This window comes from Salvia splendens, chromosome 20 (genome assembly GCF_004379255.2).
Source record: "Salvia splendens isolate huo1 chromosome 20, SspV2, whole genome shotgun sequence".
NCBI lineage: Eukaryota > Viridiplantae > Streptophyta > Magnoliopsida > Lamiales > Lamiaceae > Salvia > Salvia splendens.
Genome location: NC_056051.1, coordinates 18809340 through 18925095, shown reverse-complemented (window position 1 = coordinate 18925095; position 115756 = coordinate 18809340). Strand labels below are relative to the sequence as shown.

Below are 115756 nucleotides of genomic sequence, written 5' to 3'. Positions count from 1 at the left end.
CAGGATGTACACGATGGATAGATTCACAATTAGAAGGAAGTTTGTTGCAAGGATAGAAGATTGTTTTGGCCCGGAGATAGGGAAGGAAATTGAGAAACTGAAAGAGAAGACGGGCTAGTGCATGGCGCGAGAGGGCGGAGACTGGATTCATCAAGTGAACACGAAGTGGAATGAACAATTTGTGGTTGACTTAAGGGATAGAACGTGTAGTTGTCGGAGATGGATGCTTACGGGCATCCCGTGTCATCACGCAATTACAGCTATAGACATGGCATGTGAGACTGTAGATCAGTTTATGGATACTTTTTACTCAAAAGAAAGTTTTTAAAAGGTTTACCAACCAATTATTTATCCAGTTGAAGGTCCCAACATATGGCCCAAGACGATGGAGCCTGATGTCATTCCACCTGAAATCATCAAACTTCCGGGCCGTCCAAAAGGAGCAAGGCAGAAAACATCAGAAGAGAGAAATGAAATAAACAACAAAAAAGCCAAAACAAAAAAGGTGAAAATATGTGAGTTATCACATGAAACGCAAAAGAAGTATAGGAGTGAGATGATGCCTGATTACACACTTCGTAACTTTTGTGAAAAGGGTCATAACAAGAGAACATGTCCTCAACTCCATCCTCTTGAATCGGAACGTGTACTTAAAGCTAGCAACTCTAAAGCCGCACAAGGTAGTTACTTTTTCTATTCAAAACTTTCTTACTTATATTTAACAAGTACAAATCGTTTTAATTCTATGTTATGCACAAAATGCGGGAAAAGCGCAGGCGTTACCGTCCACACCATTGTAGCTTGTGTTATCAACTAGGTCACAAAAGGTCACGGTGTACAAGTACGATTGTTGCTATGTATAATAATCCTACTTCTTCAAGTGTGGCAGTTGCATCTTCAAGTGGGCAGGCTGCTCCTCAAGTGTGCCGACAGCTCTATGAAGCGTACCAACAGCCTCTTCAATTGTGGTAGATGCATCATCAAGTGAGCAAGCTGCTTTGAGAGCTTCCTCAAGTGTGCCGACAGCTTCATCTAGTGTACCTGTTGAGAACAATAGAATATGATCGTGTTTTTCTCAAACATTTTTGTGGTGGTTCGTTGGTGCTATGAAACTTTTCTAGCTTTTGTATGCATTCAATATTGTGTAAAACTTTTATACATTGGAATTCATGTTCACTGTCAAATTACTGTTCAATGTATTAATTTGTTTCGATCATATTTTTGGTAGATGGTTGAAGTAAATTTTACTCAAACAACCAATGTTTAGTACGTAGTAATAAGATTAATTTATAAGATAATTTTTAGAACTTTTTTTTCTAGCAAATAAAGAGAATTTCCATTTATGTAAAAAAATAATTTATAAATTTTTAATATTAAATTAATTAAGTTAATTTAATTCATAATTACATAATTAATTGTGGTCAAACTATATTTGACCGTTGACTTTAACTAAGGTGTTAACTTTTAACCAAAACATAATGTTTGGGACTAAAAGATGACAGACTTAATGTAATGGACCAAAAAGTTTTTTTTTAAGACAAATGTAAAGGACCAACTGTGGACTTCTAACATACACCCACCCCACACCACACCACCCCACCATTTTTTTTCTCTGCAATTAAGCGGCTCGCTGGAAAATGTTCCATAAAACATAACCCTCTCAGCACATCACTAACTTCGCAACATACTATACAATGGTCCACTAAAATGTCAGAAGCGAGATTTTAGCTATATGCTTGCCATTTGAAGCTCGATCTCTTCCTAACTACTGCCTCCATCTTATAGAAACTTTTGAAACATCACAAATTTTAATGCACAATTAGTAAAGTAAGAGATATATCATTTTTTTAATTATGGTATACTACTTTTAAGCCCAACAAAATTGCGAAAAGCCCAGTTTTCATCTTTTTCAAGACTTTCAGAAGATCCCTCCGTCTGCAAATATTTGTCTTCATGTTTTGCCCCGCAATCAACGTCCTTGTGTGGTCGAATCCGAGCTACCGTAGAGTCAACGGCAACTCGGAAATCCGATTCTAGTGGTGTTCATAGCTAGACGATAGGGTCAGTCAACCCCACATGACCCTGCCCATATACATCGCTGAACACAAGGATTCAAGGAATACGAAAGTCAATAGTATTCTTTTTTTTCTTGTTGAGATAGTGAGCATTTTATCCATCTAATATGAAAAAACTTATGTAACGCTCCAAAAATAATTAAATGTTTTTGTAACCTAGCTGGTTTTGAAAATAATGAGTGAAGTAATTGATTTGTGGTGATTTGACTTGAAATATTAACGATGGAATTAAATTTTAAATAAAGCATGTTACTAGACTAAAACTGAAAAAATAAAGACAAATTAAAATCTTAACTATTTTATTTTGTAATAATGGTTCGAAAATGACCCCAATATTTTAAGCATTTTAATCGTTAGATGTTTGCGGAGGCTAATTAAAAATCCCCTCTTTCTAAATTTAAATTGCTCGCACTTTGACCTCCACATATCTATTTACACACGAAAAGAAAAATGCCTTTATCTCAACAAATTCACTATATTTTCCTTAAGGCATGTTTTTTTAAAGTGGATTGAATTGACTTGGGCCAGATTTGGGCCATGACTATGTTAATAGATAATGGTTGGTAGTAACAAATTAAATTAATTAATGGATCAGATGTTTTGTAAATAAGACTAAATTGTTAATTTTGCCTATCTCAACAACAAGCTCGAGGAATGTTGGTGAGTAATTACTACTACTACTATTATACAAAATAGAATAGTTAATATAATTAAAATATAATTTAAAAGTATAAAAATAAACGAAAATACAATAAAAGATAGAACACCTGTTACATATTGACATTGTTTCATGAACTCAAATTTATCTTCTCTATCATTGTTTCCCCATAATTAAATACATATAAAATAAAATAATTGAGGTTCCAAATAGTAAAGATTAAGTCATAATACATACAGTACAAAATAAAATAATCTAGCTTCCAAGTAATTAAGATTAAGTCATCATTTAGCTTCCAAATTTATTTACTCGCAAATATAAAAACATTTCTATTTAGTACGCCTATGTCCCATAAAATATTGGCGGATGAAATGACAAGAGATTTAAGAAAAAATTGGAAAAGTAAGAGAGATGAGGAGAATGGTATGATAAAGTAAGAGAGAGAAGGAGAATGATATGATAAAGTAAGAGAGAGAAGGAGAATGAAAGTTAAAGTAGAGTTAGTGGACAGTGAGACCTACATTTTTAAATTGATATAACTTTCAAAAAATGGAATGTACAAATAACAGACGAAAATGGAAAGTGCACATATTTATGGGACGGAGGGAGTATTTAATTTAGTTTTTTCTTTTTGTACTTCCAACTGCCTCCCTATAGAGCATCTGAACAGCTGTCGTCTACATTGGGCTAATTTGTCTGATTATTTTCTCGTTGCAGCAAAAAGGCGATTCCGTCGCCTTGGCGGCCCCATATCACTTGAGATGCTTTTGAACAAATAATGTTACTTTAGTTGATTCCCTTATTTCTTTTATAATTCCAAAGTTTCATTGACAAAGATTTATGGAGTAATTCTTTCAAATTCACGCTGTTGCAAAAAAAGATTAATATTGGCAGAAATGACCGGTCGGGATACATAATGTAGACTAATCACTTTTAATTCATTCTTCCTTCATCCACAAAAATTATAATGAGAAATTGATAAAATGAAAAAGAAAAATTAATAAAGTAAGAGAGATAAAAAGAAAAATTAGGTAAAAGTATGAAAGAGTAGGTAAAAAAAAGTGTGGAAAGTTTCATTTTTAAAATGTGATTATTTTTTAGACATCCCAAAATAATAAAATGAGTTATTTTTGGCGAAAGGGGAGAGTATTTATGTATTTTCAATTGCTAATTCGTTTTCATTTGAACTGATAAATTCTAATTAAAATCTTAATTAGATTTTAGTCAACTATCAATATATGATTATGGCCAATCGAATGTAATCCATAGTAGGAATGAAAATACGAAGAAATGGAAGTGTAACAAATCCAATTTATTTGTATTATAAAAAAGAAAGAAAAATTAGAGTTTCGTTTATTTAAGAAACACGTCTCATCTATTTTGTAGTAATTTAATTATAAGTGGCATATATTTCGCTAAGATATGTAAAAAATTATGGATTATAGTCAAAATTAATAAGTATTTTACTTTATTAATAATGCATGTATTACGAAATAAAGATTTAAAAAAAGAATGAAGATGGACAAATTTTGATAAATTCCAGAATTTTCTTAAATTCAAATTCCATTATTATCGCCATGAAATTTAATCATTCAACTTTATATATGAAATTGTGTATAGTCATATCGATGTACATAAGTCACATAAATGAGAAGTGAGCTAGGGATCTAATCTAGCTTCTAAGTATCGATTATTGAACATCCATATATTACAAATTTTGAGCATCATATATCTAACTTTTGGTCAACAATTTTACTTATTTTCCACGTTGGCAGCAAAATATTCTAAGTCACAACGTATCGATTTTTTGGTGTAAAATTCTATTTCCATTATGGGCAAAATTTGAATTTAGAGAAATTATAGAAATAATAATTTGTGTAATTTGTCACCAATTTTATAATGTATAAAAAAAAATCAAACTTACTTTGTGTAACTAGAATGTACTCCTATGAATTTTCAGCCAATTAATCAGCCCTAACAATTAATTCCAAATTCTATTAAATTGATATAAATAAAATTTGGGTAGTGATAAATTAACAAAAATTGTTTATACAAAATTGGACATTTTAGACATTTTACATTTAAAATTAATTTATAATTCGTGGAATGGTTTGATAAATCAACTGCATCAAATTGTTTATTACTTGATCAAGCTGGAATGGTTCAACAACCGCTGGATCATGTTCATCGTGCAAGATTAAATCACAGTCGTTCAATTAGATTCGACCGTTGGATATTAGAAGCTTTAAATAGTTTGTTAAAGTTGTTGTAAATGTAGTTAGCTGATTCATTAGTCTTCTTCCGAGAGCTTGAATAAAACACTCACTCAAGAATTCTTCAACCATCTCTCTCGATCAAACACACATACTCACACACGCACACTCAAGATTCTTCGCAAAGCTTACAATTGGCGCCGTATGTTGGAATCTTTGAGTTGATCTTGCGAAGAGGAATCGAATCTGCAAACGGGAATGGCTGCGAGGTTTGAGGCAGAGAAATTTACGGGCAAGAATGATTTCGCACTTTGGAAAATGAAGATGCGAGCAATGCTTACTCAACAAGGTCTTGCATCCGCTTTAGCGGCCAAAGAAAAGGAAGCAGAGGATGAAGATCTTGATGAGAAAGTGGTTCAACAACGTGCAGAGATTGAAGCAAAGGCATATAGCACGATTGTTCTTTGCCTTGGAGATAAGGTACTGCGAGAGATCGCGAGGGAGAAAACGGTTGCAGGTATAATGGCTAAACTGGAAGATTTGTATCTTACTAAATCACTTGCAAATAGATTGATTATGAAGTAGCGATTGTATTCATATAAGTTATTGGAGGGAAAATGGGTGTTAGAGCAGTTGGAGGATTTTAATAAAGCAATTGATGATCTGGAGAATATAGATGTGTCAATTGGTGATGAGGATAAGGCGATTCTGTTATTGAATGCGCTCCCATCAAATTATGATCAACTTCGTGATGGTATATTGTATGGGCGTGAAAGGACTGTGATGTTTCTTGAAGTGCAGACTGCCTTGAGATCAAAGGAGCTGCAAAGTGTTGAAATGAAGTCAGGAAATTCGGTCCATGAAAGCTTGAATGTGAAGAAATTCAAGGGCAATAAGCCATACAAGAAATATAGTGATGCTCCCAAGTTTACTCCGAATGAACAAAAGGAAATAAGATCTTGCCATTGGTGCAAGAAACCGACCTCAAGAAGGATTGCTATGCTTGAAAGAAGAAGCAGTAGGAAGGTGGGGAGAAGGTTGTAAATTCAATCGAAGAAGGTGACGAGTGTGAGCTTCCAGTGGCTCTAAATATTACAGACAAGAAGGAGAGTGGTTCTTGGATTATGGACTCGGGTTGTAGCTTCCATATGAGCCATAATTTGTCTTAGTTTGAAGACTTGAAGGAGACCCCAGGATCTGTCATTATGGGAAACAATCAAGTGTGTTCAATCAAAGGAATTGGTGCAATCAGGCTGAAAGTTGAGAATGGATACAACATCTTGCTCAACTCAGTAAGATATATCCCAGAAATAAAAAGGAATTTGATATCATTGGGATCTCTTAAGAAAGGGGGTTGCAAGTTTGTATCTGAGGCTGGTATCATGACTATTAGCAAATCAGGGAAGTTGTTGATGAAGGCAGAAAGAAGGGGCAGCCTATATTACATGACAGCTGTTGTTCAAAAGAATCATACAGAGGAGGCATATGTTCTTGTTACTAAGAATTTGAGGACATGGCACTCTAGACTTGGCCATCCAGCCATGGGGACTGTGAAAGAGCTAGCCAAGAGAGGACTTGTGCATTGTGATGAAACTGATGACGATGACTCAATACAGTGTGAAGAATGCATACTGGGGAAGGCCAAAAATATGAGTTATCCAAAGGCAATCCACACATCCACAAAACCACTTGATTATGCTCACAGTGATTTGTGGGGCCCTGCTCAAGTAAAATCCATTGGAGGTGGGAAATACTACATGAGCATGGTTGATGATTTCTCCAGAAAAATGTGGATCTTTATATTGAAGGAGAAGTTAGAGGCTTTCACTAAATCCAGAGAGTGGTGTATTGAGGTGGAGGCAGAAAAGGGCACAAGCTTGTGTTGCTTAAGGACTGATAATGGTCTAGAATACTTATCAAAGGAGTTTGATGACTTTTGCAAGTCTGGAGGAATTAAAAAACATAGAGCAGTACCTTTGAATCCGCAACAAAATGGTGTGGCAGAGAGAGCAAACCGCACTATTTTGAAGAGAACAAGATGTATGCTGATTGCTGCTGGTTTGGAGAAACGTTTATAGGAAGAGGCAGCATCCACAACTGTTGTGTTGATAAATAAATGTCCTACGTCAAGCTTAAATGGAGATATACCAGATAGAAGATGGTTTGGCAGACAATGCAGCTATGGAAATATCAGAACTTTTGGCTGCAAAGCTTTTGCACATATCAGGCAAGGGAAGCTAGAGGCAAGGGCTATCAAATGCATCATGGTGGGTTATCAACCAGGTGTGAAGGGCTACAGGCTCTGGTGCATTGAGCATGGGAATGGAAAGATAGTGTTCTCAAGAGATGTTGTCTTCTGAGAGACTGATCTGCCATTCAAGAAGAAATCAGATGCAATCATCTCTGATGTGTTATGAGGGTGGATACTCCTGGGATCACTGAAGTTGAGGTGGAGCATCTGGGGACTCAGAAGATTGAGGAAAATGTTGAGACTGATGCAAGCAGCAGCTCATAGTCACCTCAGCAAGTCCAGCAGTCAAGTTCTGATGTTGAAGGCAGTTGGAAGTTAGCCCGAGACAGTGTAAGAAGGAATGTGAGGCCATCAAGCAAGTACTGTGATGTAGAATACTTATTTTTCTGCCTGATAGCTGCAGAAGAAATGGAATATTCTGAGCCTAGCACCGATGAGGAAGTAGCTGACAACAATGATTGGGAGAAGTGGATGAAAGCCATGATTGATGTGATTGATTCATTGTTGAAGAATGGAACATGGGTGCTGGTGGAGAGGCCAGATGGAAGAAGGATAGTAAGCTGCAAATGGATATTCAAAAGAAGGATAGAAGGTGCTGATGGTGACAAACTGAGGTACAAAGCCATGCTAGTGGCTAGGGGTTACACAAGAACATGGCATTGATTATGAAGAAGTGTTTTCCCCGGTAGTCAAGCATACTTCAATAAGAATTCTACTGGCCATAGTGGCAAGAAATAACTGGGAACTGGAGCAGTTAGATGTCAAGACAGCTTTCTTGCATGGTGAGCTTAAAGAGACTATCTATATGGCTCAGCCAAAGGGCTTTGTGAAGCCTGGAGATGAAGGCAAGGTTTGCTTGTTGAAGAAGAACATTTATGGCCTGAAGCAAGCTAGCCGTCAGTGGCACATGAAGTTTAATGAACACATGATCAAAAGTGGATTTCTGAGATCATCTTATGATGAGTGTGTCTACATTAAGAGTGTGGGTGGAGCCGCTGTTGCTTATCTACTATTGTATGTAGATGACATGTTATTGGCTGGGGCTGATCTGAATGAAGTCCAGAAAGTGAAAAATGATATTAGTGATGCTTTTGAAATGAAAGACTTGGGGCCAGCCAGAAGGATTATAGGAATGTCTATTGTTAGAAGAAGAGAAAGCAAGCAAATATGGCTTTCTCAAGCTGACTACGTATCCATGTTATTAAAGAAATTCAAAATGGAAGGCATTAAGGAAGTAGCTGTGCCAATGGGGCAACACTACAAATTGACAGCAGAACAGAGGCCAAAAACATAGGCTGAAATGAAAGAAATGCAGAAGATACCTTATGCAAATATCATTGGTAGCATAATGTATGCTATGATATGCACATGGCCAGATATAGCACAAGCAATATCAGTGACCAGTAGATACATGACTAACTATGGAAGAGAGCATTGGTCTGCACTGAAATGGCTGATGAGATACTTGAAAGGAGCTACAAATTTTGGGATCTTGTTTGATGGAGGTTGTGAATATATGGGAGATGCTCTGATGGGATGGAGTGATTCTGATTTTGCTGGAAACTTAGACACAAGGAGATCTCAGTCTGGATATCTATTCACATTGTATGGTTCAGTCATCAGTTGGAAAAACAGCCTTCAATCAGTGGTTACATTGTCTACTACTGAAGCTGAGTTCATGTCACTAACCTCAGTTGTGAAAGAAAGATCATGGCTCAGAGGCATATTGAAGGACTTTGGTGTACTCCAAGAATCTGTGAATATTGGATGCGACAATAATAGTGCATTGTGTTTGGCAAAACATCAAGTATACCATGAACGAAGTAAGCACATTGATGTGCGATTGCACTTCATTCGGGAAAGAATAGAGGAAAGAGAGATAAAGGTCTTCAAGGTTGACACATCTGAGAATCCAGCCGATATGCTAACCAAGCCTCTACCGAAGGCCAAACTGGAGTTGTGTATGAAGCTAGTGAAGCTTGAAAGAGCTGGATGATTAGTAGTTGAATCATCAAGGTGGAGTTTGTGGAATGGTTTGATAAATCAACTGCATCGAATTGTTTGTTACTTTTTTTTAAAACTCCCATATTAATTAGGAAATTACAAATAAACTCCTATAGAATGGAGGAAATTACAATTGATGTAAAGAGGGCTCGAACTCGACACCTCTTACAATAATGTCTAAGCTCATTGCCGCTAGGACAAAGGCTTTGGACGTCGAATTGTTTGTTACTTGATCAAGCTGGAATGGTTCAGCAACCGCTGGATCATGTTCATCGTGCAAGATTAAATCACAGCCGTTCGATTAGATTCGACCGTTGGATATTAGAAGCTTTAAATAGTTTGTTAAAGTTGTTGTAAATGTAGTTAGCTGATCCATCAGTCTTCTTCCGAGAGCTTGAATAAAACACTCACTCAAGAATTCTTCAACCATCTCTCTCGATCAAACACACATACTCACACACGCACACTCAAGATTCTTCGCAAAGCTTACATAATTGTTAATTGATTTAATATATTAAATAGTTACCCTTATATGATCATTTAGGAAAGAACAATTTTTATGTAATCAATATAGTATTTAGTAAATGATTTATTACACCATATCTTTGAAATCAGTTATGTAGAATAACGTATACGGAGTAACATTTATATATACCATATGTTTGCATATTTTCTTCTTCCAATGATGATATTTCGTTTGTTTACGGCGTCCTAAATCTCCCGATCAGAACTCGTCTATAGGTGTCAGAGCTTTAATTTTTCTAACATAATTAATTATTTTATTCAACTGACTTCTTTAGATTTCGAACTCGTTGTGTGAAACTCAGACACCAAATATTAATTTAATGAATCATAGATGATTTAACTTTAGAGTACAGACATAATTTAATTGAAATGATAAAGACGGATGCATGTAGATATAGCTAATAAAAATGGCTACACGTATATATAATTATCTTCTTTGTGTTATTATCAAATGAAAAATGAAATAAACACAGCCATCCGCATCTAATTATTTTATTATTAAATCATCTTTAAAATCCTAAATGATAAAAATATAATAGTCATTCACATCCAATTGATTTTTTATTACTGAATAATTATTAAAACTCCATGATATAAAAATATTGCATGCAATTATAATTAATTTCTTAGTGTTATCATCCAACGAAATCCGGAATACACATCCATTCACATCAAATTATTTAATTATCAATTCATCTTGAAAATTCTAAGTTATAAAAACGACTTCATGTATATATACTTAATTTCGTATTGTTATCATCCAATGAAATAGCAATAATAATTCACATCCACTTAACTTTTTATTACCAAAACTTTACTACTATTATATATAGTTCCAAGTTATAAAAACGACATGCACATATACTTAATTTCTTAGTGTTATTATCCAACAAAATACAAAATAATCATATAAATTCACATCCAAGTATTTATTATTAATTCATCTTTAACATTCAAATTATAAAAACGACTGCACATGCATATACTTAATTTCTAAATGTTATCATCCAATGGAATGTTAGTAGTTATTCATATCTAATTATTTGTTTATTACTAAACAATTCTTAAAATTCCAAGTTATAAAAATGACTATATGCATATATAATTCATTTCTCAGTGTTATCACCGATGAAATAATCATGTTTATTCGCGATTAATTATTTTATTATTAATTCACCTTTAAAATTCTAAGTTATAAAAACTACTCCAAGTGCATATACTTAATTTCTAAACATTACCATCCAATGAAATATTAGTAATCATTCATATCCAATTACTTATTATTAGTATTAAATAATTTTTAAAATTCTAAATTATAAAAACAACTTCATATGTATATACTTAATTTCTAAACGTTATCATCTAATGGAATATTAATAGTTATTCATATATTAGTTTTTATTACTAAATAATTCTTGCAATTCTAAGTTATGAAATGACTTCATGTGTATATATTTAATTTCTAAACGTTATCATTGAATGGAATAATAATAGTCACTCACATTCAATAAATTTTTATCACTAAATAATTCTTAAAATTCTAAATTATAAAAATGACTACATGCATATGTAATTAATTTCAATGTTATCATTGTCAGTAAAGCAATAATTATTAATATTATTTATTCACGTCCATTTAAATATTATAATATTTATTCATATTCAATTTCTTAATTTTTTGATGTTATCTCCCAAACAAATATCTTCTCGTATCATCTCATCTTGTGAACCTTTTCGTACCATCTCGTCTTGTAAATTTTTTCATATCATCTCGTTTTGTGAGTTTTGTGCATCATCTTCATTCAAATTTCCATAATTGAAATTCATCCTCAAAACATTGTTCTACTTATTCGTACAAAATGTTTTGTCTTCATCATCAGATCCAAATATGTTGTAGTATAAATATCATTGATGTTAGCCATGAATATTGCTCAAATTTTTGAAGATTCAAACACTTTAAAATTAAGTTTAAAATTCTAAGTAATTATTTTTTAATTTTATGGTACTTGCTAAATATTAAATTAATTTATTTGAGACATGCATAAGACACAAATTGAAATTTGAAATTTAGATTACCTCTATTTGAAATTTCACCAAATAATGGAACGCTTTCTATTGCATTTACCGGCCATAATTTCATTCCATATACATTCAATGTAATTAGGGAGTAATTTGACTTTACAAAAATAAAAAAAGGGTAATATAGTAAAGAAATAATAGTTGATAAAAAAACCGGTTTAAATAAAAATTGATTTAAAATTCAAGGATATTTTGTACATGTTTGTTAATTTATCTTTACTCATAAAATTTATAGTTGATATTCCTAGCATTACTGATTAATTAATTAGTGGTTGTAATTAATTTGCGTAGAGATCTGTAACACTGTCTCTTATCCGTCTCATCTCTTAACTATTCATGGGATCCACTGTACTTTTCACTCCATCTTTTAATTAAGAGACAGAACCTGCAACCCTCCATCTCTTGTCCGTCTCTTAATCATCTCATCCATTAACTATTCATTAAATTTCATTTTTTATTTTTATTTTTATTTCCAACAAATTCAATTAATAAAAACACACTTCATTAAATAAAATAAAATTACAACTTAAAATCCTAAAACGCGGAGGGACGAGCATATGCATCAACATCAAAATGGGGTGGTTGATACCCCCCCCGGCGTCGACGAGCCCAGGGGTGCCCGGCGTCGACGAACCGGAACCGGAACCACCCAAGACATTGTACATCCCCCCAGTCGCCAAACGCGTTGATTTAAAACCCGCCGGAGCCGCCCTCGTTTCCGTCGCCGGACATTTTGTGATGAAAATTGGAGAGGTTAGATGAAAATTGGAGAGGAAATGGAGATGGTTTGGGAAGAATAGATGTGTGTTTGTGTGTGTAATGGAGATGAAATAGGAGTATTTATAGAGTAAAAAAATTTAAAAAAAATTTTAAAAATAAAAAACGGTAATATTACCATTTTCGTTTTTTAATTTTTTGTAATTAAATTCGATTTTTTTAAAAAAAAAATAATTTATTGCGTCAGCGTGACGAAGCCCACTCACAGGCCGGTGAGTGGGCGTCACGCGTGGCGCTAGCTCACGCAACGTGGCGCAGGCGCGTGGCGAGCCAGCCGTCTTGTCTCGGCGGGACGAGATACGAGCCACCCGCGGGACGCATTGCGGGTGGCCTTAAACACTGCATGCCTATGTGTACTGAAATACCTAAAACTAGCTTCCCCAAACTTTAATACAAATAATGTGTAGTCCCTTACTAGTAGTATTTGATAGATCCAAAGTTTAATTACGGTGACAGCTATATAGCAACTATTTTAACCGTTTCCTAGCAATAAACAATCAGCAACAAACGTTGATTTCGATAATACTTGAAATTAAATATTGGACATTGCTGACAAAACATAGTAAAATATTCATGCTGTTTAAGTAGCAAGGGATTATCCAAAACTGCATATGTTTTTCCCATGCGGCGCTAAGCATGCGTAACGCCATGGGCCGGGCCGCAAATCGCGAGTCCCGGCCCGTCCCATGCATTACACGGAAGGCCGGCACGGCTCAGGCCCGTCCCGGGGCCGCGTTCCCGGCCTGGGGAGCGTCCCGCGTCACGGCCCGGGACGGCGTTGCACGGTGACGGGCCGCAACTGGCGAGTCCCGGCCCAGCGTTACACGGTCCTCGGGCCGGGCCGCAACCAAATTTTTTTTATTTTATTTTAAATTCGAAAATTTTTTCTATAAATACTACTCCATTTTCATACACATTCAACTTCACATTCAACTTCAAATCTCTTCCTAGAATTCGAAAAAATGCCTCCTCGTCAAAGAATATTCGAAGATCAATTGACCCGAGTGTTAGGAGAGGCGGTACCAGCAATCCAAGAAGAAATGAACAACGAAGTTGAACGCTTCCAAGCTGCTATTCAAGCTTGGAACGAACAATGAACCCGGGTACCACGTACTCGGATGTATATTCACCGAGACCGTGAACAAGCTGCCTTGCGGCTTTTCACGGATTATTTCTCTAGAGATCCGCGATGGAGTGATCAGATGTTCCGTCGCCGGTTCCGGATGCGGAGGCCTTTGTTCATACGCATTGTCAACGCCGTTGTAGCTCGTGACCCGTATTTCTGCCAAACTACCGATGCTGTGGGCCGGGAAAGTATATCGACGTTGCAGAAATGCACGTCTGCCATTCGTCAACTCGCTTACGGAACTACATCAGATATGTTCGATGAGTATCTCCATGTAAGCGAGCCTACTGGACGGGAGTCCCTCGCTAGATTCTGTCGGGCAGTCGTCGAAGCATTCAAGGATACGTACTTGAGAAAGCCAACGACCGACGACGTTAGCAAGTTGGTCGACATGCACGAGCGGGCCCATGGCTTCCCGGGGATGCTTGGAAGCATCGACTGTATGCACTGGCAGTGGAAGAATTGTCCAACGGCTTGGAGAGGACAATACACTAGCGGGCACAAGGGCACACATCCCACGATTGTGTTGGAGGCCGTTGCCGATTGCAGATTGTGGATCTGGCATGCCTACTTTGGTGTCGCGGGGTCCAACAACGACCTCAATGTGTTGAACGAGTCTCCATTGTTCAACGACTTGTGTGCTGGGCGAGCACCGAACGTAGAGTTCACGACCAACCACCGTCGGTATAGTATGGGGTACTATCTGGCAGACGGGATCTACCCTCGATGGCCCGTGTTCGTGAAGACTATCACAGCTACGACAACCGATCGGAGGGTAATGTTTGCCCAAAGGCAAGAGGCGGCTCGGAAAGATGTCGAGCGTGCATTCGGAGTCCTCCAAGCGCGGTGGGCTATCGTAAAGGGAGCGGCCCGTGGTTGGCAGCGGTCAAACATCGCCGACACAATGTATGCATGTATCATAATGCATAACATGATCGTTGAGGACGAACAAGATAACGTCACTTTGTGGAGCGACGATCCGCTCGCCAGCACCGGGAGTAACTACGTTGTCACCGAGCCGCCCGTGCAGGGCCTTCCTCACGACATCCGCAATGCTATGGCTCGTTCAGCTGCTATGCGCCAAGAGGAACAACACACTCGCCTCCAAGCCGATCTAATCGAAGAAATTTGGACTCGCAACAACGTTTTCCAGCATTGACGTTATGTTTTTATGTATTTTATTTTCAGTTTGAAAATTTATATGTTGTAATTTTGCAGTATTCGATGAAATTAAATTTTCCGTGTTATAAATTTGCAGTGTTTTTTTATTTTACTTTCAAAATAGGTTGGAGTTGTGAATAGTGTCATTTATTAGTTGCGACCCGGGCCGCAACCTGCAGGGTTACAGCAGTTGGGGCCTGGGCCGCAACTGTAGAAGAATGATGACGTGGAGGGGACTTGGGGCCGAAAATGGGGACGGGGTTACTGATGCTCTAAGGGCAATATGTACTTTTGCTTTAATTAGCTCATGACGTGTTGCGGAAAAATTCTATGTACTTTTGCTTTAATTAGCTCATGACGTGTTGCGGAAGAAGTTATGTTCACTTAAAAAGTACTAGTAATATAATCACTACTGTCAATAATAAATAATGCTTGTATACTGCATTATTTAAATAGATTACCTAATTACGTAATGCCAAATATTTAAATAGTAAACATATCTCCATCATAAGCTGTCTGTTTTCCAATGTGAAATGCTTAGTTGTTTACCTACCATTAAATAGTACAATTTACGGTACGATTATTCAATTGTCTGCGCTTTGGAGTATTATTCAAAGATATGTAAGAGCCAAAAAACGGCAAAACTATTTTACTTTAAATTTATATTTCTTAATAAATAAATTCCATCACTTTACACACTTTTATATTTGGAGAATTATTTTATCAAAAAAAAATCATTTGGAGAATTTTAAAGTCCAAAACTTTCTACAACTAATCCATCCACCATCATGTGTCGCCGCAATATATACGCGATTTTATGAAATGTGTTCATGTTTATTTTTGGTAAGTATGATACGAAAATTTGTAGTTTGATTATAACTCGGAATGTACTTAATTAGCATGTCTTATGTTAGCGTATCTAATAAGAAATCGAATCATAAAAACTCACAATTAATTTTTGGATAGACCAGTAACCGGATAATAAAATAGAAAGTTCATCATTTTAATTAACAAGAGAATAATTTTGTAAAAATTCAAAATAAGTCATTTTTTCATGGGAAATCCCCAGATCTATGCACGTGATTCTTGCACGTGCAAACTCCCAGTGAAAATTTGTTGAAAATGGAAAGTACAACTAGTATTATACTATTCCATATTAACGTCTTAGCCAAGTACACTAAAAATATATTTCTCAAGTTCGGTTAGCCAACCATTTTCCATCCACATTCACCATCACCATATCTGAACATACATGACAAGGAACGTGGCCACGAACCAAGTCACTAGACCGGCCAACTCCAAAGAGATAGCGCACGATCTACGGGGTGTACACTAGCCCGACCAGGGTTTGCAGCTCTACTGGGACCCGAATTCGATTAAACATACATAACATAGCCACTTCAGATAGGTTCCTCAAAACACAAAACATGGCAAGACAAACATTTTCATCTCCTTTTCACATCAAAATATATTTAGGACATAGTCCTTATTTAAAAAGAAAGTCCACCTCAAATGCTTAACTCCTCAACACTTTCTTGTTCCAGCCGCAACAACGTGCACAAGTTAACCCTTTTTGAAATATCATGATATGCAAAATTATACTTTACAAAATAATAAATTTAACAATGTATGCATCCTAAGTGTGTGCTCTATTTATCCCTTTCTCTTTTCTTAGCAAAACCTCATATCTCAAACTTGTTCCAACGTCACTCAAAAATTAAGAATTCAGACTCATCAATTATATACAAAAATTAAGAATTCAGACTCATCCGGTTACTGGTCTATCCAAAAATTAATTGTGAGTTTTTATGATTCGATTTCTTATTAGATACGCTAACATAAGACATGCTAATTAAGTACATTCCGAGTTATAATCAAACTACAAATTTTCGTATCATACTTACCAAAAATAAACATGAACACATTTCATAAAATCGCGTATATATTGCGGCGACACATGATGGTGGATGGATTAGTTGTAGAAAGTTTTGGACTTTAAAATTCTCCAAATGATTTTTTTTTTGATAAAATAATTCTCCAAATATAAAAGTGTGTAAAGTGATGGAATTTATTTATTAAGAAATATAAATTTAAAGTAAAATAGTTTTGCCGTTTTTTGGCTCTTACATATCTTTGAATAATACTCCAAAGCGCAGACAATTGAATAATCGTACCGTAAATTGTACTATTTAATGGTAGGTAAACAACTAAGGCCATCCACAACGCTGTCTCTATACCGTCTCTTAAACCGTCTCTTAACTACTATTTGGGCACTATTTGAGGGCCCCACTGTCCTTTTTGCCTCCATCTCTTAACTAAGAGACGGAACCTGCAACGCTCCGTCTCTTAACCGTCTCTATACCGTCTCTTAATTACTATTCATTCAATTTAATTTATAATTTTTTTTTAAAACCCAATTCAATTTAAACAAACACACTTTATTAAAATTAAAACAAAATAAAAAAACACACAAAATAAAAAAACACACAAAATAAAAAAACACACAAAATAAAAAAAACACACAAAATAAAAAACACACAAAATAAAAAAACACACAAAATAAAAAAAACACACAAAATAAAAAAACACACAAAATAAAAAAAAATTAATCGGAAGGGCTAATCATCCTCCGGAGGCGGTCGAGGTTGAGGGGGAGTCGGAAGGCCAAGTTGTGCTGCCATATGCACAATTCCGTTCCACCAGGCCGCGTATTGGGAGTGCGAGAAGCGGGAAGTGTCCGCCATTGTGGCGGTCATGTACGCCACCATAAGTGTGTCCGAGCCTCCTCGCGAGCCCGATCCTGAGGCCGGCTGGCTTGATTCGCCTCGGCCCTTCCTTGCTCTAGCCGCTTTCGCCGCCTTCGTCCCTTGCGGCCGACGGCGCCTACTCGCGGATCCTCCTGCATCGCCGACCGTACCCGCAAACTCCTGGGATTCAGCATCATGTTGGCTGATGCCTTCAGCAGTGTCACCACCAGACGCACCAGCACTAGACGAGTATTGGCCACTCGCCGTATGCTTCGTGCGCTTCGAGTTTGAGCCCGAGCTGGAGCGGAAACCGCCGGCCCATCGTTCCTCGTCCTTGACGGCGCGCCAAACATCAACAAATCTGAATTGATGTCCCTCGTCCTGGTAGTAGGCGCGCAAAGCGGACGTCAAAATGTCGGTGGCCGTGGCGCCGCTTTGGTAGCGCGCCTCTTCCGCCGAGTAGATGCCGCAGAATTTTTTGACCTGTCGGTCGACTCGGTCAAAGTGACAGCGGATCATTTTAACTGTGCGCTTGCGGGAGCGGTTCGGCTTTATTTGGTGGTAGACCTCGACAACCTTTTCCCAGAAACACTTCCGGGTTTGTTGATTCCCGACGATGGGATCGTACGAGACCGTGATCCAGGCGTTGTACACCGCCATCGTTTCGAGGTTGTTGTACGGATGTCGGCCAAGATCCTCTTCCTCTTCCTCTTCTTCCTCCTCGTCCTCGCCCGTCTGGGGTTGTACACTGCCTCGGCCACCTCCACCGCCTCGCCCACCTCCACCGCCTCGGCCTACTCCCGGCGTGGGATCAACTGGAAAATCCTCCCGGATCTGGGATAATCCCTGCGAAAACCGCGGGACGTTGGGACGAACATATGCATCAAGGTCAAAATTGGGTGGTTGGTACCCCCCCGGCGTCGCCGAACCCTGGGTCCCCGGCGTTGACGAACCTCCACCGCCCAATGTGTTGATCATGTTCTCCCAATCGCCGAATGAGTTGAGATCCCACCCGCCGGAGCCGGAGCCGCCATAGTTGCCCTCGCCGTCGCCGGACATCTTGAGTTGGGTTATGAAAATTTCAGCGAAAATTTGAGAGAAAATTTAGATGATATGAAGAATAGATGTGTAGTTGTGTGTAAATGAGGATGGGTTTAGGAGTATTTATAGAGTAAAAAATTTAATAAAAAACAAAAAAAATAAAAAAAAAAACAAAAAAACGGTAATAATACCGTTACAAATTTTTTTTTTATTTAAATTCGAATTTTTTTTAAAAAAAAATATTTATTGCGTCAGCACGTGACGACGCCCACTCGCGGGCCGGCGAGTGGGCGTCACGCACGACGCCGGGCTGCGCCACGTCGCCTAGGCGCGTGGCGAGACAGCTCGTCTCCTGGCTCGGCGAGTCGAGACGCGCGACGAGACGCGGGACGAGACGGGACGAGATGGAGGCTGCAACGCGTCTCGCCGGGGTCTCGTCTCGCTGAGACGAGACGCGAGACGCCGGCGAGTCCCGTTGTGGATGGTCATTTCACATTGGAACAGCTTATGATGGAGATATGTTTACTATTTAAATATTTGGCATTACGTAATTAGGTAATCTATTTAAATAATGCAGTATACAAGCATTATTTATTATTGACAGTAGTGATTATATTACTAGTACTTTTTAAGTGAACATAACTTCTTCCGCAACACGTCATGAGCTAATTAAACCCATAGTGGAACTACATCTTAAATAGTTAATTGTATAACAAAAACAAATGTTATCTACTTACATAAAAAAATGGATGCTATTAATTTCATGTGCATTATTAACATGCACCACATGCACAAAAATTGTATTAATTATATGTATACATAATGAGGCGTAATCAATTGCTAACTTTCTTTAAGTTGAACTCTATTAATTCATCAATGCATATTAATATGTAAACACATAATTTTGTTGACATTTCAATATATTATGTTGAGATTTTAATGTCATTGTGTTGATATTTTTAACACACTGCGTTGATGAGTTAACAAAGTTAACATCTTAAAAAGTTAACAATATAACACGCTCCTATACATAGGGCACATATATATAATCTAAAAATACATAATTTGTTGAGTATTATACACTAAACTTGAGGTATTATATAGGAGTAATTGCAACGGATTTTATGTATGCAAATTGTTAGTAGAATATATAAGGGGTATATTTTTATCGTATCAAATTCGAAAAATCAGTTACATTTTGACATTGTATACATGAAAAATATGTGATTGAATTTAGACATTATGAGACGAATTTGTGAGACATAGATGATGATGTCATCCCATTGGTTGGGTGGGTGTAGGTGCATTTATAAGTAGAGGTTTGAGTTGTTTAGTTATCCCCAAAGAAGAGTGAGAGGCATTAATATTAATGGAGGAGGCAAGCAACAAGTTCGTAGCAATAAAGGGCAACATAGATGGGGGTCCAGAGGAATCCGATTTCGAAATCAAGAGTGAAACAATTTGGGTGTGGCTAAAGGCAAATGAAGTAGAGGTGATCGTCAAGAATCTGTATGTATCCGTGGATCCGTACCAGCTCAATCGCATGAAATCCCCGAGCTCCTGGCCATGTAAGTAGTAGTAATTCATATTTTTATTTATGCATGTGAGTATGTGTTTGTGTTTGGATGCCGTTAACTTTTGTTACCAACATGAAAAATGAGTAGTATTAAGAGAAAATTATTTGTGCGGTGCAGGATTTAGTGGACTAACGGCGTATGGAGATGGAGGGTTTTTGGCCATCCACTGTGCTGTTTCTATACCGTCCCTTAAATACTATTTGACCACTATTTGAGGGCCTCACTATTCTTTTTTCCTCCATCCCTTAACTAAGAGACGGAACCTGCAACGCTCAGTCCCTTATTCCGTCCCTTAATTACTATTCATTCAATTTCATTTTTTTTATTTTTTTTCCCAACCCAATTCAATTAAAACAAACACACTTTATTAAAAAAGCACAACATAAAAAACACAACATAATTTAAAATATAAATTTAAAGAAAAATAAAAAAAAAACTATTCCGCCGGCTAATCATCCTCCGGAGGTGGTCAAGGTTGAGGGGGAGTCGGAAGGCCAAGTTGTGCTGCCATATACACAATTCCGTTCCACCAGGCCGTGAATTGGGCGTACGAGAAGCGGGAAGTGTCCGCCACCATAAGTGTGTCCAAGCCTCCCCGCGAGCCCGATCCCGAGGCCGGCTGACTTGATTCGCCTCGGCCCTTCCTTGCTCTAGCCGCTTTCGCCGCCTTCGTCCCTTGCGGCCGACGGCGCCCACTCGCGGATCCTCCAGCATCGCCGACCGTACCCGCAAACTCCTGGGATTCAGCCTCAGGTTGGCTGATGCCCTCAGCGGTGTCACCACCAGACGAGTATTGGCCACTCGCCGTATGCTTCTGCGCTTCGAGGTTGAGCCCGAGCTGGAGCGAAAACCGCCGGCCCACCGTTCCTCGTCCTTGACGGTCTGCCAAACATCAACAAATCTGAATTGATGACGTTCGTCCTGGTAGTAGGCGCGCAAAGCGGACGTCAAAATGTCGGTTGCCGTTGCGCTGCTTTGGTAGCGCGCCTCTTCGGCCGAGTAGATGCCGCAGAATTTTTTGACCTGTCGGTCGACTCGGTCAAAGTGAGAGCGGAGCATTTTAAATTTGCGCTTGCGGGAGCCTTTCGGCTTTATCTGGTGGTAGACCTCGCAGACCTTTTCCCAGAAACACTTCCGAGATTGTTGATTCCCGACGATGGGATCGTACGAGACGGTGATCCAGGCGTTGTACACCGCCAGCGTTTCAAGGTTGTTGTACGGATGCCGGCCTAGATCCTCTTCCTCTTCTTCCTCTTCCTCCTCGTCCTCGCCCGCCTGGGGTTGTACACCGCCTCGGCCACCTCCACTGCCTCGGCCTACTCCCGGCGTGGGATCAACAGGAAAATCCTCCCGAATCTGGGATAATCCCTGCGAATACCGCGGGGCGGAGGGACAGACATATGCATCAAGGTCAAAATTGGGTGGTTGGTACCCCCTGGCGTCGCCGAACCCTGGGTCCCCGGCGTTGACGAACTTGTACCGCCCAATGTGTTGATCATGGTCTCCCAATCGCCGAACGCGTTGAGATCCCACCCGCCGGAGCCGGAACTGCCGTAGTTGTCGTCGCTGTCGCCGGACATCTTGAGTTGTTATATGAAAATTTGAGAGAAAATTTAGATGATAGGAAGAATAGATGTGTAGTTGTATGTGAAATGAGGATGAGTTTAGGAGTATTTATAGAGTAAAAAAATTAATTAAAAATAAAAAAAAATTTAAAAAAAACAAAAAATTGTATTATTACCGTTACAAAATTTTTTTCTTTTATTTTTTATTTTGTTTTTTTAAAATTCGAATTTTTTTAAAAAAATATTTATTGCGTCAGCACGTGACGACGCCCACTCGCGGGCCGGCGAGTGGGCGTCACGCACGACGCCGGGTCGCGCCACGTCGCTTAGGCGCGTGGCGAGACAGCCCGTCTCGTGGCTCGACGGGACGCGGGACGGCGCGGGATGGGACGGCGAGCTGCAACGCGTCGCGCCGGGGTCCCTTCTCTCCGGGACGGGACGCGAGACGCCGGCGAGACGCGTAGTGGATGGTCTTATGAAGTATGCAAGCCGAAGAAGGGAGATAGCGTGTTTGTGTCAGCGGCTTCGGGCTCTATGGGAAGTCTGGTCGGGCAGTATGCGAAGCTATTTGGCTGCCGTGTCGTCAGCTGTGCCGGCACCCAGCAAAAGGTACAACTCTTCTAATACAGACCAAATAAGAGAACTCATTCCAAAAGACTAACCTGTTAGGAAAGAGAACTCATTTAGTCTATATATCCCACATCAATTGTTCTTAAAGCCGATGTGGGAATTGAGTCCCGTGACATCTTCTCTCACAAAACGACAAAATTTGCGGAACCTTTCTCATATGGCCTGCACTCGGTGCATTTGTCAGTATTACTTAGAAATAAATAAATAAACTTACTTAAATTCTGCCTAATTAAAGTTTTAAGCTATCTACATGTAAGAAATTAATATTCTAATTGTATATCTTGAATGAAGTGCATCAAACCATAAGTCAATTATTTTATTTACAGCATATTTTTAAACTATGATAGAGACAAAAACAATAAGGTGCACTTATGTTTAGTCAAGCTTTATTTGTAATTGAGATGTCATGAAAATAAGTCTGTCAATAAAATTTGAAAATAGAATATTAAATAATGAAATTATGTTTTTACAAAATACTCTCTCCGTTTCTCCACAGTTGAGTCATTTTTCCATTTTAGGAAGTTCCCTCATAATTGAGTCATTTCCCTATATAGTAATTACTTTACTCTCTCTTAATTTATTCTCTCTATTTTATTCATTTTCTACTTTATTCCCTCTACTTTTTTTCCTCTCTTACTTTTTTATTTATTTATTTAACACATTCAACATCCATTTTTTAAATTCCGTGCCGAAAAGTTTTGCTTCAACTATGAAAAAACGGAGAGAGTATTATCGTTTTTATCTATGTTCAACGCGGCGATGTTTCACAAAAATAAAGCAAATATTCTCCTGACCTATTCTGATTTATAATTGCAAATGTTGCTCCTCGATATAAGCGCAATATTAAATTGATTATTTTCTTCATTTTTGTCCTAACTAGTAAACATAAAAACCAATGGCTGAATTCTCCAAAATTACCACTTTCTACATAGATTTGTTAATATGTGTTTTTTATGTAAATTTGCTAGCTACTAGTATTACTATAAGTTGATCTATGATTTTTTTGTATATAGTAAAAGAAATAGTTTTGTAGAATCCTGAATCATGTAGGATGGTTGAATTATGCAGGTTGACTTACTTAAGGAAAAGCTTGGTTTTGATGATGCTTTCAACTACAAGGAAGAGAACGATCTCAAATCCGCTCTAAAAAAGGTCTAACACCTACATCTAAAATAATTTTATAATAGTTAAATTATTATCATGTTTTATTTTATGATACGGCTAGATTTGAATTTTCTATGTGGCAATCTTCTGCATCTAAGTTTGTGTAGATTCCGAATACATAAACTTTGGATTTAGCGTGAGTTTACAAAATTTATAACAACTACTAAAAGTATCTAACTGAAATTAGAAACACAATTAAATTTTATAATGCGTTGGTTCTAATAATTTGTCAATCTAATAAGATGAACAAATTGAAATGTCGCATGGAAAATTTACATATACTATAATATTTCTGAAGTTTTTTGTCTTAATTATTTTTATCATTTACTCAGATACTTCCCGGATGGAATGGACATATATTTCGACAATGTGGGCGGGAAGATGTTGGAGGCGGCGGTGGCGAACATGAAGCAGTTCGGGCGGGTGGCAGTGTGTGGCGTGATGTCCGAATATACCGGCAACGGTAAGAGGGCGGCTCTGGATATGCTGGATGTGGTATACAAGAGGATCACCATTCAAGGATTTCTAGCTGCCGATTACTTGAAATGCTATGCCGATTTCATGAAGACTACCACCGACCACCTCCGCACCGGAAAAATGCACTCACTTTGCGACATCTCGCACGGCGTCGAGAGTGTCCCGGGTGCTTTCGTAGGCTTGTTTTCCGGTGAAAATATTGGAAAAAAGATTGTCCAAATTGCAGATCAATGATTTTTCATTATTAACAATATAGACTATAGAGGAATGCGTACGTATGTCATGGATCATTTTATGACCGAATTGTTCTATTTTATAAAGCTTGAATTTGATGATTCCCTAAGTTAGAATTTCGAAATGTTCGTCATCCGAAATATTTACGCCAATCCAATTTACATAGTTATTGCATTTTTAATACTCAACCATCTGAAGTTTACCTTGAAGCAATACTAATATATTCATAAATTATAGTTTGCGAGTACACTGCTAAGATATTGTGAAATATTTGGCCCGACCTGCATTAATTGCCTGACCCAAAACTACGAATCTAGCATTCCATCTGTTCCATAAAAATATAAACTTTTTTACATGTTTATATGCACAATTAGTTAAAAGAGAAAGAAAAAATAATGGAAGTTCTATTTCTTAAGGGCTTCATTATGTCCTAAAAATAAAAAATATTTGAAAGCCCACTAATATAATAAAAATGGCCCAAAGTTAAAAGCCCAATAGAGCTTATTCCTTAATTCAATCTTTAAAATTTAAACTCGTAGATATATTGTGGACTTGTCGAGACTCAAGGGAGTGCAGGGCTCGAGCCGCCGCTGGAGCTGTGGGTTGGCTCCAAGTAGTTATGCCGCTGATTATAAGTCAAATTCGCAAATTATCTAGCGAAAATCAGGGTATTATACCATAACTGAAAGTTGTATTAATTGATATAATTATCACTTTGTTACAATTAATTAAATTCAATTCTCACTTGACATCAATAACCCTAGCAGCTTTATATCGCAATTCTATACTTAATTTTGTCTTATATAATTCTGTAATAAATTGTCGATTATATTTAAATATGAATATATGTATGGAGGAGGGAATTAAGATTAATTTTTAACCATTAGATTAGGAATTTAAGTGGTTGATATAATGCAAAGTAGATTATATTTTAAATTTAAATAATTATTAAATAAAATTAAAGGGTATTAATGTCAATTCTCTCTGATTAAAATTATCCCAAAACTTTAAATTTACGTAACTCACTGGATTTAAATTAATTTTTCGCAAAAAATAAATCAATTTAAAGGCAATTTTATAAGGATTTTAACAAGATCTCAATTGCATATGTTCCGACGACGTTTGGATGATGGAATTTGATGATTTTTATTTCAGTTTTCGTATATAAGTAGATTTTTATCAACAAATACATCAAAAAATCTCAATATAATGCAGGTAAAATATCAACATAATGCATGTAAAATCTGAATAAAATTGTGTTGATATTTTCGTGTACTTATGTTAAAATACTCATTTCATTGTGTTGATATTTGTAATACACTGTGTTGATATAAAAAAACACGAAAATTATGATAATAGAATGACGATCTTACCCTTTGTTGATATTTTGTTTACTATTTATTGAAATTCGTAAGATTTAATCTCATCCACTCATTTTGAAATTTAATGGTGGAGATTTGGTCTTGATTTTGGATTATGATGCTATAAGCAATAGAAGATGACCCATGTATGGAAATATTCAAATTAGTATATTGATAAATGAACACAATTTTAAATAATATGATTAATATTTAGTCTTGGAGTACTATAATTCTACAATAAAATGTTGTTTATATTTAAATATGACTATATGTATGGAGAGATTCAAAATAATATATTTTTTTATTGATAAATAGATAACCTGAAACCTTCGGCATCATACATTAACCACTTTACTAACATGCATACATTACATTACATTTTTCCTATGCATCAATTACTTTCTCAATCCCTGTAAATTTGTCACTTATTTCCATTTCTGCTCATCCCTAAAAATTTGTCACATTTCATTTTTACCATTTTTGATAATGGACCCCACATTCCACTATCTCATTCCCACTCACATTTTATTATAAAACTAATATATAAAAGTAGGATCCACATGTCACTAACTTTTTCAACTCCTTTTCTACTATATTCTTTAAAACACTTGTCGGGTTAAATGATGACAATTTATAAGAGACGGAGGGAGTACTTATTTTCCACGTTGCATGCAGTGAACAAATATTACTGATAAAAGGGGATGTTTAGAGCATCCACAACGGCAAGCAGGACGATGTCCATTCGTCCGTGCCAGCGGCACGGAGACCTCATCCGCCGCTGGCACGGCGCTGCTCGATGCATCGAGCACGTCCGTGCCAGCGAGCAGGTGACGTGGCAGACGCTGATTGGCCAACGACATAGCCGTTGGCAATTTGATTTTTTTAAATCGGTTTTTAATTAAAAAAACCGATTACAAATAAAAAAAAATATTTTCCCACTTCCCAAAAAAATCCGTTTTCTACCCACTTTTAATTTTTTTTTTCATTTTCCCCCCAAAAATACACATTTTCATCTATAAATACCCTCACCTTCACACCAAAAAATTCACACCACACTACACAATTCTCATATACATTCTCTCATTTCCATTTTCATCTACATTCTCTCATTTCCATTCTCAATCTTTCTTCAACTCCTACAACATAACAATGTCCGGCCACGGCGATCACCCCCTAGGCTCCCACGGTTGGAACCCCGATTGGTTCGGTTCACAATCGTTTCCTAGTCCGAAAACGGAATATTCGGCCCCTCCTCAAACCCAAAGTTCGGGAGTTCCGGGTGGCTACCGGCCTTACCCGATCGACAACCAAGATGCCCCCGAAGGGCTATACGGGTGGACACCCGAGCCTAGAGTGAGGTCGAGCGGCCCCTCTCAAACTCCGACTCCTCCTACTCACGGTGTCCGCACACCGTATACTCCGGCGGAGATGGAGCAATTGTTCAAGGCGTTTTTGTCAATCTCCGAAGATCCGGAGGTTGGCACGAACCAATCCGGCTATCATTATTGGTGGCGCATCTGTCGCCGGTACAATGAAAATCGGCCGGCGGGAACAATCGAGCGCAACGAGAGTATGGTGCGCAACGCCATATACAGAGCTAACGAAGAAATCCAAAAGTTCCAGGGGTATTACCTCCAGGAAGAGCGGTCGGCGGGGAGCTGCCGGAGCGAGGTCGTAATCATCAGTTCCGCCTTGTCGACCTACCAATCCATGAACTACAAGCCGTTCAAGTACCTCAACATTTGGCAGGAGACGCGGTCGCATCCGAAGTATAGGGGAGGCGTAGCATCCTCCTCTAGCGGCTCCTCCAAACGGTCAAGGTCGGTATCTCTATCCGACGCCGGCTCTGAAGACGTGGCCCCGACGCCGGCCCGAGCGGTTCGCAACGCCGACCGCAAGGAAGGAAGAAGGCGGCGGGCAACCGCCGTCGCGCCGCGACTCCATCCGGCGATGCTCTTGAACCCGCTCCCGTTCCCGTTCCCTATGCGCCACCTCCACCCCACCAACTCGTTGTGGGCGATTTTGGCCCAACTCAATATGGCCGATAGGTCAACTATGACCCCCACGCAACTTCGATCGCATGAGGCCATGATATTGGGTCTCCAAAAATAATTGGGGGTAGTGCCGCCGGATGAATAGTCTTTCACGAAGGTATTTTTAGCCTTTAATTATGTAATTTTTAATTTTTAGGAGTTTAATTATGTAATTTTTAGTTTGTAGGAGTTTAATTATGTAATTTTTAGGATTTTAATTATGTAATTTTTATTTTATTTGTAATTTGTAATATTATTTCAGTTTTTTTAATGAATTTTAATATTATGGAAATGTTTTTATTTAAATTGAATAATAGAATGGTGGTACCCTTGTGCCCGTCCTTGCGGAAGGGGACGACTGTGGATGTTGTGCTCTTGCCTAAGAGCAGACAGAAAAAGTGGGGCCGGGCCCACAACCGTGCTCGTTGGCAAGAGCACGGTTGTGGATGCTCTTATTAAGTGTATAAATCTTTTAAATTTTGGTTGGTATTATAAATATTTTAAATTTCTTTTCATTAAATAAAGTAATTTTAGTGAAATAGGAATATCTTAACAAAAAGAATAAAACACTAATTTTGTGTAACAAAGATGAAATTCAACAACTATTGAGCTCGTGTAAGGATCTTTTATAAAGCAACAAAGCTCTCATTTCAACACAAATGATTTTACTTTTACATTGATGCATGGATTCCAAAAAGCAGACCAGAAAATTAAGTAACAATGTTGAAAACCAACAACAGATACATTCATATGTTTCTTTAACTGCACTAGCACTTGTCTTCACCGTTGGCCTCAAACCTCACCCCCTCCCTTTGCGGCGAAGGCTTAACCTTATCCGGCTTGTACCACGCCGCGCAAATCAGATATATCACAAGGTTCACAATCCCGAGAATCGCCAGCAGCCCGTAGAAGCAGTCCAGGCGCCCGTAGTTTATGTTGTCCGCCAGCCACCCCTGCCCGCCGTTGCTGCTCGTGACCTTCTTGACGACGGACACCAAGAAGCTGCTGACGAAGAAGCCGAGGGAGAGGGTGGTGAGGAAGAGGCCCGTGCTCATTGTCTTCATGCCTTTGGGGGATTGGGTGATGAAGAAGTCGAGCTGGCCTGTGTAGATGAACGCCTCGCCCGCACCCACCAGGAAGAACTGCGGGATGAGGAGGAACACGCTGATGGGGAGAGCCGTGGATGCGCGGCTGAATGATTTCGCCACTGAGAGCCTCTTCATCTCGGCCGCGGCGGCCACCCCCATTCCGATTGTTGATAGCACTAGCCCGATGGCGATCCTTTGCAGGCTGCTGAAACCTGAATGACAAAATAGGACTCAGTAAATATAAGGCCTTTTAAAGAGGAGGTGGGTGACACATTTCTGACAGTAACGAATTAATTAACCTAATTAATAATAAATGTAATTAAGTAGTGGTACCTGGTTTGCCTCTCCATTTCTTCCAAAGTGGCATGATGAGGCGGTCATAGACGGCCAAGGTGAGGAGAATGGCGGCGACGAAGAAGACAGTGAGTGAGCCGGCCGGAATCTGAAAGCTGCCGATGGAGCGGTCCATGGTCGACGCCTGCTCCACTGAAAACGTGATCATCTGCGCGTAAGTCGTCCAGAATATTATGGTGGTCGCCCATATCGGTAGCAATCTCGCCATCATCTTCACTTCCTCCACCTTCGTCACCGAGCACAGCTTCCACGGATTCGGCCCTGCTGTCGAACCGTTCAGATCTCCTTCTGCTACTATAGCCGCCTTGTCCAAGAGTCTACACCACAAAGCGTCACAGGAAAAACAAAAGATTAAGATGCTACTTAATTGATAATAGTGCCCTCAACTTTAAAGATAAGTTTGCTGTAGTGAATATATACCGGAATTGGTCAGTGTGGTGGATTCTAGAAGCTTCCGGAGTGTCTTCATAGAGCATCCCGACGTCGTAAGGAAGGTTCATCTTGCGCTTACTCATGGCGGCGGCGATGACCTGAAAGATTTGGACCATGGGGCTACCGGAGCTCTTCTTGTACCGGTAACGCCTAGTTCCAGAAAGGAATACGAAAATGGCGATGAGCATGGCGATGGAACAGATCCCGTAGGCCAAGCTCCGTCCGACTTCGTCTTGGAGGTAGACGAGGACGGTGACGGCTGTGAGAGTGCCGATGCTGATGAAGAAGAAGAATCGGTTGAAGAAGTAGGCCATCTGGGCCTTTTCCTTCTCGTCTTTCTCGTCGAACTGGTCTGTTCCGAAACCCGAGATGCTCGACTTGAGGCCACCGGTGCCAAGTGCAATCAGATACAATGCTAGGTAGAGCACCGCCATCTGTAGCCCGTTGGCTTCCTTGCATTCCGCACTGTGCCGGTTGCAAGGCGGTGGCCGGAGCTGCGGAAGCTCGGTCACTATGGCCAACATGCCAGTTCCCTGCATTAATATCACATTTTAGATCACGTCAAATTTTAATTACTTGAAAATGAAATACTAGTACTAAATTATGTTTCAATTTTGACTCAACTTGTTTTATTCATGTACTACCAAACAAAAATATAAATATAATTATTTAAATGACTATTATTCCTTTACATATTTTCCCGGGTGGATAAAATTGCATATGGTAATTGTTGTTAACTAAATGGATTAAAACTTTGAGAGTATTTTCTATGATTATGAGGCTCACCAGTGTCTGCACGACCGCAAAAATTCCGATGGTTTTGTAGCGTCCGAGGAAAGAATCCGCGAGAAATCCACCCAACAAGCAGAGGAGGAAACAAGTTCCCATGAAGTCGGTGACGATGTTGGCAGAGGTAGAGCTCGGCAGATGCATCACTCCCCCCAAGTAGGTCACCAGGTTCACTGCTATTCCCATCGTCGAAAGCCTCTCAACGATTTCGATCCCTGCACAATCAATTTCACTTGATCACTTTTTTTACTTGGTGCCATAAAATTTTACTTAATTCATTTTATATAATTTGTTAATAACCAAGTAGTTATTTTACTAAAATAACTATAACTATAATAATAACTCATATCGGTGCAAAGAGAGAACTAATGCAAACTCTAGTAGATCCGTAAACAAGAATTCAAATCGACATCTCAGCATGTGTTATGTGGCGGTCCCAGAGTATTTCAGATAGCTGCTTAAGAACTTTGTGACCATATTCTTTTAACTTTTAATGGTCCTAAAGATGATGGAATTCTCTTTAACTTTTGTTTTCTGTCTAAAAGATATGTGCAATGGACAGGTTGGTGGACCTGGAAACTATATTATAACCATTTGTCTGGAAATAACACTTTTAACTCCACTCTAAAGAGAATCAAAGAAATACTATAATACTTCTAATTTATTCCTGAATCATGTCAAGTATATTCATTTTCAGGTGACACATGTTTTTTTTTTTGGTATATGCATGGTATCAATCTATTCATATGCCTAAGCAACCAAACATACATGGTACTATAGTAGTAATATAGTATAATTATGTAAAAAACAACTTTAATAGTTATGCATGTGTATAAATAAAAAAATGAACAAACCTAGGATAAGTGCAGCCGGGATCCAGCCACCGGTTTTGGACCTGTCAGCCGGGCAGCCCTTGTAGTCCACCGCATCTGAAACCGTCAAGCCTAATTTCTCATCCTGCAATATCAAGCAAAATTGATCGTCAAAAATAACCATTTAGTTGGGGTTTTGAGTCATCATAGAGAAGAAATGGAGAACTATTATTGATTGTAGCTGCTAACCATTTCTCGTCTCTGATTCGGTTTCTCTGTTGCAATAGTTGCTAGGTAAAGAAGAAAAGGAGAGCTAATTAAATTTGGAGAAAGTGATCTCTAGGAGTTATGTATGAATTTGTGTTTGGAAATGTAATGTTAGGAAAGGTATATATAGAGCAAGATAATGGGAACAAAATGGCCTTCCAAGACCAGGTTGAGACAGATCATTGGATGGATGGGATTAGGCCAATCCCATTTTTAGATGTGGAAGGTTCTAGGGTTACTGTTGTAGGGTTATCTTTTTAAAATTTTCCTGTTTCTGGAGATATTTGTGAAATGAATTTGAGAATATAATAGAGAAAAAGTGATGTTGATTTATTGAAGTGGAAGGTAGAGATGGGAATGCCGAACATGGAATGGTAATGGGAGCTGGTTTAATTCTCTGTCACATATTCCATAATAACAATAATTGGGTTTGTATATATGCATGAATTTTATGTGTGCCAGATTAGAGAATGCATGTGGTGAAAGAAAGTGGTTTTGGTACCCCACTTATGTATATGGTTATAACTTGTGGGCATAAAGATAGCATTTGGTAAACTAGTAACGAGCTGGATGGATCAAGCCAAAAAGGCCCGGCCCGGCCCTGACCTTCTATAATCATGATTCAAATAGATAAATCTTGCTTTCAGTTTACAAATCCAAACAATCTCCAATTTCGTCCTCTTTATCTTATGTTCCACACATACTCAAGTTAACCAGTTGCTTATATACTCCCTCCGTCCCACAATAAGAATCACGTTTTGCCATTTCAGTCCGTCCCATAATAAGAGTCACAATTTACTTTTACCATAAATGGTAAGTAGGTTCTACATTTCATAAACTCACTCCACTCACATTCTACTAATAAAAACAATACTCCCTTCATCCCTTTGTAGTAGATGCATTTCATTTTGAGCACTCGTTTTGTAAAATTGACTAAATAATTAATGTACTAAAAATTATTGTGTATTTATTTAACTTCCTATACTTTCAAACAAACATTTGAAATTTTAATCTCCATTTCTCTTCTTTAGAGCATCCGCAATAGCGGATGTCCCGGCGGACGTCCGACTGGCGAGCCGGTCGTCCGCCGGGGACGTCCGCTATTGCAGCGGAAGAGGCGGACGTGGACGTCCCATGCGGACAAGAGGTCATCCGCGGGTGTGCGGGGACGTCCGTCGTGACGTCCGCTATTGCGGTGACACGATGGACGTCTCGACGGACGTCCCAATTTTCGATTTTTTTATTATTGTTCTTGTCCTTGTAGATGTCCGCTATTGTGTATTGGGATGTCCTTATGACGTGACAAGATGTATTTTTGGGATGTCCGATGCTCTTATAAAATGAAGTCGTTTTATTTCTAGATTAATCAAAACTTTTATTATGCATTCATTTAACTTGCTATACAAGTTTATCACAAACAAACATTTGAAATTTCGAATCTCATTTTCTTTTTTCTTTATGTATGTAAAACAATAGTATTTCCAATTAATGTAACACATAGTCTTTTATGTTCTATATGATACACTATAGTATATGGAGAATGAAATATACCGTTTAAGAAAATGTTACATAGTACATGTGAATCCAAGAACGAGGGTATGGCTTTAGAAAGTACTGCGATTCATATCATAAACTTTTTAAGATTGGGATGCAAAATCAATAAGAACCTGGAGCATGCATCAAGCACATTGCCTAAAATACCATTAATTGTTGCGATGTGATCTTCTCATAGGAATCTCTATAACCTATTGTAGGTCTCAAAGTCAAGGAATCTGTACTATTTTTGCATATTTTAAGGCTTTTGATACTACTATAATACGTATCTAATTAAATAATTGTAGTAGCTCTTGGTGGAAATCAACTCTCGCTCACTTACCATTCATTTTGGGGATTGGACTTTTCTAGTAGTAGTAATATTCATCACTAACAACTTCTTTGAAATAATGATAACATTTCTTTTAATTTTGACAGGTGCTGCCTATAAAATTATTCCCATGAAGTTGTAGTTTTCGGCCCCACGCCTACTGATAGGATGATTCTTATACATTATATACTACTAACATTTATAAATTTTATGAAAATAACATTAATGGTAGTAGAATAAAGTATAGCACAATAATTAGGGGATGTACTAATATTTTATTTGCTGAGAGCATCCACAACATGTAGGGTTGGAGCCAAGCCGTCGAGCGCAACCAACAGGCACTACGCGTTGAGGGGGTCGGATGGGAATCGGCGGGATTTTGCTGCAAACTTGGCCAAATGCTCGATAGTGTGTGAAGCATATACGGGGGTCTTGGCCAACCACAACAAGCGTTATGCATATGCGTTATGCACGCAACTAGGCCAATTTTTAATTTTTTTTAATAATGAAATCATTTTAATTTATCTTCTTCTTCAATTTATCTCATTTTATTTTCTGAATCTCCCATAATTTCTCAATATTTTTTCCTAATTCCACTATGTTAGACTTTCAAAATAATTAATAAGCCCAAACAACCTATAATCCAATCTATCTCCATTTCAAGTGGCTTCTCATGTTGGCACACTTTTCATCTCCCTATCTCAACTTGTTGTCTCCCAAAGATTTCAACCATATCCAACTTTCTAATGAGGGGGATATGATATCTACCCGTGATATGATAACCGATTGTATGAGCAGAAAAAAACAATGAGGTTTTTAATAAAATCATAAACCTTCTCTTGAAGCATTCATATAGTAACTCCTAATATGATATCAACATCAGTGGCAAATGAATTTCTCCTGGTGAGATGTCTTTCACTTGACCATCCTCAACGGTTTGCAATTAAATCTTCTATCATTGTCATGTTGGAAATATTGAAGCCTTTTATACGGACAAACTCTTGCTATTACAAAAAAATCAAAAATTGGAAGGTAAGTAAAACAAAGTAAATACAATAAAAGGAACAAGATGCAAACTATATTCTTCTTCAAGTCGAGTCGAGGTATCCCTCTCTCCGCAAGACGAAATACGCCCCGGCTAGTGCTCACGGATTGGATTAATGTCCCCAAAGATGAAACGACTTTCCTCCTATCGAGTTGAAGCACCTCAAACTCGTAGGCTCCGGCGAACTTGAATTGGAGGCGAGAACCGAGCAATGCAATGCTCCTAAGATGCGAACTAGAATGCTTGAGCTAGAGAGAAGAGAAAGTGTATGTTGTGGTGTCCTCTTCCTTCCAAGATCAAGCCTATTTATAGGCCAAAGGAAGGTACTTGAAAGGCTTGACAATCAAGACATGACATAAAGAAAATGGAGGTTACTTAAGTTGAAAGGCCAAAAGCCTCTCTCTTTTCCCCAGATTTCTCACGTTTTCCTACAATCCCCACATTGGTTAGAGCGCTGCAAGCTCAAACCAACACCAGACACAAATGCATGTATGCAGACTCTTTTGCTCAGTTCTCAGGAAACGATACTGTATTTGGAGAGGTAACTTGTGGTTTTGAACCTTCCGTAGTCAACACTATCGGACATACCGGCGGACTAGTGGACGCGATGCCTTGAACTATTCCTCCTTGGTGTATACCTAGTCAATAGCATCAACACAATATTGTCTCAACTCCATCAGTTCTCACGTTTGTGTCCGTTTCGGCCGTGGAACACCTCTTTGGAATTCATTAGTGACTCACACACACGAAGCGACCTCACTTCTCACTTATATAGGTGATTCTTTCATGAGTATCCTGCCATACTGCATCTCCTTGAGATTTCAAGAATCATTAAAAGTCAAAAGACTTAACCTCTTACCACGTGCAGGTTACAACACTCAATGCTTTCTAAAGAATGAGCGAAGATTAAAATCTTCTGAGTGTTACAGCTAGATTTGTATAGCTTCGTTTTCCCATTGAACCAATCCCATGGGATCTCCAATCGTATGGTTGGGTTACCACTATACTCATCTTTTAAGATGTGGTTTTCAGTCCCATTCCTTTTAGCAATTTATGCATTTAATCACGGTTTAAACCTTTTGTTAACGGATCCGCTAAGTTATCCACTGACTTTACATAGTCAACTGAGATAATGCCACTTGTGATCAACTGCCTTACGGTATTATGTCGCCGACGAATATGTCGAGACTTACCATTATAAAAGCCACTTTGTGCTCTGTCTATAGCTGCTTTGCTATCACAGTGTATCAATACTGCGGGCACTTGCTTCTTCCAACATGGAATACATTCTAGGAAATTTCTGAGCCACTCGGCTTCTTCCCCTGCTTTATCCAAAGCGATAAACTCAGATTCCATGGTGGAACGAGCAATACACGTCTGTTTCGTTGATTTCCACGAGACAACACCACCCCCTACAGTGAACACATACCCACTTGTCGAAAATGAGTCTTTTGAATCAGAGATCCAATTTGCATCACAGTACCCTTCAAGTACTTGGGGATATCTTGTGTAATGCAACCCAAAGTTAAGAGTATACTTCAAGTATCTCAAAATTCACTAGGTGACCTTCACGTATGAACTTTTCATACTTGGTCAGTATAACCTTTTCACACTCAAATTCTAGTGAAAATCCATGATTTACTAGAAGTGAGCCTGACACCAAATTATTTCGGATGTCTAGGACATGCAGCACATCTTTAAGGGTAAGAACCTTTCGTGATCCTAATTTTAGGAACACATTACCCACACCAACCACCTCGGAAGAGGCTTGGTTTCTCATACGTACTTTCTACCTCCAACAGATTTGTAAGTAGAAAAAACGCTTCTCTCGGAGCACACATGACATGTGGCACCCGTATCAACAAACCATTCATTTGGATTATTACCATGGTCCACGTCGGAGACCACTGCGATCACCTCGTGATCTTTGTTGTTTATAACAACACGTTCAAATAATTTGTACAGTATTGTTTCCAACAATAAGTACACAATTATATTGAACCAAATGTGCATTGGTATATTCATCAACCCATGCATCCCAATTACTACTACCAAATCTAAATTGGTCTTGCTTGTCAAATGACAAACGATAAACATCATTCTCAAGAGAATAGATCTCAAGGAATTAACCACTCCATAGCGCATCGACATTGCGACCGTTCGTTGCTTTATACCAGCTTTGAATTTCATGTTTCCTCCAGCATCGGTCGACGTGATTTCAACAAGAGTACAATATTTCGTCTTGCGATTGTTGGAAATATTGAAGCCTTTTAGACGGGCAAACTCTTGCTATTACAAAAGAACCAAAAACTGGAAGGTAAGTAAAACACAGTAAATACAATAAAAGGAACAAGATGCAAACTATATTCTTCTTCAAGTCGAGTCGAGGTATCCCTCTCTCCGCAAGACGAAATACGCCCCGGCTAGTGCTCACGGATTGGCGTAATGTCCCCAAAGATGAAACGACTTTCCTCCTATCGAGTTGAAGCACCTCAAACTCGTAGGCTCCGGCGAACTTAAATTAGAGGCGAGAACCGAGCAATGCAATGCTCCTAAGATGCGAACTAGAATGCTTGAGCTAGAGAGAAGAGAAAGTGTATGTTGTGGTGTCCTCTTCCTTCCAAGATCAAGCCTATTATAGGCCAAAGGAAGGTACTTGAAAGGCTTGACAATCAAGACATGACATAAAGAAAATGGAGGTTACTTAAGTTGAAAGGCCAAAAGCCTCTCTCTTTTCCCCACATTTCTCACGTTTTTCTACATGTCATGGCTCCTTAAGATCCTTTATTTAGAAACGACCCCCCAAATCAAATGTCTAGGAGGCTTGATATGGTCATCGCCCCCAATTATGAGTTATATGAGTTATCTGGCTGTTTGGTAGATAAATACTAAGGTCCATGTTAGGCCATCAAAGCACATCTCCGCCCGGAGCGAATTAGTTCAAAAGAGTGGATTATTATGAGATAGCATATCCTTATCTTAAAGCCCATCTTAATTTATTATCTTCTGCTAATTTAACATGCCTACCAAACTCACCCCCTTAATCTCTATCATGTTTGTATATAGCTAGATTCGTCATCTCTTTGCTTGAATTGGATGATTTCAACCTTCAATTTGAGTTTAGCCAGATAGAAAGAATTTATCCAAGAATTCATTCATCTCAGACATCATCTCAACTTGTGATAGAATTCATAATTCTTTATTAATAATACCAAAAGTTGAAAGTATTTTAACTTAAGCAATTTCTTTTTCAATATTTGGTTTTCAATTTAGTTATCGAATTTTTCTAGAGGAATATACAGCATTTGGTTATCAACTTAGTGGTTCAAATTTGTCTATAGGAAAATAAGAAAATGACTTACACGTACTGCATATTTGATGGCCAGAGTATATTATAAAATCAATCCTCGTGTCAAATGTGAAAATTGTTACTCAATAATATCACTTAAAAATAAGAGAAAAAACAAAAAAGGATTGAGGATATACATTGTATATTCTGTACCATAGACATAGGAATAGCCGAAAGTGAATGTTGTGGGGTCATGCCCTTCCAACACCAATAAACCAAGTGAACATTTTATATAAAAAATTTCACCATTTAATCAGATCAATACATAACACACATATAATATGGTAGCATTTGTGGTAGGATTTGACTGCAGGTTTCAATCATAGAGATGGAGAGTTGACTATTTGCACACTACCATGAATTATTTTCTACACTCTAGTCTTCAATTTCAATCAAAGAAATGATTCTAAAAGATACACTCGTGTGGGTAGTCTAGAGTTAAGTAAAATCCTTACCTCCTATAGCATGTAAAATTCAATACAATAATGTAGGCAAAATGTTTTTTTTTTATTAATACATTTTGTTTCATTAAATCTTTTACAATTTATTGATTTGTTAGATTTTTATACTAATGCATAGTTTATTAAATCTTTCTACAATTTTTTATTTAACTAGGCCATTGTATTAATGCATTTTAAAGAGATTTTTATTTAGATTTTTGTTTAATGAACATCAAAATTTAATTAATTCTTTTATATTAAATAAATTTATTACTCGTATTTATTTTAAAATTAATTTATTCGTAATATCGATTCAATAATCATTAGAAAAATGATAAATTTATAAGTTGATAATGGACAATATCAATATTTTTTTCATTATTCTAATGATTCTTAAGTCGAAATTGTAACTGAATAAATTTCTAAATAAATAGGAGAATAAATAAAAAATAAATTTAGTAACAAAAGAAAAGTTAGTTGAATTCCGAAGTTTGTTAAATGAAGATCCAACAAAATAAAAAATAAAAGTATCAAAATCTCTTAAGTCAAATTGCATTAGTATAAAGACTTAATGAAATAAAAAATTATAAAAGAACCTAATAAAACAAAATACATTAGTACAAAGGAACTAATAAAGCAAAAAATTATAAAAAAATTAATAAAATAAAATGTACTCCTTCCGTTCCATTATAAGTGAGACGTATTCCCTTTTAGGTCGTCCCACTATAATTGACACATTTCCTTTTATGGCAAAAACAACACTCTATCTCTCTCTTACTTTTTCTTACCTCTATTTTTTCTCTTTACTTTTTTCTCACTCCTACTTTATTATCTCTTCATTTAACCACTAAACACTACTAGCTACAAACTTGTGCCCAAAAGAAATGTGCTACATATAATGGGATGTATGGAGTATTAATATAAAAACCTCTAAATGTGTTTTGCTTTGTTTATACTACTGTATTACATTTCTTGATAGCTAGTTGATGAACTTGTGGTTTAGCATGTCGTATTCAATTATTAAAATAAATATATAAGTGGTTTGTAGCTCATTTCATAGGTTTTCATTCATTTATTCAATTATTAAAATAAATATATAAGTGGTTTATAGCTCATTTCATAGGTTTTCATTCATTTATTCACTATTTAAGTGAGTTGACGAGTTTGTCGAGATTGTGTAGTCAAAACATGTGAAAACAAGGGTAAAACGGAGTTCAAGAAGACAAACCATTGAGTTTCCACAAGTCAGGCATTAGATAGAGAAGGAAACACTCGATCGGGCTGAACGATGTGAGGCAATATATATGCCCGAGTCGGGCGAATGCCGAAGAGAGAAACGCCCGAGTTTCCACAAGTCGGGCATTAATGACTTCCCTAGTAAACCCATTGGTGCAACATAGGTAACACACGCATTGAATGAGTTTCATATCTTTAATCGGATCCGAAATCCTACATTTTCCAACTTGTTCAACCGTTTACTTATTTTCTTAGCTTTAATTATTCAAAGCTAAATTAGCTTTTTCTAACCTTGCCACTTTAAAAATTTGTTTTATTTGTATAATAAAACGTTTATCCTCCTACAATAGTATCAAATAGGCCGTTTCTATGTGTGTGTGAGTTGATTAAGCGGTAGATAGGTTAATGTACGGGGAGAAAATATTCAGTAGTCCAACCACACCAAGGTGGCATTATGACATAGTATGTCTAACCATTATTTATTTGAAATGTGGAAATAAATTTACGCCTAAACTAATTTCATTTAATGGGGCAAGTATATCTATAAGTAATATTCAATAAATGTGTACATATAAATGCATATATTGTATATTGTATATGGTATACATAGGAAGTCCAAAAATATTAATCTTTTTCCAAAACAGTTAATGCCCCACTAAATGAAATTAGTTTAGGTGTAAATTTATTTTCACATGTCAAATAAATAATGGTTAGATATATTATGTCATAATGCCACCTTAGTATGGTTGGAGTAGTGAATATTTTCTCATATCTAAGACCTTTGGCCTCATATTCGAGTCCTCTATGACATGACCTTTAAATTTAAATCCTCTCTATTTAACAAAAATACCACATTAAATGCACTACATATAGATTTATATGTACAACTAAATTATCAACATAACATGCATTTATATACAAAAATACAATATTCCATTTGTCCTATAAAATAGACACTATTTTCATTCATCTGTTTTATGAAAATAGTTCACTTCTCTTTTTAGTATTTTTCTCTATAATGAGGTGAGTTCTATTTTTCACTAACAATATTTTAATTACGTTATTTAATGATCTTTCTTATTTTATCATTTGCACAATAAAACTCTATCATTTCTAAAATACTAGTATCTACTTTTATACATAATAGAACTATTATTTCTTAAAAAGTTAAAAACAATTAATTTTAATTTCGACAATAAAATAAAATTTAGTTAGTACGATGTTTCTCATCCAATAATATATTGGAAATTCTTGTCATCGCAATAGGAAAATTGTCGAGGAACCTTTAATTTTAATTAAATTTGGTACGCATATAATTTTTGCATATATCACACAAAAGGAGAATACGAATCCTATTTGCGTTTAAAGTGAAATATTTACCAAGTTACCATATTTTTATCAATTTGTGTAATTAATAAATGACACTACTATGCATTATAGTCTCACGACTAACCAATTTCAATAAGTATTAGTAGTAGCAACTTATTTATTTTTAGGCAGCCTCGAATGGGTCACATACATTGTCACATACATCTAAAACTGAACTGTTTACAATTTTTTTGTAAACAAAAAATTGGCACGCCAAAATATGTCAATTTTTTTAAACAAAAATTGGCACGCCAAAATTCGTATAGGTTGATGAACTACTATTATATATACAGTATACTCCTATATAACATAGCATGAATACATTATACATGTAATTAACTGGTTAAAACCTCACATAAAGAGTTATAAGTATCTATAGTTTTTATTATATTGACTCGAGCTTGATATATTTTAGTGTCTACTGAATTCAAACTTGAGGTGGGTTGGATTATTAAAAAACTTAACAAGTAAATGAATAAAAAACGTGCTTAACAAGAATATAAAGTAAAATAAAGAAACCAAAAATGAGGTTATTATATTCATGCACGAGAATACACTTGTGACTTGCCAAAAAAGCAGAATAAGCATATAAAGTAAAATACTACTCCTACTTAATAGATATAGTTCACGAACTAGCGATTCAAATGAGTTTTAATGTAAATTGTTAATTAATTTTGAAATAAAGATAATCTCATTGTTGGATGGTATATTAATACTAGAATGATAAAGGAAATATTTAGATATGTTTATTAAATAACTTATAGTACTTGTTTGGCAAATTATAAATTTTGAGAGATTTATATTTGACTAAAGAAGATTTGAAATAACTGACAATAAATAATCAAATTTGTTCAAAATCCCTTTTGAAAAAGCAATTTCACCGTCCATATCTGTCTCAGACAATCAAATTTGAATTGACCATAACAATTTGCGCACTACAAAGTAAACACTAATCATATTAGTCGAAATAGTGAAACATGAAATTGAAATTTCAAGTACAAAATTTGAAATAATACTGTTTAACTTTATTACGTTGTCCCCAAAATAAGATAACGTTCTTAAATAATCAAAATAAACATATAGATTTCATATTTAACGTGTCAATATTAAACAGAATTATCTTTTTCTTCCCAGATGTTTTCGCAGAATTTTGACGGTAGGATTTTAATGACAATCGCTCCAAGTCTGCAGTTTGTGGCATTAGGATTTTATGTTTTTTTCCCTCACAATTAATTTTAATTTAACATTCAAAATATAATTAAATATAAGTTTAATAAAAAAACATTAAAAACATTATTAGGATCCAACAATGTACACCCGAACTCTACATTATGATATTATTTCTTTGGGCCAAGCCTTTAGGGTTTTGTTATTTAGGACAATATTCAAAAAGTCTCATACTAGCGGAGTATAGATTGCACTTATTTAAATTCCAGCAAAATGTATAAAGGTGGGCATATGGCGGGTTTCAAACCTTTACCAAACTTGTCATTTGCATAAATTTTAGTAAAAATTGCTAAATTAATCATGATAAATGGTCAAATTCTAGTATGTTCTGTAGTTTCACAATTTAAAAATTAAATTATGAAAGATGAAAATCAAGCAATTATCTCACCCTCATCATTTTTGGCGAAGCATGCGATGATGTGGCAACCGGTTTTAAACACTTGAAAGTGTTATGACTATGTCAATTCACTTGTTAAGGGTGCTAAATGTTTATGTGTAAATTCAACTGACATACCATCTCATATTTTAACGAAAAGAATCCCGATGAAATAATTACAAAATTTTAATCTTCCAAAATTTACTCTTGGATGTTGAAAAGCATGAGATTGTCAATAATTTAATCATTTTCTTGATTTATTTGATAATTTATCTGAATTTTACTAAGAAAATCATAGAATAATACATTGAATTAGAATTTTGTAAAAACATTACATCTAAGAACCCAACCACTAATAAATTGCCATGTTTAGCATTATCCTTTTTGTCATCGGCATCAAATTCTTTCTCAATTTCTCACACGTTGGTCCACCACGTCGGCAAGTTATCATTGAATCATGTTGACATAGATGATAAATCTCAAATCTAGACATAGATAAACATTTAAATAGAAAAACTAAATGACACGCATTTTGAACACTGAAACAACCAATGGTTGTGGTAGGTGCACATGCTTAACTAAATGTGGTGGTTCAAATTATGCAATAAAAAATTACCCCATTCCTCCAAAATCAATAGATCTTAAGACCTTGATACCAATATTAAGATATGGCTATTTTATAATAAAACACCAAATATAAGATAACTTTGTTAGAATATTTATCAAAAAAAGGGAAAGAGATAATTAATAATTAATAAAATAAAAGAAAGACAAAATTAAAAAACAAGTGGGACATAATATCATATATGTAGAGTGTAAACAATGAATTAGGTTGATTTATTTGTTATGTAGTACATGTAAATCCAAATGAGAAAAGATGGGCCAATTATTTTGGACAGGAAGAAGTAATAAATTAGCGAAAAAAGATAGAAAAAAGCAACAATTATAGTAACACAAAACATGAAGGGCATGTGGCAGAGAAGATACATATTTATTGGAGGAGCCCATTTTCCTTTACTAAATGTCTATTATCCCACTACACTTTTTTAATTAATTTTTTTTATTTTTCTTATTTATCTTTTGACTTTGCCTAATAACAACTTAGAACAACAAAATTTTGGTGCAGGTTCACTTTTTATTTTTATTTTTATGGAAGCTCCAAATGTAGGGGGATTCATCTTTATGATTGTTGTAAAGTGTCTCAATTATTAGCCAAATTTTAAATATATTTCTTTGCCCATTTGATGTTGTCTTCCATTATCCCCAAAACCTTATCACTTTAAATCTCCCTTTTAATGTTGCCAACGAATCTACGTTTATTCGATTCTCTATTTTCTGCTTCACAATAATGCAATCATTAATCAAGAGAAAATCATAAAGTTGCGAATCATTAAAAAAGTTGTCTTTCTAAGTTTCACCTATGGAATTGACCCAACCTCAGTATAATCAAAACGGAAAATTAATTTATTTGCAAGTAAATTTTAATGTGTTGGAGTATACTCCAAAACATTTCTTCTTCGATTTTATAATATTTATGACCAAATAGAAAATTAGTTTATCAATCAAGAGATATGATTAAGTGGTAGAGTCTCATTCATCCTTATTCAAAGGTAGTGAATCGAACTTAATTTTAGAATCATTAGACTGTTTTTGAATGCCCTCGTTATAAATAAAAATTGAGAAAAGAAAACTAGTTTATCTAGTAAGTTTATTTGTTCTATAAATTTTATTTTTGTTGCTTTAGGCCATCCACAGTGGGGCGGACGATAGTGCATCGGGCGCGCTATCGTCCGCCACTATCGCTCCGCGGACGACGGACGATGCGTCGTTCGCGCCCTACTCTTAGTCCGCGGACGAAGCGCGGACGATGCAACGCGTTTTTTTAAATTCAAAATTTGTCTATTTAAACCTCGATTGTCATTATATTTTTCATACGAACATTTCTCGCATCTCTCATTTCTCTCATCTCTCACGCTTCTCCATCTCTCACAAACCTAAATGAACCACGACGACGACCGGAGTTCCTCGGAGGACGGTAGTCCGACCTTGACTCGAGCCTTAAATGCAACCGTGCACGACGCAATGGCGGAATGCTTAGCCATAATGCAACGCGAGGAGGCGGCGGCGGCAGCAGCGGCGGCGGAGGAGCAGATCCCCAGGCCTATTCGACGTCGGACGTTTGTCTGACGCGACCACGCCGCAGCTCACGAACGTCTACATACAGACTATTTTACCGAGCACCCGACTGTTTTCCACCCTCTTCACCGAGCAATGCAACGGCAACAGTCCGGCCATCGAGTTCACCGCCAACAAGCGCCAATACCACATGGGGTACTACTTGGCCGATGGCATATACCCAAGGTGGCCTGTTTTTCTGAAGACGATCAGCTGCCCAATTGGTGAGAAGAGAGTTTTATTTGCGCAAAAGCAGAAGGCGGTGCGGAAGGATGTGGAGCGGGCATTTGATGTGCTCCAAGCACGGTGGGCAATATTGAAAGGGCCGGGTCGTCTCTGGTTCAAGGAAGTCCTCGCCGATGTCATGTATGCGTGCATAATCTTGCACAACATGATAGTCGAACATGAAGGTGGGAGCATCACCGATTGGACCGATGACGAAAGTGCATCTAGCTCCTCCAGCACGGCGACCGTGCCCCCCCTCGAGGATTACCGACGGGCTTCAATGAGGTTCTATCTAGACAGGCCTCAATGCGCAACCAACACGACCATGCGCAGCTCATGAACGACATGGTTGAAGAAGTGTGGGCCTGTAACCGCCGTCGCTGAGTTTGCGTATTTTTTTGTAATCCGTATTGTAATGTATTAATTTTATAAATGAAATGAAGGTTTTTCCGAATTTTTATAGTTATTTAAGTATTCAAATAGAAGAAAATGCTTAAGGCGCCCCACTGCAGGTGGAAGGGGAGGAGGATAAAATGCTGACATGATGGTGCATAGGGTGGGCTTTAAGACGCCCCACACTGTGGATGCTCTTAAAACTGATGTGGGACACTCAATTTCTCATTCCAATTTTAATTTTAGGGTGCGCGTTTTTTTCAGGGTCAAGAGTGGATAATATATGTTTTAACTATTATTCATAAAATATTTATGATAGACAAATTTCTATTGGCATGATGGAAAAATATTTGTCCCTATTTTCCCATTCCGTTTTCTTTTTTTAGATAACAGAATAAACAAAGCTGGAAACCACTAAATTTGAAATAATTAGAATTGGTTATTCACTTATTTGGTTCAATTTGTGAATATTAGAGTTTTGGTGCAGCCTCCATTAGTTTGCTTAATTCTGAGTTTATTTTTTCAGGAACTTTGATTGTTAGTCTCCATTGTTGTCATATATTATACCCTTAGGATGAATTTGGGAAATTAGTCTTTTTGTTTTTAATTTTTTATCCTCTATTGTTCTTTGAGATTAAATTCAATTCCTTTCGTCGATGCAAAACGTGATGAACTGCAACAATAGCTCTAGCAGTACTTCATGAAAAACAAATTACATCTGAAATATTTGGACAAAAATGTAAGACCATGTTTATCGGCATTTGAGGTCGACCGCCACGTAGGAAATTTAATTAAAAATAAATAAATAAATGCAATACATGGTCTCTCTCTTCGACCCAAGTCTCCCTCTCTCTTCAAACAGACCCTGCTATCTCTCCTCCCCTTTCACCACTCAGCCAATGAGATTGTGCCAAATGACACAATTTCATTAGCTGATATTATTATTTTTAATAATTAATATATCTTTAATATATTATATTAAAAAATTATAAAAATTATACTAAAATTCATAATTTTTCTTCCTCTATAAATAGAGACCACATTTGTTATATTTTTACACACAAAAAAATATCATCTTTTCTCCTCCTATAATCCTTATTGTTTAATAGAATTTCATATTTTTTAGTTTCCCTTATTCCTAGCTATGGAGGATGATGAGAATAATATATTCTCCGATTCCCAAAACTTTAACCCTTCTCAAAACTTCAACCCTTCCCAAAATGTTAACTCTTCTCAAGATTATTTCCCTAGCTTTGATGATGGAGATGCGAATAATGATTTCATATATTCTACGAATAAGATTGCGAGTCTAGCTTCTTACATGAAAAATAAAGCCCAACTTCAAAACAGAGAAGCTCACAAAACTCTGCTAAACGATTTGGTAGAGCATATATGGGCAAAATTCGGCAATTGCAATTGAATGTCTAGTTTTCATCTTATGTATGTGCACCAATTATGTATTTTCAATTTCGTATTTGAATGATTGTAATTTATGTATTTTATTTGTTTGTTTTTATAATTTTTAGTTTGTCATTTATTACGTTTTTCGATAAATTTACAATAATAATTATTTCATGTAATAATAATAGTATTAAAAAAATATAAAATAAATATATAATAGTGTGATTGGGTGGTCATTGATAAACCATGAAAATGTGTGTGGTTGGGTTGGATGAATATTAATGATGTGGAAGATGATGTGGAGGAGATAGAAATGAATTAAATATTGAAAAAATGAATGGTTGAGTTGGGTTGGGGGTTGCTGATAAACATGGTCTATATGAGCAACCTCCAATGTGAATTTAAACGCATCACCATCAAATATTTTCATTACCTCTTCAAATCATTAATTAGACGTGTTGAATAAAATAAAATCGGCCAAAAATCGACAAACATTGCAGCCACATTAAATTAGCTAGTTACGCATGTTGATTTTTGCAGTCATGACCCGTGGAATTAAATCATAGCATAGCTGAGGGAGATGAAATTGTTGATCTATGTTGTTGTTATTTAAATTCCATTAACTCAAAAAAAGTAAATTAGATTCCATATATGGCATTAAATTATTAATACTATTTGATTATTAATAATGATCATTAATTTTTAGTTTTTAGAGATTCAAAGCCAAAAGACTTTGTCCAAAAATCGAATTAATCGTCCAGTTAGTTCGATTAGACTATCAAATCTGACATGGTTTGATTTTATTGGACAAACCAGCCCCATTTGTGATTCTCTAATTATTTTGTGGTGTCTCGATCGCTCCCTATTCTTGAATCAAAATTATCAACTTTAGTTTCATTTCACTTTCTTATGTCCTGGTTTGATTTTTTAGATTTGTTTATCGAATAGGTTTATAGTTGATATTTGTATTTAATTTTATTTAATCAATAATTATTACAGTTGAGTGTACCAATAGTTGAATTTATAGTTTCTTATCTTTGTTTTTGTTGGTAATGTGCGTATTTTATAATCGAGAAAGCAAACTTCAAATAATTATGCAAATAATGATGAAAACAGATGAGAATTGGTTAGGAAAAGTCCTTACAATGAATATGGAAAGTCCTTACAATGAATTGGGTAGGGCAATGTCAAGGCCTAATACTCCACTTCTAATTAAGTCTCTTCTCTTTAAAATTGAGTGACTGGACCCATGTCCAAACCCATAAGACACAACCTAGGCCCGGCCCACATAAATCATAAAATGAAGATCGATTTCAAACATGTGGGAGAATTCTTAGATTTAAGTTCAACATTGGTTTCTTTTGGGTGGAAATTTTCAGATGTGAGAGAATCAATTGGTTGCTTTTAGGTGGAATGAATTTACCTTAAATAACTGCATGCTTTTTACCTATATGGTCTTTTCCCTCTTACATTATTTGACACTCGCATCACTTACTACTTTTATTATTTTATAATGAATCCCACATTAACTCAACCAAATCAAGTCAAGTCAAGAGTTAGGAACTACTCTGACCCTAAGATCAAATCTCGTGCTTTTTATGGACCTTGTCACTAATTTAAACATTAGCTACACACCAACATTTTGCCTATTGAATTGAAATAAACTACAGAAATGTTTACTCAAGTCGAAGCGATATAAAAAAAGGCTTAAAGTAAACGATGAAAGCAACGAAAGCCAATATTGATACAACCATAAATTAAAATACAAAGCTGATCGAACAAACAAATTTCCAATTTACACAATGCTGTGTGTCTCACTAACTAAAACAAACATGAATAAACAGTAAATACTCGTATTAGATCGTCATAGTCGGTCTAGTCAAGCCAAAGTTAGTTCCACTTCCAGTTTTGTATACATACAATTATACAAATATGTCTCTCTATTCTGCATAACCTTCACCTTCTTTATCTGAAAGAGAAGAAGATGTTGATCAAGTTCAAATAATTGGTCATTCCAACTGTAAAACATTTCTCAGCCACACTTGGGAGGGGGTACTCAGAGTAAGCTCGGCCATACGTACCGTTAAAGCGCTTTTTCTTGCTACTTCTCTTTTTGAAGTATTCGCTGAAATTTCTCTCTGGAACAGGGACTAATTTTCCAACCATAGCAAGAGGCCAACTAGTAGGAAAAAAAGGCAAAATTGATAATACAGTTATCAGATCTTAGAGGTGACGACAATGCCATATCGTAGTAACACAGTAGAAAGCTCAACCACCATCTAAAATACTGCTTAAACTAACCTGATAAAACCAATGGTAAGAGAAACAAGCCACAATTTCCAACTGAGACGAACAGTTGAAGTAAACTTTCCAAGAAAAAAGATAATCATAACCTGGAGATGCATAGAGTGAATACAGATGTCAAGCCTTCATAACTACACCAGTTTCTATCGTCAATTAGAAAACACAAGTACCTGAAGCACCACTTCAATGCCAACTATCCCCATGAAGAGGATGTTCTTTGTTACTCCTTTCCATACATTGATTTCATCCGGCTTTCGAGCATTAAATTCATTAAAGATCTATTAAAGACATTTGAAGTAGAAATCAGTTGCAAGACACACATAGGCATATAGATTCTTTACAAAAGTACTGAAGTTGACAAAAACATAATATATTATTTGTTCGACATATATCTTATTTGTAGTTGCCTACAGTTTGTTCTGTAAATAAAACCCACTGTAAAGATATGATACTACCAGTTGAATTTGAGAACCATCTAAGTGTGCATAAGCTGGTCGATAGATATACCAATCAGCGTAAAAAAATCAGAGGACACTCTCCAGAAATCAAGTAATGTAAGCCAACCTAGCCTGTGTGGTGAGTGAGTTGCAAAGAACCAAATCCAAGTGCCCCCTTTTATTGTTTTTACACTCAAATCCCATCATGGAATATATAAATTTACTTACTTCATCTATCCTTATATAGAAGAAACCTCACCTGGCAAAAGACAAATGAATTGAATATCAATGTATTCTTCACTTTGAAAGCGTGATCACTCGTATCATTCTTCAGATTCAGAATGCTCTTTCCACGGAAATTGAGGACCAACAGAACAGTTACTTGATACAAAGCCTAAAATCATGCAAAAAACAATAATCAGAAAATGATTAGTCCCTGTTTTGACACATTGAAGTGCGACTGAGATGCTGAAATGAAGTAATATCTTACCTGTATTAACAAATTCCTCCACATGATATTTGTTATAAGAGGTTCCCTGTATAAAGGCCTTGATCAGTGACTTCACAAAATCAACTATCTTCTGAATATAGTGATGTTGAAGTAAATAACAACTAATTCACAATTTCACATCTATAGATATTACAAGTTAGACTTGACGAATATATTATGAATATAACTGATCTTCTAGAATCCCTTAGCTTGGTAATAAGAGCAATAGACAAGATATATACTGATGTTATGGATCAATCATGGAGGATAAGGAACAAAAGAAAGACAAATTTGCAAATTTCCAATGCTTCAGAGACTAACTTTCAAGTTGTCATGATAGAGCAAAAGACCAAAAAAATACATTTAAGCCAAGTTTAATCATATCACGGATGGCTTAAAGCGAAACCAGGGGAGGAAGCTGTGAGACAGCTATGAGCCCCGCTAGCAAGACATCCACAGTTAGATCGTACCATAAAGTTACTACTCGTATTACATATGATTAGTGGGCGTATTACACTAAGAGAAGAACATAATGACACCATTAGTTTCTTTATTTCAAATACACATAAGTCTAACCTTCTTCCAACAGGAGGTCTTCCCATGAGGTGATCTGTAGGTGGTTCCGTGGCAAGTGCAAGGGCTCCTAGTGTATCCATAATAAGATTTACCCATAGTAGCTGGAATAATATACTAATAAGCAGATGGGCTCGAACAGGGAAAAGACATGCATAGAAGATACAGTTGAAGAGAATATTGCACCTGTACTGCATTGAGTGGAACATTTCCAGAGGAAACTGCAGCCGCAACATTGATTACCAGAGCTGCAACATTAACTGTAAGTTGAAATTGTATGAATTTCTGGATATTGGCGTACACAGATCTACCCCATCGGACAACCTGCAATTACTTTACCAGCTGAAGTACCAACATTGTGACATAATATTTGATACTAACAATTTATCATTTTGTTTAAAGGTTGAAATTTCAAGAGAGAGCAGCTAGAAAAATCATAACAGAGAAATTTGTCTGAGGTAGATATAACATTTTCTGCTCCAACGCAGTTAATTGGAAATGATTTGAAATTAGAAACCTCAAGGGATGAATCTGAGTGTCAAATCCAGACAACACAATGCATCAGCGTTCTTGTGACGCTAAAAACCAACCTTTACTACAGATGCAAAATTATCATCCAGTATGATGATATCTGAACTTTCTTTTGCGACTTCTGTGCCTTGAATACCCATTGCTAGACCAATATCAGCCTACACCGAGACAGAATCGAAAGCATGAAATGGAGTCCATAAAAGTAAAAGAACAAGAAAAAACACAAATCCTACAAGTAACCAAGCCTGTAATCCTAAATACAAATGATTATCCATGAGAAATTTTCAATTTGATTTCTACCAATGAAGGAAATGATCAGTTATCTTTTCCCAAATTCTTTTCTTAATATCAATAGTAAAAAAAAGAAAAGAGAATCATATGGTTCTAATGATTGCTGATTAATCTTCTTAATGAACTGAAACAAATAGAAAAAAAAACTTAAGGTTGATAAAGAATAGTTCAACTAACAAAAGAATGTCCCATTTCTGAGATCCTCGTCTATTTTAAAGGAGACTCCAAAATGGTAGAACAGATGAAAATGCTAACCTCATGAAGTGCAGGAGCGTCATTAGTGCCATCTCCAGTCACAGCAACAACATGTTCCTTCCTCCTCAATGCTTGCACAAGCAAGAGTTTGTCATTGGGTGATGACCTTCCCATTACCTATAAGCGAGAATTGTAAATGGTACTTCCCTTCTCCTCTTATACAGAGAGCACAAATAGGCATATCTCCTAGCAGCACTATAACTCTCAGCACTTACCGAAATCCTGTCCGCCACTTCTAATCTTTGTGACTCGGTCATGTTACGAAATGTCTTTCCTTCAATTAGATTGGGCTCTGTAGCATCTGCATTTGAACCTAATATCCCACACTCTAAGGCTATTGCTCTAGCTGTTTGAAGATTGTCCCCAGTGACCATCCGTACCTAGAAAATAAACCAGTCATCTCACATGAACATAACCAACATGATAGCAATAGTTTAAAATACAAGTTTATGCATACATGGTTCCCTGCAGGGAATAAATCAAACAGAAACTATACGAGTTATATAGCAATGAACCCCAGTTTACATAGGGAAGTCCCCATTTCAATATGTCATCTGGTTGGGAAATGTTCCCACAGCTCTAGTGTGCCGTTTAGATTACAAGTTCTAAACAAATTAAGCACAAGTTCTTTGGAACTAATACTAATCAACTCAAAAGTATTCCCAACACCAACCATATTCAAATATACTAAGTGACAAAAATATAGAAAAAAATCTCTAGAAGCACTTCGGTAAGGTGATCACTTGAAACCAAACAATGTGGCATAATGTAAAAAGCAGATTGCTCAAGTTGAATGCTGGATTAAATATTTGCATCGTAGATTAGTATGGTCAGTTTCAGAGCTATAAATATATTTCAAGTTTGAATCCATGAAAAAATCAAATGATCAAAACCCCAGAGGCTCCTTTTAAATCCATTTCCAGTATAAAGAAAGGGAAAAGTTAGGACAGGCTCCAAGACCCAGAAATTGTAAGACGTGTGTAAAACGAACTAGCCAAAGAAACACTCCGAGGAACACACATTACTTTACATGTGTGTAAGTGATGAATGTACACACCTTGACACCAGCATTAACACATAGTTGAACTGCATCTCGTACCCCTGGCCGACAAGGATCCTGCAATATAAACACCATGAAGAACAATATTTTAATTAAAACAGATGTATAGAAAAGGTATTTACCATAAGTATGAGAAACACGGAGTAATTTATATCACAACAAGTAAGATGCCAGAGACGGGAAACTGACTGTCCGGGTTAACCACATGGGAGGTGGTTGAAAGTGGGAAACAAATGAACCAATGAACCAAAAAGTTGAAGAACCACTTCTCTTCAGAGTCAAGTAATAAAGGACATAGATGGCGAGAAACAGAGTCCTGCTAATGCCATCCCTTGTCTTTCCAACATGTTGAATTAGTGAAAATGCATCACCCAATCAATTTATTAAGCTGTACCCAAATGATTACTCAATCAATTTGGTAAGCTGTACTGAAATGATTAAAATCATCTAGTCATGATACAAATATACCTCCAGTACTCTGCAGTCTGCAGATAACAACCAACTCTTAAGCAGAAAATCTCAAAATATTTTCAGTCAATCGATAAAATTTAACTGATTAAACTCATACTAGAGTTGTTAGTTCCTTATTGTGATACTGTTGCACATTGATTAAGCTTCCCACAGATACTTCACAAGCAACCAAAAAAAGTGATTGGAAGACGCTGACTATTTTTGCCAAATGTCTTTCAGATGCCAGCTTGTTGGGCTGATAGGGGCTCACCGTCTCAAAGAACACCATTAGTGAATGCAGAATAAGTAATAAGTTTTTTATTTAAGATTTCTAGCTATGACACATATGCACATAAACACCAGTTGAAAATTATTATTTAAACTTTATATGCATTGGTTAGGGATGCTGGTTCGTGTCTATTTTATTTATGTAAGAAAATTTTCAGATTATAATGCAGATGTGAATTGACGAACTGACAAACCCAATGCTGATCATTAGATTTAGAAAAACACCTTGATCCCAACGATAGCAAGTAAGATTAGGTTTCCTTCAGGTAGCTGCCAATTTTCCAGTTTCTCCTCAGTAGTTGGAACCTCATCCATTCCACACGTTCTGTAGGCAATAGCTACACATCGCAAACTTTCTTTAGCCATATCTTCTATTGCTTCTCTGAAAAGCGATAGCTGCAGGAATATATATCAAATATTCAAATGTTAAGATTTTACTGGTGCTAAAAACATAAAAACAAATGAATAACCCATTAAGATTTAAGATCAAGATTTAAGCACAATAACTTCATCAGTTTTATGTGCCTGAAAGAACTTTACTAATCAGAACATAATAGAAAAACAACTATCAATGGAGCAGACCTTCTCTTCATCCATCTCGACTGCATTATCATCTGCATCAATGAAGTGGGTACAAGATGCAAGGACTATTTCTGCAGCACCTTTCCAGTGAATGCGAATCTCGGAATTTGACTGCCAATAATTCAAAACAGCTATAAATTGGTTGGCTAGGAAAGAATGTGTGTATAAAGAATGACATGACGTCAAGGATCGAGGAAATGTTTTCTCAATGAGCAAGTTGAACCAGATAAAGACATGGAAAAAGTAAGCCATCTAAAGTCCAAACATAATACTGTGTACCAGTTTCAGAGCAACACCGCCTCGTTTTTTCTCTGAGTTAAATGGGAAAGCATGAATTATGGAAGAATCTGATCGAGAGGCACCAAAATCCATTCCAAGCTATGAACAAATCAATAAACAAGAGGAAGAGAGATTACAACCAACAACAAGAAAGCATGCGCACACTCAGATGAAAACAAACACTAAAAATGAAACGAAACAGAACAGTCGCACTACATTTACTGCCCATTGCAGAATAGCCTTTTCTGTTGGTGATCCAGAAATTTCCATAGCTCCACCCTATTGAAAAACAGTAACAGATAAGTCATGCTTCATTCATAAACATGAACATTGGTATAACATAATACTATCTGGCTAATCCGTCCTTAGGCAGATAAACGTAAAAACTTCAAATACTTAGTACTTTGGGCAGTACTTTGACCTAGGATAGGAAAGGGTTTCTCTCTCCTAACAAGAAGAACTGATTAGGATATATTTCTTTATCGAAAGTTCTTTCTTCGGATCATCTCTGGGAAAAATATTTCACTCTCATTGTTACTTCTATATTGTTCATTCCTTCAAAATTCATATTTCATTTTATTTTGTGTTAAAGTTCTCCTAAACTCCAACATGTCGGTACTGCTTGTTAATGCCTTACATGCATACCAGAAGGGAGCAAGCACACATACCTTCACCTAAGTCTTAGTTTGTAAAGTTAATATAGTTATTGTCCATTTAGACAAGTTAGTTGATTTAGTTATGTTAGCTAGGGCTATGGCTCCTTTCTCAGGCCTCATAGGCCTAGTCATATTAGGAGTCCTATTCTAGGATCTATCCCATTGGCACTTAAGCAGTTGTGCACACTCTAAATTCTAGGATCTCTCCATGCTATGGGCTCCTTTCTCGTGTTTCGTAGGCCTCTCACTGCTTGACGCTTGTTATCATTGTCATTCAGTTATCGGCTAAATTCTATTGTCTCTTCGACGCTTTTGCAGTTGTCGATGGGCACTTGAGCAGTTCGCACTTGTAGGCTTGTAACAAAGCTCGCAGCTACAGTCTGTGGTATGTTCAACATTCTGGAACATGTAAGAGTTAGCTGCAACTTCCTATTCACTCCTGGTTGCATCTGATATTTTCATCTTTCTTATCTGAAGTTAATGACCACTGACCAGGAACAATCTTGTTCGGGCTAAATTCACAAAATAGTCGTGTGACCGATCCTAATTAGTAATAGTGTCAGAGGAGATTGTCCACAATCCAAAGGAAAAACCAGGAGCTGGTCATATGCACTATGCAGCCGTTTTACATCAGTTGAGAATGAGACCAGGAGGGTTGAGGGGTCAGAGTTACTTGGTCAGTTCAAAATTTCTGTTTTGAGGAAAACGATGTTGAGGAATCACAAGTTACTGCCAGAAAGGGGAAAGCACAAAAATAGTTGTGCCTGACTATAAATTATTTTTGTTAATTTAGTTATTTTCCTTTTGTTCGAGTTGGTTATGTTGTGACAGAATAGAGCAATTGTGTATTCGAGACAAATAGAAACGTAAAGAGACACAAAATTTACATGGTTCACCAACGTTGTGTTGGCTACGTCCACGGGCAGAAAACGGAGAACATATTGTATTCCGATTGTTTTTTCGGATTACAGAGTTATGCGCCCTACTTCTATATAAATAGGCACACAGATGACGGGCTAGGCCCAATATAACAATTAGAACCCGTTCGGCTAGCGGCAAACTATACAGATTCAAGGCATACTAACAGGTTCTTTCAGTAACGTTGTAATGGGTTATGGGCTCTTTCGCAGGCTCCATAGGTCTCATCAGATTAGGGGTCTTCTTCATAGACACTCATAGAATAAAAGGAGCTATTCGCCTTACAAGGACTCATCAAGGATTCCGGATTATTTCTTTAGTTTGGAATTGTGCTTGAGCGCTTAGGAAGATCAGTCATAGTTTGTAATCATTCGCATTCAGTTATAATTCCTTTTAATCAATAATATTATGTTAGTGTTCAATTTTAATTCCTTTTGGATCTCCTCACCAGAATCTCCCAACTGTAAAAGTATAAGCAATCATACGCATGTCCATTACTCTGTAAAGAATTACCTCAGTTAAGAAGACACTTCCGGTCGTATTTTGGGCAATGCCCTCAATAAGCAAAGAGATCATCCTCGGAGGAAGTATAGACTTGTTGTCAGGTGAGTCGGTTTTTTTCCCACAAACATAGGCCTGAACTACCGTCATCTGAAAATAGAATAACAAAGATAAGTAAGCAACTTTACGAATCAAATAAAGTTATGCAACATATTTGCGACTATAAAGCTAGAGCAACTAACTCAACACTAGAGACCTACAGGCTACAACAGAAAAGGCAGAAGCATAGAAAGCGGGCAGAAAAGCACCTGGTTCAGTGTTAAAGTCCCAGTTTTGTCACTGCAAATGGTGGTGGCGGAGCCCATTGTTTCACAGGCTGATAGCCTCCTAACCTGCAGTATAATTGTTAGTGTGGCTCTGCATAACAATGAAAAAATTTAGATAAAGTAACCAAACTATGCATACCAATGCCTTATCAGCCATCATTTTTTTCATGGAATAAGCAAGCCTGCAAGGAAAATGTAAATCAAAGAAGTCAAGGGTTAGAAAACAGTTGAGTGTGTAGTAACAATTGCTTATATGTAGTGCTGTGTCAAAGGATTCAAGGAAGCACCAGAAAAGTTGTTGTGTTACAATGAATAGCGTATTAGCGCCAAAGAAAAGGTAAGTCGAATTATATGATCGGAACAATACTTTCAGTCAAATATAAAGACATTTTATTAGGGATGTCGAATTATATGATCCGAACAATACTTTCAGTCAAATATAATGACATTTTATTAGGGATGACGTGAGTTACAGAGAACTAGTTATTCTGTAAGATTTCTGCCAAGACAAATCTGCATAATCATAAGCACAGGACCCACAAGATAATACATAATATGATATACTCACGTCAGGGTAACAGCCAATGGAAGACCTTCTGGTACAGCAACAACAACAATGGTCACCTAGAGTCAAGTCGAGATTAGTGAGTTGAGGTATCCAAAGATAAGCATAAGCTGTCCTGTGACTACTTCAAATAATAATTAGCTGTCTACTTACTGCAACAGTGAAAATTTTGATAAATCCATCGACTGCATCGCCAACTTTTGTTTTCCCAGCTATAAATTGTACTGTGCCATCGGGGTCTTTCGTGTTCCCAGTAAAAAATCTAGCAGTTCATAAAAGGTTAATATACTCTAGACCTATTCAACACATAACGAGAGCAAGCAATTTTTATAAAAAACCCCAACTCTGACACCTCTTCAGTAACATAACTACCTGACCACAAGGATTATAAGAACTGCTGCAGCCACTGCAAGTCCAACCATTCCAATAAATGTGGCAACCCCATTTAGTCGTACCTAGAGAAGTAACAAGTAACCCTTGGTGTCATAATATGACCATTAGGCATTTGAGTGAAGGTTTCAAAGATCCCAACAAAAATTAACCTGCAATGGTGTTTCTTCACCATTATCCTCTGATATGTTCGCCATAAGTAAACCCCACTCTGTGTTTATGCCCACGCTTGTTACCTGGGAGATAAGTAGAAAAACAGCTGACATAAAAGAGTGTATGCACATAGTCATAATGTGAAGAATAGTTCATTATTACAGTCTAGAGAGTACGGCTCCTATGTCTCTATGCATTACTTAGTAACCATTTTATGATTGCCAATCAATACAAGTTGCAATATATAGGAATGCTGTTAGAAAAAAGAATTTCAAACAAACGAGTATGTGTTTAGCAATAAGAATATATGTTAGAAACAATGTAAGCACAGGATTAGTTGTACGACACTTTGCCTATATAATTATAATTATTGCTATGTATACATTCACCAAATAATGGAAGCCAAATACACAATCCATCAAATCATCAAATAATATGTCACAAGAAAATACGCACAAAAATACCCCAAAGGAAAAGACAAATATAACAAACAAATTATTTTATCACTATCCAGGATTTATAATATAGTTATACCAATGCACAAATATGTAACCAATGGTTGCAATTACTATGCAACAATAATATTGACTTCACACATTATCTTAATCTTATGGATTCAACAGCGAAAATTCCTAATTAGAACTGAAGGTGATGAAAGTAATATTACCAGCATGCTACCATACCCATCAGCAACCTTGCATCCTGACATAAGAAAAGGTGATCTAGTTGGGTCCTTGTGTACCTAATTCCACATTTAATGCATTAGAATATGAACACAGCAGCGACCAGCAATTACAGTTGTTGATGTAAGGAACTCACAATTTTACTTTCCCCAGTCATACTGGATTCATCAATTGAGAGGGAGTGGCCAGAGATGACTAGTCCATCAGCTGGAACCTGTATGCATAAAAGCATAGGTTATAGTGAAGAGTTCCTGAACATTCTTGTAGATTCAAGAATTGTCATCGAAATGCATCTCAGTAGCTTTTACGTTTGAAAAACTGGTAGAGGAAAAGATCCAGGAACACAATATGAAGGAAGCAATTATATAACTCTACTAAAATGGCTGCAGAATGAAATGTATCCAATCGGATCCAAGGCATTTTTCTGCCTACTATGAGCAAAGTGAGACTTGTCATTCAACCAGCCTACTATGAATTTCTATTTCTAGTTTCAACCAATGATTCAGTTGTCAATATGCAACCAAATCCTTCTTCCTATGCAACTGATAGGCTTGCCAAATTTGACCAAAAGAAAAAAAGTATGTGATCATCTCTATCGAACAATAAACTGAAAAAGGAAATATAATACTACTATATTTTATCCTATTAAGGTGAGGATACTACTACTATATTTTATCCTTTTAAGGTGAGGATACTACTACTATATTTTATCCTTTTAAGGTGAGGAGTAAGAAAGAAGAGTGTTTGAAGTGTTTTACTACCTGATCACCAATTTTGAGAGGCACAACATCGCCAACCACTATATCAAATATTGAAACCTTAATTCTGCGCCCACCCCTGACTACCTGCAAACGGTTACCAGAAAATGTAAGAAGAAAAACAAAGGAATACATGTATGACCTACTTCATTGTACATACCTCCATTTGAATGTTTTGTTTCTCCTCATTCAAGTTTTGAAACTGTAGAGACTGCTTGTAGTCGCTTACGGCTGAAACAATTATGAACATCTTAAAGTCACTAGCATTAAAGACATTAAACAGAAATTGTCAATCATCTACTGAAAACCCATTTTCATCACTCAAACGTTGAACTCAGAAGAAACTTCAATAAAATATAGTAGTAGACATCATGACAGTTGACAATCAAACCAATTTTTTAACTTGTTAGCTAACATTGTAAACTAGCAATAAAATCCATTCAGTTCATTTGTGTTCTTTTACTCTTTCTTGTTCAAATATAATCCCAGTTCTCTTGGAATCAAGATTTTATTCACCATTGGATCTCATAAATTTATTAACTTTATGTTATGGAGTAACTTCTTGTACTCACTTTTGAACAGAAAATTCAAATGAACAAAAATTGTTCTCTTATCTGCATTTAGATTATTCGTAAAGCATAGCACATTCAGACCATGCACTTAAATGAAATATTCAATCAACAAGTTAGTTGGCGATACCAGTAAATATGATGACTATGAGGACAGCCATGGCAATGCTCCCTCCATCATACCAACCTTCTTTTATACCCTACAAAGTACAAATTGCAAGATTGAATATACAAGTATAAATTCCAGGAGCATGAAAACTACATCCATATCAAAAGCATTACTTTGTGTTCATGTTATTGAATAAAGCTTACAGGGATTAATAATGTTTACAGCTACCAAGCTAACAATTAACCATAGTTCCAGGAACTCCATACATACCAGGTAAATGTACGTAGAAGAAAATGTGCTACACTTTGTTACATCTTTTGGGTTCTCTAATCTGTACTTGGTATGCTTTCATTAATCTTTTGTTCAGGTGAACTCTAGTTTCGTTGGCATGCAAACTTTTAATTCGTAATGTAATAATTTTTTACTAACTTTCATGTTTATATTTATTCACAACATAGTTATAAAACGACTGTTTTAAACACTGAAAGTTTTTACCCGAATTCTTGACCAAAGACTTTTACAATTAGCTACAGATTTAATACTCCGATTATATATGACACGGAATATTTAACGTGATCCAAAGTTGAAAACTCAGGTCAAACTAAGCCTTACACTCTTAGAAACCATGTACAAGTTATGCTCCCCATGACCATACCTCAGTCTTTATGCCTAGTGCTAGCGAAGCAGCTGCAGCAACCATCAAAATGATGAGCGTTGTATCTCGACAAGCTTCCCAGACAAACATCTGTATGGTGTATGGTAAAATATATTACAAAAACTTCCTACGAGGCCAATGAACTAATCTTTACCATATACATGATACAGAAATGCTGGAATTAATCAATGCTCACCCAGAAACTTCGTCCTTTTTTCGAGGATATGTGTTTGATCCAAAAGCTTTCTTTCGCTCTATAAGGTCAGCCTCATCAGCAGTGATACCTTTCTCCACATTGCACTTTAACTTCTCAGCCACACCTTTAACCTAATGTAGGATATACATGGATTAAATTAAGTTTATAGAGGATACATATATAAGTAATGAAAGTCAGGCAGATAAGAAGCTATATATTAGATGCTATGACAGTGAACTTGCCCCTCCACTTCGCTGCAGAAATGAGAGATCATGCTCCCTGGACATAGCAACCAGTTCCTCTGAGCTAATACCAAATTCACCCACTGGAGTTGGACTTGATGGTAACTTTGCAGAACTTGATACTAAAAATACAAAAATGAAATGATCAAGAACAGATGGAATGGAAAACTGTCTTTACAGTCTTAAGCAAAATGCAACCAAAGAAAACAGTCGTGAGAAACTTAAAACGCCAAATGAGGCGAGCTAGCACCTCGAAGCAGGCTATTAGAGCTTCATAATAGAAACGATAACATCAAAGAGAAATTACCATTCAGTCCTGTACCAGCTTCTTGGAAAAGAACAGCAGCCTATTCAACAAATTATTGATTAGTGAATGACAATAGGCAGAAAATTCAGATGCGAATAAGAAATATAAGTACCCTAACGACTTGAGCATGCATCCTAATCTTAGCAATCAATTCCTTCCTCTCCTCTTCTTTCTTCAAATCCAACGTATATCGAAATCTCCGAGATGCATTCAGTACCAGAGCGGCTTGCTGGAAAGCAAAGCGAGGTAAATCAGTTGCACAGATTTGAATACAGGAATACTAATTCATGATTATTTAGAAATCTTCTTCACTCTTAGCAAGTTCCAGATGTTTAAACGCGCGAATGTGATCATCAACTTACCCGCCAGCGACGCAATTTGTCGATTGGAGCACGTTTTGTGCGCACAATATAGAAAGGAGACCCCGCGTCGTCGTCGTCGTACTCATAGCGGCTGCTGCTGCCGGCTTCGGGGTCGTTGCGGTGGCGCCGGTACGGCGAGCCTTGCAATTCGTCCTTCATTAATCTGTCGTAGGAGAAATGCTACCGCTATTTATCTCAAATCACATTAACTCTACATAGAGAAACAAACAATTGAATGCCATCGCAACCTTGGCGACATTCTCCTAAGTTGATTCAAATTAGATACTGCTACTGCTGCTGCAGTAGCAGTAGTATTGGCATTTAGCAATACTAACTAGAATTGATTAACTCACCAACTCATAAAATTTTGAATAATTTTCATTAGATCGTAGCGAAATCACCTGAAAATAGGTTTGCAGTTGGTAAGGTTGAAGAGTTGGCGGCAGGAGGGAGAGGAATAGTGGAAACGAAACTTCTCCTAGCAAGCAGTTTCTGGCGAACTAATTTTGAAAGTTGTTCTTTCGTTTTCTTTTTATTCTTCCCAAATGGATATACTTGAGAGTGGAGATTAAACTGCCAGAAAAAGATTGCCAAATTTTTTTGTTACAAATATTGCTGAGCAAACTGAAAAGCATGTCTAACATATGATATGTGTCATCGTCTTATTGAATTGCAAATTATGCAATTTTACTAAGAAATAATACGAAATAAAATGAATCTTAGCCGTACATATAAGTACATCATGTCACATAGTACTCCTTTGGAATAAAAAAATGAATTATGATGAAATAATTTCAGTTCTCTAGCAATTTAATTTCTTATGCGTATAAATTATAAACTCATAAACTGATAGGTCAGCTAAGTGTGGGTTTTTTTATACAAAAATCAAGGGACAAGTGAAATGAGAATAAAATATGAGAGATTTAAATTAGATAGTAACTAATAAGATGAAATATAAGTACTAAAGATAACAAAGTTGGAATAAAAAAAATATAAGAAAGTGAGAGAAAAAATGTTTATCCCAAGGTATATGAGTCATATTTTATTTTGATTTGTTCTAGATTTACTTGAATTATTTTATTTATAGCTAAAAATAAAACATCTAATCTTATTTATCTTTGAAAAAATTATATTACAAAAAATAGAGTGAAAGTAATATATGAAACAAAAAGAATATAAGTCAACACTAACAAGACAGATGGAATATAGCATTAAAACTTTAAAAGAGTGTTATGATGAATAAACATTGATTAATTTAAAAGACCATAAATCATGTGAGGTGGATCGGTTGGTTTAATGTCTTGGTCAGGAACACCTAATGTTTGTGTTGAAAGACATATGCCATTACATGCATTGCACCACGTTTCAATGCCTCTTCCTCTCTTCACACGTTATTCTATTTCTATGTGTTAAAGTGTGACAAATGTAAAGCCATCACTTACCAAGTCCATTTTAATTGAGTAATTTTAAAGTGAATGTAATCACTTTCGAATTTAGTTTCTAATCACCTTATTCCCTCCCTACTAGTAAAGTTACATATTTTGTGCTTTGCTTAGTTGATTGACATACTGTTAATCTTTGCTTAAGGGACACGGAACATGAAAAAGGATGGATTGGAATTGGAATGTGTTCGTGTTTAATTCGTGCCTCATTGTTCAATTTATCAGTTAATCATGCTAATTATTTGTCTAATCAACACAAGACACTGCAATCACTTTAACATGTGTGGATTCTTCTCCAATTAGTATATCAAAGCAAGCTGACCTGTCCTCTCCACTCGTCACCAATGTAGATGCTTCTCTGTGTACGAGACACGTGGATGACTAAATCTACAACTGCGTGTAAATTATTAATGTTATTATACGTGAGAGAGTGAGGCAGCCATAATATACTTATAAATTATGCATTTTACAAAATATAATATATTATTTTATTTTTGAGATATCATCATACTATTTGAAAAACGGATGGGTTGTCTAGAGAAAATTATTTACATTGGAGACATGTACGTAAAAGCAAATTCATAACACAAAATTAATTGTCTTCATTTTAAAAACTGAATCCAGAAAAATATTCCCACCATAAAACATTTGTAAAACTGAATCCAGAATAAAATACATATATAGAATGATAAAATTAATTTAATTTACCCTTCCAAAAAAATATTAGCTCCACTTTGTTGTTTCTTCACAATGTAATAAGCCACCAGAATAACATATAACAAATAAAAAAATAATTATTGAATTCCTAAAATATTGTTGATTAAACACGATATATGCTTTGTATTAGTAACATTAAAATTTTCTCACCAATTGAGTGCGAGTTAATGATGGTCGTCGTCTTCAGTAGATGCACACTCAATTCAGATATATGTTTGTTGATGAATAAGTTAGTATTATGCGTGGACATCAGAGCTACATATACGAATATTTCCTTTTGATTAGTTTAAGTAATTAAAGCAGAATATAGCTTTTTTTCAAAGTATATATTTTGCTTCGATTACAAGAAAGGCATAGTTGATCATGGTCCATATTTCAAAATAAAGAGCCTACATTATCTTATTAAACGTGCAAGACACAGGGAATGTTATTCTCTAATTACTTCAACTTTAGGCACTTTCGAATTATGTATTATCCTTAGTTATAGAGTTGGACGTCCTCTATGGTAATACACAATTTGCCAGATATATATCCTATATCGTTCAACATTATATAAATGAATCGCAATAAAAAACATAACCAAATTGCTAAACAATAGCTAAATTCACAATCTAAACACAAACTCTAAATTTGATCAAACTCTCAGTTGAACCTACATGCAAATGAAATAAGATGAAATATGTACAAACTAGATATAACAAATATAGAACAAAACGTGCTTAGTGTAAAAGCTCGAAACAAGTCACTGTGAATGAAAAAATCTCATGAAGGGGGATGAAGACAGTGTATATTTGAAATAAATTAGCTGATGTTCGCGAATATCTTTTGTGTTAGGATCGTCGACTGCAATATTAGTTTGATATTGTTCGTTTTGGGTCAAGCCTGCACGGATTTGTTTTGGGGTCACTCCCAAAAGGCCTCAAACTAATTGGGGTTGGACAGGAATTATATACACCTTCCAACTTCCCTCACTCATCCGATGTGGGATAGGTTTGTAACCCAACAAACCTCCACTCAAACCGAGACCACATCGGGAACGCAGTCGACACAAACATGGGTCGTTCCAACCCTGGCCCCTGGGTCATCCTGGGCTCGGCTCTAACCCGAGTCCTTCAGGGCCCGACCCTAACCGGGGCTCATCCAGGCACAACCCATAGCCACCTGGGCTCTGATACCACTTGTTAGGATCGTCGACTGCAACATTAGTTTGATATTGTCCGCTTTGGGTCAAGCCCGCACGGATTTGTTTTTGGGTCACTCCCAAAAGGCCTCAAACTAATTAGGGTTGGACAGGAATTATATACACCTTCCAACTTCTCTCACTTATCTGATGTGGGATAGGTTTGTAACCCAACATTTTGCATCTTAGACTATCCACGATAAGGAGCCGCGACCACCGCCCGAGGACGCGGCTGAGCCGTAGGTCCCTATAGCTGAGGAAACGGAGAGCCACAGCGCGGGGGGGGGGGGGTGGTGTGTGCTGGACATGGGCGAGCCAACTAGTCGGCCAGGGCACGACTCATGGAGGGGCGCCGCGGCCCTGCCCACGGCCCCTATTGCACGCACGACGCCGGAAACTTTTATTATTATGATTATTCCGGTTTTTTTTATAAATACTACATATTAATTTATGCATTTTTTGTCTAATTATTATAGTCTTATAATTTTTATTCTAATTGAATTAAAATATACCAACAATTGAAAAAAATGTGATTTGTAGCTATGACGTGTCCACTATTGGACTGTACTAGATTTTTTGTAGCTTTGCCTTGGATTGGCCAAATTATTGTGGACACTCTAAAAACGCGTACTGATCTTGTGTTTGATCTTATGGAGTAATCCGTTTGATGTTACTCCTACTTTCTTGAATGACGCATTTTAGGAAGTTGAAAAATACTCCTACTTAGGCCATCCACAACGCTGTTCCTATACCGTTCCTTAAACCACTATTTGAGGGCCCCACTGTACTTTTTTACTCCATTCCTTAACTAAGGAACGAAACCTGCAACCCTCCGTTCCTTAACCGTTCCTTAAATTACTATTCATTCAATTTCATTTTTTTATTTCCAACCAAATTCAATTTAAATAAACACACTTTATTAAAAAACAAACACACTTTATTAAAAAACACACAACATTAAAAAAAATTTAAACTTTTAGAAAAATAAAAAGCACACAATTAAAATCCTAAAAAAATAAAAAGCACACAATTAAAATCCTAAAAAAATAAAAGTACACAATTTTAATAATTTCATCCGCCAAAATTTGCCCAAATGTGCTCAATTAGATCCTGTTGGAGTTGGGTGTGGGCACTAGAGTCGCGTGTCCTTGCACGAATAGATAATCGTTCTTGTATAGACGGATGCACTCCACTTCGAGGCGGACTACTTGCGGTTGAGCTTCCGGGGAATTCATCGTCGAACCAATTTCCCGCCTCGGGTCCTTCGTCTTGGACAATCATGTTGTGCAAGATTATGCACGTATACATGATGTCGACCATGTTTTCCATGAACCACGTACGAGCCGGAGCTTTGATGATGTTGAAGCGCGCTTGGAGAACCCCGAACGCCCTCTCCACATCCTTGCGAGCAGCCTCCTGCTTCTGCGCAAAAAGAGCCTGCTTTGGGTTCGCAGACCCACTGCACGTCTTCACGAAGGTAGGCCACTTCGGGTAGATGCCATCGGCGAGATAGTACCCCATTTTATAAAGCCGGTTGTTGGCGACGAAGTTGATGGCCGGCGCTTTACCATCCAAAACTTCGGTCAAGAGGTCGGACTGGTGGAGCACGTTTACGTCGTTGTTCGACCCGGGGATCCCGAAGTACGCGTGCCAGATCCAAAGGCGGTAGTCGGCAACGGCCTCAAGTATAACGGTTGGGTGGGTGCCTTTGTGGCCGCTCGTGTAGGACCCCTTCCACGCCACCGGGCAATTCTTCCATTGCCAGTGCATGCAATCGACGCTGCCGAGCATCCCGGGGAATCCGTGCACTGTTTCGTGAAGGTCGAGCAGGAACTGACAATCGGTCGTGCTTGGCCTCCGGAGAAATTCGTCGGTGAAGGCTGCCCGGATGCCTTTGCAGAATTTGAGCAAGCACATTCGCCCAGTGCCGTCTCCGATGTGGAGGTATTCGTCGAACATGTCTGCCGTTTGTCCAGTCGCAAGCTAGCGGATTGCTACAGTACATTTCTGCAGCGTCGTGTGGCTGGGACGGCCGACCGCGTCGTACCCTTCCTGGAAAAACTCTTCCTGGGCTGCCAAAGTATTCGCGATGTGGAGAAATAAAGGTTTCCCCATGCGGAAACGGCGACGGAAGTACGTATCTCCCCAAACCGGGTTATCGCAGAAGTAGTCGCGTACTAACCTTGCAGCGGCTTCCTCCCGGTTACGATGGATGTACGTACGGGAGCGTCGTTGGGGCGGCGCGGCTTCTTCGGCCTCCCGTCGTCGATCTTCTTCAAGTGATTGTTGCAATATTTGACGCATTTGTTCAAAAAGATCTATTAGTTTGATTAAATTTGGGAGAAGGAAAGCAGAGTTGATTTGAGATGAAAATTGGGGTGGAAATAGAGAGGAATAGATGCGTGTTTGTGATTGAAATGAGTATGAAATAGGAGTATTTATAGAGTAAATAAATAAATAAAAAATAAAAAAATACAAACGGATATAAAAAACGGTCACATTACCGTTGCAAATTTTTTTTTTTTTATTAAATTCGATTTTTTTAAAAAAAAAATTGAATTATTGCGTCACCGGGACGAAGCCCACTCGCGGGGCAGCGAGTGGGCTTCACGCGTCGAATGGGAGGCCGCCACGTCGCCTCGGCGCGTGGCGGAACGTTTCGTTCCGCGTTCCTCCGGAACGGAACGCGGCACGGCATAGGAACGACATGGTCACGGAATGGCGATGGAACAAAGCGCGCAACGCGTGCCGCCGCGGAATCGTTTCGCCGGAACGGCATAGGAACCGCAACGGCACAGCGTTGCGGGTGCCCTTATGGAGTAAAGGCTAATTCCTCGGAGTATATAAACTACTTGAAGCAAGACGTACGTACATTGGCTGAAATTGTGATAAAGATTGTATTTTTGGCGGGAAAATAACAATTTGTTCAACTTTTCAACTTGTTGAACCCTAATCCCCAAATTTGTCTCTGCAGCTGCCTGCAAACATTCACGCACGAGCTACCGGATTTGACCCCCTCAAAACCCTAATGTCGTCCCAACCGGGAAGAGATGGTGGCCCGGTCCCCCAATTGGCCGCAGATGAACAAGAAGTGTTGAAACTAGAAGAAGAATTAGAGGAAATAGCTCAAAAATTACTCGACTACCGAACTAATCTTTCGGGACAACTTAGCTCCACTATCTCTTCTCTCCTTGAATCGCAAAGGCTGCTTCTTCCAGGTCTGGACGTGAATTATTTCTTCGTATATAGTACTCCTATCAGTTAATTCAAATGTTTTCATTTGCTTTTAGAAGCTCATGTTAGATGTGGGAGTTCTGTTTCTGAAAATTTAAAAACAATTAGACTAATGAGTTCTGTTTTGCTGCAAAAAGACTTTAATTTGGTGTTATTGAAGATTTAATGACTATAACACTGATTCTGGCTGTTGTTTTAGAGGTTTTGGTGTTATTGAAGTTTTCTCTGTAATACTTTGTTATGTCTTATTTTTCTTTGATTATTTTCAGTGACCAAAAGTATGTTGATTCATCAATTGTTTACTGGTGAAATGTAAAGAAGACAATAACACGTTCACATTCACACTCCACTAAATATAATATATCATATATTTGTGAAGAATGCTAAATCTATTTCTCTTACAATAGCTTGTTAATAGCAACCTCTATAATATTTCAAGTAGCTCTTTTTAGGAGTGAATTTAAATGTATAATATGCAAGAACATAATTGTAACGAATTGTTTGCTGCAGAAACTGTTAGAAATTGCTACTGGCTAGGGCCTTTGTGCTATCTTTTTCTCTTGGTCTTAGGCTTAATTCTTTTCAGCTTCGGATTTATTTGTTTGTAAGCTCTGGTGATGTTGAACAAGTCTACAGAGTTATTTAATTTCTTGCATTAGAGAATTCTTTCGTAAAGTATTCTTTACTTCAGTAGAGCATCGTTGTCTTTTTGTGTCGTGATTTCATAGGGTTGGGCTGTTCTCCCCCACTCTTCTTATAAACTTCTTTGCTTTTACATAAAAGAGACACAAGAAGCATATACCATCTGCAGATTCTATGCACGGGTCTCTTATTTGAACTAGCTCTCTTGAGAGTTTAAATACATAATCTCCAAGAACACAATTGTAATAAATTATTTGCTGTAGATAGAAGATTATTATGAAATTTGCAGTTGATGTTCCAACTGACCTATCTGTTCCCTCTTTTGCATCATATTTTTGGTCAATGTCACATATATGGCATTTGAAATGAGATTCACAATAGGAGTGTAGGTGATGCTCTCCACCTTTGATCAGCTTACGGTATATAGCAATTTTCTGGTCCCGTAAGCATGAGTTTTGTGTGTCAATATTATCCTTGATCTCGAGAGCCCTGTTGCAACATCTTCATTGAAAATATATGATCATAATTGCATCCGTTGATATATTGCTCATACATGCCATGGGTAAATTCTGGGTCAACTAAAGCATTTTACATGTGTATGCGGCTTTATGGCTTATGTCTTCCTCATCTGAATATTAGAATTTTCTTCATCATTGTTCTTCATTCCTAAGATTTTCTTGCTTGCGCAGGTCTGATGAGAGATACCGCGGGCCTTCCAGTAATGGCAGATTCAGACGAAGCTGAGAAGCTACAACTACTAAAACAGAAAATTTCAAGTAATGCCTCAGCAATGCCTGTCGTCTTGAATAGGTTGAAGGAATATATGGCCAGAATCGATGCCTTGGACTCTTCCAACCGGATTATCCATCCTGCTTTTAAAATGAAACAAACCAGTTGATTTAGTTATGTGCTGGATTCCCTTTGGTTTTTATCTTTACTTGACAGTGTGTTATTAAGATGTATGTTGATGAGAACTTGATGTAATTAGCTGAAACCTGAAAGCATTGATTTACGTTTAAAATTTAGAAATTGAATGGCTAAGGAGGGAAAATGGCCTTTTTGCTTAAATAACCTGTAAGCATCTTGTTGGTTCCCTTCCAACCTATCATCAGATTAGTCTGTTTTTTTTCAACGGTATACATATTTTTTTACTACTTTTTTACTAACTTTTTAATGAATTGTTTATTTATTGTGATTCTCTTATTCTTCCATACCTGCACCAAAATGCCTACTAGCATGAATAAAATGTATCCAAACTATGGAATTCAGGGCGAATATAAGTAAATCTCACAATACTCAAATTTTACTCCACTATAAAATATTTTAGGATTAATTATCTTTCAACATTTTTAATTCGTAGTCTCAGCTTTGATATAGTTTTTATATAATCTAAACTTTCAAAATTTAAATTTATAAGATCGATCTTGAATTATTTTTGTGTAGCCTTGAACTTTTAGCGTTTTTAATTTATTGCTTCAATTTTGATAAAATTTCAATCATAGCCAGGGAAAAATGTTTGGCGCCAAAAGTGTAAGTCAAACGATAAGTAAAATGAGGTGGATATTCGATTAAACAATAACATGAAAAAAAACCAACTTATTTATTTATCATGAATAATATTATTGGCAGCCAGCTAATGGCTATCTCAGCAAACATTGCCTTTTGTGAATGCACCAATCTATCAATATCTAAAGTGAGAGTTTTTTGGTCTGCCACCTAGCAGCATTTTGGCGGGAAAGTGATAAAAATGGAGTATGTTAGTCATCCAGCTGTAGTGCAATCTTTAGAACGCTGCCCATGCGCTATACCTTAGGCCTGCAAATATAGGTAGATCTATATTGAGTATTCTGCAATGTGAGTATTTGAAAAAACTGGAATGTGCAGTATTCGAAAAAACAAATGGCTCAAGAAGGGAAATTAAAATGAACTATAGTCCGTCCAAAAAGTAGGAAGTGTACAAGACAATCCTATCAGAAAAAATGAAATATTAGGCAAAAAACTTGCAACAATTAAAATGATTTAATTATAATTTAATTTAAAATTATAATCAATAATGAGAGCAGGCATACCATTTCAAGCGAACAAATCAAAAAAAAGAGAGAAAAAGTCTAGATCTAATGAAATCAGTACTACTCCTAAAGAAAAATCAGAAACTCAACATAATCAATACAAGGCGGGTGAAAGAAAAAACGAATATGGAGGACGGTGGGGCAGCGAGACAGCACGACCGTGAGCGTGGCCGCGCGATATATGAGGCATCAGAGAGGTGGTAACGGGGAGAGAATACGATGCGGTGAGGGCGGTAGCAGAGAGGGGAGAGAGAAGAGGCGGAGTGAAATTGAGGAAATTATTGAAAAGAAAATTAAATAAATTTTTTCATCAGAATAAGATGAAAAACACAACCCAAACTTACCATGACATCCAAGGCTGACGGAGAGGGCAACAGCGAAGCAGAACCGTATGAAATGAAAGGCCGAGGCTGTTCGAAGAGGAAACGTCTAATTACAATCTCTAATTAACGTCCAATTTGATAACTTTTGCTACTTTTAGAGTGAATCTAGCCTTTTATTTCAGGAATTTTGAAGTTGGGAGATTGAGTATGAACATGAGTTCTTTTCTTTTTTGTAGAGGAAGGAAGGTGTTTGGGCTATGGTCGGTTAGCGATAGAGGTGAGTGCAGAGGAGCGGCGCACAGAACAAAATTGAGGAGGAGGAGGAGGAGGAGGAGGAGGAGAGAGAGAATTCTGTGGGCTGGTGTGTAGGCAGAGAAAGAGAGAAGGGAGGAAGATGGAGGCTTTTCTGCAGGGTTAGGGAATAAAATTGGGCTGCGATTAAAGAGTTGGGCTGATTTCTCTTTTTAGGCATTGCCAAGTTAATTTGAGGTTAATTAATTGCCCAATTATATTTTTTGAATCTCCTAATTTGAGTAAATTTTAATTATTGAAATCCCTGATGATGAGTCAATTGAAAGTAAGTAATTTCACAGATTTAAAAATGAATAATTCTAATTTTTTTAGTTGATGGTATTTGACCATTGAATTACATATACGTTCGTATTGATAAAATATTTTATAATAATTATTAATTAGTATAGTTTGTTGTATTATTTTAAGTTTTATATTTATTTCAAGTTAAAAAAAGTATTAACAATACTATACAAAAAATAATAAAATAAAGTTATAGTATGTTGTGAAGTATTAAAGAGATTAATAAAAACATGATCAAAACAAATAATAATGAGAAAAAAATGCTCTATCAAGAGTCACAAGTCGTGAATGTTTGAAGATTTTCAATCATGGACAGCTGTTTGAAGATTTACATAATGACCATTAACAAGAATCAGGGTCAATCACTCTCTCATGTTGGATTGTTTTTTAGAAAACCTATTTTCAATCATGGACAGCTGTATGTTGCTATATCAAGAGTCACAAGTCGTGAATGTTTGAAGATTTTGGTGTGTAAAGATGAACAAGGTGAAGGCAATGGTGATTCTACTGCTAATATTGTTTATAATGAAGTTTTTCAAAACTTATGAACTATTGGATTTTTTATGTTTGCGTAAGTTCCTATTTATGAATATTGCATTTTTTTAATGAACTTATTTTACAATTCTCTTACGTATTATGTATGTATATATGTATCATTTTCTCATCTTTATTCTGTATTATATTTTATTTATTCCCCTCATATCTGCGTTTCAAATTCATAACAATTATTTGTTCATTGGAAATAGACACTTATGTATTTGTCTTGATATTTACAATGTGTTTTTTTACAAACAACGAATTCTCTGTCTGCAAGCATAATCATACAATATTTATCATCTACTTTTTTTTTAAGTTCATTTATCTTAGAATTTATTACAAGTTTTATGGCCCGTGCATAGCACGGGTGGTAAAACTAGTTACCAAAATACAAAAGAAAATACTTCATCTCCTCAGTCCTCACTCATCACTCCTCACATGCACTAACCTGGATCACTAAACACACTATATTTATTCCTACAAAAATAATGGAGTATTGTTCATTGAAAAAATATAGAGTAAATGTCATAGTTGGTACTGAACATATGCCCATTTTATCATTTTGGTCATAAACTTTATTTTTTAAAATTTTTGGTCCTGTACATTTCAAATCGGATTACAATTGGTCATCCCTTAACAATTCCGTTAATATTTAATAGTCAGTGATTTTAATTACAATTTTGACCAACTTAAGCAATTTTTAATTATTTAATCATCAAAATTATTTTTTTAAATAAAATCATAAATTATTTATTCCAATTTTTAACAGTCGATTCATTCAGTAGGGTTCAAAATTCTGCCACTTTCATCTTCTTCCTCCGCTTCTTCCCGGGAGAGCGGACTCCTCCTCCTCCAATTTCTTGTCCAGTTCAGGGCACGCGCACGGGACCACACGCCCGCCACGAAACTGGGGCACAACAATCTCGGGTCCCACTTCTTCCTGACCCTGCCCAGGCTCTCCGACTGCTGGCTGTGGTCGGAGAAGGCGAAAGGGGTGCTGAGGGCTTCGTCGACGTTGAAATCCAAAAAATCGGACCAGTTGAAGAGGGCCAATTGGGTCGGGTCCGCGGCCGGGTTGAATGGGCTTGGTAGTGGCGGCAGTGGGCTGTGCTCCATTTTTTTGTGGAACTTATTTGACTGCAGCGGAATGTGGCAATTTGGCGGAGTTTGAACAGGGATTGCGATAAAAACTTGATCTTGATGATTTTTCTATGATTTAAAGGTGGACTTGAATTAGAGAGAGCGAGACTTTGTTAAAAATTGGAATAAATAATTTATGATTTTATTTAAAAAATATTTTTGATGATTAAATAATTAAAAATTGCTTAAGTTGGTCAAAATTGTGATTAAAATTGCTGACTGTTAAATATTAACGGAATTGTTAACGGATGATCAATTGTGATCCGATTTGAAATGTATATGACCAAAAAATTCAAAAGAAAAAGTTAGAACCAAAATGATAAAATGAGCTTATATTTAGGACCAATTTTGGCCTTTACTCAAAAATATATTATCTGATAATACGGTACTTATTGTCATCCCTTGATGCATGATATGGCCCTCGCACCCACCAATTATTGATAACGTATTGACAAGTTTTCATATACAGTTTATATTTAAAGGCAATTATGAAAAATATTTGTATTTTTGCGTGCATAATAAACGCCATGTTACACATAGAACTTCATTGCATATCCATTATTTTCTCTAAAACACTTTACTTTTCAAAAATTTCTTTCATCTTATTGGTAATTGTGACACTTCCTTTTACCAATTGCACACATATTTAATCATTCAACCATTAAATTGTATGCTTCTCACACAAAAATACTGCAATTTATCTAAAAAGGATTCTAGAATATTTTTATTAATAAAGATGCTGGAATTTTGGTAAACTGCAACGATATATTTCAAATATCAGACGAAAAAAGAATAATATTTTTATAAAATATTAGTTTAATGGCCATAATATATGTGTAATTAAAATATATTTCATTTATAACATTTATTTTTGAATTAATTTAGTTTAATATTGTCTTGTTTCATTTTTAAAGAGATTATTTTAATAATTCATTTATGATTTAATTTACAAAATTATTTTAGTGGAAATTAATAATTCTGTTGTTCCCAATAATTGTGCCAAACATACATAACACATAATCAAGGTAATTAATAAAATTATTATTAAATGATTACATGGAATAATCAATAATTATATAAAGCAAAAAGTAACTACATGTGCCACCGACCTCAATTAATGTAGGCCAGATTGTGTGAATAGTAAGGTATACAAACATTAAACACTAAATATAAATAACAAGGAATTCAATTAATAAGGTTGTATATTATGCATGAAAAACTAAAAATAACTAGAATTTGCGCAGTAGAATACAATTGCTCCAAGATATTCGATATTAACATTTAATTAATTTAGAATAAATTTAATTATATCGATCTTGGCCTAAAATTTGCAAGAATCCCTTCCTCTCCACATGCTAACAAAATAAGACATAGGTGGGTAGGACCGCCAATGCTTACTGATGTATCAATTGTGACATGCACTTTTCTCTCCGTTTTAATTATGAATTACTGAGCCGAAAGTATATACTCATAAACATATTTTAGATATATTATGGTTCAATTAAACCACCTGTCACACCAATCAAAGGGTCAGTGTATTTAATGACAATTTAACTAAGTATTTTTGTTCAATAGTACTTATACATTTTTTAAAGAACGTGACGTATATTTTTACTTAAAAATATTATAGTCTAGTGCTGTTTCACATCCACTTAAAAAGTGAGAAATTAAACTCGCTTTCTCATACTAAAAGAAAAAAATATTTTTAATAATTAATGTGAAAATATTAGGAGTGTTTTTGTTGGACGTTAAGGTTCGATGTTGTTGCAAGTATACACTGATTGATTTGTAGATGTATTTAATATATACTTCCTCCATTCACAGTAAATAGTCTCATTTGAGGACGGTACAAGTTTTAACGATAAAATTGGTAAAGTAAGAGAGAAGAGAACAAGTAGGTAGAGTAAGAGAGATATGGAGGAAAAGTAGGTTAAATATGGGAGATTGGAGAAAAAGTGCATAAAATATAAGAGAGAAACTTCTATTTTTTAGAAATGAGATTAAATTTTGTGGACATCCCAAAATGATAAAATGAGACTATTTTTTGTGGACGGATGATGTATATATATTTTTATTTTGTGTAATATGGAATGAGGCAGGGAGTACCAATTTTGAAAATACAAAAAATTACTCGAACAATATTGGTATTAGGATTGAAATCGATCGTGCCAGTGATGAAGAGCATTCTTCAATTCCTTCGGAAACAATTTACACGCGAAGAACAACATTTGATTGAAGAAAATGAAAGTTTGAATGAACTCAGACCTTGTATTGTTGGAATCGTGTTCGGTCAAAGAGTTGACCAATAATAATGTGACGAAACATTTAATTTTATGATATTAAATGACATAGTGTCGATCTACTCCGGACTAGAAGACTGTGATTTATTCATTTTCTGTAAACTGATTTCAGATGAGTGAGAAATAATGAATTAAAATTGCTCACATTTAAAGCAACTATAGAGAAGTCTAATGAATTACTAATAATTAATAGTGTATTAACTATCCACATTAGAGGAGAGAATCTTGTTAAAGATATACTCCCGAAATAAGGTCAATAATGCCCTTGAGAATAGGACGAGTAAAATGCCAAAAAAATGAAAAATATCTCAAATGAATTAAAATTTTATTTAAATACCCCTAGTAATTTATTTATACTAAGTACTAATACAAATATATATTATAGAGACCATTTTTACAGCACTCAAAAAGAAAATTAGTACTAGTATTAACCAAAGACATTTTGTCCAAAAGTACAAAAATCAGTTAGTACTACTATATTTTACTATTAAAACTAAGTCGATAGACATTAATCAGATTTTCTCTTTCAATCATTTTGTGTGTTGATTAGAAAATAAAATACTTCATTTGTCTATTAAAAATGATAGAATGTAGTAACTTTTGAAATGATATTGGTTAATATAAAATGAATAAAATAAAAAATAGAAAAAATAATAATTAAAGTATCCGTATTAAGGGCCATCTTCTATTGCTTATAGCATCATAACCCAAAATTAAGACCAAATCTCCATCATTAGATTTCAAAATATGTGGATGAGATTAAATCTTACGAATTTCAATAAATAGTAGACAAAATATCAACAAAATAGTAAGATCGTCATTCTATTATCATATCATATTTTCGTGTTTTTTTATTATCAACATAGTGTATTACAAATATCAACACAATGACATGAGTGTTTCAATACAAGTACACGAAAATATCAACACAGTTTTATTGAGATTTTACATGCATTATGTTGAGATTTTACTTGCATTATATTGAAATTTTACATACATTATATTGAGATTTTTTATGTATTTCTTGATAAAAATCTGGTTATCAACAACATATACATAATTTGAAATAAAAATCATCAAATTTCATCATCCGAACGTTGTCGGAACATATGCAATTGAGATCTCGTTAGAATCCTTATAAAATTACCTTTAAATTGATATATTTTTTTCGAAAAGATAATTTAATCGAGTGAGTTACGTAAATTTAAAGTTTTGGTATAATTTTAATAAGAGGGAATTGACATTAATACCCTTTAATTTTATTTAATAATTATTTAAATTTAAAATATAATCTACTTGACATTATATATCAAGCACCAGATCTCCTAATCTAATGATTAAAAATTAGTCTTAATTTTAGATTGCTAATTAGTTAGTAATTAATCATATCCCTATGTATTACTATTAATGAGTCTCAAATTATTAAAAAATGTACTTACAATTTTGAAGATCGGGCCAAAATAAAATAATTGTTATTTTTAAATTACGGAGGGAGAATTGTATTATTGAGAGGGGTGGGGAATAATGAATAATACTCTATCTGACACTAGTGCTTATAAACAAAAGCAAAAAAGAGAAAACATTAAGCGAAGAAGGTGGTGTGTTAGTTTGTGGCAGCGATGAGGAAGCTGAGATGCAGCAGAGCAGTTATGTGCATGTTTCCTGTCGCCGCAACCGCTTCTTGTCTCTCTTGTTTAGGCAATTCGAAGAAGAACAATTTTGGCATTCACAACGACCATGATGATGATGAATTCCAAGACATTAAGCCCCTCATCCCTCTCAAGCTCAAGGATCTCATTGCTCCAACCCCAACTCCAACTCTTGCCTTCCACTTAAAGCCTAAGGTACTCTTCCAATATAGCTGAGTCGTATACCTTTTTTGAATTGTCTTAAAGTAGTTGAGTTTTTTCTCTTACTTTGTTCTCTCTTTTGCTAAACTCTCTCCACTTTTAATCTTTAACAAATCAATTTCTTAAATCCAGTGCCGATTAATGGAGTATTAATTGGTGATGTGAAAGTCTATTAATTAATTCATGAATGTATGCAGATGGTGGTGATGAAAGTTTCAATTCATTGTAATGGGTGTGCAAGGAAAGTGGAGAAGCACATATCTAAGTTGGAGGGTAAGTGTAGTCCACCTAATAATTTTTTTGTAATATTTCATTTTTGCTGGGAATTAATTAATTAATTAAGTTTAAATAAATTATGATACAGGAGTGAGTTCATACAAAATAGACTTGGAAACGAAGATGGTGGTTGTAAGAGGTGATATTGTGCCTTCCGAAGTGTTGGAGAGTGTCTCTAAAGTCAAATATGCTGAGCTTTGGGAGCCATGAATTTTGTCACACTCGCACATGCATTTCAATAAACTTAGATTAATTCAGCCATCTTTAATTTTTATTTTCCTCGAAAAATGTGTTCTTGTGGTGTACAATGTAGATAGTTTCTCCCCCTCAATTTAGCTTTCTTATTAATCATAATCTTCTTGGTCGGTAATGAATTGTGTTGATAAATATAATGATATACTCGATTTTGATTTGGTTAATATGTAAATACTTCTATAGACTGTCTAATTAGACAGTTTATTTCTTTGATTCATACATATGGATTATTCAAGTAGTGCTGTCTAATTAGTCTGAGCACATGTATTTTATATTTTTTTGAAAATGGGATATAATATTTTATATGCTTGAACTTTTGCAACTATCAATAGACATGCCATGCTCTTCAACTGTTTATTACAGTTTGATTCTGAGTCTTTTGAAAAACTTTAATTATTTATTATTCTATCTTGGACTTTCATATGGACTATCGAAAAACTGACACGAACCGCTGGAATTTTTGAAATAATTTCCAAAACAAACAAATAAATTAGTACCTGTCCCATAAAAGTTGAATCACTTCTTTCTTTGCATTCATTTTGAAAAAATCGTAATAAATAGTTAGAATAGATAAATAGTAAAGTAAAATCGAGAATAATGTGATAAGAGTCTTCTCTATATTATTCTCAAATTTACTTTACTATTTATTCATTTTAACTATTTATTATGATTTTTTCAAAACAAGTGCACAGAATGAAGTGACTCAATTTTTATGGGACATATGATAAAGATAATTTTTTTTGTCTGAATCCGAAGTTAATCCTGCTTCATTTATTTAAGTAAAAGAAAAGAGTGAAATTTGATTCTTATGTAAACGTGACTTGAATATTCCCACTTCATGTAATAAAAAAAGAAAACTAACTCCAATATACTTCTATTCTTTTCTTCTCCACTCGTTGTAACATAAGATCCTTTTTTTAGATCTAAAAAAAAGAAACCTAAGTTATGGCCAATTGAAAAAGCACCAAAATTCGAAACAAAATTATACTACCCATTTTTATGTTTGGATGGTAAAAATATGTAATCCACACGAGAATAAGACGAATGGATTCATCATTTCATGAAATTCCAAACATTAGGATATGTTCAGAGATTTTTCCGAAATTGGAGAATTTAAAAAAAGTAAGTTAGAGGCAGTTTAAAATATTTTGCAGGTGCTAATCACAGTTTTTATTCCATAAGATTTTTTACTTGACTAATTTTCCCAGTGTGTTTTTAATTTTGTATATTTAGATTGAATCGGTATCCATCTTTAATTTCGTCGGGACATCTACAGAGTTTTTCTCAAGATTTGATTTTTAGTTTGACGGTGAAAGCAAAAAAAGATAGGAAGAGGTAATGTTGGGTTTGGATCCCCTCAAACAACAGCAGGGGCTGCTATCCTGTACAATAATATTTTAATTATAAAAGAGTAAATGTCAAAATTGGTCCTGAATATATATGTCTATTTTATGATTTTAGTCCTAGAATTTATCTTTTAGTTTTTTCATCCCGAACATTTCAACTCGGATCACAACCAAATTAAGCTATTAATTATATTTTTTTATTATTTCATCGGTATTTCTCACTCTTTCACTTCTCCAAATCTTACTTCTTCTCCCCCAAAATGAAGTCCTAAAATCTCTAATCAGAAATCCAGCGCCTCCATTCTCCTCTTCGCTCTACGATTTCTCGCCGCCTCACTCTACCGCTGTCAGCCGTCGGCCACCAGCTAGGCGGCGCCTTTGCGCCGCCGGCGCTCTCTTCTTCCTCTCTGCGAGCTCGCTGAGGATAGCTTCTGTATTCCGAGGCCTGTGGTTACGCCGCCGCCGTCGTCACTCCTTCGTGACCAGCAATGCTGCGTGTGTCGTCTCCACCTCTGAATCGGTGCTCGGCGTCGACCTCAGTCGCGGTTCCTCCTCGCCTCGGAGTTTCAAGGGCATCGTTACATTCTGATTTGGTTTGCGATTGAAGAAAATCGTCTTCTTCTATGGTTTCTGTTTTCTCAGGAAAATCGTCTTAATTGATGGAAGATCAGTGGAATCAATTTCAAATAATAAATAAATTATAATTAATAGCTTAATTTGGTTAAAATCGACATTAAACTCGTTGACCGTTAAAAACTAACGGAACAGTAAGTGTAGGACCAATTGTGATCTTAACTGAAATGTTTGCGATGAAAAAAAACCAAAAGATAATATTAATAATCAAAACTGAAATTTTACCATATTATAATTTTCTAATGAGTCTAGGACCAAAATCATAAAATAACTATATGTTCAGAACCAATTTTTGCCTTTACTCATTATAAAATTATAATATGATAAAATTTCAGTTTTGATTATTAATATTTAACTACTCCTTACATCTCATTAGAAATGAAACATTTATTTTTCGAAGCGAGATTTTATGTAATGTTGTGTTGTGAGTTAATAATGAGAGAATAAGTACAAGAGATGAAAAAGTAAAGGTTACGTTGTTTCTATTTTAGGAAATATTTCATTTTTAATGGGACAAACCCAAAAAAAGAAACGTTTCATTTTTAATATGACACAATGTGTATATTTTACTTAAGACATACTACCTCCGTCCACAAATAAATAGACAAAGTTATAAATGACACGAGTTTTAATATACAATTGGTAAAGTTAGAGAGTGAGAGGGAAAAGATGATGAAATATTTAGTGTTAGTTGATTGTGTGGTTCATATTTAGAATGACGTGTATGACTAATATTTGTTTAAAACTTTCCAAATTTAGAATTAGTCTAACTTTTATGACATTCAAAAATGGTAAAATTAGTCTATCTTGTAGATGGAGATAGTACTATGTTATTTAAGTTAAAGTGGATTTTATTCACATTATCACATTATAATTTTACTAATCTAAAATCACTTTTCTTGAGCATTTTCTGTCAACAAACTTTCAATTTTTTACTATGTTATTTAAGTTAAAGTGGATTTTATTCACATTATCACATTATAATTTTACTAATCTAAAATCACTTTTCTTGAGCATTTTATGTCAATGAACTTTCAATTTTTTATTATATAATTTTTGTTCTAATTCAAATACACAAACGCAAGTTCTTCTGATTTTTCCCAAGAAATTCAATTTTTCCGTATATTTATTGAATATATTCATCCCATGTCCCATTAAAAATGAAAAGTTTTTCTTTGAGAATTATTTTATTAAAAATAAAATATTTCTTAAAATAAAAATAACATTATTTCTATATTTTCATCTCACTTGCTTTATTTTTTTTTATTAACTCACAAAATAACATTTGCCTCAAATTTTGTACCGAAAGGAAATGTTTTAGTCCTAAGAGCGTCCACTATAATGAGGACGCGGCTATAGCCGCGTTTGGGGCGGAAGCGGGGCGGCTTATAGTGGGAAGGGTGTCCGCCGCGAGGGTGGACGCGGCGGCTGGGGGGAGGGGCGGCGGACGAGGAATCGCAGGGTGCGGGGCGAGGACGCGGCGGGGGGGGGGGGGGGGGGGGGGCTATAGCCGCGCCTATAGGCCCGGCGATTATAGTGAGAAGTTCCGCCGCGGCGCATGCGGCGTGAACTAAATTTTTTTTTCTTTTTTCCTCTATAAATACCACTTCCCACCACCTATTTTTCACCATTTTCACAAAATCCATCCACTCACTATCTACACAGCCACTCTCTAAAAAATGCACCGAGGAGACGATCACCCGAATATTCGGCCCTAATTACCTCGTATTCTAATTATTTACACTGCTATTATTTAAATTACACTTGATTGAAACTAAAAAATATTTAAAAATAAAAATTGATTATAAAATTTGGGGGCTATTGGAGTTGCCCACTATAGTGGCGGAAATATAATTTTGGGGCAATGGACAACAAAATTGGAGCTATGGACAAAAACTGGGGCGGGGCTATTGGGCGTGTCCGCCTTATAGTGGACACCCTAAGAGCATCTCCAGTAACGGCGTCAAAATCGCGACGCCGATTTTTCACCGACGCCGGTTCTGACGCCGAACCATTGGAACCGGCGTCGGCGAAATCGGCGTCAAAATCGGCGTGGCCATGCCGATTCGCGCGATGACGCCGGTTCCGACGCCGATCCTCACGGCGCCATTGTGGGTCCCGGATCGGCGTCAAACCGGCGTCAGATTTTATTTTTTATTTTTTTTCTTTTGAAAACACTATATATACGCGCTTTGAACGTCATTTTCATTCGCACCACTTGTTTTAACGAGTATTCTCCTCTACCTTACTTTCTGTTCAAGATCAATAACGAGCAATGGAGAACAACTACGAAGGTACTCCAGTGACTCCCGGGGGATGGTCTCAGACTCCCCCGCCTCCCGGTGTAGGGTCTCAGACGGCCCCGACTCCCGGGGTAGGGTCCCATACTTCCTCGGCTCCTGGGGGAGGTGGTTGGCCTCCGATGACCGGGTACTACAACATGTACCCGTGGCAGCAGATGATGCCGGGGTGGGCACCCGGCATGCAGCCCCCTATGCAAATGATGCCGGGGTGGGCACCCGGGATGCAGCCACCGGCGCAGCAGATGATTCCACCGGCGCAGCAGATGATTCCCCCGGCGCAGGGGACGCACGGGGGGGACAATTCCTATCGGCCGACTTTTGATTTTTCCACTGGTTCTTCGCACACATCGACCCCAACGGATGCACAGTATACGGAGACCTTCTCCTTAGCGGACTTGGGTTTTGATATGAACGAGGTTCCGGAAACTCTCATTCAAAGCCAGGGAGTAGGGCGGGGTAAGAAGAAGGGCAAGGCCAAGAAGGACGGCGAGTCGTCGCAGCCGGAGGCGGAAATCCGGGGCCGGAGGAAGTGGACTGACGCGGAGAACGTTGCGGTTGCCAAGGCGTGGGTGAGTGTCTGCGACGATCCTCTCGTTTCGAACAACCAGAAGATCGTCAACTTGTGGGCCAAGGTAGCCGCAGCCTACAGGGCATTTTGCCCTGAAGGGAGACCGTGCACCGGGGAGGAGGTCCGGAAGTGCTGGGACCGAATCGGGTCTGGCGTCTCTCGATTTTCGGGTTTGTACGCCAACGCCCTCCGCATGCAGACCAGTGGCCAAACAGAGGAAGACTGCAGGAGGATTGCGGAGAGAGCCTACCTCGATCCGCAGAAGAAGTACTATGAGTTCACCTACTGGAACTGCTACGTTGTGCTCAACGAGTCGGAGAAATTCCGGGCAGGCGTCGACGCTGGCTGGCCGAAGAGGCAGAAACTGAACTATACCGGAGATTATAGCGGCAGCAGCGGTGGTTCGACAGACCTCCCCGAGACGGCCCAGGGGGTCCCGACTCCTCGTTCGTTCGGTCGCCGACCTCGCCCGGTTGGCCAAAGGCGGGCGCAACAGGTTGCGAGGGGGGGCACCCCGAGTTCCCAGGGGGTCCATTCGACATCCCCCCTCGGCAGGTCTACCGAGGAGCTCAAATTCTTCGCGCGCCAACAAACGCACGCTCAAATGGTGAAGACCTTAGCCGACTTCCAAGCGGCGGTGGACCCCGAGGTGAAGGATTTTCTTCGTGTATTGCTCCAGAGCCAGCGTGAAGAATTGGAGGCGATGAGGAGGGACACCGGCGGGAATAACAGCGGCGTAGGTGGCGACGGAGGCAGCGGCGACGACGGTGAAGAAGCGCTGGGCGATGACGGAGACGAGGACGGCGACGAGGAGTGATTTTGTTTTACTTTTTTAAATTAATGCACTTTTTAATTTTTGTACTTTTTTTAAATTATTGTACTTTTTTTTAAAATTAATGTACTTTTTAAGTTTTAATATTATTATTCGAATTTTTCGTATTTGTCTCGTAAATTAAATTCCGTATGTTGATACGAGTGTAAATTAAATTATATAATTGTTATTAGTGATGTGGATAGGTAGTGTGAAGGCTATGTGAGGGCTATTTGATGTCCAGTTGATGTGGCAAGGTGATGTGGCAGGAGAAGTGTAGTGCTGATGATATGACATTGTGAAGACTATGTGAGGGCTATTTGACGTCCAGTCTTACTGGAGATGCTCTGATGGATGTGGGTGTATGAATTGTTGATAGCCCATAGGCCATATCTAATGTAGAGTCAGTTATTGTCATCTCTGTCATTTGATGGGATTGATTCCTACCTTTCAGAATCAATAATGATGCCATGTATTTCATACACAATAATGTCTCGATAAATTGTTCAAATAAACAGAACCTATAATATTCTATATACAGACTTCAGCATCAATATATTAGAGCATTTGCAACGGCATCTGTCCACCCGTGCCAGCGGCACGGAAGACGTCGTCCGCCGCTGGTACGACGCTGCTCGATGCATCGAGCACGTCCGTGCCAGTGAGCAGGTGACGTGGCCAGACGTGATTGGCCAACGGCATAGCCGTTGCATTTGATTTTTTTTACATCAGTTTTTAATTAAAAAACCGATTAAAAAAAAATTCCCACTTCCCAAAAAAAATATATCCGTTTTCTACCCAGTTTTAATTTTTTAAAATTTTTTCCCCCCAAAAATACACATTTTCATCTATAAATACCTCCACTTTCACACCAAAAAATTCACACCACACTACACAATTATCATCTACATTCTCTCATTTCCATTCTTATCTACATTATCTCATCTCCATTCTCAATCTTTCTTCCACTCATACAACATAACAATGTCCGGCCAAGGTGATCACCCTCCAGGCTCCCACGGTTGGAACCCCGATTGGTTCGGTTCACAACCGTTTCCTAGTCCGAAAACGGAATATTCGGCCCCTCCTCAAACCCAAAGTTCGGGTGTTCCAGGTGGCTACCGGCCTTACCCGATCAACAACCAAGATGCCCCCGAAGGGCTATACGGGTGGACACCCGAACCTAGAGTGAGGTCGACCGACCCTCCCAAACTCCGACTCCTCCTACTCGCGGTGTCCGCACACCGTACACTCCGTCGGAGATGGAGCAATTGTTCAAGGCGTTCTTGTCAATCTCTGAAGATCCGGAGGTTGGCACGAACCAATCCAGCAATCACTTTTGGTGGCGCATTTGTCGCCGGTACAATGAAAACCGCCCGGAGGGAACAATTGAGCGCAACGAGAGTATGGTGCGCAACGCCATCTACAGAGCCAACGAAGAAATCCAAAAGTTCCAGGGGTATTACCTCCAGGAAGAGCGGTCGGCGGGGAGCGGCCGGAGCGAGGTCGACATCATCAGTTCCCCAATGTCGACCTACCAATCCATGAACTACAAGGCGTTCAAGTACCTCAACATTTGGCAGGAGACGCGGTCGCATCCGAAGTATAGGGGAGGCGTAACATCATCCTCTAGCGGCTCCTCCAAACGGCCAAGGTCGGTATCCTTATCCGATGCCGGCTCCGAAGACGTGGTTAGCCAACTCGCCGGAGCTAACTTGGGTAGCCCCGACGCCGGGCCGAGCGGTTCCCAACGCCGACCGCAAGGAAGGAAGAAGGCGGCTGCCAACCGCCGTCGCGCCGCGACACCATCCGGCGATGCTCCCGAACCCGCTCCCGTTCCCGTGCCCTATGCGCTACCTCCACCCCCCACCAACTCGTTGTGGGCGATTTTGGCCCAACTCAATATGGCCGATAGGTCAACTATGACCCCCTCGCAACTTCGATCGCACGAGGCCATGATATTGGGCCTCCAAAAATAATTGGGGGTAGTGCCGCCGGATGACTATTCTTCCACGTGGATATTTTTTAGCTTTAATTATGTAATTTTAAATTTTTAGTATTTTAATTATGTAATTTTTAATTTTTAGAATTTTAATTATGTAATTTTTTTATTTTAGGATTTTAATTATGTCTTTTTTATTTTAATTGTAATTTGTAATATTATTTTAGTTTTTTTAATGAATTTTAATATTATGGAAATGTTTTTATTTAAATTGAATAATAGAATGGTGGGACCCTTGTGCTCGTCCTTGCGGAAGAGCACGTCTGTGGGTGTTGTGCTCTTGCCTAAGAGCAGGCAGAAATAATGGCGCCGGGCCCACAACCGTGCTCGTTGGCAAGAGCACGGTTGTGGGTACTCTTAATTTTGAACGTTTCTATTGAAAATAGTGCATAGTGTTTTTTGAATAAAAATAATTCATCATCAAATCTTTGACTAGTTTCAAACATTCTAAAACCACAAGCCACAAGCAAAAAATCGAATTCAGAATTTGAGTAATTTCACTAGGAATTTCTCGGCTATTTTATCAAATCAAAATAGAGTAGACTAGTAAACTAAGCATTTTAAAATGATAAAGAAAAAAATTAGTCACTACCACAAAAAAATAGAGAAATAGCGATTAATTATTACTACAATTTTATTAATTCAAGATCGATAGTACTCCTTCCGTCCCAACTAAGTTGAGACAAAACTTTTAGGCACAGAGACTAAGAAATTATGTTGAAAAGTAAGATAGATGAATAAAGAAAGAGAAATTATAAAGAGAGAGTAAATTAGGTGGTAGAATAAAGTAAGAGTGATTAGATGCTTTGTTTTTTGTCAAAAAAGAGAAATGACTCAACTTAGTTTAAACGGAGATAGTAGTAATTTTTAAACTAGAAAAAAGATACATAAATTTTTTGGAGTTAAAATTCATAGTATATATTCACATGTACTTCTAGATGTATATTAATTGGAAAAGTAATACTCCTATTTATATTTTTTTTAGGTTTGATCATAGGTGTTATCATAGGCGTTCTGAATCCTCCTTTAGCGGAATCCGACTTATCCTGCTCGACTGATTTGCAAATTAAGGCCAAAAATCACCAACATATGGTGAGATTTGAATTTGTGATTTGTTCTCCACGGCCTTTGTTCTTTAAATATTCAAGAATTATGACCAAGTTATTTTTGTTATTTCACAACCATACTTATTTGAATTGTTGTACTAAGAATATGTCTGGTCATGGACAATATTTAGTCCTAAATTTGACAATTAGAGACAAAAATAATGTTTTGTTAGTTACAAAAATTAATGCACCATGTCACTTCATAATGTCAGTTTAAGTTTGTGACATGCATTACCCATCATAAGACATTATATCACTATTGCAACCTTTTATATTATTGGTTTCACAATGTTATTTTTTCGTTCAAAAAATCGAACACCATTCGTATTTTTTTCATTACCGAAAATTTGATGCCAACATCAAATAATGGCATATAAATGACATGCATATGTGATTCAAAATAAATCGTTTTATTAAAATATTAGAAATCCTAAAAATTGATATTGCACCAACATATTCTTTTCATTCTAGCATTAGGAATTTCTTTTATTTCAATTTCACTATAAGAAACTAAATTAGACAAAATAAGGATGAACCAAAATGGGTTATGCCAATTGATGGCCTACTTTTCATTTTTCTGTATAATTAAAATTTCAAATTAGAAAATCAAGATGAACCAATCTAAATTATCAAATAAAAAAATTTAAATACTTCTTACTACTCTTGGCAAATGTTCTCACGTTAATGCATTAAATGCGAAAAAATAATAAGTTCGATCATTCGTATCAAGAATGAACAAGCATTAAAAAGTTTGTTTTAAAACAATTAATAGAAGTAAACGTTTAAAAGCTCTTTATAGCTTCGATAAAAACTCAAGAATTATATATAATAAAACGAAGCCTAATTTATAAATACACTCTCCGTTCCACTCGAGATGACCCATTTTTTTCTTTTTAGCTTGTCCCATCCACGATGACTATTATTAAAAATAAAAAACTCTTTATCTCTACTTTATTCCATCTCTTTTAATTCATTTTTCCACCTAACACACAAAATAAAATTGTATAAAATTCTGTGTTTGCCAAGGCAAGGGTATTAAGAGTGTCCACTATAGGGGCGGCGCGCCGGCCGCCCCCAATCCGCCGCTGCCCCGCCGGCTTATAGTGCGAGAATCGTTCGCCCCGAGGCGGACAAATTTTTTGGGGCGGACGGCCCTTCGGCGAGAAGTGTGCGAGGACGCGCCAGGGGGAACCGCCGCGCCGATAGGCGTGCCGGCCTATAGCGAGGCGGTGCGTGGCGCCCCAGATACGGGGGCAGACGGATTTTTTTTCCCTTTTTTAAAAATTCAATTTAATTTACCTATAAATACACCTCATTCCCTTCATTATTTTTATACCATTCCAACTATTCACTCATACTTTCTCTCAATAAAATTTGTGGATTCAATTGGTATTAAAAATGGACGATTTGTGGAATGACGCGTGGAATTCGCTGATTCAAGAGGTGCAGAACCAAGCCGACGAGGAGGATGCGGCGCGCGAGGCGGAAGTTGCGGAGGCCGCGATCCCTCGTGCGATAACTCGTCGCTAGACAATCCAACGAGACCATAGCGGAGCGCACCCGCGTCTAATGGCGGACTACTTTGTGGATAACCCCCCGTTATCCACCCGAGATTTTCCGTCGGCGATTCAGAATGTCGAAAACGGCTCTTCAACCATGTAGCGACGAATTTGGCAGAGCGGTACTCGTGCTTCACCCTCTGGAGTGATTGCACTGGCCGGATCGGGCTGTCTACTTTTCATAAATGCACCGCTGCAATTAGACAGCTTGCCTATGCCTGACCGGCTGATATGTTCGACGAATACCTACAGATGGGTGAGAAGACTAGCCTAACGGTGCTCAGGCAGTTTTGTAAGGGGATCCGAGAAATATTTGGTCCGGAGTTCCTACGAAAGCCCACTCCTGATGAGTGCCAGAGACTGCTAGATATGCACGGTTCTATTCACGGTTTTCCTAGGGATGTTAGGAAGCATCGATTGCATGCATTGGGAGTGGAGAAACTACCCGGTGGCGTGGAAAGGCCAGTTCACTACTGGTTTCAAAAGCAAAGGTCCATCGATGATTTTGGAAGCCGTTGCTGACTTCCGTTTGGGGATCAGACATGCGTATTTCGGTGTTGCAGGTTCGAACAACGACATCAATGTTTTTCAGTCTTTGCCTCTCTTCAATGATGAGTGCCGGGGGGGAGGGTCCAGAAATCAGCTTCGTAGCCAACGGAACGCAGTACAACAGGGGATACTATTTGGCAGATGGGATATACCCTCGGTGGCCCGTATTCGTCAAGACAATTCGCCAACCGGTTGGACCGAAGAAACAATATTTTGCGCGAAAACAAGAGGCTGTTAGAAAGGATGTTGAGCGAGCTTTTGGTGTCCTCCAAGCGCGATGGGCCATTATACGTTGCCCGACACGAGTTTGGCACGAAGATGATGTCGCGAATATTATGTTAACATGTATCATATTGCACAATATGATAATAGAAGATGAAGGATTTGCTGCAGAGCGTTGGGCACCGGAAGATGGTGCAAGTACAAGTAACGGTGTTGCCTCCGTGCCGATACAGATGGGCGTACCACGGAGCAATGAATATTTGCTCCAACGTTTCACTGATATGCGCAGGAGCACAACACATACCACACTCCAGGCCGATTTGATTGAAGAAGTTTGGGCACGTAGGGGAGGTGGCGCAGCGTGAAGACCATTGTGATTTTCAATAGATTAAATTTTCGTTGTATAATTTGTCCATTACTTTAATATTACGAAAATTTAGTGTTTAATTTTAATTTCTTCACTTATAGACGTTTTTTTCTAATTACGTATAGTCCGATAATTTTAATTATAATTGACTTAAAATAAACGAAATTTTTTTGGGGCTATTGGAAGTGTCCACCTTATAGCTGCGGACAATGTTTTTTGTGGGTGCGATAAATAAATTGGGGCTGTGGATAAAAAAGGGGCGGAGCTATTGGGACTGTCCGCCTATAGTGGATACCCTAAGTAACTCAAAAATTAGGCACCTCGTATCATTTTCAACAACATGCAAAATTAGGCACCGACCCACTAATATAGACTCAAAAATTAGACACCGATACAAAATTATGTACAGTGTTTGAATTCTACAGAAAATTTGAATAGATAATAAGTAATAACCCCTCGTCCCTTTTGTCATTTAGAGATATTTCTTAAAATGACCCCTCGATTTTATTTAAGAAAATTTTTCTCGTTCTGATGAGGTGGGTCTTGTGCTCCATTAATAATACTCTAATAACTTTTTCTTTCTATGTCCCTCTTACTTTACTAATTGAGCATTAAACCGTGTCATCGTGTCTTTCAAATATTTTCTGTTTTTCATGGACGAAGTGTAGTATACTAAATATTAGGAATAAATGGTATGCATACATTTTGTAAATTACGATTTTCTAATATGGCACATAATGCATGAACTGATGTATATTTCATGAGTCTATAAACATCAGTGTCGTCTAGGATAAAAACTCATTAATTACTCCTTTTTACCTCAACTAAAAAATGATTATAAAATCAAAATAAGATTCACATTTTAGATCGATGGTAATCGACATAGTGATAGATCAAACTTTCATGTATGTCAATTATTAAGATGCATAGCTGTATACATGGACATCTCCAATCTTCATTTTCCATAAGTTGGAATTATATCACATTTTCGTATATTTAAACAAAATTTTCTTAAAATATTATCGGCACACCATGGCCACACAAGTAAGTAAATTAAAATTGTATTATTGGAAGAATAAGAAAAAGGAAAAAAGCGAAATAAGACAAGTCTGGTTAGGAGTTGTGCATATGAATTGATGAATATAACTATCCACCGGAATTGAAAGTTGGATTCAGTGGTACAGATAGACAAGTCATGTGCTGTTGGGTTACTTAGGGACTGAACTTGCCCAACATATTTAATGTCTGTGAGCCCTAAATAACTATACCTGCAAACCACCTACTCTTCTTACACTTTCCAACTGGGCCAGTCCGATCTAACCCGACTCAGGCCCGTTCCATTAATGAAATGAAGTGAACTTGGGTTCGTCTGATCAATGGTTGAAGCAGGGACAGATCTACCTTAAGTAGGGGTGAGCAAAAAAAACCGAAAATCGAATATCCGAACCGAACCAAATCGAAAATTTGAAATTCGGTTTGGTTTTGAAATTTTAAAAATTTCGGTATTTCGGTTCGGTTCGGTTCGGTTCGGTTCGATTTTGTAAAAAAACCAAACCGAAAAACCGAATTATATTTTAATAGTATATATTATAAATTCGGCCACTGTGGGCGACTCGGATGATGCAACGCGTTTTTGTTTTTTTTTTTGAATTTTATCTATTTATTAAACATCGTTTCTCATTCTATTTTTCATACGGACATTTCTCGCATCTCTCATTTCTCTCATCTCTCACATTTCTCCATCTCTCACAAACCAAAATGAACCACGACGACGACCGGAGTTCCTCGGAGGGCGGTAGTCCGACCTTGACTCAAGCCTTAAATGCAGCCGTTCAAGACGCAATGGCGGAATGCTTAGCCGAAATGCAGCGCGAGGAGGCGGCGGCGGCGGAGCAGATCCTCAGGCCTATTCGACGTCGGACGTTTGTCCTCCGCGAACACGCCGCAGCTCACGAACGTCAACGTCCTCAACTCATCCACCCTCTTCACCGAGCAATGCAATGGCAACGGCCCGACCATCGAGTTCACTACCAACAGGCGCCAATACCACATGGGGTACTACTTGGCCGATGACATATACCCAAGGTGGCCTGTTTTCCTGAAGACGATCAGCTGCCCAATCGGTGAGAAGAGAGTTTTATTTGCGCAAAAGCAGGAGGCGGCGCGAAAGGATGTGGAGCGGGCATTTGGTGTGCTCCGATCACGGTGGGCAATAGTAAAAGGGCCGGCGCGTCTCTGGTTCAAGGAAGTCCTCGCCGATGTCATGTATGCGTGCATTATCTTGCACAACATGATAGTCGAACATGAAGGTGGGAGCATCACCGATTAGACCGATGATGAAAGTACATCTAGCTCCTCCAGCACGGCGACCGCGCCCCCCGCCCGAGGATTACCGACAGGCTTCAATGAGGTTCTATCTAGACATGCCTTAATGCGCAACCAACAAGACCATGCTCAGCTCATAAAAGACATGATTGAAGAAGTGTGGGCCCATAACCGTCGTCGCTAAGTTTGCGTATTTTTTTTAATTCGTATTGTAATGTATTAATTTTATAAATGAAATGAAGGTTTTTCTCAATTTTTGTATTTATTAAATATTCAAATAAAAGAAAATGCTTAGGGCACCACACTGCAGGTGAAAGGATAGGAGGATAAAATGCTGACGTGGTGGTGCATAGGGCGGGCTTTATGGCGCGCCTTAGGGCGCCCCACTGCTGATGCCCTTAGTACTTAAAGCTCTAACCCTAATTCTCCACTTCAGCCGTCCTCCTCTTCTCCAAAATCAAAATTCTCCACCTCCAAATTCCATCCGTCGCCATCCAAGCCCCTTGGCCTAGCGGTAAAGGGTGCTGGATACCGCGTCCATCCTAGAGGTCTCGAGTTCGAACCCTAGGTGGCGTAATTTGTCTTTCCTCCTTGTTATAGGAGTTGATTTGTAATTTCCTCCTTCATATATATGATATAAATATATGAAGTTAATTTTTTTTTAAAAAAAAAAAAAAAAAAAAATTCCATCCGTCGCCCATCTCTTCTCCACCGTCGCCTCCGACCTCCAATCTTGCTCTACAGTCCAGCCTGAAGCCGGCGCCCCTCCACCGGACTCCCCTCCACTCCAGCCGTGCTCCAGAGTCCAATCCGACGCTGACACCCTCCACCCCAATCTTCACGCCGGCGCCCTCAACCCGACGACTCGTCTCCTTCATGCCATCCTTATTCTCTAAATTATCCGATAGAATATTTGAAAGTTGGAAGATATTAAAGAGTGAACACTTAGTTTGAAATTTTATTTTGGTTGTATTTAATGTTAGGGCTTAAATATTTACATTTTATTGGTTGATGGATGTTAATTATGTTAGGGTTTTATGATTTTTTTTCTTTTTCGGTTTTTCCATACAATTTCGGTTTTTCGATTTTTCTAGTTCGGGTTTCGGTTTGGTTTCAATTTTTCCACAAATTTGGTTTTTCGATTTCGGATCGGTTTGGGCGAAAAACTAAAACTCGAATGCTCACCCATAACCTTAAGCTTAGGTAGGGCATTTGCCTCTCCTCATATGTTTTACCACATGTATATATTTTTTTTATTATAAATTTTATCTTTTAATATCTCACTAAATGTCCCTCCTCAAGCTCTTAAAATGCATTCGTGTATAAATTTACCCTCTTCTCTATAAATTCTTAGCTCCGCCCCTGGGTTGAAGCAAGAAAGCTCCAATTAAGTCGTTTTTTAAACTCAGGCTCACATCTTGTCCAGTGCAATCTAGGATCGGTCCAAATAAGACCATCAACTACTAACCCCATATTGTAATTATCTGTACTCTAATTTTTTTTAGGGTGCATACGAAGAAACATGCTTCTAGCTAGTTGCTGGTATATTATAAACTCTTTACTCCCCAATTTATAAGGAAAAATTTATATCACATGGTTTGTTGATTATTATTATTTGTTGACTAAAGTTATGGAAATAATGAATATCAAAATAAACATGTCATTCTTCTTTGACTAATCGGTAGATTCAGAGCATCCACAACCCCGTCCCCAATTCAGGCTCAAGTCCCCTCTACGTCATCATTCCTCTAAATTTGAATCTCAGGACACAACTCCTCTAACCCTACAGGCCTCATCCCAGACCCCAACTATTAAATTACACTATTAACAACTCTAACCTATTTACTTGTAAAAATTGAAAATGTTGAGCAATTATAAAACGAAAATATTCTTTTTAATTCAAAAATTATAAATTATAATCTAGAAATAAAAAAAATGATCAAAATGTGAAAATTATAATCTACAAATTATAAATTTCAATTTAATTCTACCACTCCCCAATTCCCAATATAAAATTATAATTATACTCCACTTCTCAATTCCCAATATAAAATTATAATCATAATTTATACTCCCAATTCCCAACATTTAAAGTAACTCTCCTCTCCCTCTCCATTTCTTCAAAGAGTTTAAATTCCAACTGAAAAAAATAAAAATTTGAGGCTTGCGGTCCGGCCCGCTTCACCTCTAACGCCGGCCGGGACTCTGTGTGCGTCACGGGCACGCCTAACGCCGGCCCGCAAGAAGTTTGGTGCATTTAGCGCGGTGGGCCGCGGGCCGGGACCCAAGTGCATTCCGGCCCGCAGCGTTAGATATGCTCTCATGGTTACAAATGATATTCCAATTGGTACCTTGTAAAAGTAAATTATCGATATTTTCAACCTACATATATGTGGACAATTTATCGTGACCAGTTTTCAATTTCGATCAAAAATCACTTTATATAGTGATTGACAAATGACACTTGAATTAAACCAAGTACGAGATCTTGATGAGTATTTATTTCTATACAAGTAATATTGCGGATACAATATTGATCAATTTCAAAATCTGTTTAAATTCATTCATTTTATTATAAAAATAAATTAATTCGGATTCTGATTCCAATTTCAATTTTAATTCTAAGATACCAAATGGACCTAACAATTTCAAAAGGAGAGATCATCTCATAGAAGATAGGTTCTCAAAAATAAAATTTCAAAAAGAGAAGATCATCTCATAAAAGATAGATTCTCAAAAATAAAACTTAACTGAGAGACTATGTTTAGTAGGGATGGCGAAACGGGTTACCCGCGGGTACCCGTACCCGATTCCAGCTAAATTTGTTGTCCCAATACCCGCCCTGCAACATAACGGGATTACTCGATACCCGTGTCGGGTTTCCCGTACCCGACATTGCGGGTACCCGTACCTGACCCGAAATCGATGCTTCTAACTTTAATCATGCAGAAAGTGCTTCGAACCAAAAGTTGAGTTCATAAAACTAATTTTATATTTATGCTTTACGTTTTCATTAGTACCTGCTGCATCAATGCAACTATGTAAATCATCTATTGTTGCAATTGTATACAAGTAGATGAATTTTGGGATTGTTGATGACTTGCTGCAATGTGATTTCATTTTTTTTTTCTTTTTTAATTTGCTCTTCAACTTCATGCAAAATTTTCAACTATGAACTATTCAAAATAAGGTGATTTCTATTCTCTCTTGAAAATATTTCAAAAGAACTCAGAGATTCTATAAAGTATTAAAAGGCGGGTATTATCGGGACTAACGGGTATACCCGAGTATACCCGCTACCCGCAAAACTCTAAAATACACTACCCGATCCTGCCCCGTTTCCCGTTATCATCGGGTAGCGGGTAGAGATGGGAATTACCCATTACCCGCTACCCATTTTGCCACCCCTAATGTTTCGCTAAACTTAAATTAGACTACTTATAAACTCCAATCATCAGTAAATTCAAAATTTTACAAGACTGAGCAAGTGAACATTCTAGTCAATTAAAATTTAGAAGAATAAACCTACACTATATTGAAAACAATAAATCATTGGATAATAGTAAAAATTGCTTATTGCTACTTATAAACACATAAACAACCTATAAGCTGTAGGTCAAATCTGAACCTCATTCATGATCTACAAATTTCTAATGCATACTCCAAAATTCATGTTTAAACTCCCCAACATTATCACCCAAAATCACTCTTTCACAAAAGTAATTCAAATGAGTTGAGCATATGGAAACAATTACGATAATAATGCCACACAATCCTGCAGATCACATATATAAGCGTGGTTTGGAATCAAATATATACAATTTTCGAATTATAAAATACACAACTGAACTGATTATTGGAGAGTGCCAAATAAGTCACCACTGTATCGGCTATAATCCCCAATGTTATTCCCTAATAAAACAGCTCCTTAATGGAAGCACATATATGTTGTTGAGCACATTTTGAGCAATCACCACATGAATCTGTAAACATTACTGAACATATAGTACGATACGGTTACGAATGGCTTCTCAAAGTAAAGATCTGAAAAACAATCAACAACACTAGACGTTGTCAACACGAATGCGACTAGAAAACTATACGTTAAGGGCGTTTGGTAGCTACATTAGAGCGAGTTAAGAGCTTTCATATGACTTTAATTATGTGTTGGTACACATGTTAATCTTGGTGAATGACACTATTGTTTTTATAGCCCGACCAGCCTAGAAAATCAACTCACTATTTTAGTAGGTTAGACTAACATCTTTTGAACGGACATAGTTCAGCCTAGAAAATCAACTCACTGTTTTGGTGGGTTATATTAGACCATCTCCAATCGTACACTAAAAATGAGTTTTGGTGGAGAAAATTTCTTAACCATACACCAAACCCAAACTCATTTTTGGTTTTTCTATGGAACAACACCATATTTTGTGCTACTGACAAATAAACAAAAATGGTGTAAAATTTGAATTTGGTGTAATGGTTGGAGTAAAACTAGTTTTTGTGTGACATATACTAAAAAATGAGTTTGAATTTGATGTAAATGGTCGGAGATAGAGACTAACATATTTTGAAATTGGACCTAGATAGCGGACGAAAATATTATGTTGCCCGCTATCTTTTTAGTCTACATAAAAATTAACATGGTACTTTATCTTTTGCACCAAATATGAATGAAAGATGTGTGTGTAAATTGGTCAAAGTGATAGAATGGTAATGTCTGAGTCTAAGTGTCGAGCTCGTGACACTATCTTTAAATTTATAGTACTAGTATTAATTTGCCCACAAAAAATATGAATACAAGATAGGAAAATATTTAACTGAATTTCCAAACACACAAGTGATATATAATTAGCACAAATTAGCCTAAATTCAACACAAGATCATGGATATTGCTCAATCAAAACTCAAATTAAGAAAAATCAAAAGAGTTAGAGATGACCTATTAATTATCCCTCTCTAGGAGGAAGAAGAGCGGCGGCCCTGGCAGGGCGGAGACACGTCGAAATTCTTAGAAGGATACTTGGCGGTGAGCACACCGACCTCGAACACCAAATCCTGGCCGCTGGATTTGATGCCGGTGATCCCCCACCACTTGAAGAACGCCCTAACGCTGATCCCGTCCAGCTCCGCGATCCGATTCCCGACGATTTTGCCGGTAATTCGCTTGGAGTAGGTTGCCAGGTAGTTGTCAGGAGGCAGCGTGACGCGGCAATTGCCACCGAGCCGCACCGAGAAGGCGCCGGAGGTGTGGTTGAGGGTGTACGACTCGATCTCGGCGGGGAGGAGGCCGACGGGGAATCCGTGATTGACCAATTCGTCGTCCGCGGAGGTCGCCTCAGAGATCGTTGAGGCGGCGGCGAGGAGAGAGAGGCAGAAGATGAGGAGAATCGGAGATTGTGGCGCCATTAGTGGTGGATTACTTTCTGTTCAAGTTGGATTTGAAGCTTTTGATTAAGTTGCGAGTGGTGCTGAAATATCCCAATTCCCAACGGTATGACGCAGTCTCATCTTCTGTATTTGAGTGCCACGTGTCTTCTTAATAAGTCAAAATCGTGATAGTTACTTACACATTACTATATTTTTTTCTAATTCTCATATTTTTAGATATTTTTTTTATTTTCGTTTTTATATGTCTATTTTGTTGGGCCTTTGTTTTCTCAATAACTCCAATCCTAATTTCAAGCACTCCAAACACCACGTCCATTTTGTTGGGCCTCTATTTTCTCAACTAACTCAAATCCTAATTTCAAGCATTTAAACTGTATATGATTCCGTCCAATTTTTATAGATTTATATTCCTTTATTTTATGCACATTAGACTTTCACACACGAGCAATGAGATAGAACATTTCTCATCCAACCAATAGGTAAGGGTTCGAGTCATCACAGAGGTAAATGGAGAACAATTATTAATCTTCTTTAAAAGAAAAAAAAACAATAAAGAGATAGACAAAGGGATCTACATCAACTTCGGCCATGGCAAGCGAGGCCTACAGGCTTGGCGCCGTCCGACTAGTGATGGGGTTTGCAGCAGACTAATTGCAAATAAAATACAAAAGAATCTATTTTGATGATTATTTGATTAATTAAATTTGCTTGTAAATCATGAATTGCATGTCAAGAACGCAATAAATTCATGCATTGAAAACAAATCCTAAACACGAATTAACTGAAAAAGATAACTTATGGCTTTGATTCTTCAAATAATCAATGATGGCTTGCGACTTCTGTATGCGACGTTCTTCGTACTCTACCGTGAATCTTCTAGTCTATGTCCTAATTCCAAGTATAATATTTTGTATGGCAAAATTCAGTTGTAGCAATATGACTTGAACAAGAGTAAGAGACACAATCCAAGTGTACCTGAGATGAAGAGAATTAGAAATTTTCTGTGGGAAAGAGGGGACGAAAATTTTACACTTAGAGGCTATGATTTCAATCTCTCATCTTGTCTCATATTTATTAATCATGAGATAATTAGTCATAGCTAACCCTCTATCACTAAAATAATTTCACAATTCAATCCTAGATTATATCTATGTATTATTTTATCTAGGAAATCGACCACCACCACCTATATGTATAGTATTAATCACATGTGACGAACTAGTTAAGGAATATGGCAATGGCATGGCTATTAAACAGCAACCTAGTCTTAAGGAGTATAAATTAATGATAAGGATTATAATTTAATCTTACTCATTGATCTATACATAAGCAAATTATTCGGATTTTAGCTAGAGTGCATTATTGTAACAAACTTATTATTTTATGCGTAAAAGGCATATTCAATTATTACATCCATCAATCAAGAATCAAGACCTATGGCGCAGATAAATAGATTTAATTTGTAACAACATGATAAAGAAGATTTATATGATTCCATAGTGACATGCCTAAATCCCTATCGTTCGGTAGAACGGAGAACATATAAATCTTCTTTGTCCTATTTTGTCATTTTGAGATGTCCAAAAAAAATAATCTCATTTCTTAAAATAGAAAGTTTCTCTCTCATACTTTACTTATTTTTTCTCATCTTTGTTATAATTATACGTTACCTACTTTTTCTTCATATTTCTCTTACTTTACCAAATTTTTCATTAAAACATATGCCGTCTACAAATAAGACTATTTCTTATGAACCGGGGAGATCATGATACCTCTTCGTCAAATAATACACTCCATATGTTCTATTTTGTACGAATTTTTAGAAATATGAAAGAATATAAATATATATATAAAGAGTTCTACGTATATTAGTTTTATGTAATAAAATGTGTATAACGACAAGGGTTAAAATGAAAAAAATGTGACATACGCTTGTGGTTCCATTTGCGTGGGAAATTGCAATTAGTTCGCATTTCAATGCTTTCGTCTGAAAATAGATAACTTGGTTGGATACATATCTTTGAAAATGATAGTATGATTTGTTTTCTTGAAGGTGTATGCAAGTTGCGTTAGCTAAACATTATCTCTATATACATACAAGCGTGGGCAACGCTACTTCTTTCAATTTTCTAAAAACCAAATTCAAGAGAAAATGGGTATGGTTAGTGTAAACTAGGTTATAGCATGCAAATAACATTTATTCTTTATATAATTGCTTTATGAAGTCCAGAAAAAATATAAGCCGTCTAGAAAAATAATTTTAATGATGAACATTTTAATAGAAATTTTATAAAGTAAGAGAGATAAAAATAAAAAATAATTAAATTGTTTTCATTTGTCAAATATTGTTTAGAAATTGATGACAATCTGTACTTTGATTTCTTTTAAACTTGTAGTGGGGCTATTTTGTCTTATTAGCTCAAATTCTTGATTTCTATTTATGTAAGTATAATTTCATCCTTAGCTTCAATACACTAATTATTGGAAAGTCGAAATAATGATACAATTTAAATGATACTCATCCATTCCATAGGAGTATGAATACTTAACATTAATTCTAATATATAATTTGGAATGTAAGAGAAAATAAAAAGTAATTAAAATATTATCAGTGGAGAATGAGTATGGGCGAGCGGGTAAGTGTGTGGGTATCCAACTCGAAACATTTGAATAATACCTAAATTAATACCCTACCTGGGTATATTCAACCTAAAAAATTGAGCACCCAAAATTCCGACTATGTACATATATTGTGACTATCTCCAATCCATATCTTGGTTGAGTTGCGATACTCTTAATACTAAATTCTCTGGTGAATATAGTACTTCATATTTCACTTAGTTCATCTTTATCGCACATTCAAATTCAATAATATATTTAATGTCATATTTATGTTATACAAAACTATAAAAGTAAGTGTCATATTTATTTTAAACCACACGATTGACTATATGAGAACTGACTATGCAAAATGTAAAACTCACTACTCATCTAATTAATATACAGAGAAATAATCAATTAATAATTCAAAATGTAGTCAAGTAAAATCCAAACATCATCATTCCGACATCCAATTATTCATCATCAATTATCAATTATGTCGGTTGTGACAAAATATGACTATGTATTTCTAAACATTAAGCCTATTAGCCCTAAATCTAATTATCCAAAAAATTAGGTACACCCGATACCCAACAAATTCTACTCTCTTTCCATAAATAGAAGTCTCGTTTTTCCATTTTGATCCGTCCACGAATAGAAGTCATAATTACTATAAATGGTAAAAAGACCTCAACATTCAACTAACTCATTCTACTCCTATATCATTTGAAACTAATATATACAAATGAAACATCTATTCCACTAACTTTCTTCCACATACTTTTCTTAACATTTCTTAAAACCCGTGGTAGAAAGAAATAGAACTCTTATTCGCGGACGAATGGAGTATTATTTAATTCTGTACCTTGTCTATAATATGGGAACCCTATACTAATAGTACTTATTTACCCCTCCTTGCATAATTTGCATTATATAAATCATAACCTACCTAATACCTCGTTTTTATATAATTCCTTTGTCCACGAAAAATAATCTTATTTTACCATTGAGATGTCAACAAAAAATATATAATCTCATTTTTAGAAATGGAAAGTTTCTCTATTCTACTTTACTCACTTTTTCTTCTCTACGTTACCATTTTTTTCTCATTTTCTTTTTTACTTTACCAACTTTTTTTTTATTAAAACTCATATTGTTCACTAATAAAACTATTTTTTTGGATGGTGGAGTAGGATCTACCATCACAATCACAAAGATGGTTAGCATTGGGAGTGGATTCCCTGGTGGGGATAAAACACAGTAGGGGTTGATGTGCCATCAAACGACGGCGTATTCACTCAATTTTGACAAAATTATCTCTATCCATTTCATTGTAATCATTATTTTAGTGATTTATGCTGAAAAATTATTTCACTATTAAATAACGATTAATTAGGAGTGTTGAACTAGTCATTAAAATTTACAGTTTATTTATTTTCGTTAAAACTTTATCAAATTCGCAAGTAGTTTTATATTTAAATGTGTTAATTTCAATTATCATAACTTTCATTCAATTTTAACTAATTCCATAACTTTGAAACTTTGAATATATCATTTCAATTGTCTCATTTGTCTTATGATGGTTAAAATTAAAACTAATATGGAAAAAACCATGTATTGTTATCAAATTATTTTAATTAACTCTCCAAATATAGTAATTTTAATGACAATTATCTCTTATATTATTAAATTTCAATTATAATAAGCTAATTTACACTAAAATATTACAAAGAAAGTTTCAATTATTTTTTAAAAATATTTTTGCTATAAATTTAGTGTAACTTTTTAAACTAATTACTTGCACTTTTATTTTTAGATCGTAAATTTGGGATCGATTTTTTAGTATAATTAAATTACTAATATTTTAAGTATTGTGAAATATCACTTAATAAGGAAACACCTAATTAATTCTAATATATTAATTAAAAAATCTAATTATTACTTAAAATATAAATAAGGTAAGTAGTTTGAGACAAGTCGAAATAGAAAAGTGCGAGTAAACTGTGACAGAGGGAGTATATAATAATTGAGATTAACACATTTAAATATAAACCTACTTGCTGAATTTGATAAAGTTTTAGTAAAAATAACCCAATTGCAACTTATCACATCTAACTATGATTTAAAATTGACTTAACATAATATTAATACTTAAATAATACGATACTGAAATAAGAATGTAACTGAATATAAGTTTATGAAATTTTTATTATTTTATATTTATGAAATTTTGATTAGTAAAATAAATAATCCATAAATTATATAAGAAATTTAATACTCCTAGGTACTGTTTGGTTTCCAAGTTAAAATAATATCAAGATATAATCTAGGATTGAGTTGTGAGATTATTTTAGTTATAGGAGGTTATCTATGACTAATTATTCTATGATTATCTATGACTAATTATTCTATAATTATCCTATTAAATGGTTTAGAGAACATACTTGGAGAGAAAAATATAGAACACGATAGGTTTGTATGGAATTGGATGATTATTCCATTGAATATAGTACCCTTTAAATAGGGAGGGAAAAACACTATACATGGTATGTCTTGCACAAGGGAGAAGAATAATTCTATTCTATGAAACTTATTATGTCAATTACGCAATTGAAGTAATTGATTACAATATAATCTTTCCTTATTTCTAACACTTCCCCTCAAATTGAATGGTGGGGTCTCCAACACTCAATTTGCGCAATGTCTCTTCAAAGCTTCTAGCATTGACTGCTTTGGTCAGAATATCAGCCTGCTGGTCTTCAGATCTCACAAACGGCAGCTCACCAATGCCATTCTCGATGTTTTCTTTGATGAAGTGTCTATCAACCTCCGCATGCTTAGTCCTGTCATGTGGAACTGGGTTCTCTGATATCCTGATGGCGGCTTTATTGTCACAATATAGCTGACACATGTTGGGTGAAAAATTTATCTCCCTCATCAGTCTCCTCAACCACAGGATTTCAATCAAGCCACTTTTGATTCCACGGAATTCTGCTCCCGCACTCGAAAGAGCCACCACCTTCTGTTTCTTACTCTTCCAAGTCACCAAGTTCCCCCAACGAAAGTAAAATATCATGTTGTGGATCTTCTATCATTAGGATTATCTGCCCAATCAGCGTTTGTATAGCCATGAATCTCAAGGTGCTCATTCTTAGAGAACATCACTCCATGTCCTATAGTTGCCTTCAAGTATCGACAAATCCGAAGTGCAGCTTCCAAATGATCTGTTTGTGGCTTATGCATAAACTGGCTCACAACTCCTACTGCATAAGCAATATTTGGTCTGGTGTGAGAAAGGTATTTGAGCTTACCAACTAGCCGTTGGTATCGAGTTCGATCAGCTAGTTCAGCTCCATCTCTAATCTGTAATCCATGGTTAACTGTAATAGGTTGTCTGTTGGCTTACTCTAGTAGACCTGTTTCGGCTAAGATATCAAGAATGTACTTTCGTTGCCTTAGGAAGATCCCCTTTTGCGACCTGAGCACCTCAATGCCAAGAAAGTACTTGAGCTCACCCAAGTCCTTCATCTCAAATTCTTGGAGTAGGTTCTTCTTCAGATTTTCGATCTCCTCTAAATCGTCACATGTAATAATCATATCATCTACATATATAATTAAACAGGTTATTTTATCCCCTTGTCTTTTAAGGAACAGAGAATGATCTGAATTACTCTGTTGATATCCATATCCCTTCATTGCTCCAGCAAACCTTCCAAACCATACTCTCGGGGATTGCTTTAATCCATATAGGGTCTTCCTCAGACGACATCCTTCTCCTGCTTCAAACTCTGCTTCAAATCCCGGAGGCACCTCCATGTACACTTCTTCTTTTTTTAGTTCACCATGAAGGAAAGCATTGGTTATGTCGAATTGGTGCAACGGCCAATCCTTGTTTGCAGCGATGGACAACACACGAACAGTATTCATCTCGGAGGCACCTCCATCTACACTTCTTCTTCTTTTTAATCTTTGAGGAAGTATATATCTACCCGTGTCTGAATCAATTACTTCTACCTCCTGATCAACTCCTTCCACTTCTCTCACTTCTGTCTCAATTTCCTGACTTTCACTGTCATCTAGATATACGACGTCAGTATGAATTGCAACTGTATCCCATGGGTTTGGGGACTTACATTGGATATCCGAAGTGGAGAGAACTCTAGAGAAGTGTCATTTTCCGCAACAGTTTCTACCACATCAGAGACTTGCTCAGCGGTTCTGCTTACTGCCTTCTCTGTTGAGTCCACTACAAGATTACCAGGCGTTGGGATCGAAATCCAGTTTAGCGGGTCATGAACACTGTTATCCTGTGTACTACTCTCCCCCTGACCGCTGAAATGGGCGAAGAAATACCCGGTTTCAAGAAAATTGCAGTTCATCATGATGAACATGCAGTTTGACTTTGGGTCGTAGCACCTATACCCCTTTTGACTAACCCCGTATCCTACAAATACACATTTGACAGCACACGGAGATAGTTTGGTCCTTTCATGCTTAGGGATATGAACAAAGATAGAGTATCCAAAGACACGAGGTTCGAGGGTCAAGGAAGGTGGGACATTGGCAAGAGTGGATAAAAGTTGGAGTGGGGTTTGGTGTTTAAGGATACTTGTGGGCTATCGGTAAGTAGGCTGATGTGGCAATAGCTTCTGCCCAGAATTGGTTTGGAACATTTGATTCTATAAGCAGAGATCTAGTCATTTCTAGGAGAGTTCGATTTTTCCTTTCCGCTACACCATTTTGTTCAGGGGTATGTGCACAGGTAGTTTGGTGTGAAAGACCTTTTTCTTGGACGAATTGTTTCATACTAGAATTGACGAACTCCCCCCCATTATCGGTTCGAAGTATTTTGATGGTTTTTTGAAACTGTGTTTGTATAAGATTGTAAAGTGGGAAAAGACTTCAGATTTTTGTTTCATAAAGTATACCCAAGTCATGCGGGTACAATCATCTACGAACACCAGGTAATATCTAAATCCTTGCCCCTCTATAAAAGGTGCGGGCCCCCACACATCAGAATGAACCAAATCAAATAAAGATTCAACACGAGTATTATTCAAAGGATAGGAATGTCGATGACTTTTAGCTAAAAAATAGGTTTCACAGTACATGTCATGCTTAGGAATAGACGTCGATGCCAAAGCCAAGCTTTCCGATCAGCAGACCCGTGAGTTAGCATGACAGTTCCCTTTTGAGCTATCTCATCCACATAGTAGAGTCCATCGCGTTCAGTGCCACGCCCAATTACCTCTTCACTTCGGATATCCTGTAACAGACAGAAGTGTGGTTGCATTAGCAAAGTGCAATTTAATTCCTTTGTGACGTGGCTGATGGATAGCAATTTATGAGACATAGATGGGATATAGAGGCAATTCGATAATTGTAGTGTATGTTTTCACAGTCCCTGCCCCCCTCAACTACTGTAAACTCATCCAAGCCCCCTAGCTCAAGTGGTTGAGGAGGGAGGCAAGGATACCGCGCCATCTTGGAGGTCACGTGTTCGACCCCTGGGAGGCGCATCTTGGGGATTAATTTCCCCTGGGGCTTATGGATTCACTGGCCTGGACCCAGGCATCGGGGGAGTGATCTGGACCCAGGTGTCGGGGGAGGCTGGTGGCCTGGACCCGTGCCAGGGGAAGGAAAAAGCTGGACCCGTGCTAGGGGAAAGGTAGGTGGACCCGTTAGGTCGGGGGTTCGAGTCACTTCGGGGGGTAGATGGGGAACCATCGTCGATCCTCCTTCAAAAAAACTACCGTAAACTCCCCATTAGCCGTTTGAATATGAAATTTCTTAGGTTTCTGAATTTCTATGAGATCCCTAGATACTGCACATGTAATTCCAAGATCGAATATCCCTAGATACTGCAAATGTAATCTCTGCACATGCATCATAGGTTATTGTATCAGTAGCCCCACAATCGAATATCCATCAATCGTTTTTCTCATGATCCCTTTATACTGCACATGCAATTCCAAGATTTTTTAGGGGCTGAAATCGATTTTCACATATAATTGGGGCTTTTCCATAATTTAGTGAGAGATTGGGGTCCAAATTACGCTGATTAGGAATTAGGGGTGTATTTTGTAAAACATTCTGGAAATGGGGTAAAAAATGAGAATTACCAAGAGCCTGGGGGTTCTTAAAAAAAGACTCCCCAAACCCTAATTTACCTCCACCCCTTGACTACGTAGTCCCTTCTCCGGTTCCATCATCTCGTCCGCCCAATTTGCTATCACGGTACCGCCGACGAAATTAGCAGCTCCATTTTTAGCCGTCTGGGGGTCTTTGTCGCTGCCCTGAGCAAGCGCGGCCTCCTGGTTGCCCTCGGTGGTGGCGTGAGGCTTCCCTCCGTCCCCCACATCTCCGAATGCTGCAGCGGCATGTCTGCCCCAGTTCCAAGGCGCGTTAGACGGTGGTGGTGGTTTGCCGTGCTTCTCCTCCCACCAATCAGGATATCCAACTAGCTCAAAGCACGTTTCTTTGGTGTGCTTCTTCCGTTTACTGTGTGAGCAAACTAGTTTGGATTTATCCTCATCATTATTTCGACGATTCCAGCCTCTACCGCCGTGATTGCCGCCCCGAGAGCTGCTGGATGGGTTCGCCCGACCCTGAACGGCAAGTCCTACTCCAATGCCGTCTGCAGCGGTTCTTCCGTGGCTGTTCACCGGCTACAATATGTGAGCCCTAGTTTCCTCTTGCCGGACCATGCTGTAAGCGTGATCAACAGAGGGAAGTTGATCCATTTTTATGATTTCCCTCTTGGTTGATTCGTACATACTGTCAATTGTTATTAGGAATTGATATAGCCTTTGTTCCTGTATAAATTGGTCATGGATCTCCATGTCCTCGGGATACTTCATTGGATTGGTCCGTTTTTTTATCAATTGAGATCCACAGCTCTTGTAGAATGCTCCACGTTTCTTCTAATGAGCTGTTCCCTGTTTCACCATACTTACCTTCATGTGCAGGTCATAGATTTGTATCTTGTCTCCTCCGCTTGCATATGTGACCGCCAGCGCGTCCCACATATGCTTGGCCGTCGGCTGTTGGGATACTCGGCTAACCAGCATGGATTCGATGTTTTGTGTCATCCATGTGAACACACAGTTGTCGGCTTGCTGCCATTGAGCGTAGGTTGGATCTGCTCTTGGCGGTGGTGGTGGAACTCCGGTAATGTGAGGTTCCATCCCCCGGCCATTTATCGCCTTCCTCATTAATATCGCCCACAGGTGGTAGTTCTCTCCATTCAACCTCTCCCCTATCATAAGAGGTTGGGTATAAATTCGATATGGGGTATGATTTTCTGGTGGTTTGTTGGTGGTTTCTGGTTCAATTGTTGGGGGTTTCATCATGACAAAACTTTTGCTCATGATTTCGGCAATCTGCCGAGCAATCTCATCCGACTGGGATGAGACAATTGTTTTTTCGGAATCTGTATCTGGCATGGTTTAATGCAGTTTTTTGGCTAAGGGCCGAGAAGGGTTTTTTAGGGACGATGATGATACTTCTTTGAGTCCTGCTCTGGTACCATGTTAAATGCTTTAGAGAACATACTTGGAGAGAAAAATATAGAACACGATAGGTTTGTATGGAATTGGATGATTATTCCATTGAATATTGTACCCTTTAAATAGGGAGTGAAAAACACTATACATGGTATGTCTTGCACAATGGAGAAGAATAATTCTATTCTATGAAACTTATTTTGTCAATTACGTGATTGAAGTAATTGATTACAATATAATATTTCCTTATTTCTAACATATCCATATAGGATTGAGTTGTGGGATTGAATCTGATGAATCAAATACACTGCAAATTTAATCTCGGATACAATCTTGCAAAACGAACACCCCTAATAAATTGTTATTTAATAGTGAAATAATAGTTCAGCGTAAATCATTAAAACAATTATTACAATGGAATGGTTAGTGCGACGAGAGTTAAAGATAATTGGATAGAGATAATTTTGTCAAAATTGAGTGAATACGCCGTCGTTTGGTGGCACAGCAGCCCCTATTGTATTTTTTCCACAGCAAGGGATCCACTCCCGTTAGCATTATATCGTAATGGTCAGAAGGTCAATGTTAGCACTAACATTTTTTCCACAGCAAGGGATCCACTCCCGTTAGCATTATATCGTAATGGTCAGAAGGTCAATGTTAGCACTAACATTTTTTCCACAGCAAGGGATCCACTCCCGTTAGCAATATATCGTAATGGTCAGAAGGTCAATGTTAGCACTAACAGAGGTCAAAGGGTGACATTGTTCTTCGACAATTTTATGGTAAGTCAGAACTGATCCAAGTGATACGACCAGACCAAGAGTAAAATATACTGTATAGTTTAATACAATATTTAACTGATTTAATAATGCCAATTTTGTTGTGGGTATTAAGGATCACTGTTGGAATTCATGGTGTGGTCTCTATAAACTCTTTACTTACCTCGTCCAAAAGAGTTTTTGGACATTTGTTTTATATTTTCCGTTCTATCGAAGATGACTCACTTTCTTTTTAGTTTGATCCATTATTAAAAATAGAAACCCCTTTATCTTTATTTTATTCATTCTCTTTAACTTTATTCTTTTCACTTAACACACAAAAGTTATAAAAAAATTGTATAAAATCTTATATTCCATCCGTTCCATAATAGTGAAGTCATTTTTGTCATTTTTGTATGTTGTATAATAGTGGAGTCATTTCATTTTTCAATAAAATTCAACACATTTCTTCTCACTTACTTTACTCTCTCTTACTTTATTCTTTCTTCATCTCTCTACCGTTTACATTTCCTACTTTATTTTTCTTTTACCTAACTCACTTAACACATTTTTTCTTAAATCGTGTGACGAAAAGAAATGTCTCTACTATTATGGAACTGAGGAAATGCCGTCCAAAAAAGTGAGTATTATTATCTTGTGAAACAAAGCAAAAATATATAGAGAGAGAGAATACAAGTAGTAATAGTACAGAAATATAACCAAGACTAGTAGTATGGAGTATTTATAGGAGTAGCATAAAGTAGAATTTTAATCGATTTACCAAATGGTTGGGGATGAGACAAAGGGAAACTGATGCATGTATGATAACGAGAACAATGACCTAGGTGAAACAAAAGGCTGGCTGACCCAATTGCTTTTGGGCGTCTGTTTTATCCACTACAACTCTGAGATTTATAGTAAATCCTTACATACTACTACTAGCATTTGAGTTTTATGAGTACTTTTATTATTCATAACACATAAAAACATAAATTTTTGATATTTTAAATCACTTCTAAAGTCGTCCAACACCTTTATTTAAAAATGTACATTTGGTGATTTCGAAAAAAAAAATTTGGGAAATTTTAGCACACATATACGACAATATGAAAGGCGAAAAAAAAGTAAGTACAAAAGAAAATAAATAACTAAAAATGGGAATTGTTCACCACGGCGAAGAAGGCAACGACGAAAGTGAGACTGAGGCACCCTCCTCCATCGGCGGCGGAGGCGACGATCCTCCGCTGCTCCCGGTCTCAATATCGGGTGACGAGGCTGGGGTTTCAAATGGCGTATCTTCTCTCTTGTTGTACATTGGATTGCAGATGTATATGAGCTCCCCGGCGCCAGCGGTTGAAGAATCCGGAGAAGAAGCTGCTTCTCGATTGCTGCTGGGGAAGAGTTGGTTCCCTGAGTTAGGAATTGATGAAGCTGGGAAAAGGAAGCTTCTTGGAGCGCGGATGACGCCCTGGGCGTAGAAGGCGCAGAGGTAGGAGGGCGAGCCCTGACGGCGGGGATCGGTGGAAGCAGGAGAGGTGTTATTGCGGCGGCGGCGGCGGAGTAAGAGGGTGCAGTAGAGCTCGGCCAAGAGCAGAAAGACGAGCATTGCGACTGCCGCCACCATTGCGATTGTTGCTACCATCATTGCCGTCTTCCCTTTCATCTCTCTCTTTCCTTTTTTGGCGGGGAAATTAAAGGGTTAGATTATATTGTGGGCAGATTTATAATTTGGGCGTTTACTTGCCTTTCCTCGTTACAGAAATACTAACATTGAATTGTTGTTAGGGCATCCACAACGGCGGACATCCCCGCGGACATTCCAAAACCACCTCCTGCCACGTCATAAGGACTTCCCACTGCACTGTCACGTCATAAGGACTTCCCATTGCACAGTGGCGGACATCCCCAAGGACTTCCCACATTAATAAAAATTCACAAATTCACTAAATTAAATAATTTACGGAATTAAACAATTTACGGAATTAAAATTTACGGAACGATTACGGAATAAAATTTTCATTAAATAAAAAAAAGAAAGGTACATTTTTAAAAAAAACTAAAAAAATACATTTCAACAAATAAAAATTTCATCCACGACGACCCCTTCGCTGCCATACTTCTTCAATTATTTCGTTCTGGAGTCGAATATGAGCTTGTTTTTTACGCATGTCGGAAAATGCACGGACTCGCTCGACCTCGTCATGGGGTATACCCATACGTACATTGCCGGTGGCAACGCCGTGGCTTGGACCCGCAGCATCAGCATCATCATTGACCCAATCCGTCAGTGCTGGACCTTCATCTTCGACAAGCATGTTATGCATGATAATACATGCGTACATGATATCGGCGATGCTCTCAGCATACCACAGCCGTGATGGACCCTACACTGCCGCCCATCGACTCTGGAGCACACCAAATGCCCGCTCCACATCCTTGCGCCCTGCCTCCTAACGACCCGCAAAATATACCTTCTTTTCTTCTGTTGGGTATCTGATCGTCTTCACAAAGACGGGCCACATAGGGTATATCCCATCAGCCAAATAATAGCCCATGTTGTGCTGGTTGCCATTGACGACGAAATTGATGGCCGGACCGACGCTCATGCACTGGTCGTTGAAAAGGGGCGACGACTGGAGGACGTTGATGTCGTTGTTCGACCAGGCTACTCCAAAATAGGCATGTCAAATCCATAGCAGGTAGTCAGCTACCTCTTCAAGGATCATCGTGGGATTCTTGCCCTTGAAACTCGTAGTGTACACCCCTTTCCAGGCAGCGGGGTAGTTCTTTCACTCCCAATGCATACAATCTATGTTGCCTAGCATCCCCGGAATCCCGTGCTGAGTCCCGTGCATATCCAGCAGGGCCTGACAATCTTCGGGGGTAGGCTTCCGAAGATACCTATCCCTGAATATCTCCCTAACGCCCTGACAAAAATACTTAAGACAATCGCTGGCAGTCGTCTCGCCGATGTGGAGGTACTCATCGAACATGTCGGTCGTGCCTCCGTATGCCAGCTGCCTCATTGCAGCAGTGCACTTCTGAATCGACGTGTGGCCGAGTTTACCAGCCGCATCCTCCCGCACCCTGAAATACACATATCGACGCTCTAAAGTGCCCACGATACGCACAAAGAGCGGACGATGCATCCTAAAACGTCTCCGGAACACGTTCTCCCCAAATCGTGGCTCCGGAGCGAAGTAATCCTCGTACAACCGACGGTGTGCAGCGAGGTGGTCCCAGGGTACTATAGATCGACGATGGATGGATCGAGGTACCGCCGGCGCCAAGGCCGCCTGTATCTCCCTCTCCGCTGTCTCCCGCACACGTGCATGAATTCGCCTCATAATGTTATCATACCCCCACCACTACCACCCGCACCGCTACCGCCCGCACCAAAACCATTACCACTACCAGCCATTCTTGATATATAAAAGAAACGTAGAGAGAGAGATACTCGTTAATACAAGTAGTGCGAATGAAATGAAATTCAACGAGCCGTATTTATAGAATTTTCAAAAAATATATATAAAATAATCAGGACGTCCGCGCGGACGTCCGTGCGGTCAACGCAATGGCGGACGTCCGCAAGGACGTGGCGACAGACGTCCCGGGAACGCCGCGGAACTCCGGTGTCCGCAACGGACGTCCGTATCCGCGTCACCTTTGCACAATGGCAGACGTCCGCTGGGACGGGGGCCATTGCGGATGCTCTTAGGTTTACTTGGTACCCATGGAATTAAGCACATTCACATGCTGCAATCGCGCGCATACACACACATAATATTTTCTACATCCAGAAAATGCTTAGAAAGACTACATTTCTTACTTTATGATAATATGATGTTGATCTTCTGCTAATACAAGACAAAAATCACCTCGATTGCATACCCCCTTTAGACGAGGTCAAATGCAGTCAAACTTTGATTGAATAAATCACAGTGTTCCACTTTATCAATATTCTACTAACCTCTAGATATCAACTCAAACCAAACCATTCAATTACACCAAAGAGTTATAGTAAGTATATAGTAATTTTTATTGGGTGAATGATGGGTCGATCCATGGATTTTCCTCCATTTTCTTTTGCTACATTTCACTCGAAAGGTTGAAGGGGGAGAGAGTGCACCTAATTGTTCACAATCAACAACTTGATCCTCTTCCCCGGGGATCTCACATAAGGTATCCCGGGAGAGCCGCGACTCCAACTACCCATTCAAAGGCAATAAAGATAAAATAAAAACAAAAATGGGAAGCATGACAAATACAAAACACATACATCCAGCATTCCATTGCAATTCATATCCATTTTCATTCCACAAAAGTATGGAATCCAATTTTACAACTCTCATTGCTGCAACTGAATGCTAATATTGAGGAAGAAAGAACTTGAACAGCTTCCTGCCACGAAAAAAGCAGAGAGGCGATCAGAAGGCCGATTTCCGCTTCCTAGACAAGAATCTTCTGGTTAGCGACAACTTGGACCTCACAGGGATATTTTCATCATCACTATCTTCACTATCCAAGACGATTACATCATCAGGTATTGTGACGGCACTCTCTCCATCACAAACCTCAACAGTAGGCTGCTTCTTACCTGACCTGACATCACTTGCTGGATGCATGATCACATTCTCGTTGCTGCCTCCTAGTTGATTCAAAGGCTCTACTGGAAGCTTTGCAGCTGTTTTACATAGTTTAGGAGCCGCAGTTACTGGTATAAAAGCTGATTTCATGGCTGATGCAGCAGCTTGCTCATTTAGTTGAGGCGACAAACTTCGATATGGAGCCATGTTCTCTTTACCATCTAGTAAATGATTTTGAGGGACTCTCGGAGGTTCTGCAGATGGCATCACCCCAACCAAGGCTCTTTTCTTAAGACTCATACTTGTGGAGCAATATCCTTTTCTGGCAATAGCATCTTTAGGAGGATTGGCTTTACCGTGGCTGCTACTATGAGACAACAACAAGCCTTTTTGTGGCCTGGCTAAACCAAGATGGGAAACAGTCACCTCGGGAGTGCATTGTGATTTTTCATCAGAGTCCCTACACAGGTTTGTTTTAACAAGTTGTAATGACGGCAGTCCTTTACCAACACTCGTGCCGTGGCTTTTTTCTACATGACCTTTATCTTTCGTGGATGCTAAGTTCCCAGCCTGGACAGACGAGGACTCTGGAGAATCTGAAGCAGTTTGAATTTCCAACAATCCACTTTCTTCGTTTCTACCATGGGAAGCAACTGGAACTTTTGGCGACAGTTTATATCTTCCGGTTTGTAATTTTCTAGAAGTCCCAGTGTATTTGAATGAATCCTTGATAGCTTCTTTCAGTGGTCCAGTTCCTGTATGTTTCTCTGAGGAAGTATGAATTGGCAATTTAGACATCTCCACACCACTGTCCCTACTGCATCCTTGAGACTCCAGTGACAGCTTCCTGTGCTCGGGAATGCATATGGGTGCAACTGATCCTTCCATTTTGGTCTGCAGTAGTGGAGTTAGTAAAAACAGTAAATGGAACAAATACCCACTATATATCAGACTTACCTGTGATGTGCTTTGACTTATATGAGTCTGGACCCCATTTTCGTCCCTTGCAATATCAGTCACTCCAGGTTGAGCATATTTTTCAGTCATGGATTTTGCATCGCGATCAAAAGCTTGTCTGTTATATTTGTAGTCTCTGCTCTGCAGGACATTGGACAAATATCAAGATGGAGTATGTATCTGTGTTCGAATAGTTTCTCTCAAGGACAAGAGTCACTCACTGCTTCATGCATAAGGCCATCATCAGGATTAGGTTCACTCAGTAAGAGTCCGATGCTTGTCAAAACAGTTGAAATGTTAAGAGATGGCTGCCACATGCCCTGCATCAATTGGATTTTGATATTAGCCATGGAAGCTCAGAATTACTACTAACAATTAGCTATCCTCGGCCATAACTCTGTACACAAGTTATGAGTTTAGTCAAGTAGCAAATGAAATTTTCAGTTTGCGAAAAACAATCATACAATCCTTCCATATATTCTAAAGATATTTAATGGAAGAAACAATAAACTTTGAGAACAAATATATGTTATCAAAGACAACATATGGAACCAATATCATAGATTATGCTAATATAGTAATATGTTAAACTATAGTTTGCAAGTTCCATAGTCTCCTATGGAGTATGGACAATATGGAACTGCAAACTACACTACAGTTAAACAACTTGAATTATAAACACAGTGCAAGTCCTTCGTATTAAAAAATTAGGAATGTAGAGATCTAAAACAGTGCATGTGCATGTAGATCCAAATACAGAGTTAGAGAAATGAATTAGTTTTATACAACCATTACAAACCAATGTATGAAGACACAACTCTGAAAGATAGATGACTAGACACAACCCTTTTATAGGTTCTTAAAAATTAGGATTGCTTTTCAATGTAAATGAATAAGAACTCATCCAGAGAAAAGCATGCAAAAGAATGAACATAAGGGACCATGCCAACTAAATTGTACACACGTTCATTATCATAACGATATTAACGAACAAGATATCACTTCTCTCAAACTTTTTGGATCAATCCAATAAGAACGATAGCACAGGGAACTTCTGCAGCATCCTGTGATGGTGGGAAGGGATCATAACATAAAAACCATCCATGACAATCCAAGTCTACCCAAAATGTCTTTTAACCATTCCCAACAGCCAATAAAATAAATCATCCCAATGGAATGGATCAGCAATAATAGTAGCACAAGGCTGTAACTTCAGAGATAAAGCATCACTTGCCCAACAATCAGGCAGTATTGGTGAATGAACTATCCCATAACCACCAACTAAGTTCAACAAAAGATCAACGCATCAATTAATTTGTAAAACATTTAAAACGGTGGATATGCACCATACCTTGGGCGGCAGATTTAGGATATCCAAGCAAATACGCCCACCAGTATCTATATTAGGATGGTATATCGGCGTTGCAAAAGTCACAATCGGGGGCTGAAACGGGTACCTTCACAAATAGCGAAACAAAGCATATCCATTCCGAAGACTAATTAAATTACAGCTATTTGAAAATTCATATAGCCGACAAAAATGAATGAATCGATGGCCAATAACATAAATTGAAAATAGTATATACCTTTCAGGTATTTGGATCTTAATTTTGAAAACGCCATTGGAGTATACGGTGCCCTCGGGTCCTTGAAGCACTGCAAAATGAAAATTCAGCATCTAGAGACGGTATTGTTATTCGATTAAACGTATATTTGTGTGAGCATAGAGAGAGAGAGAGAGAGAGAGTTACGCGCATCGATGGAGGTGAGAGAGGAATCACCGCCGACGTGGTGGTAGTCGGAAAGAGTGGGGAAAGAGGCGCCTGGAGGTGGATCGGTAAGTAGGAGCTTGAATTCCTTTTGCATTCGCAGGTTCAACCTCGCAGCCTGCGCCATTGCCATTCCACTGTTTGAATTTTTGGGCGGGCGGTGGAGTACCTCTATTTATCCTTGTGGTTCTTTTAAAATATTTTAAAATTTTAATACTCCATTAGACCATCCACAATAGAAATAGCCCAGCAATAGCCAAGCCATAGCCTAGTCACTGCCACATCATCAGTACTAAAAATCCTCCTGCCACATCATCAAAACAAGCAAATAGCTCAGCAATAGCCCAGCCATAGCCTAGCCACATAA

General features: G+C 37.3%; 6 protein-coding genes, 1 long non-coding RNA gene and 1 pseudogene across 9 annotated transcripts; 3 read left to right on the top strand and 5 right to left on the bottom strand.

Annotated features, from left to right (window-relative positions):
- The first annotated feature begins 20026 nt into the window (after nucleotides 1-20026).
- Nucleotides 20027-24304, top strand: LOC121781603 (2-alkenal reductase (NADP(+)-dependent)-like). Its single transcript, XM_042179329.1, has 4 exons — nucleotides 20027-20225; nucleotides 22245-22408; nucleotides 23498-23578; nucleotides 23924-24304. The coding sequence occupies exons 1-4, from the start codon at nucleotides 20027-20029 to the stop codon at nucleotides 24302-24304; spliced, it is 825 nt and encodes a 274-aa protein (XP_042035263.1).
- A 4018-nt stretch (nucleotides 24305-28322) lies between these two features.
- LOC121782582 (protein NRT1/ PTR FAMILY 6.2-like) lies at nucleotides 28323-31583 on the bottom strand. The gene is made up of 6 exons (XM_042180480.1): nucleotides 31423-31583; nucleotides 31216-31318; nucleotides 30359-30576; nucleotides 29561-30105; nucleotides 29120-29457; nucleotides 28323-28998 (listed from the first exon to the last, which is right to left on the bottom strand). The coding sequence occupies exons 1-6, from the start codon at nucleotides 31423-31425 to the stop codon at nucleotides 28466-28468; spliced, it is 1740 nt and encodes a 579-aa protein (XP_042036414.1). The 5' UTR covers nucleotides 31426-31583; the 3' UTR covers nucleotides 28323-28465.
- A 16676-nt stretch (nucleotides 31584-48259) lies between these two features.
- Nucleotides 48260-63818, bottom strand: LOC121782403 (annotated as a pseudogene).
- Nucleotides 63819-67703: 3885 nt separating this feature from the next.
- LOC121781811 lies at nucleotides 67704-69718 on the top strand. Its single transcript, XM_042179508.1, has 2 exons — nucleotides 67704-68026; nucleotides 69374-69718. Exons 1-2 carry the CDS (start codon nucleotides 67837-67839, stop codon nucleotides 69580-69582), a joined length of 399 nt encoding a protein of 132 aa, XP_042035442.1. The 5' UTR covers nucleotides 67704-67836; the 3' UTR covers nucleotides 69583-69718.
- A 534-nt stretch (nucleotides 69719-70252) lies between these two features.
- Nucleotides 70253-71497, bottom strand: LOC121781290. Its single transcript, XR_006046172.1, has 2 exons — nucleotides 71098-71497; nucleotides 70253-70499 (listed from the first exon to the last, which is right to left on the bottom strand). It is a non-coding gene; the product is annotated as an uncharacterized LOC121781290 (long non-coding RNA).
- A 5743-nt stretch (nucleotides 71498-77240) lies between these two features.
- Nucleotides 77241-78038, top strand: LOC121782054 (protein SODIUM POTASSIUM ROOT DEFECTIVE 1-like). Its single transcript, XM_042179756.1, has 3 exons — nucleotides 77241-77491; nucleotides 77695-77770; nucleotides 77862-78038. Exons 1-3 carry the CDS (start codon nucleotides 77267-77269, stop codon nucleotides 77981-77983), a joined length of 423 nt encoding a protein of 140 aa, XP_042035690.1. The 5' UTR covers nucleotides 77241-77266; the 3' UTR covers nucleotides 77984-78038.
- Nucleotides 78039-95582: 17544 nt separating this feature from the next.
- Nucleotides 95583-97309, bottom strand: LOC121782668. 3 transcript variants are annotated; one of them, XM_042180618.1, is made up of 2 exons: nucleotides 96765-97309; nucleotides 95583-95863 (listed from the first exon to the last, which is right to left on the bottom strand). In XM_042180618.1, exon 1 carries the CDS (start codon nucleotides 97229-97231, stop codon nucleotides 96782-96784), a length of 450 nt encoding a protein of 149 aa, XP_042036552.1. In that variant the 5' UTR covers nucleotides 97232-97309; the 3' UTR covers nucleotides 95583-95863; nucleotides 96765-96781. The 3 variants fall into 3 exon arrangements, with proteins under 3 accessions (XP_042036552.1, XP_042036554.1, XP_042036555.1); XM_042180620.1 differs by having other exon boundaries at nucleotides 95583-95814; XM_042180621.1 differs by having other exon boundaries at nucleotides 95583-95802.
- A 15034-nt stretch (nucleotides 97310-112343) lies between these two features.
- LOC121781082 lies at nucleotides 112344-115535 on the bottom strand. The gene is made up of 6 exons (XM_042178775.1): nucleotides 115372-115535; nucleotides 115207-115276; nucleotides 114972-115077; nucleotides 113842-113940; nucleotides 113621-113761; nucleotides 112344-113557 (listed from the first exon to the last, which is right to left on the bottom strand). The coding sequence occupies exons 1-6, from the start codon at nucleotides 115520-115522 to the stop codon at nucleotides 112505-112507; spliced, it is 1620 nt and encodes a 539-aa protein (XP_042034709.1). The 5' UTR covers nucleotides 115523-115535; the 3' UTR covers nucleotides 112344-112504.
- Nucleotides 115536-115756: the final 221 nt, after the last annotated feature.

Bases quoted from the DNA above. Each gene is read 5' to 3' on its own strand.
- LOC121781603 (XM_042179329.1), top strand. From the start codon at position 20,027: ATGGAGGAGGCAAGCAACAAGTTCGTAGCAATAAAGGGCAACATAGAT. The intron at 20,226-22,244 runs GTAAGTAGTAGT...ACGGGACGCGAG, and splicing joins ATCCCCGAGCTCCTGGCCAT to ACGCCGGCGAGACGCGTAGT. The intron at 23,579-23,923 runs AAGGTCTAACAC...TATCATTTACTC, and splicing joins ATCTCAAATCCGCTCTAAAA to AGATACTTCCCGGATGGAAT.
- LOC121782582 (XM_042180480.1), bottom strand. The intron at 30,577-31,215 runs GTTTGTTCATTT...TTGATTGTGCAG, and splicing joins CCCGGCTGCACTTATCCTAG to GGATCGAAATCGTTGAGAGG. The intron at 29,458-29,560 runs GTATATATTCAC...TTTGTGGTGTAG, and splicing joins CACCACACTGACCAATTCCG to ACTCTTGGACAAGGCGGCTA.
- LOC121781811 (XM_042179508.1), top strand. From the start codon at position 67,837: ATGTCGTCCCAACCGGGAAGAGATGGTGGCCCGGTCCCCCAATTGGCC. The intron at 68,027-69,373 runs GTCTGGACGTGA...TTGCTTGCGCAG, and splicing joins GCAAAGGCTGCTTCTTCCAG to GTCTGATGAGAGATACCGCG.
- LOC121782054 (XM_042179756.1), top strand. From the start codon at position 77,267: ATGAGGAAGCTGAGATGCAGCAGAGCAGTTATGTGCATGTTTCCTGTC. The intron at 77,492-77,694 runs GTACTCTTCCAA...GAATGTATGCAG, and splicing joins CCTTCCACTTAAAGCCTAAG to ATGGTGGTGATGAAAGTTTC. The intron at 77,771-77,861 runs GTAAGTGTAGTC...ATTATGATACAG, and splicing joins GCACATATCTAAGTTGGAGG to GAGTGAGTTCATACAAAATA.
- LOC121782668 (XM_042180618.1), bottom strand. From the start codon at position 97,231: ATGGCGCCACAATCTCCGATTCTCCTCATCTTCTGCCTCTCTCTCCTC.
- LOC121781082 (XM_042178775.1), bottom strand. From the start codon at position 115,522: ATGGCAATGGCGCAGGCTGCGAGGTTGAACCTGCGAATGCAAAAGGAA. The intron at 115,277-115,371 runs GTAACTCTCTCT...TTCATTTTGCAG, and splicing joins TCTCACCTCCATCGATGCGC to TGCTTCAAGGACCCGAGGGC. The intron at 113,941-114,971 runs GTATGGTGCATA...CAATTGATGCAG, and splicing joins TCCTAAATCTGCCGCCCAAG to GGCATGTGGCAGCCATCTCT.